Raw genomic sequence first — 144179 nt, 5'->3', positions numbered from 1 at the left:
GTGTAACGATCTGCTAGGGAGTGTGGGGAGCCATAGCCCCGCCCCCAGGGCATGAAGCAGGTATGGAGGAGATCCAGGCCCCAGAGTACGAGGACCTGAGGAGGACCACCAAAGAGGCAACCGTGCCACCCTCCTGGGAAGAGCTGAGGAGAGCCCCAAACGAGAGGTCACCCAGCAGCCACGGAGGGGGTTGCAGTGACGTGCCCGCGGGCCAGCTGTGCCAGAGAGGACCGGGCCTCAGGCCCAGAGGCCACAGGCCCGAGGGCACCCCATCACCCAAAAAGTGATTTGATTTGATTTAATTTGATTTGATTCATCTATTTTAGAAAGTGTTCTGTATATTTTAGACAATAATTTGGGGGGTTTAGATTTAAAAATTGTACCAATTCCAAAAATCTTTTCTTGTTGATCCCATATTGTATAACTAGTCTGTCAAACTAAATAAAGTCTGTTCCTTCCAATATATGTTCCAAGTATTTAATTCCTTTACAACTCCAATCTGGCAAGTTGATCATATTATTGTTGAATTGAATAATCTGAGACTCTTGCAAAAGAGTTTATCAATGCAATCACCCCAGAGAGATTGGTTTGTGAGTTTTGGAGAAAAAGTAACACAGCATCTGCATAAAGGCTGATTTTATGTTCCACGTTCTTGCATTTTATGCCCTTAATTACTTAATTCTGTCTAATTGCTGCTGCTAGTGGCTCAATAAAACAGTGAAGGGGAGAGTGGGCATCCCTGCCTGGTGCCCCTCACGAGACAGAAGCTGGAGGATGTCTGGTCATTTGTTTTGACACAAGCTGTTGGGGAGTTATATAATATTTTTAACCAGTTAATGAAAGAGGTTCAAAACCAAATTTGCAAAGTTGCAAATACAAATTTCCAGTTAACTCTGTCAAATGATTTTTCAGCATCAACAGACAATATTATGGTTTCAATATTTTTACTGTATGAGTAATCTATCAAATTAAGTAATCTGCGTGTGTTTGTTGATGAGTGCCTACCTTTTATGAAACCAGTTTGGTCAGGATGAATTAAAAGGGGGGTTATTTTCTCTAATCTCTTTGAGAGAGCTTTGCAGATTATTTTAAGGTTTACATTTATGAGGGATATTGGACGATAGCTTGAGGGATATGCAGGGTCTTTGCCTGGTTTTAGCAGGAGACTAATATTTGTAGCGTTCATATTTGGTGGTAGTCTGCCATTTTCTTTGATTTCCAACAACGTTCTGTAAAAAACTGGTGCCAGAATCGTCCAGAAGTCTTTGTAAAATTCTGCAGGAAAGCCGTCTGGACCTGGAGCCTTATTATTGGGCGTACTTATCAGGGCTTCCTGGAGTTCACCTGGTGTCAGTGATGAATCCAGTGACATTGCTTGAGTGTCTAATAATTTTGGAAGAGTTACATTGTCAAAAAATTGATCAATTTCGTTTTTAGACGGGTTTATTTATGGTCAATACAAAGTTTTATAGAAATCCCTGAAAATTTTGTTTATTTTTTTAAGGTCATATATTGTATTCCCAGATAAATCTTTAACAGTACATATGGTTGGTTTTTTTTTTTTTAATTGACTGGTTAGCTAGAAATTGTCTGGATTTGTTACCGTGTTCAAAGTTTTGTAGGCAAAGTCTTTGTACTAAGAATTGAGTCTTGTTGTTAATAATTTCATTTAATTCTAGTTTTGTTTTGTGTATTTTGTTCAATATTTCTTGATCTTGGTGGGACAACAAGTTCCTGATCAGTCTTAATGTAGAAAGACACTTACAGGAATTTATGTTACACATTAATTGATCAGAATCTATAAGATTGAACTTTAGTCAAGTGAGTTATGATTTTGGAAAAAATGTTAGCAAACTGAATTGTTGATAAAATGACATAAACATAAAGCTAGCATCAGAAAAGACCTGTACCCTACCACACATACTGTTCAATAGTAGCATATTCTACCAGAAAAGTAGGTTAACTATGTGTGCGCTCCCCGTCTGTTTTTCAGAAACTTGCTGGTCTGGCTCTATTTTATCGGCCGGCGTCCATCTGTCTGCTTTCTGATGCTGTTTGAAAAAGAAGCAGACTCACATGAAGCGCTTCCAGGTTGGAATTGTTGTAAATCATCGGTACGCCATGAGGAGAACTAAATCTGCAAAATGATTCATCTCTGTACTCGTTACAGTAAAATGTAACAATGTTTTTCAATGAAATATGTAAAAAGATTCATTAAGAATGAAGAAAACGGCTACATGCTGAATCTCTAACAGCAAATGACTCCATTGTTCCATTAATTACTCACAGCTTGTGTTAATTTCATTGTGTAATTTCATGCTGATTTGTGGTAGCTTGAGTCAAAACAGCCTTTAACACAGTGAAGCAGAAGCTTGCTATGGCTGGGTATGAGGCATAAAGACTTTTAAACAAGCTGTAGAATGAGCTACACCATGCTGACACGTATTGAACCAGTGAACTAAATAATAAACCGACCACCATTGGTCTCGTGTTAACCAAGTGACGACCTCCACGGCTCAAAAGTTAAGCCGACCTGGACGGGCCACACGCTGCAGTTCCTCGAGTGCAGAGGTCTCCAACTCCAATGAGCTGTGGGCCACTGTCGTCTCATGTGAGTGGTGCAAAAACAAAGAAAGAAGAAAACACCCACAAATGTTCCTGAAAATGTTGTGTTTTGGTTGTTTTTTAAAGTTAAAATATGTCCAACTTTACAATGTTAAAAAACATGTTTAAAAAGGTTTTGGCCTCTGTGTAAAGTTTTTCTTTTTTCTACCTGATATTGGTGTTGGGGGTGTGGCCACTTTGACTGACAGGCGTCCAAACAGAGGACTCCAGAAAGGTTTGTCTGTTAGGCTTCATCCACTACTTTGAGTTAGATTGCAGCTCTTCAGTGTGTGTGTGCTTTAGGAGGCTTTGTGGAATATTTTTAATGGATTATCTGATTAATAGGCTTGCTGTGGGTTTCAGATCATCACAGAGGTTTTTGTGTTTTGATGAATGACTTTTTCAGTATTTTCTTTGTCTGTTACATAACAACAATTAGCCAATATCTCTGTCTTTGTGTTTTACCCATGATGTTTATGAATGCAGCTTGCTAACCAAGTAAGCTAGCATTAACTGAGTACCTATCATTCATTTTCCAAAAGTCCATCATCTCTTGGCAAAGGTGGTCACACTTTCTCCTCTCCCCTTCCCTTATCTTCCCCAGTGTTGGGGACTAACAGAGTACATGTACCGCTGTTACGTATTTAAAATACAAAATATGAGTAACTGTATTCTGTTACAGTTACCGTTTAAAAAGGTGGTATTTAGAATACAGTTACTTTGTTGAAATAAATGGATTACACGGCGGTCTTTTCCTGTTTCATATGTTAGGCTACGCCCTCTCTATTTTTGGTAATTCCACTCCGGTGGAAACCCAAAGAAAACATGCATTAAGAGGCTCAAATGCCCGTGTCTCAATCTCGCATCTCATAATGACGTGAAGAAATATTTTTTAAAATGATTTAATATGAAGGCAACAGGCAGAGTGTTGCAGGCTACATGCTTTAGGCATCGCCCTAAAGCATGTAGCATCATAGGCAGTGTAGTCCGTGCTGCAGTGTGGCAACAATTTTTCACACCAGTCTATTAATTAATAAAAGACCAAGACAGACTTTTAATTCATTTGAAAGCCTGATGCTTAGCATTGTCCACCCCAGCTGTGAAACTCAGAAACCAGTCTTACTTGTTATCATCTATCGTCCACCTGGGCCTTACACAGAGTTTCTGTCTGATTTCTCAGACTTTATATCTGATTTAGTTCTGAGCTCAGATAAAATAATTATTGTGGGTGATTTTAACATCCATGTTGATGCTAAAAATGACAGCCTCAACATGGCATTTAATCTGTTGTTAGACTCAATTGGTTTCTCTCAAAATGTAAAAGAACCCACCCACCACTTTAATCACACTCTAGATCTTGTTTTAACATATGGCATAGAAACTGAACATTTAACAGTGTTTCCTGAAAACCCTCTCCTGTCTGATCATTTCTTGATAACATTTACATTTACAATAATTGATTACGCAGCAGTGGAGAGTGGACTTTATCAAAGTAGGTGTCTTTCTGAAAGCGCTGTAACTAAGTTTAAGAATATAATCCAGCCACTGTTATCATCGTCAATGCCCTGTACCAACACAGAGCAGAGCAGCTATCTGAACGCTACCCCAACAGAGGTCGATTATCTTGTTAATAATTTCACCTCCTCACTACGTACGACTCTGGATACTGTAGCTCCAGTGAAAACTAAGGTCTCTAATCAGAAGTACCTGACCCCGTGGTATAATTCTCAAACACGTACCCTAAAGCAGATGACTCGTAATCTGGAGAGGAAATGGCGTGTCACAAATTTAGAGGATCATCATTTAGCCTGGAGAAATAGTTTGTTGCTTTATAAGAAAGCCCTCCGCAAAGCCAGAACAGCTTACTACTCATCACTGATTGAAGAAAATAAGAACAACCCCAGGTTTCTCTTCAGCACTGTAGCCAGGCTGACAAAAAGTCAGAGCTCTTTTGAGCCAACCATCCCTTTAACGTTAACTAGTGATGACTTCATGAACTTCTTCACAAATAAAATTTTTATCATTAGAGAAAAAATTACCAATAATCATCCCACAGATGTAATATTATCTACAGCTACTCTTAGTTCCATTGATGTTAAGTTAGACTCTTTTTCTCCAATCGATCTTTCTGAGTTAACTTCAATAATTACTTCCTCCAAACCATCAACGTGTCTTTTAGACCCCATTCCTACAAAACTGCTCAAAGAAGTCCTGCCATTGATTAATTCTTCGATCTTATATATGATCAACCTATCTCTAATAATCGGCTATGTACCACAGGCCTTCAAGGTGGCTGCAGTTAAACCTTTACTCAAAAAGCCATCTCTAGACCCAGCAGTCTTAGCTAATTATAGGCCAATCTCCAACCTTCCTTTCATATCAAAAATCCTTGAAAGAGTAGTTGTCAAACAGCTAACAGATCATCTGCAGAGGAATGGTTTATTTGAAGAGTTTCAGTCAGGTTTCAGAGCTCATCACAGCACAGAAACAGCTTTAGTGAAGGTTACAAATGATCTTCTTATGGCCTCTGACAGTGGACTCATCTCTGTGCTTGTCCTTCTTGACCTTAGTGCAGCATTCGATACTGTCGACCATAATATCCTATTAGAGCGATTAGAACATGCTGTAGGTATTACAGGTATTGCACTGCAGTGGTTTGTATCATATCTATCTAATAGACTCCAATTTGTGCATGTAAATGGAGAGTCCTCTTCACACACTGAGGTTAATTATGGAGTTCCACAGGGTTCAGTGCTAGGACCAATTCTGTTTACATTATACATGTTTCCCTTAGGCAGCATCATTAGAAGACATAGCATACATTTTCACTGCTATGCAGATGACACCCAGCTCTATCTGTCCATAAAGCCAGATAACACACACCAATTAGTTAAACTGCAGGAATGTCTTAAAGACATAAAGACTTGGATGGCCACCAACTTTCTGCTTCTTAACTCAGATAAAACTGAGGTCATTGTACTCGGCGCTGAAAAGCTTAGAAATATGGTATCTAACCAGATTCTTACTCTGGATGGCATTACCTTGGCCTCCAGTAACACTGTGAGGAACCTTGGAGTCATTTTTGACCAGGATATGTCCTTCAACGCACATATTAAACAAATATGTAAGACTGCGTTCTTCCATTTGCGCAACATTTCTAAAATTAGAAATATCCTGTCTCAGAGTGACGCTGAAAAACTAGTTCATGCATTTATTACTTCCAGGCTGGACTACTGCAATTCATTATTATCAGGATGTCCAAAAAACTCACTGAAAAGCCTTCAGTTAATCCAAAATGCTGCAGCAAGAGTACTGACAGGGACTAGAAAGAGAGAGCATATTTCTCCTGTTTTGGCTTCCCTTCATTGGCTTCCTGTTAAATCCAGAATTGAATTCAAAATCCTGCTCCTCACATACAAGGTCTTAAATAATCAGGCCCCATCTTATCTTAATGACCTTGTAGTACCATATCACCCTATTAGAGCACTTCGCTCCCACTCTGCAGGCCTACTTGTTGTTCCTAGAGTATTTAAAAGTAGAATGGGAGGGAGAGCCTTCAGTTTTCAGGCCCCTCTTCTGTGGAACCAGCTTCCAGTTTGGATTCAGGAGACAGACACTATCTCTACTTTTAAGATTAGGCTTAAAACTTTCCTTTTTGCTAAAGCATATAGTTAGGGCTGGACCAGGTGACCCTGAATCCTCCCTTAGTTATGCTGCAATAGATGTAGGCTGCCGGGGGATTCCCATGATGCATTGAGTTTTTCCTTTCCAGTCACCTTTCTCACTCACTATGTGTTAATAGACCTCTCTGTATTGAATCATATCTGTTATTAATCTCTGTCTCTCTTCCACAGCATGTCTTTTATCCTGTCTTCCTTCTCTCACCCCAACCGGTCGCAGCAGATGGCCGCCCCTCCCTGAGCCTGGTTCTGCCGGAGGTTTCTTCCTGTTAAAAGGGAGTTTTTCCTTCCCACTGTCGCCAAAGTGCTTGCTCATAGGGGGTCATATGATTGTTGGGCTTTTCTCTGTATCTATGAAGCGCCTTGAGGCGACATTTGTTGTGATTTGGCGCTATATAAATAAAATTGAATTGAATTGAATTGAATTGAATTGCAGGGAGAATGGACTGCCATACTCGTTATGTGTCTGTGAGCGAGGGAGGGAGAAAAAGGAAAAGTACGAGCTGTCATCGAGCAGAAACGGGAGCTGGAAGCATGTAAATATAATAATAACCACTGCAGCCAAGAAGAGAGCCTGACGAGCCCAGCTGTAAGTAAGCTATTAAGACTCGACTGTACACCGTGTTCGTGTTTTCCTCTGAAACAATAAGTCCCGTTGGAGCAGCCTTTCAACGCAAAATACATTTTGGGGCATGTAATCTGTAATCTGTAGTGGAATACATTTTAAAAGTAACCTTCCCAACACTGATCTTCCCTGCTTAGCTTCCTGTGTCCTTATTCTTTACTCTTGCCCTGGAGTCTCTCACAGTCTGTTCTCTAAAACCTAAACAAGGAATTATGGATTTGATCAACTGGTCCCTGATTACAATTGACACCCTCTTCTCAACGAGAAGTCTGGGCTCGGGTGAGCCAGAGTGTCCTGGAGGGACGTTCCCTGCCGGATACACGATGGACGGGTGGCATAACTGGAGGGTCGTGTGCCTGGCGGGACTGTCGATCGAGGACATTGAAGACATCTACCTTTTCGGAACCATGATAACAGGGTTCTTGCTGATCGGAGCTGGCATGGCCCTGGCTTATCGAAGATTAAAGAAAGCTGCCGCTGTGATTGAAACGATGGGACGAGTTGTGACTTCTCAAAATGGGCTCATTGAACGCAGCACGGATAAGATCTCAGAGAAGCTCACGGCTCTCCAATGCAATTGAGAGACCAGTGTCGGACTGCTAGAACGGCTTTAAAATTCACATAAGCTGTTCACACTAAAGAATAAACCACCATCATTTCATGCAGCTACCATTTCGGGGCCAGCTGAGGTCTCAAGGCTGGAGCTGAACAAAACAAATTCTCCCTGATAACAGACGGTGTTTAGACTGTTCCTTCCTATCCTACAAGGTCACCTCGGTTGGCTGGAAGACTGTTTACTTAGCCTGGCAGGGCAAAGGACACTCTCTCAGCTGAACTCTGGACACAAACACATATACACATGCAGATATACACTCATCCCCCCTCCCCTTCCAAATGCTTTCGATGCTTATTTCCTCCCGATGCAGACGATGGATCAAAGGGCACCAGCGCATAGGCTGCGGGCCCAGATGTGCTGTCTACACTGGCTGTCTCTCACCTTTGACCCATCCCTGTTGTCATGTGTTTCTATGGTGAAGAGTTTTTCATGTGCTATGCGCTGAGGTGTTTTTTTCTGTTCTCAAGCTGATCTCCCTGTTTGAGCTCAGTTTGGGGGGAGTTGTTTTTTCTCCTTGTCCTTCCTGATGTTGTGCATTTTTCCATTGTTCGGTTTCGAGTCGCTGCTCGTGTGGCTGACCACCTAGCCTGTCTCCCCAATGTGATGTTTGTGTATTGTATGTTTGTCTCTTAATTGCCCCTTGGGGATAAATAAAGTCTTCTGAATCTGAACCCTCAGAGTCTTGCATTATTACTGTGACTGTATACTAAATGTATACTAAACTGCAAACTAAGTAAAAAGCTAATTAAACTACTCTATTGCTAATGTATTTCACTTCAGTACTACTACAAAGAGTAATACTGAATTATTGTCATCAGTGATGAATTGTTTACGCCAAACTTTCACATCATTGAAACAAATTGAAATATAATTTCATCCTTTGAGCTTAACAAGTGTGTAAAGCACAGAAATACTGAATGCTTTGAACAAAGCCTGTGAAACCCTGCCTGACACAAAAACATGACGTGACATATGACCGCCTACAGAGCGGCTTCACCTAAACAAACAATAATCTAATCCAATACAAGGTGAGGTGTGTTTCCTGCCTATTCAACATGACTTCCTTTGATAGCTGATGCCAACATCCTTCCCCTTTGCTATATGTCTCGCTCTGTTGCTACAGCATATGACACAGCTCAGCAGACACAGAGAGGATGAGATTAGTGTCCACGAGAGAGAGGAAGCAGAATTTTCCCTTAAAGGAAGGGTGGTGGCATTAATGAACAGAGGGCCTACAGCAGATTTTAATTAGGATGTTAAAACCTCTTTAACCAATAAAGCTCTCCAAACATTGTTGTATCCATTACCGACTTGTTTCTCTCCTCTGCCTTGCTTCCTGCCAGTCTGCTATGCTAAAGTCCAACATTTAAGTTTATAATTGAATCATTTACCTAATTTTTTGAATACAACACAGCATTGGGTTTGAAACTAGAAAGAAAAGAATTAGAACGTGGCTGGATGCTTTCTCTTTCTGGAGTTGCCCCTGAAGAGAACGCTGAACAGCTACAAGGATACTGGATGAATGGATGGATGGATGGATGGATGGATGGATTGACGATGGATGGATGGATAATGGATGGATGATGGATGGATGGATGAATGGATTGACGGATGGATGGATGGATGAGTGGATGGACGGATGAATGGATTGACGGATGGATGGATGGATGAGTGGATGAATGGATGGATGATGGATGGACGGATGAATGGATTGACGGATGGATGGATGGATGAGTGGATGAATGGATGGATGATGGATGGACGGATGAATGGATGGATGATGGATGGATGGATAATGGATGAATGGATGGATGATGGATGGATGGATGGATGAATGGATTGACGGATGAATGGATGGATGGCTGGCTGATGGATGGCTGCACGATGGATGGATGGATGGCTGATGGATGGATGGACGGATGGATGGATGGATGGATGGATGGATGGCTGCACGATGGATGGATGGATGGCTGATGGATGGATGGACGGATGGATGGATGGATGACTGGCTGATGGATGGCTGCACAATGGATGGATGGCTGATGGATGGATGGACGGATGGATGGATGGATGGCTGGCTGATGGATGGCTGATGGATGGATGGATCGACGGATGGATGTATGTATGGATGGAAGGATGATGGATGGATGGATGGATGGCATGATGGATGGACGGATGGACGGATGAATGGAAAATGGATGGATGGATGATGGATGGATGGATTGACAGATGGACGGATGAATGGATGGACGATGGATGGATGGATGGATGGATGGATGGATGGACGATGGATGGATGGATGATGGATGGATGGATGGATTGACAGATGGATGGATGGATTGACAGATGGATGGATGGATGGATGGCTGCACGATGGATGGATGGATGGCTGATGGATGGATGGACGGATGGATGGATGGATGACTGGCTGATGGATGGCTGCACAATGGATGGATGGCTGATGGATGGATGGACGGATGGATGGATGGATGGCTGGCTGATGGATGGCTGATGGATGGATGGATCGACGGATGGATGTATGTATGGATGGAAGGATGATGGATGGATGGATGGATGGAAAATGGATGGATGGATTGACAGATGGACGGATGAATGGATGGACGATGGATGGATGGATGGATGGATGGATGGATGGACGATGGATGGATGGATGATGGATGGATGGATGGATTGACAGATGGATGGATGGATTGACAGATGAATGGATGGATGGATTGACAGATGGATGGACGATGGATAGATGGATGGATGGATTGACAGATGGACGATGGATGGATGGATGGATGGACGATGGATGGATGGATGGATGATGGATGGATGGATGGATGGATGATGGATGGATGGATGGATGGATTGACAGATGGATGGATGGATGGATTGACAGATGGATGTTGGATGGATGGATGGATGGATTGACAGATGGATGGATGGATGGATTGACAGATGGATGATGGATGATGGATGATGGATGGATGGATGGATGATGGATGGATGGATGGATGGACGATGGATGGATGTATTTCTCAGCTCACTTCTCAGATTTGCCCGATGATGTGATGCATGAGGCAGGAAGGAAACCATTTCCAGTAGGCAGGTCGGTCACCCTCTGCTGATTCAGAGGGTAATTTCTTCAGTTTACCAATCAGTCTACATTTCAGCTGTTATATTCAATCGTTAATTGTGGGAAGTGATGAGAAGAATGACACATAAGTGGTACAGCCTCATCTGTACAGTGTCGGTAATTAATTTTGGCATCTAGTAGGAGAAATACTTTGAAATATATTGGTGCTCCTTTATGTTGGAAGAAGCCAAGTTAGGAGGTTAAAGTATATGACCAGGCCCAACTAATGGAAGACCCCAAACCCTTCACACTCTGAACACTTTAGTGAGATAACATATCTCCCCTGGATTGGGAAGGACTTGGGATCTCCCTTGATCGGCTACCCACGATTAGACCTGAGAAAAGCAGCAGAAAATGACTTGACAGATGGATGCAGGAGATAACAGGATCAAATATGGTGATGCAGGACGAGGCAGGAATAAGCTACACACTCACATGCACTAATGCTGTCATTTCGTTCTAAAGTGTCCAGGAGTCCATTAAAACATTAGCCAGGATTAAGTTCCTAGTTTTATTTGCAACTGCAGATACCAACACTGTCATAGCACTCCACTCTGAGGTAGATTAAATGAAAAACGTGTGGGCAGCACCAACATTCTTCAATCTCAAAACCAGAGTATTTGTCTGTGATTTTAAATTACAGTGCAGAGTAACTGAAAGAGTTGAAAGATTTTACAGAAAAAGTGAAAATGAGAACCTGACAAATGTTGTGATCTAATATTTTATCTGTTCAGTTAATATTTCTCCACTTAAGTTCATTAAATATTTGATCACTGAAGAAGGATCTCATGCTGCTAACTCTTCATGAACTGTGTACTTCTGTTTTTCCTCTCACCAGCAGCAGCGTTTGTCATTGGTGGACTCCACCGTATGAGACCCCAGTCATCCTGTAATGATAGGATGACTGGACTAAACATCAGCCAATCCAACCAGACACTACAATAATAAATGCGTTGAAAGTAAACTTAAATACATGGACCGAGTGACTGTTAAAAACCTTTATGGAGATTTTGTGAAATAAATACACCAAACAGGCTGCCAAAGCACCACTGACGCATGGGCTTCACTACACCTCTGAAGCTGTGCTGTGGTGCCCACCATCAAGATATTAGCAACAGGTCCTGTAAGTCCTGTAATCTGTGAGGCCTCCATGAATTGGGCTTGTTTGTCCAGCACATCCCAGACACTGGGATTAAGATCTGAGGAAACTGGAGGCCAAGTTAACACCCAAAGTCATTGTTGTTCTCCTCAAACCATTCCTGAACCTGTTTATGGCAGAGAGCATTATCCTGCTCAAAGAGGCCACGCCCAACGGGAAAAATGTTTTCCGTAAAAGTAAGTAAAGTGGTAGCAATCGCCCTTAAGGGAACGGTTGTAAATGGTCTGCAGCAATGATTAAGTGGGTGGCATGTGTGAAAGTAGCATCCACATGGATGAACATTGCCCAAAGCATCACACTGCCTCTGCTGGCTTGCCTTCCTCTTATAGTGTATCTGGGCGTTAGATGTTTCCCAGGTAAGCGACTGGGCTTCCACATGATACAGAAGAAAATGTGTTTCATCAGATCAGGTCATACCAGAACCAGCATTAGCTTCTTCAGCAGTTTGAGCTACAGTAGCTTGTCTGTTGGATTGGTTTACACGGGCCAGCCTTCACTCCCCGTGTGCATCAGTGAGCCTTGGCTGCCCGTGAACATGTAACTGGATCATCACTGTCACTTCTTGGGATCACTTTATATAGACGCTGACCACTGCAGACTGAGAACAGCACAAAACAGCTGTGATTTTGGAGATGCTCTGACCCAGTGGTACCCAATCTGGCTCCTTGTTAAACTTGCTCAAATCCTTACGCTTGCACATTTTCCAGCTTCTAACACCTCGACTTTGAGGACATAATGCTCCCTAATATTTCCCACATATTAATAGGTGTCATGATGAAGAGATCATCAGTGTTAGGCACCTCCCCTGTCAGCGGTCAGAATGTTATATCTGATTGGTGTACATGCTTCACTACACGAATAATGTACAAGAATGAGGCTCACACAGGGAGCTGTTACAGCACCATCTGTTTCATCATGTACATGTAAAGAACCTAAGATCTACACATGCTTAAATTAAGTATGTGTAGTTTCTAAACATCTTGCACTCCACTCACCACCCCCAGTGACAATGAAGCACTTATTCCAGATTTACAACAGATCCCTACAGCTCCAGGACACATGCAGGCTGTAAAGTTGTAAGTTGCATCATGGAGCACACCGAGCAAAACCAAAAGAAGAGAAAACACTGATCCAATTAAAATGCGAGAAAGCATGATATTGGTTCTGAATCCATTTATGACGCTGTGCATATTAAATAATTTCACTGTGTAACCACTATCCTGAAAAACTCAGTGTGGTGACTTGTCATCTTAACACAGCTTAACTAGTGCCCGGGTAAGGCCACTTAAAGCTTGTGAGCAGAGGGTGACTCGTTGCACCAAAATAAAAGAGCCAATTAAGGTGCATACTCTATTTGAGAGTTATGAGACTGGAAGCAACAGGATGCAGGGTCAGAATGTTTGGCTCAGTGCTCTGTCGAGGGAAACAGTGACTGAGAAGGGACTGAATGGGAAGAAGTGGGTGAAATGAATGGTACCTACAGTGTTGGGAAGGTTACTTTAAAAATGTATTCCACTACAGATTACAGATTACATGCCCCAAAATGTATTTTGTAACGTATTCCGTTACGTTACTCAATGAGAGTAACGTATTCTGAACACTTAATATATTATTAAGCTTTTTAGAGCTACATGAATGAACTATTGCTGTGTGATTTATTACTGTTACTGAAGGTTACTCTCCACACCAACACCAACTAGATGTTTAAATCTGAATATAAATGAGTAACAGTAGGTGGACATTAGGTAAGGCTGCACTTTTTGCAGCGATCTCGTATAGAAAACTATTCCGCGCGTATATAAAACAGCTCTGAACCGTAGTAAAGGGACCTCTGACTAATATGTCGGGTTCTGTGTCGGGCTCGTAGCTGAAAACTAGCTTTACTTTGTTGTCTGGGTCAACTTTGCTAGCAGAGACAGAGAGAGGCGTTGAAAGGCTGCTCCAACAGAACTTATTGTTTCAGAGGAAAACACGAACACGGTGTACAGTCGAGTCTTAATAGCTTACTTACAGCTGGGCTCGTCAGGCTCTCTTCTTGGCTGCAGTGGTTATTATTATATTTACATGCTTCCAGCTCCCGTTTCTGCTCGATGACAGCTCGTACTTTTCCTTTTTCTCCCTCCCTCGCTCACAGACACATAACGGGTATGGCAGTCCATTCTCCCTGCAGCACGGACTACACTGCCCATGATGCTACATGCTTTAGGGCGATGCCTGTAACACTCTGCCTGTTGCCTTCATATTAAATCATTTTTTGAATAATTTTTAAAAATATTTTGTCACGTCATTATGTAGTGTAGGTGTAGCAGAGGTGACATGGGCCACGAGACTGAGACACGGGCATTGGAGCCTCTTAATGCGTGTTTTGTTTGGGTTTCCACCGACGTGGAATTACCAAAAATAGAGAGGGCGTAGCCTAACACAGTGGTTCCCAAACTTTTTTTGCTAGGCCCCCCTTTGTTTTACAAGACAAATATGAACTCTGTATTCCTCGTCCACACGTAAACGGCGTTTCGAATAACCGAACACGGAGATTTTTTAAAACTCCTTTTTTGCATTTACGTGTGGACGAGGAATACAGAGTTCATCACGCAACGTCAAAGGTATGTGCCTTTTTTCACGTCACGCTGTGCGCCACGTTATTGTTTACATGACATGACATGTTTGCGCCCCCCTGCAATGGCCCCACACTTTGGGAAGGTCTGGCCTAACATATGAAACAGGAAAAGACCGCCGTGTAATTTATTTCAACAATGTAACTGTATTCTAAATACCACCTTTTTAAACTGTAACTGTAACAGAATACAGTTACTCATATTTTGTATTTTAAATACGTAACATCGGTACATGAACTCTGTTACTCCCCAACACTGGGTACCTAGACCCTGGTGAAACCCAGTGGACATCACCCTTTGGTCTCCCTGCAACTAAGTGTTGTAGGCTTGCACAACTCCAGGCCTCGAGGGCCTGCAGGTTTTAGACGTGTCCTTGATCCAACACAGCTGATTTAAATGGCTAAACGACCTCCTCAACATGTCCTGAAGTTCTCTAGAAGACTGGTAATGAACTAATCAGTCGATTCAGGTGTGTTGACCCAGGGTGAGATCTAAAACCTGCAGGACACCGGCCCTGGAAGCCTTGAGTTGGACACCAACACCGAACCACTTAATGAGAGAGCAGAGGCTCAGCCCCACAATAACGTGCCATACACTGAATTGCACCTTTCAGAAAATGTGTTTAACAATTTGAAATGTCACAGAAATGCCACGAAAGGAACGTCCAGCATAAAAACACCCACTTGTCTAAACCTTATTAACCGAGTAGCCCTGAGACAAAAGAGATGGTGTTTTAAGGCTGCTGGTGGCAAACAATGCAGACTGTATAGCGCAGCAGGAATGCCTGTCAAGCTTGAAAACACCTACATAAAATGATTGCTACAGCCGAGCGTGCATTGATCCGGTGTAATTGCAGGATTATTTAAAGTCAAACATCCCCACCCTGTGGCCAAGGACAGATTCCACTCAGTGAAAGGCAGAAAAGTGTCCTGGAAAAACTGACTCCTCTGCAGTATAACGTGCCCCCTGTGAGTTACAGTCATAAGACTTTCCGTCAGTGTGCGCACTTCTGATGTATTCTCGTCTGAAGTCAGTGGTCAGCACAACTTTAAATCGATGACATGCTTTTGGTGCTCTCCTATCAGCTGTGACACCAGCGTTTGACGAGAAACGAGACAGAGCTTAATGACGGTCTGGCAGCATTTAATAGCTGGTGGAGACACACCACTAAAACACCGTTTAAACGATGACTCATTTTATGAGTCTGAAAAGCTCTCATCTGCTGCCTTAAGTGGGATGTGTTTAACAACGCTAACACATTCCTGTGATCTGGGATATCGATTCCCCCCCTCTCTTTAATCACAGGCTGAGCGTCCTGACTGCGTGAGCGGCAGTTCTCATTCATCCAGACACCGGTTTATATATCGATCTGCTGCGTGCTTCAGATTAGCCAACTCATTAGTCAACATTTTAGAGACTTTCAGCCATTTTTAATATTACATGGATGAGTGGGGACCTAATGGAGAGCCCACAGTCTCCCCACAACCACAGTGAAAGACTGAGTCAGTCTGATCGATCATTAGATTACTTTCTGTTTCGAACATCGGTAAAGCAATCTCTCACACAATTGTGCGTCTGACCTTGAGTTTTTATATGATGCTTGTTACTTTAGACGCAAACACCTTTCTCAAAGACAATTTAGAGCTTTTAAAGAATCGTTCACAATCGCTCCTGAAATTACCGCCATAAATGGCGAAAGCTATCTTGGGATTAGTTTAATTATATCTCATTCTCTTTGTGAACCATCGGGGGGGTGAACTAAATCTCTCTCATCTCATTATAACTCCATCTGAAGCTTTCGGATACACCAAAAGTAAAACACACTGATCTGTTGCAAGGATGCCTGTAGGAGAACTCGAGATTTGAAAAAAATAAATAAAATTAAAGCAAATTTCCGTGAATAGACGACAGACTGTAAACGTTCTCGTGTCATCATTAAATAATTCTTTAAACACGTGAAGCACATATTCGTATGTGAAGCCCAGTTCTGTCCACTTGTCCTGGACGCTCCTCCACCGCCACATTCATCAAAAGGACAAAGTGATGTTTGATTAAAACGGCTGAGAGTGACGAGACGCCGCTGACAAATGGCCTCTCACTTACCCCTCAGCACAAGCGCCATCATAACACCTCACACGATGTCTAAAATCAGCTAATGTCACCTTACGGTTGTGTAAATTGAAAGATGACGGCTTTGAATCCGACAGAGTGATCTGTGTCTATTCAATTCAATTTCAATTCAATTTTATTTATAAAGCGCCAAATCACAACAAAAGTCGCCTCAAGGCGCTTCATAGATACAGAGAAAAGCCCAACAATCATATGACCCCCTATGAGCAGCACTTTGGCGACAGTGGGAAGGAAAAACTCCCTTTTAACAGGAAGAAACCTCCAGCAGAACCAGGCTCAGGGAGGGGCGGGGCCATCTGCTGTGATTGGTTGGGGTGAGAGAAGGAAGACAGGATAAAGACATGCTGTGGAAGAGAGACAGAGGTTAATAACAGATATGATTCAGTGCAGAGAGGTCTGTTAACACATAGTGAGTGAGAAAAGTCTGTTTGATTGTGGACAAACTGCACGTCGGCACAGATGAGGATCCCTGTTATTGTTTTTGTACACTCTCTCTGCTGACTGACCCTCTCAGCATTTGCAGCGTTGCACAAGTGGAAGAAGCTGACAGCTGGAGGCTGATTGTTGACGAGTGCTTGATTGCTCCACTTCTCCATCGCCACGAGTTTGAGATGTTTAGACACATACACCTCTGTGCAGCCACAGGACTCGTCGCTCTGTCGCAGCTCTGCATGAAGTGCTCTTAGACACTCGCTGGTTCATTACCAATCAAATCCTCTAAACGCAACAAAGTCTCTGCTCTCATTTGAAGCACCATCACACACAGCAGGAACTACAAACAACATGCTGGTTCAGAACCTTTTTGTATTCGAAATGCACAAACCGGTGAAAAGCAGTTCACCTTTGGCTCCACATAAGAGCAAGTCAACTGCTACTCTGGGACCAATGCGCTTCAAACCTTGACCTGACTTTAGTTGATCTAATTCTGTGAGGCACTGAGGAGGTGACTGTAAATTAGACTGAAGCACTTTTGCTGCTTCTGGGGGACGGACAGGTTTAAAAAGAAAGCAAATCAATGAAGCGTAAGAACCATTGTGAGAAACTGAAAAGTGGACCGAGCCGGTGGACGGTACTGGACCACCTACACGTCACACCTGCAGCAGCTGCTCAGCCGTCACGTGAAGCTGACAGTGCACAGCTTTCTGCTGTTATCGAGTCACGTGCTCCTCTCTCTGCGTCTTCTTAATGTGTAACTTTGTATCCAAGCACAGTTACAATCAACGTTATTCAACCACGCTACATATGCAGAGGCCTGCTCACTGACTGCTTTCTGTTACACTGTGACGTAATCAACATTATCCTGCTTAACAAGGTAGTTGTACAGTTAGACCCTGACCCCATTTTCATTCTTATTGGACTATCGGGACAATCTAAAAAACTTAAGAGCACACAGATTCCCCTCCTGTCCTATGGCCTGATGTGTGCAAAGAGACTGATTCTCCTCCTATGGAAGGGAAAAGAAGTAAAAGCCTGGATTTCAGTATTGACAGATACTCTTCATCTGGAAAGGATCCGCTACATTATAAATGACAAACTGGACTTCGATCAGATTTGGAGGCCGCTCACTGAGCACCTGGAAATTATGAACAAATGAGAGTTATTATGTGGACTTCACCATTGCTTAAAATAAGTTGATAGCGCTCTGGGATAAGGGAAGGGTGAAGGGAGGGTTTTTGTTTTTTTGTTTTGTTTTTTTTACTGCCCTTTTTGTTACGTTTTGTTTTTTCCTGTTGTTGTTGTTCGCTTTGTTTTTCCATTTTTTTGATGCCAAAACTGTAAAAAGGAAGCAATGTCAGTCTATTTGTGATTGTTATTTGTGCTTCACAATAAAAATATTTAAAGAGAGAACAAGGTGTTTGTAAGACAGCTCATTAAGCTGTTCCTGTGTTTATTTATTTAACCTGATGCATAAACGCAGTGGAGCTTTCAGGGACTCTCAAGACACTGAATTTACTGTGATCATATCATCATCATAAATATCATCTACATCAGCGGTCCCCAACCCCCGGGCCTCGGACTGGTACCGGTCCGTGAGTCGTTTGGTACCGGGCCGCGAGAGTTGAGGCGCAGGTGTGAAATGTATAGTTTTCAGGGTTTTTATCGGTTTTCAGCGTTATTTTGTTATCGTTTTTATCGTTTACTCAGTTTTCCTGGGTCTTTTCACGTCTGTTATGAATAAATCTTATTTTTTTCGGTACTGGTACTAGTTTGATTTTGTTGTATTTATCCGCAACACCTTAAAGGCCGGTCTTTGAAAATATTGTCGGGCATAATTGTCGGCCCGTGGCGCAAAAACGGTTAGAGACCGCTGATCTACAAAGTGTTTGACCCGAGTAGTAAGTCTTTCAAAGATAAAGGATTCATGGTTTCATTTCCACACCACAGGAGCCAGGCTCACAAATCAGGACTTTCACTGAAACCCTGTGTGTTTGTGAGGCTTTTCAAGCATTTTAATGAGATTATCTGACTAAATAATACGTGTGCATAAAATCGACTGTTTTATTTGCCTGCTAATTAGATACTTAGCCCTAATTAGCAAACATGTCTGACTGTTAACCAGCTTCAGTAGCATCAGCTGATGCAACAAAACAGCATCAAACCCCCGAAACTACAGAACGATTCTGAACACCCACTTTGTAACATCTTTGTAACAAAACAAACATCAGTAGTAAGACTCCTCTCTCTTCATCGTAAATCAGAGACATGCAGAAAATCATCCCTCATACAAACAGTACATTAGCGATGTCAGACATGTTTCCCCCTGGGATGTGTAAAGTTATTATTATTCTTATTAAAAACCAATGGGTCATAGCTACAATTATCTTTTGTAGATAGTGTGACCTTAGGTGCTATTACTGAATCACTTATCTGTGGCATTATTAAACTATGAAACTGAATAATCGTGATTATGTGAACAGATAATACAGAAAATGATAATGATCTTTAAAAAAAAAAGTATTGCATTTGGATTTGATGATTTTATGACCCAAAAAAAACTCTTTTCTCTGGAATCAAGTGTGTGAAATATTCCCAGATCCACGCTGGACCATGTTTCCCACAGTGTGGTCTGGGAGTGTTTATCCCATCAGTAGACCTTTTTTTCCAGTAAGCTTTTTAAATAAATACAGACACTGTTAGACATGATATACATACCAAGTAAATATATACACCAACAAGATTTGTGCCAAAAGCACATTTAAAAAACAGATACAATGGACATTTACAGAATGGAGAAAATGACAGCAGATGTGAACTACAAGAGGGACCGATGGAAGAAATGGATGGACTACATTAAAAAACGCAGGCCAGTTTTTGCTTTAGCTTTAGATATGGACTTTGTTAACTACTAGAAGACTAGAGAAAATATTAGTTACATTAATGGAAACAAGAACACACTCCCTACATTTATTTATTTATTTTTCTTTCCTTTTTCTTTTTCCTTATGTATTTTTTATTTATTTTGTTTGTTGTTTCCTGTTTTGCTTCTTTTTCTTTCATTCTTATTGTATGGATATTAAAATAATTAAATATAGAAAAATATAGAAAAAAAAAGAAAAAATGTATGTACTGACAGATAGCTAAAGTTGATGGTATTGTATAGTGATTATAAAATGTCAATTAAAAAAAAAGACTGGCAAAGGGTTGCAAGTAATTGCCATGTTGCAACACGTTTGAGTCATTCTCCAACAATGAACACAACTCCTTTGTTACGTGTCTGTGTGCAGGAGGGGACTCAAGTCAACTGGTTGGCAACTGGTTATATTCCTTTATAAATTGACTGCTGAGCAAAGAAAACAAAAAACAGATCATATAAATACTGCAGCAAAATGCAGCGCTGTGTATTAGGCGAGTAAATGCTATAAAGCCTCGTACAATCGCAAAAGCACATTTGTTTCAGTTCATGAGAAAAAAAGTGCAAATCCTGGACTCTACAGGAAATCGCCAGCGTAATAGAGGCGCCATCAACGGAACGACTGAGAGTCAATCTCTCTCTCTGTGATCTCAGTGAACGGGGCCTCAGGTGAAGACAGCTGTCACCCTGATCTACAGCCGCTGGCAGCCTCAGTAATGTAGGCCAAATTGCCTGAGTCACTGGAAATGATGCAGTCATTGTGGAGGAAATTGGAAATCAATTCTTGTCATCACTGAACATAACTCCTTTTTTTAGCAGAGCCAGGGCTCAAATATAGTTGTGTAGGCTTTGGCAGCTCTTACAAAGATACCGCTGCGTAGGCAAATGGAAGCGGACAGGAGCAAGATAAAGGGATGAGGAGAGGATACAGCTGATGGGAAAAGCCCCTGTAACACTTTAATCCTGATTCTGGTGTCAGGTTTCACCATGGATCCTGAGCGAGTGTAGATAGCATCTTAAAGAAACAATAAAAAGGTACATTAAAGATATATTTTAGTATCTGCGAGCCTATACATCCCGAATACCCCCAGGCAGCATGTGACCCCCCCTCCCCCGAATATTAATTGATAAATATAGAAGCACTAAATAAAGATTCCCTCGTCGTCCTGCCGTTCTGTCCTCGGGGTAACGAGTGCTCATTAAAGAGGTTTCTCACCAGTAATTCTCAGTAGTTCTCGGTAATGAGGTTTCCGAACGCTCTCGGCGAGAAAGGTTTGGTTTCCTGGAGCTCATCTCGACATTGTTTACAACTTGGTTTACTTCTTCAAGGAGACTTTCGGCGTCCTACAGCGTGTGAACGTGAAGACAATAACGGTGCATTAATGAGTTATAAACCAGCTTTCTTGCAGACTCAACGGCTGCTCGTGTACTCTGTGTAACTCGTGTAGGTCATAGCGCGAGGCATGACACAGTACAGTGCTCCTGCATGCCGAGTACCTCATAACGACGCTCCCAAGGGCGCTCGGGCTCAATAAGAAGCAATCAGCAATGGCGGCGTACCCTCTCTGGCTCAACTCCATCTTCCCACAAGGCACTGCTCTGAGTCAGACCCCATCCATTATGCATCAAAACCTGCACTACAAATCTCCTCAAATAGAACAGAGTGACAGGCTTGATAAAGAACAATCGACCGAGGGGAGGGAATCAAAGCGCAGAAATTCCCAGGATGAAAAATATCCTGTTTTTCTCTCTGATGGCGCTCTTTGTTTTTCTCTGTTTGTCTTGTTATTTGAGCTGTATGTTCATGTCTCTCGTGGGACGTTCGCCAAGGCGCAAGTCATTCGTCATCCTAATTGGTTGTGTTTAGAGAGCAACTGTTGTTGTTTGATAGAGAAGCTTTTCCACTCCTTCTGGTCAAAACAAAGCCGTAGTTCTGCTATCAAAGGCGGATAGCTATGGAAACAGGAGTAGCCACAGATGTGATTATTGTCTGTTCATCTCAAAGTTGTTGCCTTTTTTGCCTCAGTGTGTTCAGCTGTTGCAGTCTAGCATCCAATATCTTTACACGCCGGGAGCACGCTCAGACTTTGCTGCGTGGAAGCTAACAGTGTACTCTGAAGAAGTTGCTGTGTAAAGAAAACTCGCCAGGAAAAAATGTTCCAGACCACTTTTTAAAATCAAGATAAGTTGAAATTAATAACGACCTTATTTAAGGACAAAAAACCCCGTAAAGAAACAAAACCACTTATCTGAGAAAACTAAATCTCAACAGAGGAAATTACATTTCAAGTGAATACAGAGAAACCGAGAAAGCCAACGGATCGGTAATAAACAGATTAAAAGCACACAGTTTATCCAGCATTTATTTGTGCCTGTGAGCCACTTAAATGTTTTGTTCACAGAAAAATTGCTTTTCCTGGAAACGATCTGTCTAAATATGAGGTTTGGAAAGTAAATGTCAAACAGACTTTCCATGATTCAGCTGGAATTGTGGGAATCAAACACAACATTTTGGTTGTTGTTTTTAAATTCAAACCAGAATTGGCCCAACAATAAATCGAGGCGAGCGTTTCCACTTTAAGCTAACTTTGTGAGCACATTTTTAACTTGTTTTCTAGCAGCTCACCTGCACTTGCCAGGGTTAGCAGCGAAGGACAAAGTCGGCCCCCGGGTGATATATTGGACAGGAGGGAACTGTGGGAAATCCATCTATGTCAATCTGCTGCTTTACATGGTAACAGTATTTCTCATAACGGCCCATTTTTCACTCCATCTAATCTCCTCGCATCTTTCATTTCCTCCCACCCTCTCCTGTCAGATGGACATCTAATGGCGCTGACCAACCATCATTCATATTAATGCGTATTATCTGTGAAATCACATCAGGTCATAAAGATTTTTAATTCACGCAGGTTTTGTAAAAGTTTCACAAGAACTCTTTGCAAGGACAAGGGGGGCATGTTCAGTTGTTACGGCCCTAGCAGGGCCTCCTCCTGAAGGTGTGGGAGTGTCCTTCAATTGCTTCTGCCTGAGGTGCCACCTTTCCCTGACCTCTCGTCAGTAATTAAAAGTATTTAATCCCAGGGAAAGGTGAGCTCTGGGCCAGAGTGCCATTAGTGTGGTTTCTGCTCTCTTTTTGACTTACTTTTTATTTTTTTTATTTTATTGACCAACGCTTGAGTTTTGTTTGTTTTCCTTAAATGGTGATAGCGGCTTGTCCGTCTCTTTTAGTTGAGTTACTTTAATAAAAGTATTTAATTTAACCCTTTTTCTGACTTGGACACTTTTTGTTACTTCCCCCTCACCGCCTAGACCCCTCAGGGGAACGTAACAATTGGGGGCTCGTCCGGGATTTGAACCCAGGACCTCTCGCACCCCAAGCAAGAATTATATGCCTAGACCATCCTCACAATGTAAAGTGTCCTCCATCATGTTTGGGACAAAGACACCACTCTTTACACCACCACAGTAGATGGGACATCAAACCATCAATATGTGCTTTAAATTACCGTTTTAATTCAAGGCGTTTTGCAAAAAAAGTGTTTGCAGCCATTTTTTTTTACACCAACCCATTTTCAAATGTTTAGAAATAATGGGACACAAACAGATTTTAATATAAAATGTTTAATACTTGGATGAAAAATGTCTGCAGTCTGTGCAGCCTGAAATGTAGAAATCATGTTCGTCACAAATGTTCAGTTTTGTATTTATTGGATTTAATGCAAACGCTCTTTTGGTGTGAGGTCAGCTAACTGACTTGGCCATTTAGGAACATCCTGTTTCTTTTACATTGAAAAACTTTTGCCTTTTCAGTAATGCTTTGGTCATTGTCCAGTTTGTACTGTGAAGTGCACCAATTACATCAGCAGTAAACACTACTGACCTGGTTCCACTGGCAGCCGTACACGACAGTGTTAAACAGATGGTGTGTTTTGAATCATCTTGGTTTCATCTGTGCAAAGATTTTACAGACTCTAATCTCACCAGACTTGAGTGAAATCAGAGGTTTGCAGCCTGCTGTAAACTTTTCATTTCCATTCATGAATCCATATCCTGATTGTAGACTTTGACAGTCTACAATCAGGGTTGACAGACTGGTTGAAATGCCTACAACATGTTTATGTAGATGTTACTCATGGCTCGTGACTCATGCTCATTTGTAATGACGTTGAAAGGCACAGAAATGAATCCACACAGTGAACCAGAAGCTGACGTAAAATCAGATGGTTGCATAACACTACCCCAAGAAACACTGCAACCAAAGGTGCCAGAGGCAGAGAGACAGAGGACATGTTGGAGTGAGGTCCCAGTGCCCCACCACTTCCCAAGTCTTACACGGCTTCTTCCTACACAAACAGGGTTTCTTTTCCCTGCTGGTCAGACAAGAAGCCAAAGTCAATGCGGGCTGTTGTGTGCTATACTATACTGCTAACTCAACAGCTTGAATACTGCTGCTTGTTTCCACATGCTCGTGTGCACGCTGTGAAACCACAGCATGCACATAGGTGGTGTTTTTCTAGGCTGAAAACACTATGCTTTGCAACTTTAAAGTAAGCAGTTCAACTCCCAGCTTAGTCCTCTCAAACTGCCATGTTTTTCTCTCATTTTAACATGAATCCACTCTAAAGCAAACTATACTGACCCCTTAATCAAACAGTTTTATTTATGTAATCACAACAAAAGTTGCCTTGAGGCGCTTTAAGGGTAAAGAACCTATATTAATAGAGAGGAAACCCAACAATCAGTCAAACCCCTGTGAGTTATGACACCCAACACTAGCCAGGGTCAGACAGATGATGAATACAAGTGTATATGTTGACTTTGTCAGAGCATACTGATGTACAACCACTCATCTGAAGTAATGCACCAGTGTGGGGAAAATAAGTCTGCGGATGCTCGTGCAGCCGACGTAAACTACAACCAGAGAAAACCTCAACAATCAGATGAGCTTCTAAGGCTACGTTCACACTGCAGGCGAAAGCGCATCAAATCTGATTTTTTTGACCCTATGCGACCCATCTATCCGATCATGGTGTGACAGTGTGAACGACACAAATCCGATATTTTCAAATCCGATCTGGGTCACTTTCGTATGTGGTCCTGAATCCGATACATATCCGATGTTTCAGAAAGCTGCTGTTTGATGGTCACGTCGCATTAAATCTGTCTTTTACGTCACCGACACAAGACAGACGGCAATTATCAGCGCTGGAGAAGACATCACGAATGCTTCCTGACCATCCAGTGAAACTGTTGGGAAGACAACGTTGGAGAAACGTGAACATTTTATTTGTTCTGTATAATCTGCAGATTCTGACAGAAATCTGCAACTATCCTTTGAAGCAGCGCTCCTCTAAAACAACAATAAGGATCATTATTAGGTTATTTACATTATTATGTAAATAACAAAATAACTTAAAGCAAAAATTGGGAAACGTAAAGTCCGAAGTCTTTATATTAAGATCATCAGTCAAACATACTGTTGCTCTGGGTCTAAACAGAGCGCGTTGTGTGTGACGTCTTCTTTTGTGCATGCGGCCGCTTTGAGCGTTCACACTAGAGCGCGTTTGCTGTCACATTTTATTTGTAGTGTGAACGAGCAGACAAAAAAATCGGATTTGATCAAAAAATCAGAATTGAGCATTAAGACCTGCACTGTGAACGTAGCCTAAGAGCAAGTATTTGGCATCAGTGGGAAGGAAAAACTCCCTTTTAACAGGAAGAAACCTCCAGCAGAACCAGGCTCAGGGAGGGGCGGGGCCATCTGCTGTGATTGGTGGGGAGTGAGGGGACAGAGAGAGGCAAAAACACACACTGTGGACAGCGATAATAAATATTTATAAGAACAATGCTGGTTCTTTCACTAGTAAAGTGTAAAAATACCACATTTCTGGTGCTTTTTCTTCCTATGCATTTCATTTGTTGCTTACTTACAGTCACATTTTTCATTCATATATGAATGCAGAGGTAAGAAACAGGCCACTGTTGGAGATGTAGACTTACAGAAGAAACTGTAACAACTCATTACAATGTTGCACACTGAGAGCAGAACATCTGGAAAGCTACAGTGTGGCAGATGTGCATGAAAATGCACATATAAAACAGGAGCGAGGTGTGAGCCACACACTCGTGGCTGTTGATCCGATCTTTCCAGGTCATCCTCCATCTGCTCAGCCTTCAGCAGAGCTTCAAGCAGAACACGCAGCAGCATATGTCTGTGTTTGGACTGGAGAGCTGAGCTGAGATCATTAGGTCCACCTTTCATCTGGTCCTTTGATGAGCCTTGCTATCTTTGCAGCTGTGGCTTAAAAGGTGGATAGCACACAAACTTTCTATGCAAAGACATTCATTAGGATACACCAACAAGTACCCTCCATAAGGTGAGTTATACTCTTCATCACACCAACAAAACCAGTTCACCAACAAGCTGAATTTGGCAAGTTCTTGCCATGGTGTGCAGTGAAACTTGACAAGTGGAGCAGATGAAGAGTATCTGAACGTCGCTTCCTTAGGAAACAAATCCAACAAAGACCCGAGTCTATACCTCCACTGTTTGCCTAGTTTAATAAACTGCTGCATGCATTTCCGATTCTCCTGCCAAAATATAAAGGAAGGGGGTGGCTCAAAACTTTTGCACAGTACTGTACATTAGGGAAATAAACAACAAGTACGAACACAAAAGTAGCACAGAGCTTTTCACTATACTGAAAGCATAATCGATGCTTACGGTATGAGAGCAGTGTGGACATGCTACTACATGGTGTGTATGTGGATCTTGTTCTTTTATTCTTTCCCCATTTTTGAAATAATAAAAACATTACTGCTTAGTTCAATTCAATTCAATTCAGTTTTATTTATATAGCACCAAATCACAACAAAAGTCGCCTCAAGGCGCTTCATGATACAGAGAAAAACCCAACAATCATATGACCCCCTATGAGCAGCACTTTGGCGACAGTGGGAAGGAAAAACTCCCTTTTAACAGGAAGAAACCTCCAGCAGAACCAGGCTCAGGGAGACTGTACATCATCTACTGTAGAGTGTAAATGTTTAATTATCCAGGATGAGTACCAGCACATCCAACTATGAGCCGATATTACTGTGTAACGTCTGCTCATACTGTGAAAACGTGCACGTTTATTTTGTTTTGGAAAATAATAATAAGCTTAGATTTTATTCTGACGCCGTCAGACGACGCAGCAGCAACAGGGCTGTGCTGTTTCTTCATATTGACCATCGACCATCAGATTAGAGAATATACAGTTTGTAATATGGGCTGATCTGCAGGTCACCCAGATATAGAAGTGGCTTGAAGTGCTAAAGTCTGCTTATAATCTCTGTATAATCCCCCACTCAAGGCTGACTGCGGTGCAGCCTTCCCTGGGGGAGGCATGAAGACGATCCTACAGGGCCTATCAGCTCGACGCTCTGATGAAAAGCACCATCTGATTTACAACTGCAGCTAATTGGAGCTCCACTGTGCTAATTAAATCAAGGAGCCACCTGGCATGTGAAGAGCAGTGTGCATGTGTGTGTGTTTGTGTAGACATTCCAGATGATACTCGAGTAGATTTTCTACTCTCTCAGCAGCAGCATCAGCCTGGCTCTTTTCCTCATTTGCAAGCAGCCACATAAGAGCCTGAACCGCTTGGCTGTCCGACGGTTTCCACAGTTTGAACCGTAAAAAATGTCGAAATTTCTTGTTAGCACTTCAAACGAGCAAAGAGGCAATTACGGCGTTTTGTTGTTTCACCAATGCCCCTGTGACACAATTCTGACACGGAGCCCTGCGTTAATACCGCTGACAGAAACATTACATTCCTCAGCCTCTATGAAAAACTAACCGAGCCATATTCATGCCTCCGTTCCCACCACCTCAATCTCCTATCTCTCTCAATCACCCTTATCTTTCTCTCCCCAGCCCTCACCTCCTCTTTCATTTCCGAGACAGTCTATCATTTGGCCAACACGGCGGCATGATTGTGGCTTCCGCTGGAGGGGGAGAGCCGAATGCTATCATCACTCCCAGGGCCATAATCAATAGTGTCAGTGATGGCGACGGCAGAAGGCGAGCGGTGGATTGCTACGGGGTCCTTGGAGATCATATTGGAGGGCTTTGTCTTTTCTCTGGCTCTCCCCACAGTCCTGTTAAATTATTCTGCAGGCGTTCCCACTGTCAGCCTCACTCCGCTGAGGACTGCAGGCAGGGAAACACGATTCTGTTAGAGAGGATATGGAGCTCATGTTGCCTGTTGAAAGGCTTCCAAATGTGTAGCTGCCAGATTGTGCTGGTGTATTGGAAAGGAGAATTCACACAGTGCTTATTTTGAGCCGTGCTATGGGCTCAGTGAGAGGCTGCTGACATTTTATCTTTCTGTGGTCATTTCCACTCACTGATGTAATACTGTTTTTGTCATTGTGGTTACTGCAGTGTTGATGGAGGCTGTAATAGCCTTTTTAAAAGCCATAATATTTTTTATGCTTCCAGCGCAGAGCCTAAAAATGTTTTCAGCAAAAAAGGATTTATTTCAGACGATATGCTTTACAACGTTTTGCGGTGCAGCAGGAGGAAATCACAGGAGGTCGACACGCCAGTGGGACAAGCTCAGAGTTTGGAAATCACTCCCAGGTCGTTCATCACACGAGCGATAGCAGCAGTAATGACGACCCGTATTAATTCACAATTCACTTTATTGAATTCAGCGTCAAATACAGAGGACAGTTTCCACCTTTGTCGAATGTGTCAGAACAAGCAGTACCACTTTTAGTTTAGCGCTGTGTGCCTTCACTGCTCTGTGTAGCGTTAAGCTAACCTCATGAACACAGTGCTCAAAATACTTAAAGGAACACTTTGAACATACATCAGAGCTCAGTGTCTGTCTGTACTGACACTGCCACATCATTGGATGGAGGTGAAACTCATCGACCTGCAGGGGGCTGAATTCAAAGACGCCCTCTGTAGGTCGATTTCATTAAACGAGCTCCTAACACAGTCGTGTGTTTTCCCCCCACGTGCTTCTCTGCATGTCTGACAACATTGGTCCTAAAGACACAACCAGTGTTGGTCAAGTTACTTGAAAAAAGTAATCAGTAACTAATTACTGATTATTTCCCCCAAAAAGTAATCCCGTTACTTTACTGATTATTTATTTTCAAAAGTAATTAATTACTTAGTTACTTAGTTACTTTTTAAAAACACGATTTACAACCTGAATAGGTGATAAAGTGATAGATCTTTCAGCCCAATTCTACTTTTTCTGCATAATCATCATACAAAATGTAATCAAATGGAAAAGTCTCTTTTTAAAACTTGTTTTATTAGTTTTAATCTTTTAACTTTATGCATCAATCAAAAATAAAATTATCTGCAACATTCTCTGACTGGAAGAAATTAGTTTAACATTTAAACCTATTTTCTGCACATTCCAGCACATAAAATAAAATATTTTGTGTGTTTACACTCAGTCTTTCAAATAGATGCAAGTAAAACACAGCAGAAAATAAATAAAGTCAAAGACTAGCGGTCCTGTTGCTCTATTTTCACCTGTAAAGCAGGAGTGGGGTAGGCGGAGGGTTACCCTGGTGCAGGTGTGCCGCGGTCAGTGGAAGAATCCGCGAGTTTCTCTGTGAGTTTCCCATTACGTCGTAGCTACTCGGTGCTTGTTTGGAAGTTTAGGGGTTTTTTCGCTGTAAAAAGAAGTTTTCTTCCCACGCACAACGGACACTAATGTTTTTGTCACTTTTTATGGAATCAAACTCAAAGTAAGGTCAGTACTTCCACGCTTTAAACGCTGCACGCTCATACTCTCTCTGCACTCGATATATGATCCATTGTTGATCTGCACACAGCTGTTGTCACGAACGTCGCACTCGCTTACGTCACTGTCATGAGACGTTCTCGCAAAAAAATCACGGTTTTAGTAACGCAGTAACGCAGCGTTCCTACGGGAAAGTAACGGTAATCTAATTACCGTTTTTGCAATAGTAATCCCTTACTTTACTCGTTACTTGAAAAAAGTAATCGGATTACAGTAACGCATTACAAATAACGCGTTACTGCCCATCTCTGGACACCACAGACAGTCCTGCATGATGTTCTCCACGGCTTCTCCAGACCGTGAGTAACACAGGTCGGGTGGTGGACCTGCCATTGGGCTCCATGGTGCCAGGCAGTGAGCAGCGGGCCCACTAGAGGACGTTACATCAGTGGGCTGCTGATCTTCCTTCTTGCACAAAGGAGCAGATACTGGTCCTCCTGGTGGGTTAAGGACCTTCTACAGCCCTGTCCATCTCTGCTGCCTCATCTGTTGTTAATTTCATTAACACCAAAGCAGCTGAATCCCATTAACGACCCCCTCTCCTACTTAACTGACCAGATCAATATCCCGAAAGTCGAACTCACCTGATGCTATATTCTGATTAAAGAGTTTGTCATTTTTTGGAGTATGTATACTGGGAATTGCACACTTAAAGTGTAGATATGCAAATTATTTCACGGTGCCATGCGATCCTGATTTCACGGGGTGTCACTACAGCTTTCAGACGGACTGTAGTGTTACAGACTCAGTTCTTTATTAGCATGAGTGTGTTTGTGTGTACTTTATACAGATACAAAAGACTCTTAGAGATGCTGTAACCTAGCATTGAGACAGATTCTGTGATTCCAGATGACATCACCTCAAATGTAAACACCGTACTCCGAATGACTAAAAGCAATTGAAGCCTGTGCGTGACGAGGATCCCTCTGAGTTACACTTTCCAGTTCTTTGACACTATAAGCTTCAGGTCAATCCTATGAGCCATAAAGCTCCAGGCGCACTGCTGCTCTCATTTCTCCATTAAAAGGCTTCAGAGGAATCTGTCCTCACGGGGGAATGCATACAGAAAATAGGCCATTGCTGGAAAGACGTGGAAAGCAAGCTGCATAGGCTGCACTGGGCCTACTAAGCTGCCTGGCAGCAACAGCTCACTATTACAGGATGCTTTTACAGATATGCTCAAACTAACCTGTTATTTTAACAGTTGGGACCTTTTGTCAAGGTTTCATTACATTTCAATAAAATGTCCCCAGCTTTTCAGCTCTGCAGGAAACAAGCAGACAGCAGCCTGGTGTCAGACAGCGCAGGACTGTGTCGAGGTGTTTCTGGGGTTTCTCAGTCACTCGTTATTAAAAGGCATGCAGAGGGAGGCGCCTGATTACTCAGCTGAGGTGCAGGACGGCTTCACCTTACAAAACGCAGCACATATTTTGAAGGTAAGGAAAAGGCTTTTTTTTGAAGGACGGGGGAAGGAGCTACAGCGAGGGCAGAGAAAGCAGAAAAGATACAATTTCACAGCTGAGCACGCCCGCTTGGTTTTCCGGCGTGAGCGGGAAAGGATTTCACACCTGAGGTAATAACAGAGCGGAGGCAGAAGATAGGATCACATTTTTACACTGCTACCCATCTTTTTCTCTTCATCAGGGAAGCTGGTGTTACCCTTTACAAGGTCTTAAACTCTCACATGCTTTAAAAGAGCAGCACAGTGTCTCACATTCACTTAAGTTCACTTGTGCTCATTTTTCCAACTTATGCCTCCTCTCCTAATCTTCAAGCCTAATCTTGAAAGTAGAGATAGTGGATTCAGGATTCACCACGACTGAAGGGCCAGTGTTTTGGACACAACGAGCTTTATTGTTCGTGACATAATTTAATAAAGTACTGCAGAAAGCACTATCAGCACAAACATGATGGCGTGGACATTGATGATGTAGGAGTCTCCAAAGCTCGATGAACTAGAAGACTTTAGTGTAACGCGCTTTCTTTGATGTGATGAACTGTGGCTGTGTGGTTAAAGGAGCAGCACTTTATTTCAGTGTGAATTAGTGCTGTCAATAGATTTAAAAAACGAACTAATTAATTGCACACGTTTCTATAATTAATTGCCATTAATTGCATTACTTGATCAATAGCCTGGCTGCAATTACACTTTATCAACTTTATATTTGAGCTTGTAACAGACATTTATGCAATATAATGAAATAAATGTAGAGCAAACATAAAGAATGTTAAATGCTTAAATTCAAAGAGAATTTGAATAGTTCGGTATTTTATAGACCTCTGTGCATCGAATCATATCTGTTATTAATCTCTGTCTCTCTTCCACAGCATGTCTTTATCCTGTCTTCCTTCTCTCACCCCAACCAATCACAGCAGATGGCCCCGCCCCTCCCTGAGCCTGGTTCTGCCGGAGGTTTCTTCCTGTTAAAAGGGAGTTTTTCCTTCCCACTGTCGCCAAAGTGCTGCTCATAGGGGGTCATATGATTGTTGGGTTTTTCTCTGTTTCTATGAAGCGCCTTGAGGCGACTTTTGTTGTGATTTGGCGCTATATAAATAAAATTGAATTGAATTGAATTGAATTGAATCCTGCAGCATCCTTGATGCGGTGAATCGAGCTTGCCAACCTTCGTTCACTTTTCTGGTTCCAGTGAAATAATTTGGTGGTAGCCGAATCGTTCACACACGAAGGCTTTCTCCATCTTTAGTATACAGTCTATATCTGGATAAATAAAAACTTCATATGACGACAAAGAGAATCAGAAACGTTAACTCATCAGGAGACATGAACCCTGTATCCAACATTTCCAACAGCTCTACAGACGAAGCGGCCGATGCTACAGTCTGTGGGGACGCTCACAAACACAGAGGACCTCTTCTGACACGATGACGCCCATCTTCATATTTTCCATTCCCTCCTTTCAGCCCTGCTGCATTCCATCATTATGCAGAAGCCATTGCACTCATTAGCTGTCAGTCAGGGTGAAGCTGAGGAATCAATCTGCTGTTTTATTAAGGGCCCACTGGCAAAGGAAGACATGCACACCTCATATCTGCAGCAGAGGATAATCAAACCCCATAATTGCTTTTTAAATCGCAAAGTTAATGACAAGATCTCTTGATTGTAATGCATTGTAATCATGTCATTAATATGGATATGACTGCAGCACTGGGAGCCATCTGTTTGGCTGAAGGAGCGCTGGACGCTTTCCAAGAGACATACTCATTTCAAGGACTGTATTTTGGCCAACGACCACAGGCAACATAATCAATGTGAATGCCGCCACCAGCGCTGGGAAACGAGGGACCCAAATTGATCCATCAATCACCTATTCAGACAATGTTTATTCAGCTTTGGCTCACTTCGCAGTTATTCACACTCGCAGATGAAAGCTCCAATAAAAAAGATGGCAGGGAATAGAGAGGGGGGGGGGGAACAGGCAGTCTTTACACAGACCTGCAGTGTTCGCTTTTGGTGAGGTAGGTGATTGCCTTGGGTTACCTCTGGGTGGAATCCATTATAAAAGCTTTTTAAAAGGCCCTCTTTGGTCTTCACTGAAAAGCGCGAGGCAAGCAAGCTCCCGAGGTATCTCGCATTACTCCTTTTTATGTGCTAACATCAAACTGTCTCTTTCTTTTAAAACTTTTCCGTACTCACTGCCAGAGTGGAAATGTGGGACATTTGAGATGTTATTGCCAAACTTCAATTGCCTCGCCCGCTCCTTCTTCCTGTTATGTCGAATGTATTTCCAGTAGAAAAAGCATATGTTGCTTTTAAAGAAGCGTTCAGCAGCAACTGTTTGTGAGGTGGGACAAATCCAATCTTCCTTTTTTCTGTTAGCTTCACTTTGTGTTTCAGCTTTGAAAGAATGAAAAGGCCGAACCCTCCATTTGTCCTGACAGGGGTCAGACAGTTTAGCCTCCGTGTTGAGAGTCTGTAAAGGCCAGAAACTGCACGGCTGAGTGTAAGAAAGGAAGAAGGTTTAAGGGACGCAATAGTAAAAAATGAACTGGATTCATAAAAAAGAGCATACGGCAATGTTACTAATGTCTGCTGAGTTTTGTTAGATAAACACAGTCGAGACAGGAAAATCTGGGAAATGTTGGAGTAACTGTTCCCTTGATGATGATCTTCTTCTTGTCCTTAGCGGGCGACCAGCGGCGGTGGTACGCTGCTGTAGGTGCCGCAGGTTCTCTTGCTTGACCAACGATTATCTTCCACGCTTTTCGATCTATTCAATTCAATTCAATTCAATTCAATTCAATTCAATTTTATTTATATAGCGCCAAATCACAACAAAAGTCGCCTCAAGGCGCTTCATAGATACAGAGAAAAACCCAACAATCATATGACCCCCTATGAGCAGCACTTTGGCGACAGTGGGAAGGAAAAACTCCCTTTTAACAGGAAGAAACCTCCGGCAGAACCAGGCTCAGGGAGGGGCGGGGCCATCTGCTGTGATTGGTTGGGGTGAGAGAAGGAAGACAGGATAAAGACATGCTGTGGAAGAGAGACAGAGGTTAATAACAGATATGATTCAATGCAGAGAGGTCTGTTAACACATAGTGAGTGAGAAAGGTGACTGGAAAGGAAAAACTCAATGCATCATGGGAATCCCCCGGCAGCCTACATCTATTGCAGCATAACTAAGGGAGGATTCAGGGTCACCTGGTCCAGCCCTAACTATATGCTTTAGCAAAAAGGAAAGTTTGAAGCCTAATCTTGAAAGTAGAGATAGTGTCTGTCTCCTGAATCCAAACTGGAAGCTGGTTCCACAGAAGAGGGGCCTGAAAACTGAAGGCTCTGCCTCCCATTCTACTTTTAAATACTCTAGGAACAACAAGTAGGCCTGCAGAGTGGGAGCGAAGTGCTCTAATAGGGTGATATGGTACTACAAGGTCATTAAGATAAGATGGGGCCTGATTATTTAAGACCTTGTATGTGAGGAGCAGGATTTGAATTCTGGATTTAACAGGAAGCCAAAACAGGAGAAATCTGCTCTCTCTTTCTAGTCCCTGTCAGTAAAGGCGATGGTTCTTCCTGCTCGAGGTCAAGTCGAAGGGCCTTCAAATCATCCGGGATTTGTTTCATCCATGTCTTCTTTGGTGCATTTCGATGCACCCTCCAATCGGTGGGGCGGGTCAACCAGAGTAGGCCATGGGGCTAGCGGCTCGGGTCCATTCGACAAATGTGGCCAAACCAACGGAGTCGGCGGCGCTGGATTAGGTCGCCGATCGTCGGTTGGCTGCCGCAGCTGGTGAGGATGGTGTCATTCTAATGACGGTCGTGAAGGGAAACGCCGAGAACGCATCTAAGGCAGCGCATTTGGAAAACTTCGAGCTTCCTCAGGTCGTGTTTGAGCATTGTCCACGTCTCTGCGCCGTAAAGTAGAATGGGCAGGATCAGGGTTCGGTAAAGGCGGATCTTTGTCGCCAATGAGATGTTGCTTCTTCTTCTGATGATGATGATGAATGTCAGACTGACTGGATGTAAAGGTGACTACAGACACATTTACATGTTCGTTCTGCACTGAAGTTCGCCTCATTTGGCGAACAAAAAAAGGAGAAGAAATAAGAAAGCTTAACTCGCTGCACAACACTTGCCGTGCAGCCCTGCACCTAATTTGCAGCAGTTTCCAGGAGTTCGGAAACTCTTGAAAGAGAACATTCTTCTTACATCTTCCTCGTATAGCTCGAAGCATCAGAAGGTGAAAACTACACGCTACCGTCTGTCTATTACATTGATTTTCCAGGCAATTTAAATTTAAACTTTCTCTTTTTTCACCTGCTGAAACATTGGAGTGTTGGGTTTTTTAGTCTGTGTCTAATTGGCAAGCCTGCCTACACTCCCTCAGAGCAGAGACAGTCTGCAGGGAGGAGAGCAACCAACGCTACGCATCTCATCTCTCTGCAGATTTCTTCATCTCGTGTAATTAATTGCATCTTTAAAAGAACAAAATGTAAATACACCACTGACACGCTGCCAATTAATTTTCAATCGCGGTCTTTCTGACGCTTTCTGCTCAACCGAGAGGGAAATCAAAAGTTTTTAGAGGGTTTTACGAAAGCTTTAATAGTGTCCCTTTGTTCCCGGCAACACGTTGTGAAAAACGCATTCAGGCCTGACAAAGTGTTCCTGCTCCGTGTAATCAATTCCCTCAGCATCCACCAGCAGAAGACGACAGGGTGGGGGGGCGTGGGTGGGGGGGCATCGTCGCTGCGTGTTCTTTGATCGTGCAAAACAAACTTCTTTTCATATGGAAGAAATGTGGATAAAGAGAAAATCACCTAATCTACAAATCTTCTTTCATTTGGTGCTGTAGTTGGTGATTAAAAAGGTCGGTAATCATCGAGGTCGATCGCTCCTCCGACCAGATCAACAGTCGTGTGAATGCTTTCAGTGCTCCAAAGCTCTCCTGCAAGAACATTACGCTGCTTTTAATTTGGATGGACTTCAGTCTCCAGTACGGCTCAGCAAAGGCATCTGTACTCATGACTGATAGTTTGTCCATCAACAGGATTTTTTATCCTATTTATTTATAATATCAGTGGTTTAATTATCGTTGTATTCATATTTGATTTATTCTGCGTCATTATGGTGTCAGCAGCTCCCACACACTGTCAGCGCACATGGGGAGGGAGGCTATTTCTGTCTGCTGGTTTTAATGGTATAGTGCAGCTTAATGTGCATTTGCAGAGTAGTTTTCCTCTTCTCGCCGTTACCTTTTCCTGTCATCGTGATGATGAGTCTTTTTCCACACTAATAAAAAACTTGGGAACTCTTTCATGGCATTTTTATTTTCTCTTTGCTATTCGGGCTGATTGGGACCTGATGAATGTAAAAACACAGGATTATCTTTTTACCTGATGTCGTTTCTGAGACGTGGATATGAGGCCTTGTAGAGCCAAATTTAGGATTGTAATCTAGACAAGTCAAAATGTGATGTGCACATATGTGGACGCCAGGTCCAAGAGGTTAACACAGTTTTAACTGTCCAGCTGATATGTATCCACTTGTGCTCAGTAAAGCACACATATTGTCTTCACACTGGAAGTGGAAAATGCATTTCTGTGTCTCTTTTCTCTCAGTCACCAGCAGCACTGAGGCACTCGAGTCTGTGCCACGCACAACCAACCCAGGCAAAACCTTCACTACTTATCTCCTTCTACATTCACACTGCATATTCTATTCAAAAACAGTCAAAACAACAAATAAAGCAATAATAAAGGTATGATACGCAGTGTTGGGGAGTAACGGAACACATTACGTATTTAAAATACAAAATATGAGTAACTGTATTCCGTTACAGTTACCGTTTAAAAAGGTGGTATTTAGAATACAGTTACTTTGTTGAAATAAATGGATTACACGGCGGTACTTCCCTGTTTCATATTGTGGCGGGTCAGGACTGTTTGGGTTTTGTTTGTTCTGTCCTTCTGTTGTTCCAGGCGGCAGCGTTACGGTTGCCATGGTTACAGGGCTCTCTCTGAGACTGTTTTAGTGATGGGATTTACGGCTCTTTTTAGAGAACCGGCTCTTCAGGTTGTTTTGTTGCTTTAATTAATTTATTATTAACAACAATATAAAATTAAGCACAAAAGGAATTACTAATGTAAAAAAAGTGGTTTTATTTATATATGTTTATATAAATAAACTGTATATATAAATATATGCGGTGGCTCCCAGAGACAAAGCACGTACAAACTCCAAAAACAAACATTTCTAGTGTTAACTTCCAAAGCAGAGCTACTAGATCACTTAAATTACACAATTGAAAGCATGTGTCTATTGTTTGTGTATTTATACACAGGCACTCATATATATTCAAATAATTTAAAAAAAGTTCATTTACCTGTTACTACCACACACCAAATTGATACTTCCTGGCTTGTGTAGCCACGAGGTAACAAAAGCTCAACACTGCCCCCTAGCATCCTGGAGCACTTCTGTCGTCTTTTGTACGTGTTTTGTCTGTAGGGGCCACCGTAATTATACTTTTATTTATTCACTCCACATAAAATGTAATAAATAAATCATATAATACAAAAACCAACTATTCACATTTCAACTTTTAACTATTTAAATTTTCAGCTTTTTCCTTTTAAACAAATTTAAAGTGAAACAACACAAAACACTGCAAATCACAACACAATTAAATATAAACTAAAATATGAAAACAAAAAGAAGATGCACATTCTCTGTCATATGGACCTGCATGAATAAACTTTCTGAATCCTTTATCATCTGCAACTGAAACTAGTTGTGGATGATTACTATACCTTTCTAATGTGACCTTGTTGTCCCTGGCTCTCGCGATAAGGAGTCAGCTGGCGTCGTTCACGTCAAAGACCCGGACAGCGCAGCGAGCACTCTCTGCTTATGAGTAAAAAACAAACAAACAAAAAACAGCCCGTTGGTGTTGGTGGAAAAATGCACCATGTCGACCAATCAAAAAATGATATGGCAACATGACATTTGGTTGTTTAGGAAGAGGCGGAAGATTTAGGAGAGAAAGAGTTTTGAGATGTGAGAGATTTGTGACGTTTAGTGTGTTTGCAGTGTGTAGTTGATGTGTTGTCTTGTGTAGTTAGTGTGTAGTTAGTGTGTAGTTAGTGTGTAGTGTAGTCAATAGTGTTGTGTGTGTCAGAACAATGAGGCGACTGCTGAATGTTACAGGTGTTACAGCAGTGACACATCTGCTGCTGTCAGGCCTGCAGGTATCAGGCTGTTGTTCTCCTTCATCTCATAGTGGACAGAAATTATTTTTGGAGTGGCACAAATAATTTGTGTGGCATCAGATTTGATGCAGAACAGCTGATTGTTCTGTAAATAGTTTGAAATGTTTGTTTAAAAAACACCTTGGCTGCATTTTTAGGTAAACAGCTGCAAAAAACTTTGTTGTTTGCAAAACTCAGTTACTTTTTTGAAGAAGTAACTATATAATTAATTACCCAACATTGGTCATTATTTACTGTATTTTGCAGACAGAGTTACAGATTTTCTCCCAGACCACAGACTCATAATACAGTCAGAGCTTTATAAAAAATAAAAGTTGTGTTTTTAAAATTGGAGTTGAAGTTATTTTTCCTTCCAATAGTGTTAACATGCTACACATGAACAAGATTTATTTTTAATTTTCATTGTAAGTGGGTTAAAGCAGTTAATTAAAAGTAGTCTAACATAAATGTAAATGCTGTAATTTGATTACTTTAATAAACATGTAACTTGGATGATTCGATGCTGGCGTGACCACAGTGCACACGTCTGCTGTTGCTCACAGTGGTCCAAGGGACGCTCAGGGAGTTTGTGTGTTCGCTCAGACACGTGAAACATTAGAGGGAACATTGAACTGGACCCCAGAGGGTTAAACTTTTTTTTTTTAAAGTAACGCAGTAGTTAATTACTTTTAGAATCTTGTAACTCAGTTACTAACTCAGTAACTAGTAACTATAATTAATTACTTTTTCAAAGTAACTTGCCCAACATGCTGGAGAAACGGTGCAATATCCAAAAGATCAACATCTCTGTGAGCAGCTGCAGAGTTCAGTAATTCCACCAACACCAGCGTCTCCCAGTGTTAGAAACTCACACCAAAATAAAACAGCACCAGGTGCTTTAGTGCTTCCACTAAATATTACAGCTACTGTAAGACAAAATGTTTCTGAATAATTGGATATTGCAGAGGGATGTGTTCAGTTTCGCTGTATATGATTTGAAACAATGTAAGATGCTGGAGTGCTAAAGAGTTGTTTGGAAACGTCACTGCAGACTGATTTGATTTCACCAGCGTAAAAAATGCTGTTTCTGTATGAGAGAAAAGTCAAATACCTGAAGAGCAACAGAGAGCCAAGCAGTGTCCTTCACATGGACGTCTCAGGCATAGTTACAGCAGCACGTGGGCGTTTTACTGCATTTTACCTGAAGTGCCTTTCTGTCTAAGAGCCACTGAGACAAACAAGGAGAGAATGCTCTGCTCTCAGCGACTCGACGAGCTGGAGTGGGAGATGTGCTGCCTCTTAAGGGCCTGCCTTTTATTACGACCAAGTAAACAAAAGCAAATGGGAAACAAACGTGAACAAAAGCGACCTGAAGTGAAAATGTGGACGAGTACATTAAGAAAGCCACTTTGCCTTCAGTGATCTCAGAGAGATTTCTAAAGACATAAAAGCCTTGTTGTGAAACTACAGTTAGTCTTCATGTGTTTCCTGTTTGCTGTCGAATGCTGATGTACTGAATGTAAAACTGATTATTTAAAAATGACCATTTGATCTCTGAAGATTTGGTTGTGTCTCATGAATGAGAGACAGCAGATAATCAGCAGCCGCTGCATCGTTACTGTAAATGTTAACTCTGTGAGGGACGCAGCGTGAACTCTGCGGCTCTTATACGAGCGATTTAAACACGTGTGACTGAATTTGTGCTGTTTGAAAGATGCCGTGACAAATTACTTGTGATTATTGTAAACGTATCAGCACTAAAGTGTAGTTTTGGTACGTCCCTCATTAAATAACATTCTTTAAAAGACGTGAAGGTCTGATTATGTCGACGGCATCTACATCCCTGCAGAACACAACGTCCTCGTGTCTGAACTGCAGCAGTTTTGTTCTGGGTCGTTTGGTATTTCCAAATCAGCATGAAACATAATAATTGTTACCTGAAGACTCTTTTTATTTTCTTCAGCTTCTGTCAAACTGAGCAACTACATCTCTCTTACTGCTCCCCTCGCCGCACCCTTCTCCTTGCAGTTTGCAAGATGTTGTATTTTTGGGCGCTCGATGTTACAAGCACAGCAGTGAAAACAAAACTGCTCTGTGATTTCACCCTCACTTGCTTCAGGCGTCTCTCACAGCACCAGGAAACTGCAGCGGCGCAACAAACTGCTGCAGAGCACAAACAGAGAAACTGTGGCTGCAACTCACATCTCGCCCTTAAAAGGCTACAAAACATAATGCATATCATTGTTTTCATATATTACATTTACACGTGACTGTTGGTGCAATTATGTCTAAAATTCCTTGGTATATATTTTATGTGCAGTAATTCTGCAATGACGCCATTATGTACTGGCACTAATATGTAAAATCCTCCAGCAGCGTTTTGCTGTAAATCACAGGGCGGCTACATTCTTACCTTCTGACAGTAACGGTTTTATATTTGTGTATCAACTTTGAAAACTACTCTCTGACTCTTTACCACTAAATCCACAAGGTTGTGTAATTAATGGCTGTTGATGGAGTGGACGTGTTGTTTTAGTGTGGCAAGAGTGCCCTCTGGTGAATTATCAGGATACACCTGTCAGGACAGCACAGCAGCAACAACATGCACGAAATGTGAAGTAACTAATAGTAAGTAAGTAGAATAGAATTCACTCGCTGGGCCCACGTCCTCATTTTAGGTTTGACAGCGTTTTAGTAGGTAAAGGTGATGCTTGGACATCAAGTGAGCTGCGGTTTGGGGAAGGCCTCGAAGGGGACTGGCGACGGCTCCCAGGCCTGGCAGATCCCCGTGTTTAAATAGAAGTGAGGAAGTTAAAGAAATGAGAACAAGGAGGGAGGGAGGGGCACGTAAACGAGAACGACAGCTTGCAGAACCGGGGGAACCTCTGTAGAGGCGTGGTCCTGCTCCTGAAATTCTGATACATAATCTCCAATAGAATATGATCAGTTCAAATCAACACCTTTGTGCCAGGAAAATAAAATAATTCCACATTTAAAAATAGTTTGAAAGCCTCCCAGCTCTTTATCTCGACATCTTTGGACAAGAGGTGGGAATCACCATACATCCCACGATACGATATTATCACAATACTTAATGTCAGGATTCTTGCTCAGAAAAAGGATCAACATGCTCTGAAGTCAGAGCACAAAAACCTTTTTGTAACAAAGTATCGATTTCTGCTGTTCCTGTATCCATACATTATTAGCAAACAAAATATCACCATGCTACACAGTATCCATTTTTCCCCACCCCTACTTTGGACATTTACCTACTGCAGCAGCGGCGTGACACGACAGATACAGATCAGCCATCATCGCTGAATGCCACCTTATATCCTGATAGGCTGATATCAGCCCACGAGGCCTACAGATGATGATGATGCATCCCCGGGTACATGTGAGATAGCAGCTACAGATTAGAGTGCACACAACAGCATTTTAAGAAATAGGCGTGGGCTGGTTGGGGGGGGCTGGTTTGGGGGGGTCGAGCCCAGCCTGAATTCAAGATTTAGAAAAAAACACTGCTGTTTTTGCTTAAGCCTGAACAAGTTTTTATTTTTAAAGTTGGACAGTATATTTATACACGTGCACCAGCAGCAGGTCATCTAATAATCATAACCCAAAGTTATTATCTGAAGCTGTGAATGTTTGAATATGCTTAAGTGCTGTTTATCTTTGAAATCAGCTGCTTGTTTCATAAGGAACCAACCGTGTTTGTGCTCAAAGGTACAAAGATTTCATTATAAACCATTTTAATGACTTTAGTTACTGGAAACATTGTAACTGACAAGAATCGGTTCTTCTGTATATTTCAGGTATTTATCAAGATTATTGAACTTAAACAAAATGTTAAAAGGTCAAAAAGTTAAATAACTCCTAAGACTTAACTGTAACTGGATTTAAAGGTCTTTTTTTGATTGCATAAAAAAACTATTTCCAGTAAAAACAAGAAATAAAATCTTAATTATATGCCAGGGGCAGAAAACCAGGAGTCCAGATTTATGCTGAGAAGCCACATCTATGCAAACTTCCCACTGCAGAATAAACCTCAGACGGATATTTCCTTTGTTTTATTACAAACAAATACATTACAAAACTCTCACATCTGAAGGCAACATTTTTTCAGTGCCTGAGAAAAAAAGGTCGTAGCACTTAAAGTTAAAAAAATATGCTTACAGAGGTCGAAGAAAACCCCCAAAAACATTTTCATTTTTGTACTTTCTACAAATGATCACAGAGCACATGAACACAGAGGCAGTGTTTGCAGTTGTTGGTTTAATCCAGTCCCTTTGAACCATCCAGAGTCTGTGTGTTTGCTCTATAGTCCGTGAAGGGTGCAGCTGATAATGTCCATGAAGGTGGCCTCTATGCAGTAACAGAGCTGCACATCAGGGTCAGCCCCACCCAGCTCCTCTGCTGTCTTCTGGGGCAGCGTCAGCTTGCAGGGGTGTCCTCCTGAGACCTCAGCCTCCAGTGGTTTCTCCTTAAGATACTGCAAGCCTGAGTGAAAAAACAAGTGGTTTTCTTTAGCACTGGTAGATCTAAACTCAGCTACACAAATTATTCTATGTCCAATAATTTGTCTCTCTTCCACAGCATGTCTTTATCCTGTCTTCCTTCTCTCACCCCAACCAATCACAGCAGATGGCCCCGCCCCTCCCTGAGCCTGGTTCTGCTGGAGGTTTCTTCCTGTTAAAAGGGAGTTTTTCCTTCCCACTGTCGCCAAAGTGCTGCTCATAGGGGGGTCATATGATTGTTGGGTTTTTCTCTGTATCTATGAAGCGCCTTGAGGCGACTTTTGTTGTGATTTGGCGCTATATAAATAAAACTGAATTGAATCGAAGCGTCCAGAAATGCTGAATAAACAAAGTAGATTAAGCCTCTCTGCAGTAGCATACATGGACAACACCTTTAAATGTCTATGGCAGGTATACTCCTACTACACATTCACTAGATCCAGTGAAATGCATGAGCTGTACATCCACAGTGAGTACAGATCCAACAGCAGTGACACCAAGAAGCTCGGCCGAGCTTCACACCCTCAGTCTGAGGAGCAGACACTTGGTCATGTGTAAGGCAACATCAGACTTCAAACACATCAAAGCTAATAAATGATGAAGGGTCTTTCTCATAATTCTTAGACATTTAGGACAGAAATGATCAGATGGCTTTAATTACAACATCTGGATTGTGGATTTTTAAAAAGATGAACAAAAACGATTTGGGTCAAAGTATTTTTGTGTCAACGGTTACATTATTCTGCAGAGAAAAAGAGTAATCATGCTTACGCGCGATAAAAGGATCGATGTCCCTGGCTTTGGTGGCCACGTCCGAAGAACAAACCTGGCCCACTTGTACTAAGAGAGCTGCCACGTCATCGTAAAGCGGAGGGAACGCCTGGCAGAAAGCCACCAGGCATGGCAGGGTGGGCATGAAGAAGAGGAAACGCTTGGCACGAGTCAGCACTGGGAGGCAAAACACGAATACACAATTAACACGATACACAAGGCTGATAAACAGTTAATACAGTGTAGAGAAATAATGTTGCACTAACAGCTAAACACCAGAGGATGGCAGCTAAACACAGGGATGAAAACATCTGTGTGCCAACAGCTGATTATTGTACAGTGTGCAGGCAGCAGATGATGAACAGATGCTAAAAGAGGAAGTATATCACCACATGCATAAGCCTGAGTGTTTACTGACCTGTAAGAAGTGTGCCCATGACACTGATGGCCAACCTGGCCACACTCAGGGACTTGGGTAGGGCGTACTGGGTGCACAGATATGACAGCAACTGGATTGCAAAGATCTGCAGGGACACACGATAACAACAGCGAGACATTTAATACATTTATTTATGTAGCAAATATGCAAACAGTCAGCAGAGCAGCGAGCAGAGCTGGTTGGAGAAAATAAATAAATAAATAAAAGCACAACAGTGTAAGAGAGGCTGTGGCACAAACCCAGGGCGAGTCCAGGAGTGAACGCCAGAAAAGAGAGGGGAGGGAGGTTGGGAGGCCTCACCTGCTTTTCCAGCTGGGGCTGGGCCAGCAGCTCCGGGATGAAGTCCAGACAGATATGGATGGAGGGAATGCCTGCCACAGTTAGAGGCAGCAGAGCTTGAGGGTAACCCTGGCAGACGAGAGGAAACAGGAAACTTGGAATTAATCTAGCAGCATAAGCAAGAAATCGCAAATAAGCAGCTCATTTATTCAAATAGTCGTCTGTGTAAACGAGTGCTAGCTAAACATGCGTGTGCGCCGATGCACACTGCAGCAGCTCGGCAGCTCCTGCTCGGCAGCTCCTGCTCGGCAGCTCCTGCTCGGCAGCTCCTGCTCGGCAGCTCCTGCTCGGCAGCTCCTGCTCGGCAGCTCCTGCTCGGCAGCTCCTGCTCGGCAGCTCCTGCTCGGCAGCTCCTGCTCGGCAGCTCCTGCTCGGCAGCTCCTGCTCGGCAGCTCCTGCTCGGCAGCGTGGATGGATTACTGTGACAGGAAGCGGTTTGATGAAGTCCACCATATGGCAGTCTGCTGCTTCTGGGAGCGCTGCACTCACTTATTACTTACGCCGCGGCACAATCTGATGACTAATGCGGTCAATATGATTCGGATCTTCTTGAAAATCGCATTGAAGGTATTTCTGCTCTACGGTGTAATCAATTATCAATGACTGTGATGCTTTCAATAGGAAAATGTGGAGGGATGCTACAAGGATGCCTAATGGCACCATAAACCTGCCAGCTTTTTCACAATATATTACCTGAAAGTGGACCAACTTGGCAATGTTGGGGTCGGCGATGAACATTTGATGCAGCAGACAACAGATGAGACACTGCACCTCCCTCAAATCGCTGAGTAAACCTCCCTCTGGCTCCGCAGCCTCCACGCCCCCCTTGGCTGTGGGCCCCAGGCTTCCCTGTTTCGGTTTCCCTGGCACGGGGCCCCGAATGCTCCTCAACAGGCTGTCTGTGGTGGCCCCCAGCTGCTGCTCTTCAGAGGTTGGCAGGCACACCTCCAGAAGAATCTGCACTGCTGCGCTGTCCTGCAGTTGGACAAAAACAAGGATTTATAATGACTTTGCGCCGTCACACTTTAGTGGCTTTTTGCATTTTTTGTTTTACTGAAACACCAGTAAGAGAGAAATTTCACAGAAAAATAAGATTTGCAAATTTTGCAGTGTGATATTTTGGGGGGGATGAAGAAACAACGTGATGCAGGAAACAGGGTTAAATGACCTGCGCAGATAAAAGAGCGTTCTTTAGCTCCTCCCTGGTGACCTCCGGCGTATCCGGTTGTCCCGGCACACAGAGGCTCGACACGGTCTGGCTCTGTCGATCAAAGTCGGCCGTCTCCTTCAGGTGACATTGGAGGTAGGCTTTCGAGGCCAGCAGGTAGCCGTTCAGCATGTGGAGGACAATGTCCATCAAAGGAGGACACCTGGCCAAAAACAAATAGTGTTACCTGACAATTAATCATAGAACCGAGTCTACCAGAGCTTATCTTTATATTCTTACATGCTGTAGTTTCTATACATCAATACAACCATTATAGCCTAAATTTTAATAACATGTCTGCATTAAGTCCTTAGTAACTACATTTCAGAGGCTTATCCCTCAAAACTGTAAATAACAAAAATTTGCACAAAATAGTTTCCAACCACAGGAAAATTATTTTGAGTGTCTTCATAGTTTTATTTTTGAAATACACCAATTTTTATATACTGCAGGAAAAATGAAAATAAATATTATGATGCAAATTTGCACAAAAACAGCATCAAAACATTATTTCCAGCAGTTTGAGTTTGAGCCTCCCAGACACGATACAGAACGGCATAAACTCAAAATTTATTTTAAAAATACCCGCATATCTTTGTGAATGCTCTACAGGACAAAAAATACATTGTCTGTGAAAATGATGTCACTTCCAGTTCTGGGCAGGTCATGGCGGACATGCGACAGTTCATGCTGACGTCTATTCCAACGTAGGAAGTGTTATGAACAGCTGATCGATTTTTGTTGCTGCAAGTGCTTTTTATGCAGGTTTTGCAAAGCTGTGACTGAGGACGAGCTGATGGCAGAAGATGTTAGTACAACTCCTCCGGTTTCATATGCAAAAAAAATTATTGCGCTAGCTCACGTGGTTGCAGAGCTACCGGGCTGCCCGCGCTGCTCATCTTTTGTATCAGAAGAAATCTTTAGTTGCGTTCAGTGAAAACGTGGACCACATGAAAGCTCACCTACTGCAACACGTCTGAGACTGTATGTTTGAGTCCACACGTGGCATTTTGTAGTCACCTGTATACTCTCTGATCACAGCGCAGCACGATGAGAGGATCGACCATCAGGTCATTCTGGGTGTACCTCTGCTGCCTGAGCAGCTTCGCTGAAGGTTGGAGGGCGTTTACCGTCATCACCCACAGCCTGTGACACAGACACACAATTTCATTCCCACCACACAAAGTTTTGTTAACTGAAGCACCGGCTGTACCGGCTTTCAAAGAACTCTGACGTAACTAAGACTAAGAAACGCTGCCTTGTTAAGGGACAACATTAAAACTGCTCAAAGTAAAACTCAAGATTAATATTCAGATTAGAGCAGGGCGATATGACCAAAAATATTTATTACGATATACATTTGAAAATTTCGATAATAATGATGATGATATAACTGACGATATAATTGACACTATAATAATGTATTTTCATTTAAACAAGCAGCTGTTTTTTATGTGCATTAAAGTTATATAAAAATGTAACAGTGCAAATGCAAATTCCTCGCTGACAGTTTAACCAAAAGGCATTTCCAGTGGAAACTGGCCGACATATCCTCAGCATAATCATGTATAATATCCACAAAACTTACAAAGAGGTTATACACACACAATACGGTAATATTATGTTGAAGCACAGTACATATCCCTCCGCGAGGCTCCGCCTACGATAGCCGTAATGCTCCGACAATCCATCGAGCGGTGCGGCTTCGTAGCTTAGCAAAGTCGCACTGAAACATCTGACAGATTTTCGAGCGCCGTGGACATAAAATCGTTTCAAGGTCAGTAAACACAACCAGAGTTCATACATAAGGCACACGGGATTATAAGGGGCTCTGTCGACTTTCAGAAAATCAAAGGATTGATTTTAAGTGCGCCGTATTTTCAAAACAACACGGTAATAACGACGGCCCGCTAGCATGCTCCCCCGACAACCCCTTACATCTCCCCCTCAGTCTTCCTGCCTGAGCTCGTCTTGTAACAGGCTCCTTTTAGTAGCTGTGCTCCTTTGAGCCCTGCAGCAGCGTGAGGTTAACCTCATCTGTCCAGAAGTGTCTTTGATCTATTTATACAATAATCACTGAGCAGACAGCTGAAAGTTAAGAGCAACATCTGCTGCTCTACAGGTTTCTACAGCCCTGTAAGCCTTTTACTGGAAACATGTATAATTATTATTTAACCAGCAGCAGCAGCAGCAGCAGCAGCAGGGGGGTTCATTCACTTCAGTGATGTCAAATTCTAATTAGTGAGACAAGAAAATTCTTTAGACCAATTTTAGTTACTCAAGCGATTCCATTAATGCTTTAAGGCACAAATTCCTGACTGCATGTCCGGAGCACGTACCTGCGGGGCATCACGGTGTTCAGACCCATCCAGAGCTTGTTGACGGTCTGTAGTATACGACGAGGCACAGCAGGCTCCAGCAGCAGAGCCGTGCTGGCTGTGAGGGCCTCCGCGTAAGGGATCAGGTCTCCGGGTGAAAGCAGCGTTAAATGTTCCAGGATACGCATCAGCCTGGGACTACCTGACGGCAACTTCTGGAAGGCTGGGAGGAAAACATAAGCTTTAATCTCTGAGGTACGAAGCTTTGGCTGCATCTCCGTCAGTGTACAACAAGTGCACAGCACAATATCATAAATACACTTGAGAATTATTGTGCGATTGTCCGTTGAGGTTAATCAACAGATTCCTTTAGCAGCATGGAAGCATTTCAAGAGTCAGAGAGGAAAAATGGAAATCACAGATTAAATCCTACAAATGTATGGCGATATTTTTGTGCCACTATTCTGAGCGCACGTAAAAAAAGTTTGCAGGTGCAAGTGTTTGAAATTTATTTTGAGCGAAGAAAAGCTGAATCTGAGTGAACAAAATTCATTCCTGTGTGCAAAAACTGTATTTCAGTGTGCTCGCGCTCTCAACATTTCCGCCTGTGCACGCTCAACTCTTTCTCTACACCGTTATATTTGTGCCACAAAACCAACCAATCGCAGACTTGGATGCAAAGAAATCTGATTGGCTGTTCTGGTCTCCAATCAGCTCGAAATGACGAAATGCAATATCCCAGAATGCATTTGTCCAAAACTCAAACGAGGCAGGGGCGGAGTTTGAAATATTACTCTTTCTGGGTCACAAAATAAACTTTTAAGATATTTTCATGCGAGAATGTTTCTGTGTAAACTTCTAATATCTGCTTGATTCATCAAGACATCACATATTTGCATAAGTGCTCTAACGTTTTCGGAGATGCCTGTTACCCACCAGCTGACCGCATAGCTGGACTGGCCATTGGACATTTGCCTGGTGGGCCGATGGTGATTTTTCATTTTTATGTTTGTTTGTTTTTGGGCTGGACCAATTACAACACATCCGTATTGAAGGGAAAAGGAACGCGATTAGTCCCGGACTTCAGCTAGAATCAAAAAGATTCAAAATAAATTTCTCCTCAAAATACGACACTTGCACCTGCAAATTTTTTTTACGTGCGCTCAGAATAGCGGCACAAAAATAACGCCATACAAATGGAGTAAGCTGTTCAGGTTAAGAGACAGGCTCCGCAACAAGTATGTAACCATCACTCAGTTCAAACAACTTTCTTTTAAACTACAATGAAGATCAGAGAAACACAAATAAACGAGACGCCAGCTCTCTGCGGTTTGTCGTGCAGCGCCACCTACATCTATTGAAACTGTTGATCCTTCAGCAGTTGTGGGATCAACACAGCATAAAAGATTAACCTCAAAGATTACAGATTGATAAATGATTTTATTCCAACCTAAGACAGATAATCTGGCATTTCACTCGTGACGTCTAGATTAGCGTCAGTGGTGCTAGTAAAGCCATCAATTATCTGTCTGAGTTTTTATTACTTTAAAATGTTTCTCTCTCAATATTTTAACTTACATTCAGCAGCTACATCTTAAATCTCCTGTGCTCACCCTGGTGAAGCTGTCTCTGGGTGTATCTACAGGTGTTGCTGGGAAGCATCATCTTCCTCAACAGGGGCAGGGTACCGGTCACCTCCTCCGCACACACCCAGTCCTCCACAAGGCATAAATGTGGGTAGTTGGTAGCAAGCAGTCTCAGTAGGGCCGAATGCAGACCTGGGATCAGTGAAGAAGCTGTGTTCAGTCTACAATAATCAAATATTTTTTACCTTTTGGGGGTTTTTCTCCATGTGTTTAGTAAGAAAAAGCCAAACGTGACTCTCACCTCCGAGTTCCTGCTGCAGCCCCTGGGCCTGGGTAACTAAGTACTTAATGGGGATCTGGTCCATCAGGGCTGCAGAGTAGGATTTTGGCTTCTTCTGCATCAGGGCTAAAAAAAAAAACAGAAAAAGAGGAAAACAGGACGAGTGAGTGGATCACAGCAACGACACTAAATTAAATACTAAACAGAGTGAAAATGTGAAGCAAAATAAGGACGCGATGGAGGATAAATGTTTTATTTGATTGTGTGAGGACACCAGAGCCGCTGTGCCGATGCGTGCGGGAAGCTGAGGTGATTTTTCATTGACGTGGGTTCATTACCACTGCTGATGGGCTTCATTACTCCTTCCTTGAAGGCTGAGAGAGCACTTGGGTAAACACAGCAATTAAAGAGATGGGCATAAACTCTCACATAAATCTGGCCTAATGAAGGGCAAGAGGAGAGCTCGTCACGGGAGAGAATAAACACTGACTAGGCTAACTGCTAATGCTCAATCTAACCTACAGCTGTCCTAGTTAGCTTTGCTCCCGCAGCCATTGTACTTGGCTCTTTGTCAGCCAACCATTTATTCTCTATGAAGCAGCCAACATTCAGTGCCAAGAGAGAAAAGGATGAATGACTGCACATCCAGAGCATCTCCTACAACTTAACAGAGGACAAAAGGTTCCTTTTTCTTCTCACTTGCTGACAAATTCCCTTCATCATCCACACAATGCATTCTTCAGTGAGGAAAATGACAAAGGATGCAATTCAGACAGGCACAGAAAGAAAATGAGAAGCAGGAGGGAGGTGAGCCAAGAGCACAAAGGGAAGCCAAACACATCGCGGTGTTTTTGTTGGGAAACAGCCTCATACATACCCAGCTGTTTGGTGCTAGCCAGCAGGTTCTCCTCATATGACAGGATGTAGTACAGGATAAGCAGTTGGGTGGTGATAGAGTAGCGCTGCCGTCCTGCTCGACTACCATCCGCTTGCTAAAGAGATCACCAGTAAACGTGGATATAACGGTTACAAACCTATTTCCAAACTACGAAGATCAAAGTGAGCAAAATTATGGATTATGTGTAATTATGTTTCAAACAAAACTAACAATAACCCATCAAATGCACTGCACTGGTTGGAAGCGACTTACTCCTGCAGAGCTCTGGAAGACATTGAGGATTTCCTGCTCTGTGATTGGCTGGTTGGTGGCCTCTGGGTTTGCCTTGGAAGCTGGAGTAAGGATGGAGTTGATATAAGCATCAATTAGGGGAATAAGTTGGGTGTGGATGGGTGTCGTCGTCTCACAGAGTTGGCGATAGATCCAGTCCTAGAAGGTGCACACAAGGGCAACAACACAGTTTCAAACAGCTGTGCAGTAGCACAAAGTTACGCAATAGTCACAATCAGCCATAACGTTGTGTGCTTTACCTTAATAGACACTTTGTGCTTGGTGAAGGCTCGGCTCCGAAGCAGCTGGTAGATGCAGTGAATGGGAAGAAATCCTGTGATGTTGGCACTTAGGTTGTTGGTCACTGCAACCCTGACTGCATGAGCTGTAACCACCTGCACAGCCAAAGTTAACTGTTGTTAACAGTTCAGAAATGTAAAGACTATAAACATTTGTGCCACATTTCTTTTGTACCGCTCCTTGACTGGAACATTTACATGGGCCCAACCATTATCTGTGGCCAAGTTTCTACGTTTTGAATCATTATCGAAATAATATAGTTGCTCGGTGGTGCAGTGGTTCAGTAACACTGTGAGGAACCTTGGAGTCATTTTTGACCAGGATATGTCCTTCAACGCACATATTAAACAAATATGTAAGACTGCGTTCTTCCATTTGCGCAACATCTCTAAAGTTAGAAATATCCTGTCTCAGAGTGACGCTGAAAAACTAGTTCATGCATTTATTACTTCCAGGCTGGACTACTGTAATTCATTATTATCAGGAAGTCCTAAAAACTCCCTGAAAAGCCTTCAGTTAATCCAAAATGCTGCAGCAAGAGTACTGACAGGGACTAGAAAGAGAGAGCAGATTTCTCCTGTTTTGGCTTCCTGTTAAATCCAGAGTTCAAAATCCTGCTCCTCACATACAAGGTCTTAAATAATCAGGCCCCATCTTATCTTAATGACCTTGTAGTACCATATCACCCTATTAGAGCACTTCGCTCTCGCTCTGCAGGCCTACTTGTTGTTCCTAGAGTATTTAAAAGTAGAATGGGAGGCAGAGCCTTCAGTTTTCAGGCCCCTCTTCTGTGGAACCAGCTTCCAGTTTGGATTCGGGAGACAGACACTATCTCTACTTTTAAGATTAGGCTTCAAACTTTCCTTTTTGCTAAAGCATATAGTTAGGGCTGGACCAGGTGACCCTGAATCCTCCCTTAGTTATGCTGCAATAGATGTAGGCTGCCGGGGAATTCCCATGATGCATTGAGTTTTTCCTTTCCAGTCACCTTTCTCACTCACTATGTATTAATAGACCTCTCTGCATTGACTCATATCTGTTATTAATCTCTGTCTCTCTTCCACAGCATGTCTTTATCCTGTCTTCCTTCTCTCACCCCAACCAATCACAGCAGATGGCTCCGCCCCTCCCTGAGCCTGGTTCTGCTGGAGGTTTCTTCCTGTTAAAAGGGAGTTTTTCCTTCCCACTGTCACCAAAGTGCTTGCTCATAGGGGGTCATATGATTGTTGGGTTTTTCTCTGTATCTATGAAGCACCTTGAGGCGACTTTTGTTGTGATTTGGCGCTATATAAATAAAATTGAATTGAATTGAATTGGTTAACACATTCACCATATATGTGAATGATGGTTAATTTAATTCTGTTAGGAGATGAACCCCAGCCAAGTGCACTCCTAGTCCCAATGCCAGATAAATGGGAGGGCAGCATCATTAAGAGCAAAGGGCATCAAATGTGTGCCAAATCAAATATGCCGATCCTTGGGAAATAAGGGAGCAGCCAAAGGTAGCTCCTAACTTTAATATCAAATTGAATCTGAAAAAACAGTTTAAAAGGTTTTGCTACAAAATAGGGTTAAAACTGTCCAACCATCGTTGCCATTATGGGATTTACTGGTTCAAGACTCACGAGGTGTCCGATCTCTCTAATAACACTGTTTAAGAAGCTGACCCCATGACACAGACAGATGTGTGTGATGCTAACAGTCTATACTGGTGTGAAAACTCTGTTTGCCAACGTCAAGCAGTGATAACCTAAAGATATCAAAGTCAAAACTTTCTGTGCTTCCTATGAAAAAGGTTTCAGCAGCCCCGCCCCCCATTGGTCTGATAGTAAACAGTGAAACCTGAAAGGATGGAGGTGTTGATCTAAATCAAATCACTGACAAAAACGGTGGTTGCCCAGTAACAATACACAATGATGGACTTGTAATATACATACACACCTGTTCAGTGAAGATCTCCTGTGTGAAGATGGTCTTCATCTTGCTCAGTGAGCTGGGCTTGATGGCAATCTGCAGGAATTACACAAAAACTATGACAAACATCCAGAGTGGCAGGCTCGCTGTGAGTGAAAACAGCCTGTAGGCAGCAGCGCTGTTATTTTGTAATTCCCTCTTTTCATATTTCATAAGAAAAATTCTACATGGCAAGCACAACACTGAACTGAGAGGATTGCCCTGGGGGTGGAAACAAACAGGCTCTAAATCCAATTACATTACACATCTTAGTGGGAAATACAGTGAGACAGGGAAACTACTTAGCACACAGACAAGAAACAATAGTGCACTTAATAAGTAATAACACTGAAAACTGGCTGCAGGGTATAGAGCAGCTAGCTGGATACGTGTATGCTGCAAAGGTTTCATTAGTGATACAGTCTTTATATGCACCACTGCTGCAGCAGAAGAAGGGGCCAGTGGCTGGTCAGCCAGACTGATGTATTGATCACTGCCTCCCTCCCACCTTACCTTCATCCCCAAAGTAGAGCACACCAACTCAATAATGGAGCTGAGCTGGTTGCTATGGAAATACATGGCAACCAGTAATAGCATCTCTCCAAAAGAAGCAGATACGCCTGCGGCGCTGTAAGGAGGAAGACAAACACATGCAGGAGAGAGAAGACATTTAGGTTTGTCGCTAAGCCTTCATGTTGCAGGACAGAATTTAAATAAAAGTGATTATGACCGTTACATCAGCCCACACACACCCGAACCTTCCTCTCACAGCCTTCAGGTTAGTCAGACAAACCTGTCAGATTTATGCTTTATGGAGTCACAAAAACACGGATTCATATTCAAAGCTGAAGGAGCTGAAACAGGTCAGACTTCACACAGGAAAAACAAATCTCCGAGGAACGAGTTCAATACATAAAGATGATTTAATACTTTCAACTTCTTCTGGGAACGTTTTTTGTTTCCTCGGTCACTTGGTCAAGGGGCAAGGAAACAGCGTGTGTATAGGCATCCTTAGATTATCTGCCCTTCCTTATTCATCCCTCTTCATCTGGCACTGAAATCTATCAGAGCTGAATTAAAGAAATGTTCAAATCCGGCGTGAATCCACTGATGCTTGTCACTTGCATCATCAGCACTGGAGCAACAACAACAGGCCAAACTTGGAGATGCACATAACTAATGTAACTGACTAATAATGTCCAATTTTCAAAATGAGGTTCTTGACTTTAAAGTCCCCTCGGATGTCCATGTCTGCGATCCTGGATCTCATTAAAAAGACACTGAACGGGCCCAAACAGAATCTGTGATAAGCCTACAGGCAGCTTTGGTTTTAGCCGTAGCTGGTTAGCAATTCATATTTCTAGGACAAGTATGCTGTGGTTGTTTAAAAATAATACCTGAGATGGCAGGAGTAGAAAAGACACCACACAGCTATCTATGCATGTCAGATATATACCAGTCGATGTCAGCACCAGTTACAACCAATCAAAACTGGCGAGGAAGCTGACAGGTAAAGAGCTCAGCACCTTTTTCTTATACCGACACCAAAACTGAAATTAATTTTAAAAAATTAAATTACATTTTTTTAAAAACAAATCTGCTGATTCTTCATATGAAAGGAGGTCACCACCACCAGCAGCTGTGTATATGTTTCACAGCATAGAACACTAATACTGGATCTAACATATGGGTTTATGTTGCATTATAGACTAATTCTGTAAAGACATCATCCTATTACAGCTGATGTGATGAACATTTAAAGCTTACGACATATAAAATCAGTACAATAACGCGTGTGTCACAATAAACAGTGACATGTGACAGCTTCCTGTGATGAACTTTACTCTCTAATCTTTTGCGTCGTGTCTTTTTATCGTTACCTTTCAAAGTATTCCTCCTCTTTGATCATCCAGCTGAGCCACATCACCATCAGTTGTTCTTGCTCTGGAGTGCTGCACAGGCACACAGAGGATAATGCTCAGTCAACATATAAAGAGAATACTATTAATGCCAAAAAACACCGACGGGGCTTTTTGGTAAGCAGCGGGCAAATCAAAATTCAAGACCACTGGCAGCTAAAAAGAGCTTGTGATCCCTGGCCTGTTTGTGTTGGCTGACATCTAAAAGTAAGAGTCAATAAACTTTATGTACCTGACTAGAGTAGGAAAGGCCAGCAGTTTGCAGAAGGACAAGGAGACAAAGCGAACGCCAGCAGGAGTGGCAGGAGGCCGGCTGGTCATCAGCTGCAGTAGTTGCTCTGCTTCCTCATCTGTAGGTCTGGAAGGAAACACAGCGATTAAAATACATTGTTACATTTAGTGCATTAAATATTGATAATAAAATCAAATGTAACAAAAGCTATCATGACCTTTGACTGACCTGAGACCTGCAATACCCATGAGGGCGCAGTACAGTCGGAGCAGGGCGCTGGCCTTCACCACGTGCTCCTCTCTGAGGCCAGAGTACCCCGAGCCTCCTTCCTCCTCCATGTCGCCATTATTGGGCACATGGGTGCTGCGCGAACGCGGCAGGATGGCGACGAGCTCGAGCAGCAGCTGCCTGCGCATTTGCCACAGCACTGAGCTGCTTTCCCTCTTACGCTGGCAGGATCAAGTGAGGAGAGGACACCGTTTAACTTTCATGCTTCCACCGCTGGGCCTTGGTAAAAGTTTGCCCAAGTTCATTTACAAATCTGATAATTATGATCATTAACTGACTCGTTGCATGAGCAGCAACTTGCCAGGAAATACTTATGAAAAAATTACAAATGAAATAAACGCAGAGGAACATTTTAGGACATTTCTCCAATGCCGAGCGGAAGCTCCGTTCCTCCTCAGAGGGAGCTTTATCGCCTAAAACCCAACATTTTATGAAAGGGAAATTTAAACAAATGATGACATTTACAGTGAAAAGCTGACTAAAGCGTGTCTGCGCTCCATAAACTGCAAGAAATGCCAGCAGATAGACAGACTCGTGATCTCCTTTATATCTGCTGTGATATTTTGAATGTTAGCTTAAATTTGGGGCAATCCAACTCGAGCGCTGAACACCGAGTAATACAAGAGAGATGCTCCCACCAGGATCTCATTTTGAATGTCAGCGAGTGTTTGTATTCCTGTCTGTTCTTTAAGAACATCACAGGAACAATCCAACATGTCGAGGACATTTTGGGTGGTCCACCTCTTGCACCTGAAGGAGAGACTGTTTATGTGTTGTCAGGAAATACGAGAGTAAACCTGTTACCTGTTGTCCATTGCGAATGAACATACTGAACCACGTACGGACTTTGCTATTGGTGCCGAGCAGCAGTCCGCTGACGTAAGACACAAGAGGACTGACTGCCTCATCTGCTGCATCTGGTTTATAATCCAGAGTGAGAGCCACACCCAAACCAGGCAGGTGACACTCCTCCACCTGGAACACACAGAGCCCACAGCCAATTACAGAGCGTCACCTGTGCTATCAAATATTAATCATGTTCTTTCATAATGACTTAGTCTATGTTTGTTTGATTATCACTATGGGCTGATGTGTTCCCGGTCTTTGCAAAGACGCGTCTCCAAGGTATAGCTCAGGGTTCTCCAGTCCTCGAGGGCTGCTGTCCTGCAACTTTTCCATGTGTCTCTGCTGCAGCTGGATACAATTAGTAGGTCATTAGCAAGACTCAGCAAGACTCATGCTGAGGTGGCAATTCAGCCATTTGATTCATGTTACAGCAGCTCATGACTGAATGAACACGGTGCAATAAAAGCATTGTTAGAATTACATTACTTGAGCAGGGTCAGGGGTCGCCACCTCAGCATGCAGTCAAGGTCTATAGAGTCTTGCTAATGACCTACTAGTTGTATTCAGATGTGTTGCAGCAGGGACACTGGCCCTTGAGGACTGGAGTTCGAGACCCCTGTATAGCTCCTTTTCTTACTGAGGGGAAACATGAGCAAAGCTGTCTTGCAAAGTGAGTGATTACGAGCCAAAACAAGGTTTGAAAATAAAGGAAATTTAAAAAAAAGGGGAACTAGCAATATGGGTGTTGTTCTAATACAAGCATTGCTGTATTAGTGTCGTCTTCTTTTTCTGTGCAAACGAAATATCATTGTTGTTTAACCCTTTAAGACCTACCATAGAACCAAGTCCGCCAGAGCTTATATTATATTTTTACATGTTGTGGAGCCATTTTTGGGAGCATTTCAAGTTGCTATACATCAATACAACCATTACAGCCCAGATTTTAATAATATGTCTGCATTAAGTGCATAGTAATTACATACATTGGAAAAAAGTGCAATGAACTACAAAATAATAGAAAATCGTTTTTGTTTTTTAACATATATTTCTAGTTAGAGAAATTTAGGAGGCTTATCCCTCAAAACTGTAAATACAAAAAAGTTGCACAAAATAGTTTCCCACCACAGGAAATTTATTTTGAGTGTCTTCATAGTTTTATTTTTGAAATACACCAATTTTTATATACTGCAGGAAAAACGAAAATAAATATTATAATGCAAATTTGCAAAAAAGCAGCATATGCATCAAAATAAACTATTTCCAGCAGTGCAATATGAGTCCTAAGCATCCCAGAAACCACACAGAAAGTCATAAAGTCAAAGATAACTTTTAAAAACACCAGTATAGGCTCATGAGGCCCTGATGGTAAAAAAATACATTTCCGTGAAAATGACGTCACTTCCGGTTTCGGGCAGGTCATGGCGGACATGCGATAGTTCATGCTGATGGACGTAGGAAGTGTTATGAACAGCTGATCGGATCGGCAAAGCGTGTTTCTGGAATATTATGTTTTTGTTGCTGCAAGTGCTTTTTATGCAGTTTTTGCAGCTATATGTGGAAGGAAACTGTGACCGAGGACAAGCTGATGGCAGAAGATGTAAGTACAACTCCTCCGGTTTCATATGCAAAAAAAATTATTGTGCTAGCTCACGTGGTTGCAGAGCTACCGGGATTTAAAAATAGTTACGCAAAACGGAGCGTGCTGCTCCGACCGGTTTTAAAGGGTTAAATTCACTATTCCTCGTCATCCTACTATTAATGTTTATTTTCTAACATCAGGCGTTACTTGACCTTGCTGGTTGCGAGCTCTACTGCCCTTCTCCAGACATTGTTTTCAGCACTGGATCCCATCAATTCCCAAACCTTGTTGTCTGAGACCACAAAGTCCAGCCAAGTACGAGTTCTGCTAATGAATCATTCAGCAAGGCAACGAATTTCTTCTGCCTCGTTCAATAGCCGACCTTGTAACCTCTATGAGCGATAGAAAAAAGACTCACTTCTCCCCCTCGGGGACAGCGTCACTAAGAGTACCACAACATAAATGACTAAACAGCAAAATCCTCTCACTTTTACTGCCCTCTATCAGTGAGTTGATTTAAGCAGAGAAAAATAGTTCCCTGCACAGCAGAGCCGGTCGTTAGTCAAGTCTATAATAACTAAAGAGTGATGTTTAAGAGCTAAAAGCAACTCTTACATCACCAGCTACGTTTAGCGAGGCAGAGAAACAGATGAGCTTTGCTGGGGTGCCGCGTTAAATTTGTTACTAAGAGAAACTGCAAAATTATGGAAGATATGTTTTAACGGCAAATAATTATATTGAGATCACAATCAATATTTAATGCGGCTATGTTTCTGCAAACACAACCGTCGTGCTATCCAAACATTTAATCAGGAGAGCGCTTCATAAAAAAGGAGCAGATGCTCCAAATGTGCTGCTGCGAGTATTAATTTTATTTTATACATGCATAATTAATGGGATGAAACAGGGCAGCAGAATGAATGTTGCAGAAAACGTGCATCCAGAGTAGAAAAAGAGCAGCTAGTAGATGAGAGAACTCATCTCTCATCTGAAATAAATGACTTTTGGGATGCTGTAAATAAAGTGTGAGTTCAGTCCCGCCATTATACTAACAGTATACCTACCACCATAGCCCGGATATTGAGAGCCTGCGAGGGATTCATCTGACATAGCTGCCGGAGCGCTTCAGTCCTGCGCCGCCCACCTACGCTCTCCTCATCCTGACGCTCTCCGTTCTTAATCAGACCTCTGCACACTGCAACACAGAGAGGCACGCTGAAACACTGGACTTTCTGCTCACTATATCCTTACAGCAAATGAGGAGAAACGTATGCAGACTGTATAATCTGAATACTCCCAGATCCCAGTTATGTCCTTCAATACACAACAGCCATGATTACATCAATTCTCTGGCATATTTGTCCTTCACTTCCCCACTGTATGTTGTTTAAAAGTAAACTTAGTAGCTGGCATTACAGCAACGCTTTGAAATTGAATTAGTTTCCATCTGTGCTGCTCTTGGATCATTCATACACCATTGATGAGGCGGCGGGGTGAAGTCTGGCTGCCAGCTGGTGTTTAACATGGCAAACCTTACAAACGCTTCATCCAAGGATGAATGCACTGCACTTTCATGTCAATGAAAGAGTAACTGCAGCAGCAAAGCCAAAAGGAATCTGATGATCACCGCTACGCAGCACAAATCTGCGCCTGACATGGCTCTGACGCTCTGTGATAAGGAGACAGTGAGTGTTTTATTCCAGAGAGCCTCTCAAAGGGCTCTCGTGAGTCAGGGTGACATAATAATAATGTTCATCATCAGTCAAAGACAAATGCCTGCACTCTTGGGCCGCTGCCATGAACAGAATTAAGAACAACACATATAGTTGTAGATATCAGTGTGTAATTCTAATACAGCGAGAAACCTTTGAGGTAATCTCAGGTCCTGTTTCCTCCACACTGACTGACTATATCCAACTATTCCTGTCAATTAATCAGCCACTCTATTTTCCATTATCTGTTGACAGAATGTGCAGCGTTGTGCAACAGATGAATTACCTTCATTGAAGCTGTCAGGAACATTGGCAACCAGCAGACACAGAAACCAGTCACCATTGCGGACGTGAAGCAAAGCCTCGGCCACATCCACGATCGGCAGGAGCGACGGCAGCTCTACGACGGAGAAAATCCAAACACACGTCAGACGGCAAAGTCAAAGAGGCGGATTCTTTTCAGACTAGATTTACAGAAATATTTGTTATTTTAAATATGCTGCATTATTTCTGAACTCTTGGGAGCAGTGGATTATTTATTATTTGGATTATTTCGATTTTTCAGTTATTTATACTGTTTTGTTTGTTTGTTTGCTTGTTTTAATCAATTTTAAATCATGCTTTTTATTTGTTTTTGTTTCTAATGTCTCTGTAAAGCACTTTGAATCACCTTGTTGTTGAATTGTGCTGTACAAATAAACTTGCCTTGCCTATTTTTATTTATCAAAAAGCAAGTCACTGCCTTTTACAAGAAAAAGGCTGTGAGGAGCTGGGAGTGGCTGGCTGCAGACTGCTCTGCAAGCAGAAATCAGCTACATGACAAAGTGCTGTAAACAGTGTTTGAGCTTCAGCATGTTTTTAACACTTTGCCAACACAGCAGCAAGAGATGTTTTTCTTTATTTTGATTTGCCGCTAATGACAATTTTTTCATTTGTAGATTTTGTAGAGCTCCCTACAACGTGAACCTCTCACCTGAATGTTTAAAATGTTGTTCAATCCAATTCAATTAAATTCAAGCTCAACAATCAAATGATCCGCTATGAGAGCAAGCATTGGCAACGGTGGAAAGGAAAAACTTCCTTTAAACAGGAAGAGACCTCTGACAGAACCAGGCTCAGGGAGGGGCAGCCATCGGTCATGACTGGTTGGGGGGTGAGAGGCAAAAGAAAAGGAAAATGAGAGCACAATTTAGCTCTGTGTTGCTCACATTGCCTAAAGTAAACAACATGTGGTTTTCTGGACTGTGAAGGAAAGTTTTCTGTGAGGTGACTGAAGACGCTGAGCGGATGCTTTTCAGTGCATTTCTGGTTTAAATGAACTCTGTCGGGTAAAAAAATGGAGAATGAAAAACCTCAAGCATGGATGCTCAATAATCACTCCAGCAAAGTGGTCAGCAGCCTTTCTAATGCTGGCGTTCATGATCTTCCTGTCTTTATTGATTTTGCCTGGATTTCCATATCTCCACACTTGACGCTCGTTGATGGATGAATATACAATTGTCATTGAGGGCAACTCTGTGTGCAGTTGCATCAATTCCTTCTCAATGACACAAGAAAGTTGATAAGCAGACGTGAGTCCCAAATCATTGCCCCAAGCATGGATTACCAATATGTCAGGTGGTCTCTGTGTGGGCATCGCTCCTCATAAAAACGAGGAAGGACTCCGCTCCAGCGCATCCCTCCTTTGCCAAACCATTGGACTTTGGCATCAAGTCTGAAATTTTCTCCTCTCTTTTGCGTCACTCTCGCCTCGTCTGATGTAGCCTGACCCAATGATCCACACTTTTGTTTCTCTCTTCTGGAGATTCTCTCAATGTCAATACATGGGAACCTGTTAGAGAGGCCAGGGTTGAAAAAGGGATGCCGGAGAACCTCCAAGGGTGTTATGCGCTGGTGTGCATCCAAGGCCAACATCTCTTTAATTAAGCTGACAAATAAGCTTTGGCCATCTTCTGGTCCTCGTCTAACCTTTATTATTTGTTCGAGGTCGTTTAAGTTTAAGTTTAAGTTTTATGTATCGAGTCTCCAGGGATGGATATCCTGTCTCGTACTGAAATTGTTGGTCAGTCTTATCTGTCCAGCGCTGTTGCTTGTAGTCGTCTTCAATGAGATAGTCATCAGTGTAAATGAGTCTAGAACATGATCTGGTGGCTGACCCTGAGTCTCTATGATGAATTTCAGATAATCATATTCATTCTCCGCAGGGTAGAGTGGCACCCCTGTAGCAAGCTGACACCCTTTACTTGTCTGTAGTTGAATTTCCCACATTTCAGTCATTCAGTGATTAAAAGAATATGAACCTTCAATATTTATTCAGATGTTTTGTTTTTCTAAAAAAATTTTAGTCAGCTTTTTCTAATGTACATTTTAACATCATCTACTTTCAAACTTTGAAACTTCTTCTGTGTGAACTTCGGCTTTCAACAGTTCTCCACTTTATCTTTCAGGTGAATTATTCAGTATATTTCAGCTGTAGGGATGGGTACCGGTATCCGGTGCCATGACATAAACGGTAGTAACCAGACCGAAAAGCAGCGCACATTTCTGTGCTTTTTTTTCCTGAGCTGTGATACACTTTAGATTCTAGCCAATCATTTTACGTTTCTGAGGATAGTAGGCGGGTCCAGGTACGTACGTTCTTTTAGAGCAGAGCTACAGATTAAAAATGCCCAAGGTGAAGCGGTCAAAGTCTGGCTGTACTTCACAGCAAAAGATGCAAACTCAGCAGCTGCAACAAGTGCTTTAAGCTGATACTGTGATACTGTCAAAGGAGGTAACACCTCAAATCTGATGAAACACCTGGCGACGCATAGCGTTTTTTTAAAAGCCGAGAAATGCGCCGTATTTGATAGCTTGCTGCGAGACCTCACACCGAGCACATCTACTGCGGGTGTGGTGCCTGTTATCGACCCGGAGTTAGCAACATCCCCCAAAAACCCGAAGAGGAGAGTCCTGGCCCCTAGCCCTGCCAGTGTAGCAGAAATGATGAGGATGATGATGCAGCAGCAGCCGTTCTTCTCTGCGTGAGTAGCTTAATGTTGTTCGTGTGTAATTTACGTTGAGTAGGCTAACCACGTTATTACATTAATGCATGTAAGGTGAACTAGCAAACATCATCATAGCTACATGAGGCTGTCTTCTTGTTTGATGGCAGATACTCCCTTCACCCTGGCCAAAAAGGCTAAAATGACCAAAGAAAAAGTGGAAAACAGTTAAACATGAGAGGTTTTTGGACAAAGTTTGTGTTTTTTCCATTGTTTAAGCTGCTTCCAGCCAAGAGTGATACCATATATGCCCCATAGCTGCAGAAAAGGCTAACATTGTTACCTTTTTACAAAAAAACAGCTGAACATGAGAGGTTTTTGGACAAGGTTTGTGTTCTCCATTCTTTAAGCACCGTTTAAGCACTGGCACCGTTTCAAAAGTACCGGTTTGGCACTGGTATCGGATAAAACCTAAACGATACCCATCCCTAATCAGCTCATTCAACATTTTTAACTTAACATTCAGCAATTGTTTAATTTCAGCTCAAAACATTCAACTATCAGTATTCTTGCTGCAGTTTCTTCAGAAAATGCATTTTCTAGTTTTTGAATGTTGCTGCATTAAATGCAATGCTATTATAATGTACCTGCAAACAAAATGACATTTTTTCTTTTTTACCTGCTTGTAAAATGCAGAGGACATCCGCAACCTCTTCCAAGTACACAGGACTTTCAAAGAGTTCAGAAGACTTTAAGAAAAACTCTCCATTGGAGTCTGCCACCTGAGAAACAACACGGGAATGTGAAACAGGCCACAGGGACGCATCACCCAACTCCCCCTATTAGATGAAGATGGATCTACTAAAGGACAACAGCAGCACTGAGATGCAGTTAATTTCATTCCAAGCGAGAGCAGCTGGCAGAGATTTAGTCGTAATTCCGATAAAAACTTCAAAGTTAATGAAAAGTTAAAGAAAGCAGCACCATCTTGTTTCTGTAGTCCACAGGTGACACAATATGATTCATACTTCCATTTCTTTACATATACACAGCTGTCCCAGGTATACGTGACATGTTTGTTCCACATTTCTACAACGCGGATGCTCAGTTATCATCATCATCATCAGTGTCCAGAGATTATAATGGGAGCTTTGACTGTACCTTGTTCATGATAGCCAGGAGCTCACTGAGGGTCAGACGGAGCCTCCTGAGGGGATCACTGTGTTCAAACTCCAGAGTTAGGCCGTGCTGCAGCTGTGACACCAGGATGCTTTCTGCATTAGAGCCACCTGCCTTGTGCCTAGCAGAGGAGACGGTACATTATTAGGGGTGCAACGATACTTGTATCGATATTGAACCGTTCGATACAGTGCTTTCGGTTCGGTACGCATATGTATCGAACAATACAACATTTTTAATTTATTTTATCAACTTTCCTTCTGACGATGCTGTCTGTGTTGAGCGCTCAGTGGATCTGCGTTGGACTACTCCGCCTAGGCTATACTGTCCAGCGCAGATCCACTGAGCGCAGCGCAAGCTAGCAAGACAGAAGCTAAGCTCGTTGCAACATGGCAAATTGAACCTCCCGCACCCTCATTCAGATCTGGCCTTTGGAACTATTTTGGTCTTCATGTGACATATGACCCTGAAGGTAAGCGCGTCATGGACTAAAGTAAAACAGTATGTCGGATGTGCCACGCAATGCTCAATTACATGGGTGGGAACTAGTGCGTTAGCGCAATTAGCTCGTTAGCGCAGTTAGCTCGTTAGCGCAGTTAGCTCGTCCGCGGTAGCTCGTTAACGGAGATTTGCAGTGTTGTGGCGTTAACGTCATTTCAGATTAACGCTGACAGCACTAGTGGGAACACAACGAATATGACTGCACATTTACTCTGACATCATCCTCGTGCAAAGACAAGTGGAAGCAGACAAAAACAACAAGCACGCATGCTACAAACTTTACCCGAGTCATTTAGACAGCCGTTAGCACATGATTCTCCTTATGGGGACCTGATATGTTTAATATGCTGCTGAGAATATAGCCCAGAAGAAGCGTATAGTATAGCTTTTATTTTGGAAAGAGACATTTCTCTGTAATAAACTCTCTTTTCCAAAGATGAGGGATTTCTCCATCAGATAGATTTATTTTTTATTACTTTGTTGTTTCAGCAACATTAAATTTAAAAACTGTATGTTTGAGTTAAAATATATATTTATAATTTTAATAAATGATAAATTAAAAAAGCATGAACATTTTTTTGTATCGAAAAAAATATCAACCGTGACACCAAAGTATCAAACCGAACCATGAATTTTGTGTATCGTTGCACCCCTATACATTATGTATACTGCTAAAATTAACTCCAAGTAGGCTTTTTTTTTTCTTTTTTTTTTTTAAACAGTAACAAATATAGCTGTATATGTCTGACCCGATAAGCAGCTTTTCCCACCCTGTAACCCACTACTGTACCAGTATATAGTGTTACCATGTGAAAATAAGTCATACCTAAGCTGCTGCTCCTTCCGTGCATCCTGCTCCAAGGCATGAAAGTCAACAGACAAAAGTGCTACAATGGAGTTGACGGCTTCAACCCCAGAGAGCAGGCGGAGGATAAGCTTCTTGTCCTGTGCCCAGGACTGGCTCTGATCAGCGGGGGCACATAACGCCATCCTCACCAAGCAGGGCAGCAGCAGCCTCAGCTCCGGATCACTTAACGCAGCCAGGCGCACTACATCCACCTTCTGCATGGCTTCAAAAGCATAGGAGCTGACAAACTGCAGCCCTGCACTGTCTCCCATCGCTCCGTGCATACACCTTGGGGGAAACAGACAAAACTGACAGTTTAAAGAGGAAAACTGGATGCATTTTTTTCTACAGTCTACTAGTCTGTTTTCAACAGTACAAACACTTTAAGTTGCAGAGCTAACGGTTGTCATAATGTGACCATTCATTCCTCGATATACATTTTTAACGCGAGAGTAACTTGTACGCTGATGGTAATGATTTTGTTTGATAACTTGTTCATAGGTTTAGTCACTACAAACAGAAAAGCTGTTACACGCCACTAAAGAAACAAGATAACAGCCGTCTATAACCACTAACTAAAGCAAATGCTAACAACTGCTGGGAGTAATACATGAACTAGTGTTTTCTGGGTTCTTGTGAAAATATCATTTGGACTCACCTTCAGAAATCTTGAATATATGCTTTTTAAAGCACCAGCAATTCGGCTAAAATCGCTCGAACTCTTAGCTGGGGTTTTACAGGCTACATATGAGCTAGCAGTAGCTAACACTCATTCAGTTCGCTTCTGGGAAGACTTTTAGCATGCTACTAGCAAGCTAAGAGCTAAAAGCTAGGCTAGTTTGTCACAAGACAACCTTGAGTTGACGGGTCCGTCTAAGCTATAAAGTAAGTGTAACATAAATACACGAATTCACAAGAACGCCCTTACCTGGCTCATTAAGATGACACGTACTGTTTTAAACAGTTATCACTGCGGAGGCCTTCAGACGTCAGACTGTACCGTCAGCCCCCGCGGTCGCACGATCTGGGAGAGCTCCAAGTCAATAACAGAGGAACTTGTCCTGGATTGTGCCGGCACGTTTGTGGAAACGTCTTTGCTGTTGTTTGGTACTTTCACTCCACTATAGATACCCTAAATCTCATCGTTACCCACAGGGAACACTGTGGATATTGTGAAAGCAAAAGCACTAATGTCGCCGGTGCCGTGAAGCAGCGATGACTGAACAAAGACTACTCCAGCCTGCGCGTGCCGCGAGCACTCTGATCATAGGCGCGTGCTATTCTTTCATAGTTACAGCTAATTACAAACGCTTTAATTTTCTATAGTTTGACTATGTTATAACGGACAGACAACAATGGAAACGGTTTATTCTAGCTTATGCCAGACTGGTGGAAATATTAAAAAAATAATATGTAGTATTTTGATTACACTAATGTTTTGCAAATACCGCTTATGATGAGATATTAGGGCTTTTAGATTCCTGCCCATTTCTAACTCCATTTAATCTTGATTTGTACTTACCCAAACAGTTTCTGGTGTCAGAATAAATTCCACATTTTGAAGAATATACAGATTTTTGCAGTTGGTGAGAAGTGAAGGAAAACGGAGAGCAGGACCCGTTTATCCCTCTGTTGCTGAGAGCGAGAAGAAATGCAGAAAATTATCAAAAGAATGAGCTGCCAGCTGCTACTACATGCCACCCAGGGGCAACTCAGCAATTTACAAGTAAGATGCCCCACTCAAATGGCTCTGCGTGGTTATTCCAATGCCTTTTCCCACATGTGAATAGTGTGGTAACAAGCTTGCAGAGATATTGATGGTTACTGCAAACAACCATGATTTTCCAAAAAGAAAACATGGCAAAATAAACTTTCATAGGTTTATTAAATATTGAATGTATTTATCTACACTCAAAATAAGACCAAATACATTTTAATGGTCAAATTTTCCAAGCCAGACGCTGGCTAATATGAAAGATAAAGAGCAACATCAGTAGATGGAGGAAACATCCGGACAGAACATGTTTCTCTTTGCACAAACGCTGCATGTCCAACGGGCAGCCATCCATAACAGGGTCATTTACACCACACATTTACTTTCACACTGAAATGGGAGTGGTCTAAATGTGTCCCTGACCAATCAGAAGTGGTGGCAGGAGGCAGACCTCAGCCAATGGGAGTACGGAGAGGTGCGCTACAATAAAGGGATGTGCTCACAGTCTTGCTTTCATTTTCTTCTCGAAGAAAAATAAACTGATTAAAAAAGGAATCAGATTAAACCTGAGCTCAGCTACTTCCAAGAGATGCCAATAGTTGTCACTCCGCTCCGCTATTGGTGTCCTTGTCCAACTGCACATCACAGCCCCCCTCCCCCAGGCAATAAACACAAGCACAGGGAAATAAGTTGACGCACTTTATTCCTAAAACAGAAGCCACACCACCAACTGCTGGCATGGCATTCATATAGAATTATTTTATATATATTGCCGTTTGGTTTTTGTGTCTAAATGTGTGGTATAAAATACTATATACAACAATGTACCTCTTTATTTGAACACAGTGAAGTTCATTGCTGTACAAGTCCTCTGTAGCTACAGCTTTGCTGTAAGGTCTTCACGCTCAAAGGCATGAAACATAATTCTCCACTCTAATTCTTCTGTACATTGTGACAATACAAATATTCTGTCTCCATTACAAAAAATAATACTCTAAAAGCAACCTACTGGGACTTTCATTTTTATGGGATTTTTTCCTCTGGTGTTTTTATTAAGACGATTACATATATCTTAGACCAATTGCTTTAAAGCAGGAAGGTGATATAAACCTTCTCCATTTTTTATATATAAAAGAGGTTAAGAAATAAGACAAATTATACATTTAAAAACTTACAATAAATAAGATAAATGCAGGCATTTTGTTTGGATACAATTACATCCAAAGGAATAAAAAGGAATTTCATGTCTTAAAACCAAAGATCCATTCTTGGGTTTTTTCCTTGATCAAATACGTCCCTTTTCTTCCAATAATTTTACAGATAAACTTGTCTCATCGATACAGACTGGCCAGTGACTGTGCTGCCATGCTACATATCATGACAACCAATCTGTCATTCTTTCACGTTCATTGAATTCAGCTTCTAGTTTCCCCTCTTTTTTATTCCCTTGTCTCTACGTGCATGTCTTTAAATCACAGGGACAGAATATCCAGTCTCATGGGGGAGGGGGGGCGTGGTGGAGAAGGACTGGCAAGGCTTGGAAAACCATCTAATCCCATCTTGGTGCAGGATCCAGCTCCGTACACTGGTTTTCACTCATGACCCCCCGCCGCCTTCTTCCTGTAACAGCCCGATGTCTACAACATGTTCATGATGAAGTTGTACATCTGGTTGAGCACCACAAAGTGAATCGGTAGACACGATCGTCGGTCTTGCGTAGCCGGGTCACATGTCAGCCAGGAGAGGGCGTTGTACTGCTCCAGCACAAATCTGTCGAGGAACACAGGCATACAAAACGGTTACGCTTCAGTTTTCACCGCTTCAACGTCCAATCGATGAACATTAAAACATGCGGCAACTTTTACCAGCATTGTGCACAAAGCAGCGTCGGTCTGAAATCGGCTACAAATAGAAAACTCACCCTGGAAACACAGTCAGCAGGGTGGTAATAGTAATCTGTGCACTCGACCTGATGCAGAGTGTGTGCTGGTGTTGTTTACCTGAGTACATCTGAGGTCTGATTGGAGTCGAGGGGGTGGGAGTGTTTGCTGTGCAGCAGTTCATCTGATTGCACTGAAGACACATGGAGGTGCAAAGAGGCCTGAGAGGAAGCACGGGGGGAAGAGGGGGTGTCAGAGGCATTATAATGAAGTTATCAACCCTTCATTACATGTCATTTAAATAATGACAGCTCTTTTCACAGCAGAAGGGCAGCAGCAGTGAGTCTGCAGCCAAATCCAGAAGCAAATCAAAACGACCTTATTATAAGTACAACACACTTTGATTGTGTGCAATTACGCACAAGGCTTCAATCACACTCGCTCAAGCAGCAACATTCTTCACCAGTCTTACAAATTTACTGCATTTCCAACATAGTTGTGGTTTATTGGGGTGGTGAACCAAGTCTATGCCACAGCGGTCAGAGCTATGAGCTGAGAGCGGGATTAACAACCAGCGCTGTTTGTAATGGCCACGCAGAGCTCTGTCGTAAACAAGCGTCAGTGCATTTTAGTAGAACAGCCGACAGGTAATAAAGAAGGTCAGGGCTGCAGCCCACACAGGACACTGGTGTTGGGAGTGATAATGTTCAGGACGGCTACTTAAGTTCACTAGTAGGGCCGTGCGATATGACCAACATCTCATATCCGGATATAAGACATCTATCGTCCCGACAACGATATAAATCACAAAAATGTTACACTTTCTGAAAATTCTGTGAATCTCGGGCAGCTCGACTTGCGTGAAGAGTTTCCAGCTGGGCGTCATGTAGCTGGAGTCGAGTGTTTTGACAGATGCGTGAAACGATATATTTCAGTAAGGTCGCTGTATTCTTTGTATTTATTAGGTGGCGTGCTGCAGGGAAAAGCTCTAACGTTTGAGTCTGAGGTTATTTGGAGCACCTGACGGCTCTTTTTGCTTCTCGTCCGTAAACTCTCTCCACACTTTTTCACGTGATTGTTGCGTAGGTGGTAGAAGACGTTTGTCGTGTGGAGTCTGAGGTGGGGGCCGGCTTCCTGCATAATTACAGGTTTCTGGTTTGTGTCAGACTTTTCATAACCAACCCATGTCCGTGCTGCAGAGGCAGCCCCTCGTTTAGGAATAAGGTCCTGGTTTGTTTTGACTGGTCCTTCTGTTTGTCATCATTTTAGTTTATTTTGAAAAATCTCAACAGGATCTTGAGCTTTATTGTGAAAGGTTTATGTGGAAAATAAACAAGCAGACGCTGGGTTTACCGTCGTTGTTGCTAATGACAACACGTAGTGTGGTTATTTTAAATATGAGAGACAGAGAGAACTTTAAGAAATTAATATGGCTGCTTCAAAATAAAATAAATAAAAATAAAATTTTGCCATAAATAGTTTATTTTGCAACACCACGAAACAAACGATAGCGTGATATGAAACAATGTTTTCATATCGTCATCAGATATATATCATCACATTGAACAGCACCAGTAAAGATGCGAGAGTATCCTTAACTAGTACCTTGAGAAAGAGTGGGCACTGGTTCTGAGCCTGCGGACAGGCTGACCAGAACCAGTCGGGTAGTGGGCCGGCTTTGGCCGTGGAGACGAAGTAGCCGAGTGCCAGAGGCTGCTGCAGGAGGTTAGGAACTTCTTCGTGGGACTCCATACGATCGGTACTCTGACCCTGCAGCGAGGTGGAAACTCGAGATGAACTTTTTGCTTTCTAAGCGTCATGTTGCACAGCGTGTGTGTTGTGTACATGTCGTACCTTGCTGCCATCACCTCCGTGGTGGTAATGAGAGCCGGGGGAGTGCACCGGGGAGGTGGTAGGCGAGATGTTGATGATGTCTGGATCCACTAAATCGTTCTCCTGGTCGAGCAGGGCCAAGATCTCGATAGCATCAGAGCCATCTGTGGAGAAGAGAGCAGCTCAATAGGATCTGCGATTGGAGGGCGAGTGTGCCATTTACTGTGATGCACATTGTGACTGTAAATATTCCTTCTTGTTCTGCCAACAATTTGTCACAAAAGAAATAAGCTGAAGACCTTTGAGGGTGCCATAGATGCAGAAAGCATGTATGCAACCAAACTTAACAGAGTAGAGAAGTAAACGGGGAGGATTTGGAAACAAACTGCACTGACGGGGGGATTGCTGCGAGACAAACAAGAAACAGCTGCTGAGTGAAAGACAGATAAAGGACAACAACTGACCAGTGGTGGGATTGAGAATGTCGATGTTGGTGTCGATGTTGGAGCTGGCGACCTGGACGATGGCAGAGGTGGGGAAGACCAGGATGTGGGTGCAGGAAGTGTCCTGCGGCGTGCTAAGCTGCGATGTCTGCATGTTTAAGGTGGTGCTGCGGCCAAACACCGAGCCCGTCGACACCGAGTCTGAGAGGACGCACAGAGAGAAAGGGTCAGCGAAGAGACAATATGAACAAGAATCCATTCACAATCCTTTTGTCTGGTACGAGTGATTAAACTGGTGCTCGCTGAGCAAATTCATCCCAATCGTTAAAAGTGATTTAATTTCACCGCACCGTCGTGACGATGTTAACAGAAAAACGTTAGAGCGAAAGCCGAGTTAGAGCTTTAACTGATTAACACAGCTGTGGCATCAAAATGGAAAGAATTACCTGATTAAATATTCATACGTGTTAATTTTTGCAGCTAAAAATCACAGCGTTCGGTTTTCAAAAGCGTATTTTAAAGCGTCCTCACATATACACACCACGGAGGAAAGTAGATTGTGAATGTCAGAACAGCTGTTACATTTAGTGCCAACCCCCTTAGTCATAGTCATCTGAGGCTAACACAGCCTCGCTAATCTCTTTCAGCTTGAAGGGGTTTTTAGAAAGGAGATGTCCTCAGCTTGGCATAGCTCAACAGAATCCCGGCATGATGCACTGACAATCCCCCCCTACTCGTTTCCCAAAATAAACCCATTGATCTGGCTCTCCATCACACTGCATTGAGATCAATGAGTATCTGAGAGGTAGTGCTTTATGAGCGAAAGGTACACGATCTTCCCTGCCATCAATCTGCCCTGGATGGGGAAGGGAAGAGGGGGGCATTGTGATACGCTCCTACCATCCATCATGCCACACACACACACACACACACACACACCAGCGTCGCCTCTCTGGGTGAAGTACTGTCACTCAGATACGACGTGTACATTAAATCGTTTATTTAGAGTCGTTGTCGAGCGCACACATTGTACCTGGCATGATGATAAAGGATCCCTGTGGCTCCATGGCAACCAAGCACACGCTGAGGATGCTGGGGGTGTCTGAGGCGGAGATGCCACACATTCGGCACATGTCCTTCAGACGTCGACTCAGCGACTGCAGGTTTCTCCTGTTCAACAGAATGCTCCAGTCTGGGACACGGAGGCGAGACAAAGCGAAGACTGAGTGAATCGCACACTGGTACGAAAACAGAGCTCGACAATCTGGTTTTTGGCCTCGGTAAACTTTAAAAATAAATAAATAAATGAATCAGCACGACTGTCCTCCTTACCTTTCAACTCTCCGTGCCCGATCCTGCCTAGTCGGCCAATCACCACCCTCCAGGGAAGGGACGTCATCTGCACGAGTCCCAAACACCAATCCCACAGTTTCTGTAAGCCGAGACGCCGAACTGAGCCCTTTTTCCTCCGTGCCCTGCAGAACACACAGCACAAACACAAAACCTCGCGTTAGCCACTCAGCAGGGCTTTAATGCAGGACAAGCTGAACCTCTTGCCTGTTGTCTAAACTTGAGTGCTAAGCGTCGTGCAGATTAGATATGAAGCAGACACTGAGTGACATCAAGGTTAACCCTTTAAAACCGGTCAGAGCAGCACGCTCTGTTTTGCGTAACTATTTTTAAATCCCGGTAGCTCTGCAACCACGTGAGCTAGCGCAATAATTTTTTTTGCATATGAAACCGGAGGAGTTGTACTTACATCTTCTGCCATCAGCTTGTCCTCGGTCACAGTTTCCTTCCACATATAGCTTTGCAAAAACTGCATAAAAAGCACTTGCAGCAACAAAAACATAATATTCCAGAAACACGCTTTGCCGATCCGATCAGCTGTTTGTAACACTTCCTACGTTGGATTAGACGTCAGCGTGAACTATCGCATGTCCGCCATGACCTGCCCAAAACCGGAAGTGACGTCATTTTCGCAGAAATGTAGTTTTTTTACCATCAGGGCCTCATGAGCCTATACTGGTGTTTTTAAAAGTTGTCTTTGACTTTATGACTTTCTGTGTGGTTTCTGGGATGCTTAGGACTCATATTGCACTGCTGGAAATAGTTTATTTTGATGCATATGCTGCTTTTTTGCAAATTTGCATTATAATATTTATTTTTGTTTTTCCTGCAGTATATAAAAATTGGTGTATTTCAAAAATAAAACTATGAAGACACTCAAAATAAATTTCCTGTGGTGGGAAACTATTTTGTGCAACTTTTTTGTATTTACAGTTTTGAGGGATAAGCCTCTTAAATTTCTCTAACTAGAAATATATGTTAAAAAAACAAAAACGATTTTCAATTTTTTTGTAGTTTATTGCACTTTTTTGCAATTTATGTAATTACTATGCACTTAATGCAGACATATTATTAAAATTTAGGCTGTAATGGTTGTATTGATGTATAGCAACTTGAAATGCTCCCAAAAATGGCTCCACAGCATGTAAACATATAATATAAGCTCTGGCGGACTTGGTTCTATGGTAGGTCTTAAAGGGTTAAACACTTGTTTTGTAGAGTAATATTAAACAGCCAGGTTTCGTTTCATAAAAACAGTCCAAACTGTGAAGCTGGCAGGTGTGTAACGCTGATGCAGTCCTACCTGTGGGGCACGTCTATGTTGATGATGCAGGTCTCCAGCAGTTCCCCGTACAGGTCAGTGCAGGTAGCCAGAAGCCACCGTTGGTCGTGGGACAAACAGTAACCTACAAATAGCACGTTGTACTTCTGAGACGCCTCTCCAAACGTCTCCCCCAGCTCTGTCTGCTTGTCCTTCACAGGTGCGAGGATGAACGGCGGCGTGTACAGACGCAGACACTCTGGCCTCTGCAGATGGAAAAAAAGAAAACGATTCAGGATTTATTTTTCACCTCTTCTGCACCAAAGGATAAATACTACATCTCTTAACTTGGCTGACTTCCCTTATTATTTATGGACAAATATGCTAATGTGTCTGCGCCGTTGTCCCACCCATATCCCAGTTGTTTCTCTGAGGTACTTCAAGGCTTCCCAGTGTATAAAAGGAAAAGGTAGCATTGCTGTGAGGAAGGAAGTCAGCTGAATTAGGTCCTGATCTAAAGCACCCCTTTGTCTAAACTGGGAGTCAAGATCCCATTATGAAGGTCTCAGGGAGCTAGCCAAGCACATAATGGAAAGAAAACTGTGGAGGAGCAGAGGGTTACACGTTCCTTTGGTCCGGTTCCAGTTTCAAAAAAAAAAAAAAAAACCCCTATGGGGATGGTTAACTCTGAAAACTATTTCTTTCTGGTTGCACACTCAACAGCTGCGGCTCGAGGCTGCAACACATCAGGTCAGGTTCATGTTTGGTCTGAAACTGCTGCTGGGTCAGAGTGCCGCCCTCTCTTTGCTCTCGATCGATCAGAGAATGGAGGCTACCAGGACAACGACGCTAACTCACAGGGCCAAAAGAGAGCGCCGCGAGTTTGACGACGCAATTAGAAGGCAACCAGTGTTGCCAACTCCTCAGTAAGGAAAATCGCTATTGGTTGTCCTAAAAGTCGCTAAATGACGTCATCACCTAATTTGCATAATTGGTCATGCTAATGTAATTGTAACCTATGTTGTTGGAGAGAGAAATAACATCGTGGACGAGACATAAAGTGAGTAAAAAACATCCTAAATGCATTTAGAGTTTATTTAGAACTACAAATTAAATTTCTTTTAGCAATTATTGTTTTTTTAATGTCACAATTCCAACCCTGCTCCTTTATCCGGGCTTGGACCGGCAAAAGTGACCCGAAATAGGCACTCTGGTGGAGTTACTTTGTGTGTGTGTGTTTATAAGTAGTTTTAAACCTGATCCACAAAACAGCATAAGAGTAAAAGAAGAACTGACTGCGTTACAGCACCCGCTGCTTGTTGAGAGTAAAAGCGATATGCGCTTTCACGTCTTTTTTAGCGACTTTTTCTAGAAAAAAAGTCGCTAGGGGGTCTGAAAACTCGCTAAATATAGCGACAAAGTCGCTAAGTTGGCAACACTGAAGGCAACGCCTACAACCTGGCGTTTGCTGCATTTACCTCTGGGCTCTTCAGTGCGGTGTCTATGGCCAAGCCCGGGCCGAAGCCAGTCAGTGATTTGACGTTGGTGGAGGCGGGCAGCGGCCGTCTGCACTGAGTGAACACGGAGAATGCGAGCGATTTGAGGTGCTGGGCATAGATATGGCGGTCTTCACCTCGCACTGGCTGAAGCAGGTACTGGCATGGAATAATCTGGGTTTAACAGACGAGAAGGAAAGTTTTTAAAACGACAGGTAACCAAACTCTGAACTCTTTACCAACGCTTCTTTAAATGCAACATGAAAAGTAGCACACGTTTATGGTTGTGTAACAGCACTGCAGTTCCCACGATGAGATGAAATCAAAACAATTTAAAGGAGCTCTCCTTTGACATCTACTCACTTGTACAGAAACAGAATTGCGGATGTGTGGAGGCAGCGACTGAAGCATCTCAAGGTAGCAGCGTAGCAGACCCAGCGTCCACACGCTGGACTGTGCGGGCCCCGCCCCCCTGTCGGCCTCCTCGTAGCTAAAGGGGTCCACAATGTAAACAACGATGGCAGGTGGATACGTGACGGCGTGGGACTCCCCATCTGTGGGCACTCCCACCTTCTCTCGCTCCAAAGTGCTGCAGGAAACACAAGGACTCATTTTACGCTCAGCCAACTTAAATACTAAACTTTTTATTTTTTTGTTTAGTATTAATACTTTTCTGTTGGATGTATGAGGGCTTTTGTGTTCTGACAATACCTCTCGGGGGGCTCTGTGGGCCCCTGGGCTTGGCTGTTGGAGTTGTCCCCCGAGGCACCGGTATTCTGGGTACCAGCCTGCTGTCCCAGCTGTCCGCTCTGGGGGCCGCCTCCCTGGCCCTGGCCGCCCATGCTCCCAAAGGGGGGGAAGGAGCCGGGCTTGGCAGGTATCGTGCTGCCAGTCTGGCCTGACGATGTCACGAGGTTGTTGGAGGGCGCGGCGCTGTTTGCGGGCGCGCTGTTGCTGGGAACAGTGGAGCCAGCGGCGTTCGCTGAACCCTGCTGGCTGGCTGTGCTGGAGGCGGAGTTAGATAGTTGTGTGGATGATGACTGGTTGGATGGGGGCGTGGGGCTGGGCTGCGTGAGGAGGGAGCTGTCTAATGCCTGTGATGCGAGGTACGGAGCTGTATCGAGAAACAACACAGGAAAGAAAAGCGCACATCGTTGGACTTTTATCAATAAGACTGAAAATAAAGATACTCCATTTACTACTTTCAACATCCTCCTACTCTGATCACGCTTCTCTGGAAGCTCTGCTCGCTTTCAAGCAGTCAAGGTTCTCCTTTTTATAACAGCAATATATTAATAACTACACCAAGAGGTGTTAAAAGGTGGGAATTCAGCACCAAAGAGCTGAATGAACCACATTATCCACCAGAACGACCAGCGTAGGAAACGTCAGCGTAACGTACCGAGGTTGTGGCGGCACACTTGTGCATAGAGTTTGAGCTTAGCGAAGGTGTCACTGTTGCTGCTGGCAGCCTTGAGGAACCAATCACTGACTGGCTGATCCACGGGGGTCTTGGCTCCGTTGCCACCAACAAGGACGATGCCATCAGCGTAGCCTTTGGAAATGGGCCGGTGCTGTCCCAGACGACATGACTGGAGGGAAATGGATAATGGCGCCGTGTGAAAAACAGTATGACACATAAATTTAATTTGATTAGTTTGATTTAGCTAAATGTGCTGAGAGGAGTTGTTGTGTGGTGAAAAAGCTAAAGGGGCATCGTAGGCGGACGTTTAATCCTCACCTCATAAACAGCGGTGAGGTCTCTGAAGAAGGTCTTGGCGCCACTGAGCAGAGCCTCGTTGTCAGGACAAACAACCAGATAGCCGATGTCCCGCTGGGAGCCGAAGGGATCCAGCAACAGCTTCTCCCAGTAGGGCAGACCAAATGGAGACAGCACCACAAAGTCGTACTCATAACCCACTAAGAAGGTGGGGATGGGCAGAGGCTCTGGGGACTCGTCTGTGCCTGTGGAAGTGATGGAAACAGGAGCGTGGGTGGAAAGAAGCCGAAAGCAACAAGAAATAAACCAAAGAGTAGAAATAGTTAACTGGTAAGACGTCACATTCAAACTTTCACTGTGAGGTCACCCAACAATGTGACAGCTCCTCCCAGCAGAACCACAGCAGAGGTTCACCCACTACTGATGTGACTTCAGAGCCTCGAGATTCAAACGTCATCCACAACGTTTCTTAACCCTTTAAAGCCGGTCAGAGCAGCACGCTCTGTTTTGCGTAACTACTTTTAAACCCCTGTAGCTCTGCAACCACGTGAGCTAGCGCAATAATGTTTTTTGCATATGAAACCGGAGGAGTTGTACTTACATCTTCTGCCATCAGCTTGTCCTCGGTCACAGTTTCCTTCCACATATAGTTTTGCAAAAACTGCATAAAAAGCACTTGCAGCAACAAAAACATAATATTCCAGAAACACGCTTTGCTGATCCGATCAGCTGTTCATAACACTTCTTACGTTGGAATAGACATCAGAGCGAACTATCGCATGTCCACCATGACCTGCCCGAAACCGGAAGTGACGTCATTTTCGCAGAAATGTAGTTTTTTACCATCAGGGCCTCATGAGCCTATACTGGTGTTTTTAAAAGTTATGTTTGACTTTATGACTTTCTGTGTGGTTTCTGGGATGCTTAGGACTCATATTGCACTGCTGGAAATAGTTTATTTTGATGCATATGCTGCTTTTTTGCAAATTTGCATTATAATATTTATTTTTGTTTTTCCTGCAGTGTATAAAAATTGGTGTATTTCAAAAATAAAACTATGAAGACACTCAAAATAAATTTCCTGTGGTGGGAAACTATTTTGTGCAACTTTTTTGTATTTACAGTTTTGAGGGATAAGCCTCTTAAATTTCTCTAACTAGAAATATATGTTAAAAAAACAAAAACGATTTTCAATTTTTTTGTAGTTTATTGCACTTTTTTGCAATTTATGTAATTACTATGCACTTAATGCAGACATATTATTAAAATCTGGGCTATAATGGTTGTATTGATGTATAGCAACTTGAAATTTTCCCAAAAATGGCTCCACAGCATGTAAACATATAATATAAGCTCTGGCAGACTTGGTTCTATGGTCGGTCTTAAAGGGTTAATCATCCTTATACTACAAATGAATTCTTTTCAGTCAGCACTTTTGCACTCAGACAAGCAAGATTCAGGGATTCCCCTCAGTCTGACAACTCTTCATGTTCTGTATCAGGAAACAGTCGATCGCTAATATCCGTCGAGCGAATAGCAGCAAGGTGTCAGAGTTTAACACGGGATTTACCATAAGAGCCCCGTCCAGCCATCTTGTGGAACTGCTGCCAGGTGAGGGGACCCTGAACGCCCCATGACCGCACCGTCCTTTTCTTCTGGATTGCATCCTGGAGTACGGGCTGCAGGGACATCAGCACCCGCAGCACATCCTGAGAGCACAGCGCACTCACGTCCACCGCTGCAGGACAGAGATTAATCACAACACCAACATTATGGGGGGAACAAACAAACACACAAAACATGTCCATGTCCTTCCAAAGTCAGACTTTTAGTACGTTTAATTAGATATTTTTCGTCACAGATTAGACGTCCTGGACTTTAAAGATGGTGTTTAAAGCAGATTCTTGCGTCCTCACCGTTTTGTTTGGCCCAGTTGTGCAGACAGGTGCTCTTGACCAGCGCCTCGTCCACCTTGCCTCCTGACATGTTGTCCATGAACTGCCTGCCGTGCTCCATGGCCATGTAGCAGTCGCTGCGGTAGTCCCTCTCCTCTACCCGTAAACACGGGGGTATAGGAGCCCCGCCCGGCCCCCGAGTCACTGCGTCATGCTCCAGAACTGAGATGGGTGAAAAGGGGTTTGTGCACTGATCCTGCAGGAGCAGAATCAGCTCGTCCGAGATCTGCTCGCTCCTCCCGGCTCCATTTCTCTCCAGCGAGGAAAGCCGCAGCTCCTCGAAGCGCTTTTCCGCCTCTCTGCTGACGTCCGTGCCGCGGCCGATGATGTCCAGCTCGTCCTCCAGGAAGAGGCCCGAGCCGTTCCCGTAGCGCCTGTTGACCACGGCGCTGAAGCCGCAGCTGCAGTGTTTCTGGGCCTCACTGACCGGGTCGCTCAGGTACACGCCCGCGTCCGCTCCTTTGATGTTCATGTTGCACTCGCAGATGCAGCAGCTGTCGAAGTTGCAGTCCTTGAAGAGGTTCATGACCGTCTCGGAGAGGATGAGGGTGACGTAGAGGCTGTGGGCCTCGGGGATGGAGGGGACCGTGGCCGGCTCCACCGAATTCAGCGGTCGGCAGGTGGAGGGGGTCGACGCCGCCGGGGAGCAGAGGTCAGAATTCTCGTACTTGATTGAACCCTGGACGCTGGAGGGACCGCGTGGCGTGCGGGGGGTGCGAGGCGTACGTGGGGTAGGGGCGGAGAAGCGGGGGGTGGCGGGTGAGGGCAGGATGCCGGTGCCACCGCTGTTACTCGGTGGAGCGCTGTTGATCATGAAAGGCGTCTGGGTTTGAGGGGTGTACTCTTGGTCCATGGTGCTGCCCACACTGGGGATGTTACTGAGAAACGAAAGAACAAATTAGACACGTCTCACGTGTACGACAGAGGGTGTAACTGCGGTGTAAAGATACGGGAGACACCACACAGTTGTATGCAAAACATGGTTCTTCTTGGGTGCAGTAACATTCAGTACACCGCTTGAGATAACAGCAGACTGCATCCACCCGTCTCGCTGAATTTACAAAGACAATTTGAGTAATAAGGCAGAGTGGGGTCAGACTGCACACATGTTTACACACGAGGGGACGAGAATGCAGCAGTGAGAGAATGAGAAACGGGTATAAAAGGGAAGACATTCAATAAACATTTCAACAAGCATCCCTCTGAGGTGAGGGACATTTCTGGGTTTGCAAGCAACTGTGAGGAAGCAGAGAGAGAGTGTGGGGGTGGGTGAGCACATCATGTCCCTAGCTGCATGTCGGGGGAGCAGCTCCTGGCGCAGACCCATTCGAAGGAAGTCCCAGCACAACACTCTCCAGCCAGGACACAGTCGCCATGGGATGCAGATGGCAAGGCAGCGCCATAGCAACAATATACAAAGTGCTTATAGACACCTGTCTGCCCACTCAGGCTCAACTTAGCATGCCAATAACTTAAACCAGAACCTTACTAATGTTACAGTTATTCAAATATACACTGACCACCTCCTTTGCTTGTTATGCTCTACATCTGCAGTCACGCTCCAGTGTCCTCAAGAGAGAAATGTTCTGAAATGATCTGCATCATCAGGCAAAAGTATAATCCCGCAGATGCAATTAGTTTCTGCTTTAAAAAATGACTTCTTGTGAAAAAAAGCAATTAAAAGCTGAGAAAGAGCACTTCCTGTAAGTAAAAAGCAGCGTGTCTCGTATTTTTAACAACTAGCGTTTGGTCCAGTCCGGTCATTTGCTTTAAAGGGTTTTTATTATTTATAGGAAATGACACGGTTTGTTATGCAGTTTATCAATATGCATGTAAAGTAACACTGGTTAATACTGAAATAAGAAGTGCATCATTGTAAAAGAACTGAAGAACTGAAGAAGCTTCTCGGATGAGAGGTGAAACGTCTTCAAGTAACTTAAAGAAGTTAAAGAAGTCCAGACGCTTTTCTTTGCCAGCTCCTTTGACTACGATGACCTGGATGACGGAGAACCTTCACAGACATACTGTAAAAGAGGAGCAACAGAGCCTAGACAGCAATCAGCAAACACAAAGCTGATGTGAGGGTCGACTGAAGAAAGGCAGAAAAACCAAACGGTCAGAAATAAGTTCCCATGTTTGTGTGGAAAACAGCAGCACTGACAGGTCTACTATAGCCGGCACGCTGCTATGAGCAGCTAGGTGGCATGGAGCCGCTGTGGGGGCCCATCTCACCACTCCGGTTATAATCCTCGCCTTCAACCAAGAAGGCATTTTACACTCGTATCCCTGCTCCGCCTGAGGCAGCCGTGCATGGCAAATTGAGCTGACTGCTAAGGTGGTGTCCAGGGATAGAGCAGGGGCTGTGTGGACAGACAGAGCAGGGTACACACTTCCTCGCACACCACACTCAACTACACCCTGAATCAGAACAATTCTTTCAAACAGGCTGACACATCTGAATTAGTTCACCTGACTGTCAAAAGACAGAGAAAACAGACCTACAGAGTCACACCTGAAGGTAAACATCCAAATAATATCACAGAAACAGAGCAGCGTACCTGTCCTTGTTAAGGTAGGTCATCACAGGCACGGGGTTGAGCATGTCCCTGCCCATGGTCCAGCTGGGTCGGTAGATGCAGTCCTCTGGTACTTTGATAGGTGGGAGACACTGACTGGGCAGAGTCTTCAGCGGGGCAAACATGGAGCACCCTACAAATAGCTGACACAGCTCTGGCTTGTACACAAAAGAATAGTCCTGCAAAATGGACAGAAAATAAGGCATCACTGTGTCTGCTCCTTTGGGGGCGGGAGCCACAAACACAAGGATGAATCACAAGCATCCCAAACAAATCCTGCAGCAGCTTCTTCTCACATCCAGATATTACCTGATGCACAGTTATTGTATCGACAGTTTGCATGTTCTGTGATGTGCTGCAGAAAATGAAATCAGATGCATGCACAGGCAGGACACACGGGTGCTGCCAGATCCTGTTTGCAATATTTGCATCAAAGTACAAACAAATATCACCAGATTACTTTGATACTGGGACAAACAAAACATTTTTTGTTAAAAAAGATCATTTTTCATTATTTTCCAGTAGATGTTTTTGCACGTTTAGACATAAATCACCCTACAGGAAGAGCCCTCTGAAGCACGACAGACAAGAAATTCTAAATTCTGTGCATCACAACAAAAGACTGCTGCTCTTGCTCTTGGTATCCAGCCGATTACATCGCGGTATTGGCCCTTGATTCTGAATCTGTTTTAAAAACCAAATCCACCAATAATCACCAGCTTTGACACCTACAGTTTCTGGCAGTAAATCCTCCCGACAGAGTCGCACACAGTGACACACCAACCGCTCACACCCACCTTGATCTCAGATGGCTTAGGGCTACAGAAGCTCTCCTCCACCTCAATCTTGAAGTGCCCTCCTAGAGTTGAAGGGCCTTCCACTGTCGTCATGCCCGTGCTGGGCTCCATGGTGCAGTACTCCTTGCTGCACATGTTCATAGGCGAGTATCCCATGATGTGCTGCTCCAGGGAGGGAGGCGTGGGAAACATCTGGATTAGATGATCTGAACCTAGAAGAGAAGAAGAGGGTAACGATGAAGGTCAGACTGAGGCTATAACGTGTCTGAAGAGGAACAAATGCAGGAGGTTTATTGCAAGACTGCTGCTGTTATCACACAGCTTACACTGGGGATAAAAGTAATTATAGTTCTGTATCCTATGTTTAAACTGCACTTCACAAACCATTTAGTAAGACAGTAACTATGGAAATAGCTTCACAAAAATGTTTCAATTTTAGCTGTAAGTGTTACTAAGCGTTCTGCCAATGTGCCTGCTGATGCATGTTTTATGCTTCTGTAATCAAATATAACAGCGATGGTGGTGTTACAGGCAGCTATGTGCCTATCAGACCAATGAATGTCTGATTCCTTTAATTCCTCTAACAGGACTATCACCCTCATGTGAGGAAAAGTTTGCATTTGCATAGATATTCAATGCAGAATTCAGCTGGGCTGTTGAAAGTCAGCTGTTGCAAAGGTAGATGACAGTGAAACCAGCAGCTCCTTTTTATATTTCTTGCATTTACATAAAGATAAGTCTGCAGCAGAATCCTGGTGAAGAGGTTAAATAAATAGATGGCCACAGTATGCTGAGGGAATATCCAACAACTACTTTTGCTATTGCGAGATGCATCTGGGAGACCGCACACAATTTAAAGTAAAGGCCGCGGCCCTGGACTGTACATAAAACTAAAGACAACGGTTGATCTGAGACCAATTTTCCTCACAGTGAAATATATACAGCATCTTTAAAAAGCTCTAGTGTCCCAGTGCTCCAACCAACACTAAGCAACACAAACATATTTTGTTTTTGTTGCTTAGAAAATCTCGGCTAACCTCAAACTAACAACCAATAACTTCCAGCAGCAGCTTTCTAAGCAGTCACACTTTTCACCACTAGGTGGCCAAACCCAGTCTGAGCAACAACTGTGTTTGAGCTGTAAAACATGAACTTCATTTAGTGGATTAAAGGATATGAAACCTTTTACCTCAGCTGAATACTAAGCATGGGGGATACTGTGTCTATGTCTCAGGTGGCTTCTGGCAAAACCTCAGTGTATAATTCTTAATTTTCAGGGGCCTCACAGGTGCGACCAATCTGACTCTACATCTGTGTTTGGAGCCTAGGGAGGCATGGCACATTAAGGAGGGGGGCAAGAGAGACATCGGTGGTGGGAGACTGAGCGATACATACAGGGTACAGGATCCAAGATGGATGATTTGGGTTCCTTGTTGCCAAATATCCCATCCGTTCCATTCACCGGTCGCCTGGAACCCGGCTGTAGGAGGGAGAGGGGCGAAAAGAATAAAACACCTGATTAAGTCGGTATTTTTGAGTCAGTAAATATAGCTATTAATTCATTCCTGTATTAGTCACACACAAATGGCTTGTAAATATCAGAGGTACCACTGCTCTGGCACAAAAGACACACAACACCACACTCGAGATCTCTACTGACCGCCAGCTCATCCTCATCGGAGTTGAAGAGGTTGTCCAGGTCGTTGATGGACACCACCAGGTCCGTCTCGTGGATCAGGCTGGTGGAAGTCACGCGGTTGTGAGGCGCTGCCCGCTGAGGATCTGAGCACACAAACACTGCTGTAACGGCGGCTGTTTGAGGATCCACTGAAGGAGCAACGTTGCTCTGAGCTGCGACTGTTTCGTTCCCTGAATGGACTCAATCCACGAACAAGATTTTCTTCTTCAAAAATTCAATTAGTGAAATGCTTTCAGCGTGACAAATCTGTTATATGAGATTTAAATTAGAAGTAATTGAGAATGAATGTTACTTATTTGGTAAATTAATTTCTATTGACATATTGGAAACGTAGCTAACAGGTTTCAGTCACTGCGGTGGCTCGCCAAAATCCATCTGAACACTAAAATGAAAAACGCTGGAGTTACTATGTTGGTCTTCTGAGAGCAACAGTACAACTGGGTGTGTTGGGACGATGCTGGGAAATGGAACAGGCTGCTTACCATCTGATGGGCCGGTCCCTCCATCCTCACCCTGTGAGAGAGAAGAGATTGGCTGCTTAGACCAACAAACACTGAACTGTTACTGACACGCTGTTTCAGAGCTTCATTGAACAATATTCTCAAATTAAACTGCACCGATATCAATGAAATTCTCACACTGCTGCACGGGTACAGTCGTGTCAAATCTGTTAAGCCCAAAGCAGAAAATGTACAAATAATTTGATGAACTACAAAAACTCAAAGAAGCCACATGCTACCTCATCCAATCAATGTGCAAAATAATTCAGCCTATCAATAACAAAAGTACAGTGGGAGAGAAAACTGGAGAGAGGCAGACAAACAGGGAGCGTCTGCTGAGGCAAATAAGATTTCCAGAGCAGCCCAGAGTGAAATCACGATCCAAGGAATGGCCTGTTAGGCTCCTACACAGACATCAATATCTGGGAGGCCTGGCCTTCTGTGCCAGCGTGCTCTTGTGGCGTGTTGTGTGTACACTGTGTGCTGAGCAGTTTGAGAGGGGAACAGCAATGTTATGTCCCGGCCATTGATTTCATTACGCTCCAGGGTTTTCTCTGAGTAACGCAGGCTTTAATCTGTCTCCCTAAGAGGCCCGATCCAGGGCAGCGCGCAACATCCCCACCAAGGCTGCGATCTATAGGCGGCAAAGACACCTTAACCCCTTATCAATAGCACAGCCGTGGGTGGGAAGGCGTGTTAGCATCTGGCAAAAGACTCGAAAGCAGCCCGGCTTTCTTCTCCGTCTCACAACACGAGCCGCCAGTAAGTGATGAGCAGTAAATATGTCTGACTCCACAAATAAGCGTTATTAAAAATAATGACTTAATCTCACACAAGATTTAATTTGACACAGTGAAGTTAACCTTCACAGGCAGATTCTGAAGGTTTAGATTAAATATGTGGCAGGTAGGAGGTGAAATTCATCGCAGCTACAACGATGAATGACTCAAGGGGAAAAAACAACAACAACAACAACAAACTGAAACAAACAAAATTATTAGTTTAAGAAATAACCAGTGCACGCTCAGAGCAGAGCCTGTGCACACACAGAGTGAAGCAGACAGACGGAGGAAGAGCTCCACTGCACACAGTGCTCTTAAGAGACTTCACTCCACCGAGAGCTGCCTTCACCCTCACATTTCTGCACACATCGGGGGCGTGCAGCGGGGTCGCAACCACACAGAAGAGAAGGAAAATAGTTGAGGGCGCTTTTTAAGGCTCAACGCTTCACTGAGTCAGGTTTGTGGCACTGTGACGTCCCGCTGGGGACGGGGACACACAAACATCAAAATCGCACCAGCCAACAGGTGGCCCTTCTCTGGAACCGACGCTAAAAGCCACAGAGGCGGAAGCAGAGCAGAAGAATACGGCGAGGAGGGGAAGGAGGAAGAGGGCAGATCAAATAGGAAAAACACAACAACTCAAAGGAAATCGGAGAGGCTAACTGTTTGGTGTTTGGGCGCAAACAACAATAGTGATTCAGGAATGGTTTCCTGCTCATTTAGACTTTGGCAGTGAAAGCGGATGCATGCAGAAAGTGGTTGCCCTGTTATTTTTAGTGCAGTGTTGCCGAGGATGCGGATGGCCTATTTTCTAACTCGCCTGCTCCCGGATCTTAAAATCAGCCCTCTTGTCCCTTTTTCACCCCAGGCAACGAAGTGAAGGGCGACTTGGAATAAAGTGGTGACGCTCAAAAAGGCTTCGCACCAACACGCCTTCTTCAAACTGTTACTGCAGCTTTCTGTAAGATATCCGATGGACTGCGGCTGCAAGAGCAATTAAAAGCAGCCAAAGAGCCTCGCACAGCTGTTTACTAAGCAGGTAAACCAGCATTAAAACTAACTGGGCTTCAAGGTGACAAATCCACAGATAAACCACGATAAAAGTCTCACGTGATAATCTGCCTTTGATAGGAATATCTGCTGACTCGGGTTTATAATCATTACGACGATCAGAGGAAAGCAGCAAAGCACATTTAATCCTCGAACATGCCTCGACTATTTATATTTAATGTCACTTCATGCAGTTTTTACTCCTCATTTATGTAAAAGCTGCAGTTACAAGTTGTTTAGTATAAAAACCAACAAGTCCTTTTTACATGGGATCAGTGCGACTGGGAGACTTCATGGGATTTAGAAACTACCAGCAACATTTGTGTGTTTTGCGACACTTTCATGGAGATAAGCAAAGTCTGAAATTTGGCGCTAAACAACTACAAGCTGCAGACATAATATTGTGCTAAATAAGCTGGGCCTGCACAGCACAGCGGCCATAAATCTCAAAGGAAAAGAGACTGATGGGAAATGTAGTGAAGACAACAACGACAAAAAAAAGAAAAACACCAAAATCATAACGATGTTCAGGACATGATCGTTCCTCTCTGCATTTTTACCTTACAAACTATTAGTACAACGTGCTGTCAGTGTCCCTGTCCTGTGCAAACAGAGCTAAAGACTAGAGGTGGGAATCACCACACATCCCACGATACGATATTATTGCAATTTTTTAAAATATTTTGCGATATTCAGATTCTGTACATAAAGGTAAACTTTATCAATATTCATTTTCTCTAATATCAAAGTCTCACACTCAGTCTTTCTCTCATTTCAGTTTGATTGTTGACAAACTGAACGGTTTGTATTACAGTCTAGTCCAACTTAACTGAATCAACCATCTGGTACAATTATAGCTATTCTGAACTATGCAGTTTATGAAAACTATGCAGCCCCTTCAGCAACTGAAGAATTTGAAAGTAAATTAAAACAAAATATAATTTTACATTAAATAAAAAAGTTTTAAACTTAATTAAAATAAAACATGTCTTAAATTAAAATAAGTAAACTGTCATGTTTATTGCTGCCAAAAACAAGTGAAACACATTTGGACAGTGAAGGAATGTCAGGATTCTTGCTCAGAAAAAGGATCAACATGCTCTGAAGTCAGAGCACAAAAACCTTTTTGTAACAAAATATCGATTTCTGCTGTCCCTGTATCCATACATTATTAGCAAACAAAATATCACCATGCTACACAGTATCCATTTTTCCCCCCACCCCTACTAAAGACACAAATATGGAGACAAGAAAGTGAGTAAATGATAATAACAGGATGTTGTGGATACCGTGCTGGTCACAGTTAGAAGTTCTATCTTAGATCTAGATTGCAACAGTTACAATTATAACTGTAAAGATTACTGTTACACAAATATACAAATAAGCAATTATGATCTAAATCAGAGAATGAAGAACATCCAATAAATGGCAGAGCTGGGAGCTGGTTTGCACCTTGTGGGTGACTTGTGCAAAAGGTCGTTTTGCATTCACAGAAAGTGAAACTTTTTCAGTTCTGAAAATGTTGCAAAATCTATTCTGAATGCATCTAAATACAGTAATGGACATATAGGAGAAAATGTAATAGAGAGCAGGCAGCGCTTACAGCTCACTGTCTGATGTTCATGTCAGAAGAACAATAAGCGAGGTTGGCATAATGCATCCATTACAGCGCAGTAAAGCCGTGTGAAAGGTATCCTGCTAACAGCTGAGGACCATTCCTCGCTCCTTGGCTCGCCTTACCTTGTGTTTCTTTCCTGGCTCCCGCTCCCCGCCTGACTTATCCTTCTTGTTGGAGAACGTGAACTTGACATCTCCTTCTTCAAAGGCGTAGGGGTCGACCTCAGGCTCGTGATCTCCATCTGTTACAGCAGCAGCGAGATGCTGGTTCCTCCTGGCTCGATACATCTGCACGCGTTCTTCGGAAACCTTGAGTGGCCATTTAGACGTAGACATCACCCTGGATAGGGGATAAAAACGCAGTGACTCCTGGTGTTTAATGTAAAGATCTTCATAAAGTAGCAGTCTAACTGATGATTGGGGTTGTGTGTGAACAGGGTGCTGCCCCAACTGCTCTGTTTTGGTGTGACATCATGTACCAGTGTTTTTACTCGAGTTACAGAAACGGCAGTGACTGCACCTGACAGCCGTCATGCAGAAGAAGCCTCCTGTTTGCTGTCAGACAATCACATTTCTGCTGGATTTATGAAACGCTCACACTCTTCACTCTTTCTGACACACAGAATTATCACCTGTTGCATCAGCACCACTCATCAAAAACTCTCCTGTAGCTCGGACTCTGGCCTACGCGTTCATCATATGTAACAGCCGGGACGACACGGAGAAGAAGGAAACCACTGGCGGAGGGGCTCGTTCTGTTTAGGCGTTATCCTCGGCCTTCCCTGCCAGCAACAACTGTGTTTCTCTGTCCTCCTATCACGCCTGTCTGGCTTTGATGCAAGGTGATGGTGTGCAGTGACCTGGGTCAGAGCTTAGCCAATATTCAGAGCTGTAGCTGGGGGGGATTACAAGTGGCTGGCCCCACTCAGGACTGCATAACTTCCCTGATAATTCCCTCTCTGGCCACCCTGGTCTTCCTGCATCTTCACCCTGGACCCTTCATGCTGCCACTATCTGTGATTCCTCACTAGCAGCTGTAGCTCAGTCAAATGCTCTCTACAACCTGCCAAACTGATAACCAGCAGATACTTTTATCAGCTCCACCTCTATTACAATAGCAGTGTTTTATCTTTATCCAACTCCCTCATTGCTCTCTTGTGCTTGTGTGTAGGAATCACTGAGTAGTGCTCGCCCTGCATATTGGTGGTGTATGAAGTCAAAAGGTCACAAAGCTGTGTGTAGTTACACTGAACAGGAGGAATAGGAGGGGCAGCAATCTGAGGCAGATGTGTTATTATTTTAACTATTTTTTCTGGGCTGTTCAAAGTGCTTCAGAGCGGCTCACTGGCACCGTATACAAAGTAGGAAAGCTGGGATAGCTGGCTTTCCCAAACAGAGGCCACTGAACGGTGACTGAAATGTAATTGCCACTCACTCTGTGACCGACACCAGGTTGTCTTGTGATGCGGCCGCCTCCTCTCTCAGCTTGTCTCCAGGCAGCAGCGGCGTGGGCAGCTCGGCTTCTTTCCTTCGGGGTAAGTTGAATAACCTCCACGGTGCGTGGGAGCTGTCGTCCTCCAGGTTGATCGCTGCACCCACATACACGGTCGGCTCAGGAGGCTCGGAGTAGGCTGAGGTCCCGGGGTGGGGGTTGGGTTGATGGGATTGGAAGTGCTGATTCAGAGCCTCTGGCCCTCCTTGCTCCTCGCTGCTGCCCTTCACCCCGACCAGGCAAGCGTCTGGCTGCGGCTGGTAGAAGTGTTGGCTATTGGGTGTCGAAGGGTTCTTCATGCCCTCCCCTGACTCCTCACTGCGTTCACAGGGGTGGGGACTAAGTGGTGGGGGTTGAGGGGAGTTGGCCTGTTCTGATGGCCCAGTGCTAACGCCCCCACTGTGGAGCTGGGGGGCTTTTTGGATGGCGGATACGTCTGCAGAGCGAATACTAGGAAATCTTGCTCCATCCTGACTCCTCAGGGCCAACCTCTGTCCAGCTGTTGCCTCTGTGTCTATGGAGGCTTCGTCGCTGGCCAGGCTGCGATGATGGAAGGGTGTCTGGGGTCTTTTCTGCTGCTTGTCACCCTTCTCTGGCTTCTCTCCTCCAGTTTTGTGCTTGGTCGGAGGTTGGGATGGCTGGCCAGCTGACTGAGGCTGGCCCGTGTTGTTGGCTGTTCGCTGCTTAACTAATTTGTATCTGCAGGAGAGCAAAAACAGGGAAATGCAGTGAGACGGTGACAAGGAGCAAAACACTCGCACATACAGAGAGTCTTTTACGAGAAGTTGTGCAGCTCGTGTGAAACTTCCTTCAATCGCATCTGTTGCTCTTATAAAACATCAATTAGCCCAATTATGCTCACGAGCAACAAGGCAGCACCGCCACCCAAATTGATCCCAACACACTTCACGGATCAGCTCCAGAGTAAAGCTGTAACAGCTAAACCACAAAGGCTGATGCAGTCATACATTTAATTATTCACAGTCAAACTGATGACATGAAAAAAAATCATCTTCTAAAACATCAATATTGTATTTTCTTCACACAGCCAAACAGAAATGAATGAAGCAGATTCACAGAGTGCTGTCAGAAGAAAAGAAACAACATATGAAGGATTCACCATGACCTGCTAGACCACCCACCTCACAAAAGCCACTCTCCTCACCTTGGGATCACCTGGCTCCTACATCCCATCAGACACGTTTCAAAGAAAAATAGTCTGAGGTCATCTTTTACCCTGTTTTGATGGCTCAGCACTCGCGCTGCGAGCAGCACTTACACATCAGTGTCCCTCTTTAATAAGCAGGCTTTGTGCATGACCTCACATTCAGCTGTCAACATAAACACACACGTATGGCTTCCATCTACAAAACAAAGCTAATGGACAGTAAAACTGGCAACGCACAGCTTCCCATTTATGTGCTGCCAAAGAGTTGGGTGCTTTCCAGCAAATTAACATGCTCCAGCTGACTGGCCCAATTCACTCTGCTCATCTGCAGTCCGAGGTGCACGAGCCCGGTGCAGAGGATTCCCCAAACACGCACACAGATCCACTTTAGATAGCGCTTTATTATCAACCACAAAGCAGAACTTTCTTTCAGTTGGTTTTGGACAAAACCAGTCAAGCATCCAGGCATAGAGTATACTGGTTAGATGTGCAGACTGGAGTGGTCGGGCTGGTGTTTCAGCGGATTAACCCTTTAAGACCTACCATAGAACCAAGTCCGCCAGAGCTTATATTATATGTTTACATGCTGTGGAGCCATTTTTGGGAGCATTTCAAGTTGCTATACATCAATACAACCATTATAGCCCAGATTTTAATAATATGTCTGCATTAAGTGCATAGTAATTACATAAATTGCAAAAAAGTGCAATAAGCTACAAAAAATGTAAAATCGTTTTTGTTTTTTTAACATATATTTCTAGTTAGAGAAATTTAAGAGGCTTATCCCTCAAAACTGTAAATACAAAAAAGTTGCACAAAATAGTTTCCCACCACAGGAAATTTATTTTGAGTGTCTTCATAGTTTTATTTTTGAAATACACCAATTTTTATACACTGCAGGAAAAACGAAAATAAATATTATGATGCAAATTTGCAAAAAAGCAGCATATGCATCAAAATAAACTATTTCCAGCAGTGCAATATGAGTCCTAAGCATCCCAGAAACCACACAGAAAGTCATAAAGTCAAAGATAACTTTTAAAAACACCAGTATAGGCTCATGAGGCCCTGATGGTAAAAAACTACATTTCCGTGAAAATGACGTCACTTCCGGTTTCGGGCAGGTCATGGCGGACATGCAAAAGTTCGCGCTGACGTCTAATCCAACGTAGGAAGTGTTACAAACAGCTGATCGGATCAGCAAAGCGTGTTTCTGGAATATTATGTTTTTGTTGCTGCAAGTGCTTTTTATGCAGTTTTTGCAAAACTATATGTGGAAGGAAACTGTGACCGAGGACAAGCTGATGGCAGAAGATGTAAGTACAACTCCTCCGGTTTCATATGCAAAAAAATGATTGCGCTAGCTCACGTGGTTGCAGAGCTACCGGGATTTAAAAATAGTTAGCAAAACAGAGCGTGCTGCTCTGACCGGCTTTAAAGGGTTAAACAGCTGCCTGTATCTGCAGTTTGCAGATGATGACCGCGGGACGCAGACATAGCAGCATGCTGTTTATGAGGATCTAAAAACTGTCATTAAATAAAATGTGATAGACAAGAATGTCTATATATTAACCAGAGAGGACAAATATTAACCGTCTGCAGGCAAAAGCAAACAAAGAAAAGCATTTACAAGGTGTTAGATTACTGCATGCAAAATGATATTAATGCATATGATGGGTGTGTTAGTTTATCCTAAATAAATACAGAGGAGGTTGTTCAGTGAGGACTTTATAAGGACAGCTGGGCTGATTCAGGGCAAACACATGATCTGAGCTTATTTGTTCACATTAACAACATGCATTCCTTTTACCGCCCTCAACAGCTACATCAGAGGTCAAACTACTCTTTCCGCCTGAAATCCCTCCAGTCAGTGCGGGAATAAAAACGTCCGACTTACAGAAACACACAAGCCAGCAGAGGTTTCAGCCCCGCCACGGCTGTCGCTTACACAAAATAGTGATAAATTGAAAAATGTGAAGAATAATATGCTTGTCAAAGTCTAGACGCAGATGTAACTTGCAGATATTTTGCTGACTCTGCGCCGGTGTTCAAAGCCCTGTGGACTCCACGTAACCTCTTTGAAATGTCTTTGAGCGCGCACGTATGAGCAACACCTGTGTGTGCTGCACATCGACTGACCTTGAACAGCTGCAGTACGACCTCTGTGAAGACTCCACAAAATCCCAGGTTCCCACTTTCTCGCTCGGCTCCTCCTCGCAGGTACCGTTGGTTGCAGCTGGAAACTTTCGCCTGGGGAGTTCAAATAAATAAATAAAAAGTCGGAACGAAATTCTATTGAGACTTTTCAATTTCCCCAATTCTTTCAAGCAGCATTTATGTGAACGGCCCCATCCACTTTTGATGACATTTTTCTTTCACATACAGCAGCGATTGGTAAAAGCTTTGAGCCGAGGCTGGTTTTATCACCCTCCTTGGAGCGGTAATGGTTTGGCTGACAAGCTGACAGCTAACTATAGCCAACGTTTTGTGCTTGGTCAAGAGGCAACAGATCCCACGGTGCACCCAACGTGTCAGAGTCACTGCTGTAGAATAATAAAAACAACACAAAGTCTAAAACTTTAAGCTATTAATTGACTACTGACAATCATATCTGTGCAGTTTTCTTCAGAACTCAGAGTTTATATCAATAATAAAAAGCAGACAAATGTAGAAGAATAATACATCTATCTGTCTGTGTGGTTATTTATGATATTTCTAATTAATATCAAATAAGCAATAATCAGTTTTATCTACATTATATACGTATATAAACACAACTCGCAGTAACACACACTCAGTATTTCTGTACAGAGGTAACTGCTCCTCTTCTCCTGCCAGACGTTTCTTCCTGTTCATTACATATATTGAAATAATAAATGTTTTTAACCAGGAATAATCAGTGACCATGTTTGTACCAGTTAATGCACTGGTCTAGATTGATCTTGCTAAAGCATATAGTTGGATCAGGTGACCCTGAATCCTTAGTTATGCTGCAATAGGTGTAGGCTGCTGGGGGATTCCCATGATGCACTGGGTGTTTCTTCTTCACTCACTATGTGTTAACAGACCTCTCTGCATTGAATCATATCTGTTATTAACCTCTGTCTCTCTTCCACAGCATGTCTTTATCCTGTCTTCCTTCTCTCACCCCAACCAATCACAGCAGATGGCCCCGCCCCTCCCTGAGCCTGGTTCTGCCAGAGGTTTCTTCCTGTTAAAAGGGAGTTTTTCCTTCCCACTGTCGCCAAAGTGCTGCTCATAGGGGGTCATATGACTGTTGGGTTTTTCTCTTTATGTGCTATAATAGGGTTGACCTTACAATATAAAGCCCCTTGAGGTGACTGTTGTGATTTTGAGCTGTATAAATAAACTGAATTGAATGTTTTGCTGTGTCGTGTTTGACTTCTAGTTTTCCAGAAAACGGTTCGCTGGAGTCCCAAAGCTTTAGAAACGACTGTGTAACCAGACTGATGGATGTTGATGCTGCTTCACTTTGTCAGACAGATTCTATTAAAGTGAACAATCCAGGGTGTGGCCAGTGAGATTACATCTTTCCCACATAGTTTCGGAAAAGTTGATCTTTTTTCCCGTCATAGCTTTGTCTAATATTAAAGTTAGTTTGATCTGAAACCAATCACAGCAGATGGCCCCGCCCCTCCCTGAGGCTGGTTCTGCCGGAGGTTTCTTCCTGTTAAAAGGGAGTTTTTCCTTCCCACTGTCACCAAAGTGCTGCTCATAGGGGGTCATATGATGGTTGGGTTTTCTCTGTGTGTCTTATTGTAGGGTCTACCTTACAATATAAAGTGTCTTTGGTGCTGTGTAAATAAAATTAAATTGAATTTACGGTCAAATATTTTCCCATAATCATACGGTGAAGACAATCCAGTCTGACTGAGAGCAAACCAAATGTAACCGATAGGTGATGCATCCATCACGCATACCTTCTGGCAGTTTGTATGTTTAAGCACTCTGCACGATGTCACACGTACTTGTTCTGGGCTCGGTTGATATTGCACTCTTGCCAGACACGCTCCACCATCTGACTGGCTAGCCGGCGTGGAATCTTTCCTCCGTGGTGACTTGTTCTGTCCACGCTAAACGCATCAGATGATGAAGGCATCTTAACCCACTTCTGAGCCGAGTGAGAGTCCACTGGGGAAGGAAAGAGGAAGGTTAACAGACCATTTGACAGAAGATGACAAATCCTCAACTCAGGACTCAGCAGGAGTCTTATGTCTTTACCTGTCTGCGCCTCTTCGGGTGATGTGGGAGGGGTGAGTGTCACCAAAGACATGGCGGGCTCTCGCTGGGAAGCAGGCACTTGGTGGCCACCAGAGTAGACGGCAGTGCAGTGGGAGGACCCCACAGGGGTCACAACAGGGATGTCTGACTGGGGTACCAGCACCAGGCAGGCTGGGTACACCATACGCACACCACCTGAACCAAAACAGGCAAAAAGTTCAAGAAACTCTACACGTAGAGAGGGTATTCTTAAGATTGTGGACTCAAATAAAATAAATACTGACCAACGAGGACCTCAACAGAGGCCAGAGATTCATCCTCCCAGTCCATGTCCTCTACTTTGTCCTCTGACACGTTCTCCTTGGCACTGGGACTGATGGGATAGAACTGGTTCCACTCCTCAATCAGCTTCTGGGTAGGTGGGTCTGACATCTTAAAGGACTGGCCAGTCAGTGTCCCATTTAGACCAAATGGACTCAGGATCACTAAAAAGGGGGGAGGAAGCAAAAGCAGCGAGAAGGAAAGAGTCAGCATAACTTTGGGAATCTTCCAATCTGCATCACATCTTCCACAACTACATTTAAAAACTAGTTCCTGTTTTCCCCTTACATCCTGGTCCTTAATCCTCGTCCCGTTTTTCTCTAAATCCATACCACTTGCGATTCCTTTCTTGTCCGTTCTTATTGTCGCTAAATTCTTCACATCATTCATCTCGTCTTTCTTTCTACATGTGTTTTCCCTTCATTGTCATTCTGCCATCTCTGGACGAATCAGGAGCGCTCTGACCTTTCCAGACGCCAATTATTGAGAAGCAGCAGCCTCTCAGAGCCCATAAACAGAGGCTTATAAAAGGGGCCGGTCCTCGGCAAACACACTTGACCTCACAGACATATGAGAGTGGCAGAGAGAGCCCATCAGTCAGCTTACAGAACAGACCAACATCCATCAGCCAAATGCAGATAGCACCATAAACTAACATGCATAATGCATACGTATGAGCACAGAAACCAACTGGAAACATGCACACACACACACACACACACACACACACACACACCATCTTGCTATGCATCCATTCTCCTTTCTCTTTGTCTATTATGCATTGAAATGTGGAAAGGGGGGTATAATGGTTCTACGAACAGACTGGCTTGGTGGGTGTGTGAGTGAGCATTTGTTAATGTCCCTCTCTGCTCTGCCTCCCTAGTATGTCATTACTAGACTCGATGGCCTCTGTCCCCAGGTATTGATTGAGCGGCTGGACCGCAGAACAGCTTTCATGATAGGAAAATGGCAGGAGACAATGGAAAAAAAGGAGAGGGTAGAAAAAGAAAGCCTGTGTGCACAAATAGTCTTTCCAGGAAAGAGCCTGGAGCTTTGAGCATGTGCCGATAAAATCCCGTTTATGTTCAGTAGGTTATTGGAAGCAGCCGTTTAACACATTTCTATTAAGCAACTTTTAAAAACCTATATGTTCGCTTTTAATAGCAGGATCGAACCCACCTGAGTAAACGCACGAGGGGCAAAAAATGATGATAAAAAGTAGTTACAATGAATCATTAACTTCAGCTCTTTGCATCAAAAGCTTTCAACTGTGGCGTTATCATGAAGGAGCAACAGGAAACAATCACATTCTGTGTAGAGGTGGGAATCACCACACATCCCACGATACGATATTATTGCAATTTTTAAAATATTTTGCGATATTCAGATTCTGTACATAAAGGTAAACTTTATCAATATTCATTTTCTCTAATATCAAAGTCTCACACTCAGTCTTTCTCTCATTTCAGTTTGATTGTTGACAAACTGAACGGTTTGTATTACAGTCTAGTCCAACTTAACTGAATCAACCATCTGGTACAATTATAGCTATTCTGAACTATGCAGTTTATGAAAACTATGCAGCCCCTTCAGCAACTGAAGAATTTGAAAGTAAATTAAAACTAAATATAATTTTACATTAAATAAAAAAGTTTTAAACTTAATTAAAATAAAACATGTCTTAAATTAAAATAAGTAAACTGTCATGTTTATTGCTGCCAAAAACAAGTTAAACACATTTGGACAGTGAAGGAATGTCAGGATTCTTGCTCAGAAAAAGGATCAACATGCTCTGAAGTCAGAGCACAAAAACCTTTTTGTAACAAAGTATCGATTTCTGCTGTCCCTGTATCCATACATTATTAGCAAACAAAATATCACCATGCTACACAGTATCCATTTTTTCCCCCACCACTAATTCTGTGGCAGGTTTGGTTGCAAGTGGATCCTTTTAAATACGGCGTGGAGAAAGGGAAAAGGCTGAGGAGCAACCACGGAGGGCAGCAGGCTGTACACCTAACTTCTGGACAAGATAAACAGCTGCTTCCTGTTTCAGTGAAACTTGAAGTCACGCCCTGATTATCCTCACTTTTGACTGGCAATCCAAGTTTGTTTTTGGTACAACTTTAAACAGATTCACTTGCTGCGCTTCTGTTGTGCTTCTGACAAAGTCGGGGCTCCAGGAATTCTGCAGCATTTAAGCGCACTTGCTTTTACAAGCCAACCATGCCCGTTATCAAACTGACCAGGGCTGAAATCTTAAGGATTACAACTTTAAACGACACTGTTTGGACACAAAGGGGGGAAAAAGTGACAAACAGATCCGACACTTCGGGATATTTCAAGGACGCCGCTGGCAGGTGGCAGTGGGAGATAAGTAGCGCTGCAGCAGATTGGAAGCAATGTTGAGCTTCGCCAGACAAAGTCAGGTGACTTGGAGGAATAATGTTATTTTGGTTTTTTACTGTCAAATGAACCTCGGAGCATTTAAAAAAAGAAAGAAGTTATATAAACATGTCATCTAGACGCGAGCCTGAACGCCCCTCGGCGTGCTGCTTCGCTTCAGCCTACAGATGCACTACCTCAGCGAAAACAGCCCAGCAGAGAGAAGAACAAAAGGTTATTTACGTTGAGATGCACGACAACATCCAGCTATGGACGACCACATTAACCTTGATTAAATTCAGCTCTGCTCCTTTTCTGCACTTCTTGCTGTGCACACACGCGCTCGTGAGACCTCGGGCCAATTGTGGAGGAGAGATCAAATTCAGCACAATTATGGAAATGGTTTACCCCCCTCCCCCGATCGCCACCGCACCTCGTCCCCCCCTCTCGAGCTACCCCTCCTGCCCCTCTCTCCGGCTGTGAGTCCATCTCTGGTTCCCTGAAGACATGTCAAATGTGCTCAGATCAGTGTAATGGGCTGAGAGTTCATTACATCCACTCTGCGCCCTTTTATGAGGTCACATCCTGGAGAGGTCTGCCCGCCAGAGCGCTCTGCCGCGCAGTAAACCAAGGTGGCAGAGGTGAGTGGGGGGGGCGGGGGGGTGGATAGATGGATAAAGGGGGATGGAAGTCAGGCCTTTCTCAGTGCTATGCTTGGTTAGCCAGGAGGATGCACGCTGCGGCGGTGAAAACGCACACCTGCACACAGACGCACACGCTCTCACAGTGGAGACAGGTGCACGCATCAGTTTCACATAGCTGTGCACGAGGGTGTTTCCAACGCTACAAAAACAAATGCATCATTCTAATAAACTGCTCCTGTGGATCACTTGTATGAGCGTATCAGCAGCTTTATCACTCGGTGAGAAGAGAAGAGGTGTCAGTGTGCATCTCTGAAATCCTGAGCCCTCAATTACCTGACCAGGATGGAAAATATCTCACCGATTTAAGTATTTAAAGACAAACAAAACAGTCGTAAGTTACTCTGAGCTGGTGAGCAATATAATCCTTCTAAATAACTGGGAAACCCCATAAACATCAGCGTACGTATCTGCATGCTAAATTCTGATAGTCTTTTTATTTTTATCTAAAGTACTCGTCTTTAACTGAGAGGTATTATCGCCTCCCTTCATGAGGTCTCTAGAGACAGTAAAGGGGCCGTCTGTACAGGAATTACTGTGGTGAATGGAGGAAGTGATCACTATTATTACTCTGGAGGGGGCGTACAGAGAAAAAGAGGACAGCTGCATCACATCTATCCAGCCATAAATGAGAAAGGTAAAGGCGGCAAACCTTTCCTCTGGGAAAACGTCTCATCCAACTGGGGTTTTTTTTATTGGTGCACAAAGATTAAATAAAAATAAGCCTCGTGACGGCTCGTTTGTCAAATTTCCACAAAACATTCATTTTAGCTTTGCATGGTTTTAATTTCTGCATCGTCTCTGTGCAGGGGGACACGTTACATCACAGCCGAGCGCATTCGTGCGGTCCAACGCTGCCGAGGGAACTCGAGGCGAGTCAGCAAAGTATGCAAATGAAAGAGCCGAGTGCAGCTAGATAATGACGACACTCATACCTCTCTGCTAATAGAAGAATCAACAGGATGAGTGTGATAACAGTTTTACATCTAATGACTGTATTCATAAAGCAATCCGTTTTCCTCCTACACGAGTATGAAACTGTGCGTATTAAAGTCGTTACACGAACATTTGGATGGGGCGTGATTTTTCATTAAGCTGTCAGCGAGCCAAAGAGTGAAACACAGAAGATTACCGAACACACAGACTGCTGATCCATTTCATTCAGAAAAATATATATGTCTACACTTTTGTTGACCATATAACCTTTAGTATTTGTATTAAAATCCATTTCTGCATGTTAACCTTTTATATAACCACCAACCACGGGCGATCGTGGCTCAAGAGTTGGGAGTTCGCCTTGTAATCGGAAGGTTGCTGGTTCGAGTCCCGGCTTGAACAGTCTCGGTCGTTGTGTCCTTGGGCAAGACACTTCACCCGTTGCCTACTGGTGGTGATCAGAGGGTCCGGTGGCGCCAGTGTCCGGCAGCCTCGCCTCTGTCAGTGCGCCCCAGGGTGGCTGTGGCTACAATGTAGCTGCCATCACCAGTGTGTGAATGTGTGGATGACTGGTTGTGTAAAGCGCTTTGGGGTCCTTAGGGACTAGTAAAGCACTAAATAAATACAGGCCATTTATTTTTAGTATTTGTATTAAAATCCATGTCTGCGTGTTCAACAGTCTAAAGTAACTGTGAGATAAAAGTTGCGCCTCTGCATGAGTGACCTGTTACTTTGAATCCAGAGAAGAAAATAAATTTGACCGTAACGACGGTTAAAGAGGCTGTGGGGTTGAACAGCTTTGGGCTTTTAAACAGGCAGAAACTTTAAATGTGATTTTATTTACAGCTCTGACATTTTTCTCACACTGAATAAATCTGAATAAAAAAGGCAGCTTAATTCTAAACTTTGTGTCCTGAGCAGCAGACACGTTGTTGTAATGATTGGTATAATCTATTTCAGAGAAACTTACAATGACAAGCAGCAGAAAATTTGCAATAATGTGTTGATTCAGTGTAAAAATAAGGCTTTTGTTTTAAGAGCAAAACCCAGAGAATCCACAGTTTTGTTTTTTAAGTCCTGCAGCCGATACAGAGCAACCACCACATTTATTGTCCTTCATTTGTTTGGGATCATTCTGTACTATTTGGTATATTTTTATTGGATTACAGCGTCGTTTTATGCACAAAATTAAAGATAAAAAAACCATATCTGTGCAAACAACAAGCAACAACCCTCATAAAAATCATTTTACTGCCATTTGAAAAATTACAGATATGTGAGGGAGAGGTCTGGCAGATCAAATCAACCTGACACATTATTAGGGACACCCCCCCCCCCTCCCTCCCCCCCTTCTTGTTTGTGTTTATTTTTTGCCAGTCACCAGACTTTGGGGAAACTTTGTGTGCAGCAGATTATGAGGAGACACGAAAGTCTTTCTAGAATGAAGTCTTGCTACTCTACAGACACTTTAGTAACACCTCTGCTTGGACAGTTTACTAAGTCTTTATCTAATTTAATGAGAAGACAGTTTAAATATTCATTTCAAAAGTTGTGAAGATATAAATTGTTTATATTGCACTCGTTTAATCTGCTCAAGAAAAATGTAAAAAGAGAGCTGAACTAATTCACATATCTATGGCTGCACTGTCACCACGCAGCTGAAACCATTAAACCAAATTCAACAACATGACGACGTGACTTGATGTTATGTCACATGTTTGCCTTTGAGCACGTCACTGAAGGCTGGCTAACACACAGCAGCTACCTCCAAAAGTTTCTCCCAGAAAACGCTACGTCCAGATGAACAGAATCAACTTTTGGAGATTTATTTTCCTGGATGATTGAGAATGCATCAAGACACAGCAGTTACCCACCTTGGAAGGGACTGGACGCCTGCTGAGCCAGAGTAAGGTGCTCCTCTGTGAGATGGTAGACAGGCTGGTGCTGGTTGATCTCCACGCTGGTGCACACGTTGCTCTCGCCATGTAAGAAGAAGGTGAAGGCGCAGGACAAGTGCTCGCTGTGAGAAAGAGAGTGAGATGAGTCATTTGGGATTACGCTACTTTCAAACGCACCTTTGAAAAGACTTCCAGTGAATAACTCCAGCAGACTTTGGAGTAGAATAAAGAAAAGAAAAAAGGATGAGCAGATCACATAGTCTAGTTCAAGTCGTATTCACAAAGACGGAAACAGAGGAGATGGCAGGGAGAGGAAAGGTAGAGAGAGAAAGAATGATTATAGAAACCTGTGTGGTTTTCCCTTTCGTGTGCGTCAGATATAATGGAGTCTCACGCCTCACCTGTATCCTGCTTCAACATGACAGAGAAAAAACGATTCCAGAGAGACACGAGGGAGTAAAGGAGGAGAAGCTACTTATCTGATTCAAACATGCCTCCTATGCCTCTATTAAATCGCTCCGATAGCCTGCGCGACTTTTTTTTATTCTGATAACAGAGTGGATGATAAAGAAAGGTTTCCAGAGTTCAATCCTAATCCTTTCAATCGATGACACACGAGTGGGTATTTAAAGACTTCAATAGCATGTGCAGAGACCGGGATGCAAGTCTGCACAGCAATGCTTACAGGTGGAGTTCAAGTGTGCTTCTGTACATGTCATCCAGAGCAGCGGTCTCCAACCTTTTTTGCGCCACGGACCGGCCTTCAAGGTGTTGTTGTGGCCATTTTTGTTGAATGTTTATAAAACGCAATTTGTATTAATTTTTGTTTTTTCTTTAAAGTTGTAAGAATATGCTGACCTAGTTTTGTTATGTAAATTTGTAATTCATTTTATTGGAAAAGGTTTTGGAAAGTGATTGGTTTATTGGCTTATGGACCCTCCCATTAATCACGGGAGTAAGAGCACCCTGGAGGGGTGTGGTCAGGATATTTTTTGTTTGCCAAATGTCTGATGGGGAGACGGGAGGGTTAGAAAATGATTTTTTGACCACTTTTGAAGTTGTTAAAGCAAATTAAGTTAACTTTCGTTTAATTTTAAGTTTTAAGAAGTTATTTGGTTGATTTTTGTTTATAATTTTGCACGAAATAAACGCCATATGATTTTAAAACAATGAAGTCAGAAGTGCGTGCTAAATCATACCTCCCGTTGCCACCCACGGCCTTTTCTTGGACTTTTTTGGTGTTTGGAACATAAAAGGACGTGACAGGTGTCGCGGATAAATACAACAAAATAAAACTAGTACTGGTACCGAAAAAAAGAAAATTTATTCATAACACACGTGAAAAGACCCAGGAAAACCGAGTTAACGATAAAAACGATAACAAAATAACGCTGAAAACCGATAAAAACCCTGAAAACTATACATTTCACACCTGAGCCTCAACTCTCGCGGCCCGGTACCAAACGACTCACAGACCGGTACCGGTCCGAGGCCCGGGGGTTGGGGACCGCTGATCTAGAGTAAAACAAAAAGGCGAGCCACGACTACTTCTGGCATTGTGGCCAAAATGCTTAACTGCAAAACAGTACCTTTACTCTTCCTCTCACACACACACACACGCACACGCACGCACGCACGCACGCACGCACGCACGCACGCACGCACGCACGCGCACACACACACACACAACAAAGCCTGCCTGTGCCAGTCTGACCTCAGCAGCAACAACTTAAAGAAGTAAAGCGAGGACGGGGCAGACTGAGGGAGAAGGGACCGGGGGGGAAATGCACAGCATTGTCGGCAGGCTTTCCTCTCTCTGACGTGTACACGTGCACATGCACGCACACACGCAGTTAGCGCAAAAGGCAGCGTGTGTGGCAAATGACCAAATGGGTAAGGACGAAGTGAATTTGGAAGTGGATCAGAGAGGGCTGCCTCCTCTGAGGATTTGGTTAAGCAAATATCTTCTCTACCCGTCTCACTCTGACATACCTCCTGTGCAGAGGATTAAAGGAAAGGAGCCGAGCGAGGCAGATCGACATGGAGAGAAAAGACCTTCCACAGTCTCGTGAAAGAAAAACAAATTTCCTTGATAAAGTTCTCCTAAGGTCTGAGCAGCCTGAGCAAGTGAGCGTCATTGCAGATGGCGATCAAATTCCACACATCAAGTGGGCATTCTCCATTGTTATGAGGTTTTAGAGCACGATTGCTTCTTTGTCTTTAATGAGCCACACATAATTGTTTGTGCTAAGAGATGTCGTAATCGCAAAGGTCAGTGCCTGGGCCCAACTTGGCACGTCTGATGGATCAGGTTTAGCTACAATCAAGTTAATCAAAGTCCAATTTCTTTCTTGTCACTAATGCAATCTGTAACCTCAGCCTCTCTTTTCAGCCACTACACTGCAGATCTGCCCTCATAGGCAACTCAATTAAGCTGTGCGATTCTTTCAGTTGTGTTATTCAGCTCCTGCTCAAACTGCACGATTGACTCGCAGAGGTTAGAAGTTCGTAGGTCACGATGCAGAGTCTCACACTATACGGCCCGATGCTCTGATGCGACCCGAGTGCTCACACTGTGCGTCCATAAAAATGGATATATAAGGTTATAACAGAAAATCTGTCGCTCGCTCTCCCTCTCTGTCTTTCACAGACACACCACCACCATCAACTTTGCTAAATTGCTAATGAAAAACATGACCATGCAGCTGTGATTGAGCAGCAACGTCCATCCAACTATTTTCACGGTTGTTGTGGTCGTGATGATTTTGTGAGGCCACATCGAAAAGGCTCGGATGAGCCAAAGTTCTACAAGTGCCTCCATCGCTTGTGTCCAGATCACACGCTGCACTGCTGTGCTACTCCGTCTTTTTCACCGACGTTTATGTCTTTGCACGTGCGCAGTGTGAGCAGCTGCGGTGACACCCTCACGACCAAGCGATTGATGATCGGGAGCTGGTCGTGAGGTGTTAATCGCTTCTCATTACCCCACGTATACTACACGATGCACGACGCACGATGAAGGCCAGAATCGGGCCGATCACCAAAACGGTCGCAAAAATGGGACAAAAATGGCACAGTGTGAGCCCGGCTTTACTGAGTGATTTTAAAAAAAGCAAGAAGACAAATTGTTTCAAGTCAACTGCAAGTGATCGCTCCTGTGGTTACAACGACAGACATGAGATCATATCAGTCGTTATTATCATTAAATCAATAAGCAACTGTAATCCAGGAAATATGACTTTTGACACTTCCTCTCAGTGTCGATTTTGGGTACCCCCCCCCCTTTATTTTAACCCCCAAACACTTTAAAAAAAGAAACAACAAAGTCACATGTGCAACAGTCACACATCATAGTGCAGCTGTCCTGTACCTGTGGCATTCATTTGCAATGGAGCAGCCTGAACAGCCTCTGTGCAATCACAGCATGACTCCACATGTTTCTAATCGTGTCTAAATGTGGTTCTCGTGTGTTTTACAATTATCTTACAGTAAAAATCTGAATCTAAAGCTAAAGAACCACCACAGATCGTGTCTGTACCTACATGTAAATAACAACAAATCACATTTATTGCCATTAAGTTGGCAAGGAGACATTTCTTAACTAACTGATGCAAGGAGACATCTGGGCGATTAGGGCACATGCTAGGAGAGAGCAAAGACACCTTTGTCTGGGAGGTGTGTCGCAGCAGCTCAGGTAACCAGGCAGCCGTGTACAACAGGCTTCTTTGACTGCAGTGCGTATCTCACGGGTGTGTGCGCTGTGAAAAACACCCTCCAGTTATGGAGCCAAGACGCGTCGCCAAACCACCAGCACCCCTCCCGCTTTCATGGCGTGGAGCCAAATTGTTAAGGTGGCGGCAAAATTTGACTAGTACAGGCTTGCAGGGGTAGTGGAGTCCCTGCCCCCCCCCCTCAGGATCTATTCTTGGCTTTCTAAGAATTGGATAGACTGCTCTTGTCGCTCTGAATGCAGTGTCTTTGTTGCTGGCCAACAAGGCCAACTTACTAATACAGTAGTGTGTTTATGTGCATGGAAGGAAAGAGGTGAAGTGACAAGGAGAGAGGAAAAAAGAGGAAGGGAGGGAGTGAGGTAAAATGTGCCGGCGCATTCTGCAGACATCGACAGAAATACAGCACGCCATTCTCTCCTCACATGCAAAGAAAACCTGACACCACACATTCACACACATCTGTGTTTGTGGGGCACTTGTAAGCTTGAGGTAAAGGGCTGCCATCTGTGGCTCAGCAGGCAGAAGTACAAGCAAATACACACACACACACACACACACACACACACACACACACACACACACACACACACACACACACACACACACACACACACACACACACACACACACACACACACACACACACACACACACACACACACACACACACACACAGAGAAATCAATTTCTTTACAAATGTGATTGTACAGATTGGTGTGTCAGTGTCAGCTGACAGGTTAAAAGGATTACTAGACACACCAGCTGCTGACATTTAAACAGTCGTACTAAATTATCATATTACTTCCCAGTGTGAGAATCGCACTTTAAACACCCAAATGTCACGTTATCCTTCTGTCGTCTTGTTTTAAACTGTTTAAATATGTAATTGCAGCTTAAAATAGTTTTTTTGTTGCCTTCTGTAACTTCAGTGTTTCATGTGAACACATAATTCTGTAGGCCGGCAAATTAAATGTGATTTTTAGAAGTTGCACAGAGATGCTTTTAAATGTCAACAGGTGCTTGATCAGCACTTGGCCTAAAAAGCACCGCAACATCAACAGCATGAGATACATTTCCTCACTGCTGCCTCTCACACACTCTCACACACACACACACAGACACACACACACACACACACACAGCAGGATTTGGTAAAACTTGCACTGTGACTAAATGTAGCACAAACTGTCAAGTCTCTCTGCTAGTGTTCACCATCCTGTCCCCACGTGTGACATTCGCAAACACACGGCATTGATCCAACTTTAATCCTTCTCCAAACACCCACAGCGAGCTGGTGGATGTTAAACCATGTGCGCACACAGCAAGACACACACGTACAGCGGCCAACAGCTGCTGGGAAGAGTGGTGGGTTGTTCTGCTAGCTAAGAGGAGTCGAGCAGTACTGGGACTTCTGAGTAAATGAGTTGGTACGTGGATACTATAGGTAGGAATCACCAGAGCAGACACCCCATGGTATGACATCATCACAATAAGATATATGATATTATGGCATTTTGCATTGCTATTTAACACCTTTTTTAAAAACAGGAAATTATGTTGTTTGGATGCAAAATGACAGCGTCCCTAAAACCTGCCATAAACGCTGCTATAAGACGTCAGTCTGAATTAAATGTGGTCAAGTTTGCAATTACATGCTATCTGTTTCTGATAAGACAGCAATAAACTGGGATAAATCACTGAAAGTCTCATCTGTTGTGTTTAATTATTACGTTTGGGGCAGCAACCCTCCTGTTCAGTAGGAATCCAACCAAGTGTCAGCAAGTTGGTGTTGGACCTAGGGCTGCTCGATATAACCATATATATATGACGATATAAAAACGTCTGTCGTTTCATTTTACACTATCGTTTGTTTCGTGGTGTCGCAAAATAAACTGTTTACAGCAATATTTTTTTCATGGTTTTGATGTCACTGTAGTTATTATTAATTTCTTAAAGTTCTCTCTTTCTCTTATATTTAATATAACCACACTATGAACGGACAAGAGCCTGTTTTTATGCGTTGTCGTTAGCAACAGCGACGGTAACAGCATCGCGTGTCCGCTTGTTTATGTTCCACATAAACCTTTCACAATAAAGCTCAAGATCCTGTTGAGACTTTTCAAAATAAACTGAATCATGTGAAAGAGCAGATTATTTACGGATGAGAAGTAAAAAAGAGCTAAAAAATAAACCTTAGACTCAAACGTTAGAACAGGCTTTTCCCCGCAGCACGCCGTGTAATAAATACAAAGAAAACGGCGTCCGTTACAACTTATGTCTAAAAATGTATCGTTTCATGCATCAGTTAAAACACTCGACTCCAGCTACATGACGCGCAGCTGGAAACACTTCACGCAAGTCGAGCTGCCCGAGATTCACAGAATTTACAGAAAATGTTACATTGTTGTGATCTATATCGTTATCGGACGATAGATGTTTTATATCGGGACATGAGGTTTTGGTCATATTGCACAGTCCTCGTGTACACACACACAACATGTGACAAAGATGAATTCAGACTGATGGCAACATGTTGGCGTTCTGTCTGCATTTATATATCAGGCAGCAATTATTTACACAACTTTGACAAACTCTCAGAGTGATTGCACTCGGTCCAAGTCAGACTGCAACTGTTTGCACAAAGGTTGCTTCCTATTGCCTTTCGATCAGAAATTGCTGTCAATGCGCAACAAACTCTGGGCAACCAACCTGCCAGACATGGCAGGAGGTTGCTGTGCCATTAGCTTGCTTTGAATTAGGAGACAACTTTGTTAACCTAAGTGTGTCCAGGGTTGGACGATTTCTCAGTTGAACCAATGTGATGCAAGTTTGCTCAGCTGACCTTATCCCAGGATGGTCGTGCGTGAGATGAACCCTCTTGTTTTTGCATTGATAGAAGGCTCTATCAAGTCACCCCCATCTCTAATCATTACTGACCTTCATGCTGAAACTTGATGCTCTCAAGTCTGTACGTTATACACACAAAAATAAATCACAAAAATGTAAAAATCATGTGCAAACGACGCTCCTTTAAAAGCAACACTGCCTACATCCCTGTAGGAGTCCCACCTCGATTCCAAATGAAATTATGACCTCATTTAGAAGCTTTATACTTTGCCTAAGGATCACCAGGAATTCCCAGAGGGATCCCTTGGGGCACGCATTGTGTCTGTTACTTTGTGCTGAACCTGCCTCGAGACTCAGCTTCTCTGGGATTTCAGAATGTCACCGCAGCGACACACTGCTTGCACTTGGAGAGGAAAAAGAGGCCAAAAGTCAAGGCCAGCGTTGAGTCCCACAAAAGACTGCATGCCTGCATTAAAGCTTAAACCAGCTGTCAACAGCAGACAAAGCTCGAGCTAATGGACACAGAAAGAACTAAGTGTCTCCTCTGGTCTGTCAAATTATTAAAGGAATTCAAGCATCATTTCAAGAATGATGTGATGAAACAGGTTGCAGTGCATCTAAAGTGCTGAGTTAAACAGCCTTTAAAACAGCGTGATGCTTGTCACAGTATTATGTTCATTAACTAGATTTGTGGGATCTCGCTTCACATTTTTATGCCTCTCTCCGTGTCTGTCATGTTTAGAACGACTATAAAAGAAAACAGGCTGACGTAGCCTGAAAAAGCAACCTCGAGATCTTTTAATCATCTTTTCTACCCGTCTCCACCTTTCCTCCCACTTCCCTCTCTTCATGTATTAACTGGCAAATGGTTTAGGCTGCTCTCTGATCTGCTCTCTTCCTTTTACTCTCTTCACTGTCACACACAGCAGACGCTTGCTCACATGTTGTTCTGATTGTCCACAGAGGCGAGGCCTGCTTCACCTCTCAAATGCAAATATCCCTCAGCTTGGTAAGAAAACAATGAGACAACCCGGTGAGGGTTTGAAGCGTGGCCGCATACAAAAGGCGGCAGGTGGGCACACTTGCCTTCAGCTGGCCTGGCATGAAAATGAGGTGCTGAAGACCAGCGAGCTGTGCGGCGGCACAGGTGGACCGGAGCACAGAGAGCCCCTTCAGCGGGGATAGTTTGATAAGTAGCACAAACAGATGATGTGATAATGACGTCTCACTAACAAACAAGTCATCTTGTATTCCTCTGTCGCCTTTTTCACTTCGCATGCATCGACACACAGGCAGAAAGCATTTTCAATCCCGCCACCTCAAGTCCAGCCTCTGGTTTTCTTGTTAGTCTCTAAAGCAGGTCTCACTACCGTCTTGTTGTCGCCCCCGACTCCACCCGGCCTCCACACTCTTCTTCCCCTCTCGTGTCTACTGCCTGTTGCTTTGGATGGTTGACCCCAGGTAATTAAACCTATCAACCTTCACTACCTCGACTCCATGTTACTTTGTCTTGCTCCTTCTCTGGAGAGCATACCTCCGCCTCTCCGGTAGCGAGTGCTCCCCACGCTCACTGCAGATCACAGTGTCGTCTACAGACTCTGCCTGACCTCATCTGTCAGCCTGTCCATCACTACAAGTGCAAACAAGAAGGGGCTCAGAGTTGATCCCTGGTGGAGTCCCACCCCCACCTCGAACCCATCTGTCACTCCTACCACACACCTCACCACTGTCCTGTGGATACGTCTCTACCGCGTCTCACTTCCTCAGGCAGTCCCACGGTTGCTCTCTCGGCACTGCACATCCACAAAAACAGAGCGAAGCTCGTTCTGACCTCTCAGAGCAAACATCACATCTGTAGTGCTCTCTCAGCATGAAGCTGCTCAATCATCATCACCTCTCGTCTCAGCATCATTTCCTGGTGTGGATCAACAGCTTAATCCTCTGTTTTTACTACAGCTCTGCACAGAAACCTTGCTACTTTCATCTGGGTCAGCTACCTTTCTCCTCTTCCCAGCTACCCTCTCTTCTCCTTACCAATTATCTGCACTTCCTGATTCACTGTCCTTTCACTTTCTACATTCATCAACTCTTCAAAAAGCTCCTTCCACCATCTGAGCACATTCCCTTCCCTCGTTAGTACATCCTTAATCACCCCAGCCTGCTGCACATCCTTTCCAGCTCGATCTCTCTGCCTGGGTAATTGATACAAGTCCTTTGTTCCTTCCTTAGTGTCTCACATACAACACAATTAGCCTTGCCTTTTGCCACTTTTCTATTTGCTCAACACCCAGAGTCCTAGTACACCTGTTTACCTTTGTCATTGCCATCATCTTTATCCAAGGTTCCCAGAAATCAATGAAACCAGTCACTGCCTGAGCTACATTAAGTTCATGTGAACTGCACTTTTTGTGGTATCACTAACTTTCTTTCTTGCTTTTCACATTTGTTTCTGTTTATAAGTAGGGCTGTCACAATTACGTCGACTATCAAAACCGTCGACGACTGATTTAATAGTCGACGCGTCGTTTGAAGCTTTGTAAGATCACAAAAGACGCAGGAATAAGTAGTAGGATTTAAGAGTGTAATAACGGACTGAAACAGAAGATGGCAGCACTGCATGTACAAGGATGCCAGCTGCCGTTAAACCCCGAAGAAGAAGAAGCTGTGTCCCAGTGTTGCCAACTTAGCGACTTTGTCGCTATATTTAGCGAGTTTTCAGAAAAAGACGTGAAAGTGCATATTGCTTTTACTCTCAACAAGCAGCGGGTGCTGTAACGCAGTCAGTTCTTCTTTTACTCTTATGCTGTTTTGTGGATCAGGTTTAAAACTACTTATAAACACACATACACAAAGTAACTCCACCAGAGTGCCTATTTCGGGTCACTTTTGCCGGTCCAAGCCACGATAAAGGAGCAGGGTTGGAATTGTGACATTACAAAAAACAATAATTGCTAAAAGAAATTAAATTTGTAGTTCTAAATAAATTCTAAATGCATTTAGGACGTTTTCTGCTCACTTTATGTCTCGTCCACGATGTTATTTCTCTCTCCAGCAGCGTAGGTTACAATGACATTAGCATGACCAATTATGCAAATTAGGTGATGACGTCATTTAGCGACTTCTAGCGACTTTTAGGACAACCAATAGCGATTTTCCTTACTGAGGAGTTGGCAACACTGCTGTGTCCCAGAATTCATAGCGCAGCCCAGCTCAGTTTCCAACAATGGCGGCAGCTAGTTAGTTTTAATATTACTCTTATTATTCTTTCTGGGTCACAAAATAAACGTTTAGCATATTTTCAGGCGAGAATGTAGCTGTGTAAACCTCAAATATCTGCTCAGTTTATCAAGACACCACATATTTTCAAAAGCGCGCCGACGTTTTCGGAGACGTCTGTTACCCACTAGCTCGATAGCTAGCCGGGGGCTAGGCTAACTAGAGCCGTGAGAACACCGGACTCCCGGCAAACCGTTTTCAAACCCACCGCCGTCTTTCGCTACTCAGGTTAAACATGATATATAAGTCACTTAGATAACTTAGAAATGTTATTGTTTGGCTTTTTTTCAGTATTTTATTTGTTCCTGAGTAAATCGGTTTGGCTGAGATTAAAGTTATAGTTTTTACACAGCTGAATAAACGTCAAGCAGACAGCTGATTATCAGAAGTGTGAGATGCTGGAGAACTTACTCCGGTGTCCTGTTATATTTTAGATAGCAAGGAGTTTATTAAACTTCACCGAAACAATCTGCAGATTTCATTAAAATTTAATAAACTATCATCTTGTCTTTATTTTTAGTTAGCACAGACCTGAAACACTTAAAGCTGTAAGCTAATGATAGTTATATAAGAGCAGATGCTGCTGGTGCAATAAGCTGTACGTTTTACGTCCAATGGATGATGATCTGATTAGTCGACTATCAAAATAATCATTTGTGGCAGCCCTATTTATAAGACATCCTTTTGTTGGATAAAACCATATAATAAAGCATTTTATTATTGTTATTAATCCAGTTTTAATTGGGAAAGTGTAAAACAAAGTTTAGAGAATCCCAAAAAGTCTTCTGGGAACTGTTGTATTGTTTGAGCATAGGAATGACACACCGACGCACAGAGTTAGAAAGGTCATATGAAACTTGACCTGTGCAGAATCAGAAGCCGATTGTAAGCCACGGAGCATGACGTGACAAGAAGAGTTTGGGGGGAGGAAGTTGTGAAAAGACAGAAGAGAGAAAAAGGAAGGTTACAGTAGAGCTGTGATGTCCCACAGATGTTTGTCGAGCTCGTCCGGCTGCTCCGCTCTAAGACGCCGGCTTCCGTTTAGCTGCCGTGCACTTCCTCAGCACAACAACCAGTGCGCCTTCCTCAGGGGAAACAAAGGCCCTTTCACTTCTGGTCATTTTGCTTTACTGTAAACATCAGTCACCTCTGGGCTGTCCAATACATGGTTATCTGCCATTGTAGCAGCTTGTTATTACAATCTAGGGCATGTAAACATGTTTTGACTGGTCATGTGCTGCTGCAGTGACGAGACATGCTGGCATAGGCACAGATTCTGGCACAACATTAATAAACAATGATTGTGGAGCTGGCAGCAATCACACATGGAGCGTCTTTTACCGCTCAGTCACAACTGTTTACCCATGTTCCTGCGAGGAGAGTGTGGTTAGTTGTGAAAGGCGTTTCTCTTACAAAGAACAAAACAGTCTGTTTTCCTTAACAGTGTTACTGTTTCATTTGCATGCCTGTTACTAGGACATGCACAGAAAGGCGGTGCAAATCTGACTTTAATGTAAAATGCCACGGTTGCCTTTGGCTTGAGAAATGAAACAGAAGATTTTCATTTGTGTCATTTTGCTCAGCAGGGCAAGGCCAAGAAGAATGAAAGCGGTAAACAGCAGTGAATTTGAGGACATTTCCAGGGTGATATAATCTTCCCTACTGTCTAGCCACCTGACCACTGGGAAAAACAACACTGCTGTCTACTGCCAAGTAACATAAACACAAAAACACACAAGGCCCAGAGACACACACCAGCTCTAGCTGGTGTACACAGGAGGCTCAGCGCTGAGGAAAACACCACACTAAAAATCTTAAGGCCAGCACTTTCGCACATGCAGAGCTCTATTACGCTGAATTGATTTCCCTCTGCCACGAATGGAGACGGGGGCTGAGTCTCTTTATACGTGTCAGATTAAACTTGGAAGGGAAGGAAAAATGGACGGAGATAGAACGACAAGTCCATGAAAAGAGGAGAAATCCGATCCTCTGCAAGTGTATCACAACCGCACACGGATACTGCCGCAGCTGACTAAAGATAACACTGACATAACCCTGACAGCAAGTCTGGTTCTAGCTGCCACACACACACACACACACACACACACACACACACACACACACACACCTACCATCAGCTAAAAGCCATTTTCTCAATGTGAGCCAGACATTACGCACATTACCACATTTACATCATCCCTTTGCAACTGTGACGCTGCACATGTTCATGTCAAAGAGGCGCTCGTGTCACTGCTGTGTGATACGAATCTGTTAAAATATTCAGTCTCTTCAAAGCATGCTACACTCATAAACTAAAGGATGAGACAAAAGGATAAAACAGTGTATACCTGTCGGGGGGGGGCGACATTTACTATGCTAGTATGTAATGACAAAATCATTTTAAGCCTGTTTAAAAGTGTGCTGGGTCATTAGATCATTATGACATAAGTAAGCGAGTTGTGCAGTTGTAATAATAAAGATTCATTACTCGGAGCTAAGGGCAATTAGTCAGCATTATCCCGGATTAAAGCGGGGCTTCTGCAGTGAACCCACAATGACAAGCTTTGTCCCTTTTCTTTCTAATAAGCTGATGTGCTTTTTGAAAAGCATGTAACACTTTTACCATCTATAATATATGCAAATGTAAATGAATGCATGACCAAATTTACAGGTTTTATGAAACAAAGAAAGGCAGAATCTCTTTCATTAACAGAACAATTTAATTAGCGTGTATCAGAATAAATATCAGAAGCCTGCAAGTTTGAGGCCTAAGACTTTACTGGCAGGTTGAAAGCTCAAGCTGCACATGTGGTGAAAAGGTTTTAGCCATTAATTAAAACCTTCAAGCAAAAGGAAGAACAAGGACTCTTGCAACAGACGCTATGGCCCCAGTTTCAAAATCATGGAGTCAGCTCGGGATTACATAAAGAAATAAAAAGATACTGGGGGTAAAATAAACCCACACAAGAGCTGTGGCAACTCCGTGATGCTTGGAGCAGCGTGCTTGGCGAGTACTGCTGCAGATTACTTTTTTTTAAATCATAATAGCCCAGATAAGATGGCATTTACCTAAAACCAAACATCTGGTTTGTCATTATTTTGACAACATGTGTGTGTAATTGGCAATGTAATCTATGGAAGGGATTACACATCTGGCAATCCATGAATCTGCCTCCATCTTTTCTGGACATTTTAGGGTTGGCTCAGCACAGGAGTCTGCAGTGATGAGGTGAAATGCCAACCATAAGATATTATCTTTAAATGTGAGCATCTGCCAGAACGTTGGGATTAAAGCACACGAATCACAGAAAAGAGCAGAGCAGATGAGGGGACGTGACGCCTGACGGATTAACTATGACGACTTCTTTGAGACCTTTGCTTGGCCCTGTGCTGCACCATAGCTCCTGGTCACATGATGAGAGGAATGGAAGGAATGCGGGTCACCGGCTGCTGAGGAAATGAGAGGGTGACTTAGAGGTAGTGGGGGGGGAAACCTAAGAACGCATCGTTCACTATGACCGAGGAACTCTGGTCATGCTGCTGCACTTCTAAAATGTGTTTTCTCAGTGGTACAGTACAAACGAGACAGATTACTGCAAACTTCAGAAATGAGATCAGTTCTGGTTGGCACTAAACAGTGGAAACTGCTCCGATATTCAAAATTTTAACCAATTTCCCGTAACGAGGTAACGAGTTCTGCAACACAGCTGACAGGTTTGATGTTGGTATGTTGTTAAGCTTAGGTGACAGCTACAGATTATAGAGTCTTACTAAGATGAGGGTGCAAGGACTTTAAAAATGTAACACTAATGTAACGCCAAGGGAAGTGAATCATTGATATTGTATCACTGGGCAGCAATTAAGCAAACAAACCATACCAATGAAAGCTATCGGTATTTTCCTTTAAGAGCCATATTTATCTTCTGGACAGGATCTCTCCAGCAACATGATATATCCAGAGCACCGGGTCACATGGTCCCTCAGCCCAGTCTCCCTGGAGTTCCTGTTGCTGCAGAAAGAGACTGATGAAGTGTGGGCAAGATCGGGGGGTAGGCAGTCGAGTGCTGGGGGCAGGGTACCGAGCAGAGGTGCTGAATTCTCCTGCATGTCTATATCTGTGCGACTGCACTACATGCGACTGTCCAGTCCCTTCAATGAAAACACCGTGTGCCAACACCGAGACCGCCCTCGATGTGGACTGGCTCGCACACTGATTGTTGACGAACATGTTTGCGTCTCCCTGTGTGTTTGTGTTTGTGTTGTGCTGGGAGCAGGGAGGGGATAAATTTAGCACTTTAGCCCCAGACTGGAGGCAGTGGCCCTTTATCCTGCACTGTCCTACTTAACAGAGTGCTGCTCTCTGCTTCCGCCTGCCACAGCGAACCAGGACTCGCGCGTTCACCTCCCAACGTCGGGCCAAAACAATAGCGGAAGAATGTGCTCATCCACATAAGCCACAGTCATGCAGAAAAGTGCAGACAGTTGCATGTGTGGGAGACATGTTTGTTAGTGTGTGTCTCTTGTAATGCGAGCTGCTGCAGACTGGCCTCGTTTCATAACGGCTTGACTTGTTAACGATGCTTTCAACAATAACAACAACTGCACGCACAACAAAAACACACACATATTTAAATACAGTGGAGTGGCAATCTAACACTCTGATTGCAGCGCAGCTGGAGTACACTGTCGATGCTGTAAATGCCGTAAGTACACGGCACATGCCATGCAGATAAAGAAATAATATCCTTTTTGTGCTGATCAAACTGAAACCTCAACGCAGGCTGGATTTAATGTTGCTCTGAATTTCAGTGGCACAGCCAATTAGGAGCAAGTCGCCGAGTTAGTCTGCCTTAAGCTGACCAATGGAGCACGAGCATCCCGCTTCACCTTGGAAACACTCGATCCCAGGGTGCATTTCCCTGCTGCCATGACAACCGAGAGGAGCTCTCCCTTGCTTGTTCCTTCGCTCCCCGCCTCCCTCCCCCCTCTCGCTGTCTTTCTTGGAGCCAGTGTACCTCGCAGTAGAAGGTTCACAGAAGCTACACAACTTGGAGCCGCCTTTTCACCAAACAAAGAGAATTCCTGTCAGCTGGATCGACTCGCACTGCTGCAGTGGCAGCTCACGGTTTAAACAAAAGGGATTTAACTGATCGGCGTGCAGCCATTTATTTATCAAATGGAAACAAGTCTGACACCTAAGAAAAGATAACTAGAGGAGCAACTTTTTGCAGTTTTTTATTTTAATTATTATTATTTTTAGATTGAGATAAACTGTTTGCCACATACATCGTGCTGTAATGAGAAGCGAAGAGGAGGAGGAGGGGCGGGGATGATGTAAGCTTTTCAACACGGGCGTGCTGAGGTCTGGGGTTGAGCTTATGAACAGTGTCAGCTGGCCCCAGCCTCCACAAACTGGAGACTTCGGATGCTGCACAGGAGCCGCCTGCTGATCCGAGGGATGACCGGCGTTTCCCATCTGCAGATCTGATTTTTAGCAACTGCATGCACACCCAGCAAGATGTTTCACTATTTATTAGTTCCAGCTTTTGAACATCTTTTTCCAATGTTGGAAGTTTGGACTGCTGACTAATTCAAAAGTAGCCCCAGCAGTACATTCATGTACACTACACTGTCTATTGCATTAAATATCCACTGTGACTTATACTACAGAAAATAATGTGCCTATCACAATTTCATATTTCCCCAGATGAGAACCACTTCTCAAAGAGCCTACACACAACTGATCCACCAGCCCATCATACAACAGCAATAAACGACCAGTCGGTCTGCATCTTATGGATTTAACGTCAAAGTAAACGACCATTTTCTGCTATAAAGCATTGTTTGAACTACAGGTGCATGAAGCACAGAAACAAAACTAATGATATAAAAGTATAAAAGTGATAAAAGTGATACAAACACACACACACACGTGCATTTCCTCCAAAACTGGGAAAAATACTGAAAAGAGGCAACATGATAACAATTCCATGGAAGTGCTTTGGCCCCGTTGAACACAGATTAATACAGTGTGTAAATACACCGCGGCTCAGTGCCAACCAGGAAACAACAACGCAAACAAAAAGCAGGGAGAAATTAACAAGTGAACATCCAGCAATAGTAGATGTAAACCTCTGCTCTGCGGTCCAGCTATGCAAGACTGGGCTCTCTGTATCCAGAACAACATACTGCTGGAATAACGCATCAGCACTCATGAAGAGGCAAAATCAATCAAGCCTGTTTGGATTTAAGCGAGGATTCAACTGCAGTCACATCACATCTGACAACAGTTACGAGTAAATGTTACAATTCTGAGAAATGCACACAGAGAGAATTTACAATATATTCTCATTGATTTATTTTTAATTCCATGACTGTTTAAGTCAGTTTTTATATTCATTATTCCTGGAATAATGAATATAAAAATGTGCTCTTGCATGCTTCTGCATAGGTGACAGATCAGGAAAGACATAAGCGAGCGAGATGATTATATAACCTCATTGACTGAGGTAATATAATAACGATATATGTAGTAATAGTCTAAACTATGGCTATTCAACTACGACGTTAGTTGGGCCAGATTTTCAAACCGAGGAATTTATCTGGGCCAGATATTTTTTTGCAGCCAGTGAGCAGCAGATCATGATCAATTTCAAACCCACACAACTGTGTTGAAAAACAAGTAATTTTTTTATTCCTTTTCCCCAGTAAATCTGCTGACCTCACAAATGCACACCAAAAGGTCCATTTAAAAAAAAAAAAAAAAAGGAGCTATAACTAAACTATTTTTGCACATTTGAAATAATAATAATAATAATAATAATAACAAAAAAACATTTTGATAAGTCCCTTTCAAATTAAAATAAATATTTCACTGACCACACACTTTTCCTGCCATGGATGGAGCCCCATCCGTCACACGTATACAGACACGCTTCATATCCAGACCATTTTCCTCAAAAAGAGCTGAAATCTTCTCAAACATTATTTCGCCAGCTGTGTGTCCCTCTAACGGTAGCAAGCGAGCAATTTCCCATCCAAAAAAAACGGACATATACGCACAACTGTGCATTATGAGTTCTGTCTGTGATCTCCTGCTATAGACATTACATCAGTTTTCTTCAGGTTATCTAACAGCGTTTCAAACTCGTCTGACGCCAGAACTTCAACTCTACGAATATTTGAACTGTCCTACAGGGGCACGTTTTTAATAGCAGATGTCACACTTACTTAAATTTTTTTGTCACTTTTCACCACATCCACCACGTATGCAGTATTTCACCGTTTCAGAATCTGTGAAAGGCCTTTTCTTCTTCACCAAGAAGCAAACACGGAGGGAAGATGCTGCAGCTCTCTCTTGGGCTGTACAGCTTCGGTTGTAAGATTATTAAACTTGGTAAAATGAATAAGTATTTGTCAGTCCAGGCAGAGTTAAACCGACAGTTTTCATTGTCAATTTTGCGCTTTTGGAGTGAGAAAGACATGCTGTTGTTTAATATGTTTACATCACGGTGCATCGTGGGTTAAATATTGCTAGGCTACTAGGAGTGTTGCATTCACAGTCTACACTACGCTGTAGGAATTTTTAATTTTTTTAAAAATTAATTAATGAATTAATTTTTTGCGTTTTCTGTGTTTCTGCCAGGACCACAGGCAGGACCACAGGCAGGGCCACTCACATGTTGCTTCTGGGCCGCATTTGGCCCGCGGGCCGCCATTTGAATAGGCTTGGTCTAAACACTTTGTTTTGTCATGTTGTGATGGAATTCAAATTCTCACCTTCCAATCTTACTAAAGTCAGTTTGAATTGTGAGGAGGGCGAAACAGGATCGGACAGCCCCCATAATCAACCTGGAGATGATTTTTCTTTTTTAAAAAAGACCAACAGCCATTCAAGAAGAGCTCAGTCTACACGTTGATCACAGAGTCACTCACTAAACTGGGGGTGCCAGCACGACACAAGCAGGCCAGTGTGAAGGTTTTATGACTGATACAGTAAGAACAAACCTGCCACTATAACTGCAGGACACTGATGCTGTGGACTCAGTCTAGAAACTTCAAATCTACTTTTTGACTTTATGTTACACCTCTTTAACCCTTTAAGACCTACCATAGAACCAAGTCCGCCAGAGCTTATATTATATGTTTACATGCTGTGGAGCCATTTTTGGGAGCATTTCAAGTTGCTATACATCAATACAACCATTACAGCCTAGATTTTAATAATATGTCTGCATTAAGTGCATAGTAATTACATAAATTGCAAAAAAGTGCAATAAACTACAAAAAAATTGAAAATCTTTTTTGTTTTTTAACATATTTCTAGTTAGAGAAATTTAAGAGGCTTATCCCTCAAAACTGTAAATACAAAAAAGTTGCACAAAATAGTTTCCCACCACAGGAAATTTATTTTGAGTGTCTTCATAGTTTTATTTTTGAAATACACCAATTTTTATACACTGCAGGAAAAACGAAAATAAATATTATAATGCAAATTTGCAGAAAAACAGCATGTGCATCAAAATAAACTATTTCCAGCAGTGCAATATGAGTCCTAAGCATCCCAGAAACCACACAGAAAGTCATAAAGTCAAAGATAACTTTTAAAAACACCAGTATAGGCTCATGAGGCCCTGATGGTAAAAAAACTACATTTCCGTGAAAATGACATCACTTCCGGTTTCGGGCAGGTCATGGCGGACAGGCGATAGTTCGCGCTGACGTCTATTCCAACGTAGGAAGTGTTACAAACAGCTGATCGGATCAGCAAAGCGTGTTTCTGGAATATTATGTTTTTGTTGCTGCAAGTGCTTTTTATGCAGTTTTTGCAAAGCTATATGTGGAAGGAAACTGTGACCGAGGACAAGCTGATGGCATAAGATGCAAGTACAACTCCTCCGGTTTCATATGCAAAAAAATTTTTTGTGCTAGCTCACGTGGTTGCAGAGCTACCGGGATTTAAAAATAGTTACGCAAAACAGAGCGTGCTGCTCTGACCGGCTTTAAAGGGTTAATGAGGAGATCTCTAAAACTACTGTTCTCCTAATTAATCTCTCCAAATGAAAGATAAGACAATGCATCCAATGAGTATCTCCTGGACACAGCGTCTCTGATTACAGCTACAAAGACCGTGCACACCTGCAGTTTTCTTACCATCTTTCTCATATTTTAGCTTTTGCTTGTCGATTAGTGTTTTAGAAGAAAAAGTCACACTAAATTAAAGGTACCTACTCATCACTGAAAGGAGAGCAAGGTGCGTATGTTGGCAAACATCGACTGTGTCAAGTATTCCAACTACATGGTGTTACAACAGTTGGGGTGGGGGGCATCCGGGAGTTAAACATTGTACAGTTAAGTCGAGTTTTCACAAGACAATGAGAGTGGGAATTCCCTCCGACTCCACTCACTCCCAGTGGAATCAACCAGTCATCAACCAGGATGTTGGATATGCGCACTGACATAAGTCATAACGAGTCGTGCTACACACCACGATCAGGTCTCCCGAGGGGTAAACACTCAGTTCTCTATCACAGTACTGATAGGGCAAGCTTCAATATTGCCATGGAGACAAGAGGCAAAGAAGGATAAGAGTCAGACTCTGCTCTGCATTCAACATTACTAGTGCCATTTATGAATAACTAACAGCACAGCATTACAGACACTAGCCCGGTTACTTCGCTGTCACCCTTTTGTGTTTTTTGAAATCCCAGCGCGGCTGGGGCACTGCACACCAAAGGAGAGGAGGAAAAGAAAATCTTTGACGACAACTGAGATTCAGGGTAGTTGCACCACTATTTATAACCTGCCCAGTCTGCTCCGTGACAGCAGAGGGGGATGGAGGGAAGGGGAGAGAAAGAGAGGGAGGCGAAGCCAGACGCACAGACAGAGGGTGGCCTGTGAATTCCAGAGCAGAGGAAAAGACCATTGTGTTTTTTCCCCTCGACTGGGGCCCTCTGCCATCAGCGCACTGGGTAAAGAGGCGACAGAGCTAAAAACAGGGCATGTGCACAGCTCAAGAGAGGAGCTGCTTGATCTTCAGTACCATCTTGTCTATTATTATAACAGTGTTTAAATGAAGCTACCACACAACAGTAACTGTCTGCAGATGTAGGAGAGTGAAACAGTAGATGCGACAGTGAGGCAGCGATAACGACACGCTGGCAGCAGATACAGTTTACACAATTTCTAACCTGGACGCTGCAAATGTCTCGCAAACACAAACAAACGTGGCTGTGCCTACACAAGATCAAATAGCTGCACTGCCCCGTGATCAGCTGTCTGGAAAATCTGACCAAAAGCACCATACCAACTCCTCTTAGTCAGCAGCTAACATTACGATTGCAGTTTTTAAAAGCATTCTCTACAAAGACCTCCAATGAGGAGGGTAGCTGGTGGGGAAGAACTGCTATGGTCATTTTGTCCTCACTAGCCGTGTCTCTGTCTGTTATCAATGACCTCTGACACAGACGGCAAGAAACCCAGCTCAGCAGATAGCAACGAGGAGGTGGAGGACACCTCAGCTGCACACAACACACACACACACACACACACACACACACACACACACACACACACACACACACACACACACACACACACAGAGTAAGAGGAGAGAAAGGAAACAGACGGTGCTGGCACAAGGGTACCTCCTCCCCTCCCCAGCAAAAATGCACCCATCAGGACTGAGGTCAGTCCAGGCTTCAAAACATCAACAAACACATATGAAGCCAGATCCTTTGTTTGCTCTGGTTCCAGCAAAATGCCAAACATGAAAAACAGCCCAAACACAATGTTTACTGAGAGGATCTGCAGCAAAAACACAACAGGAAATCCCTGGTACGATCCACACTATCCGATACCTGCTCCTCCCCACAGCCAGCGCACGAATGCATGTGTTCGTGCCAAGTGAACAGTGGGAACACAACCACTAACGTGAGGGCTCGTCCCACTCAGCTGCACCCAAACACATCACAGCCTCGCTCAAAACGGCAATGTTATGAAATAAAAAGAGGAGGATAAGGACAACAAGCAGTGCCAGCTTACCTCTTGTTGATGGGCTTCTCATCTTTCTCGTAGGGTTTGACAAACCACTTGCCGATGCGAACAAAGCTGCGATTCATGAGGCAGCGCTCCAACAAGTTGTGGATGGCTTTGAATAGCAGAGTGCGACACTCGTAGGAAGGGCCATTCTCCCAAAGCCCGTCGTCCTCGGCTGGTAAAGAAAACAGAAAAGAGCCATCAGAAAGGTGAAGATTTGAGTGCTCTCGTACCATTTTTATAGAGAAAACAGTAAGAAGTCTGCAGGGCAAACAATCAATCGTGTCAATCAGGAGAGCGCGTCGCTGCTGTGCTGAGGAGAAGCAGCCTTACACTCGATCAGACGGCTCTGTCACTAATAAGGAGATTTATCAGTGTTTACAAAATTACATATGGCAACGCCAACTGTCATAACTACACATATCGTCACATCACACCCGACACGAGTTTACACTAAAAACGTTTCCTCACCCAGAATGACCTGATTCGACTTCAGAGTGGGTGACACATAAATGCTGTGAAAGTGTTTATTTTTTAATAAGGCATCACTGCTGAATGTGTAGAAACTTCTGACAAACAGCACACCGTGTCCACGACTTCACAACAAACCTCACGCTGACTAAATGTCCCTTTCGTTCTATAGATGTCATTATCAAACAGCCTGCAGCATCACAGACTGTCAAATAAACTGACGCGTGGCAACCAATCACACCAGCGGTGTGAATTCATATTTAGCCACTAGAGGAGACCGGGTTAGTCTTGTGACGTGATGTTTGTCACAGTCTGGACGCAGAGACATTTCTGCCACAGAAATTAAACATTTCCTGGAATGCAAAACAGTCAGAAAGATGGCAAACAGGCCGTGTACATGCAAACAAGAGTGCGATCACTGAGAGGGAGAAACCTGCTGCCGCTGCATGCTTTCAGGTGGTGGAGGTTTCAGATGTTCTGTGTTTAGTACCAGGGTTCAGGAGTGGAAGAGCACAATTCACAGTTCAACAGAACTCCAGTTTTGTTTTCAGGTCACTGGGGAAAAACCGAGACTTCACTTCTTCTCGTTTTTAAAAAAAAAAAATTGCAGATGTTTGCTGTATTCACGTTGCTACTCACTGCCTGTGACCATTACGTCCACCAGTTCCCCCTTAACCCTTTAAAGCCGGTCAGAGCAGCACGCTATGTTTTGCGTAACTATTTTTAAATCCCGGTAGCTCTGCAACCACGTGAGCTAGCGCAATAATGTTTTTTGCATATGAAACCGGAGGAGTTGTACTTACATCTTATGCCATCAGCTTGTCCTCGGTCACAGTTTCCTTCCACATATAGTTTTGTAAAAACTGCATAAAAAGCACTTGCAGCAACAAAAACATAATATTCCAGAAACACGCTTTGCCGATCCGATCAGCTGTTCATAACACTTCCTACGTTCATCAGCGTGAACTTTTGCATGTCCGCCATGACCTGCCCGAAACCGGAAGTGACGTCATTTTCGCGGAAATGTAGTTTTTTACCATCAGGGCCTCATGAGCCTATACTGGTGTTTTTAAAAGTTATGTTTGACTTTATGACTTTCTGTGTGGTTTCTGGGATGCTTAGGACTCATATTGCACTGCTGGAAATAGTTTATTTTGATGCATATGCTGCTTTTTTGTAAATTTGCATTATAATATTTATTTTCGTTTTTCCTGCAGTGTATAAAAATTGGTGTATTTCAAAAATAAAACTATGAAGACACTCAAAATAAATTTCCTGTGGTGGGAAACTATTTTGTGCAACTTTTTTGTATTTACAGTTTTGAGGGATAAGCCTCTTAAATTTCTCTAACTAGAAATATATGTTAAAAAACAAAAACGATTTTACATTTTTTTGTAGTTTATTGCACTTTTTTGCAATTTATGTAATTACTATGCACTTAATGCAGACATATTATTAAAATTTAGACTGTAATGGTTGTATTGATGTATAGCAACTTGAAATGCTCCCAAAAATGGCTCCACAGCATGTAAACATATAATATAAATTCTGGCGGACTTGGTTCTATGGTAGGTCTTAAAGGGTTAAATAAAACAGTTTGTGTGTGATGCCGTTTCTTGATGAGCAGGGATCTCCAGACTCCAACAACTCCCTTTTAACTCGCTCAGTGCGCCCACAAACAGCAGCAGGTAGGAACCCAAGTTACTCTCAGGCAAAGAGTAAAAAGCAACTTAAATGTCACACGCATGCTGCAAAGTGACTTTACTAAACATCGTCTTGCTCAGAATGTTGCACACGTGACCACTATCGGTCCAGTATATTTATACACCCATCTACTTTCTTACTGTTATTAAAATTAAAACATTCCTTTGCATGGCAGAAACGCTCCTGCATGCAAACGCTGAATCAGCCTTATGATGATTCGGCACCTGAATCCTCCTCCTCTCGACTCCTCGTCCTTTCATGCACTCTGATTCTTTCCCTTCCACCATTCGCTTTCAAACCTGACAAATTTACTACACGTCTCAGTGACATGAATTATTACTTCAAACCACCTCTAATAATAAGATGATGCCTGCGCTGCTTTCGCCTGCCAATAAGGCTCCTCCTCACAAACTCTTCCTGAAAAGTAATCGCCGACTCCACACGATGCACGTGCGCGGCTGTAAACACTCTGCTGATGGGGTGTAATGTTTATCGCGGAAAGCTTTTTAAGAAAGAGACGTCTCAGGAATGAAAACAGACGAGGGGGGAATTCCTTAAGAGATAATGACATCACCGTTACCCGTGCGCAGGCTGATTACGATGCAACAGCAACGTGTCGGCGTGATGCCGCAGCTTCGGTTACAAAAAGTCAGGTGTGGTTTTTTCACCTATTAGAGCTTTGTGGAGACCTGGAGGCAGCAAAAGAATTTGAAAAGCGCTGCCCTTGTTATTCTTGCACAGCTGCTACAAATGAAATTTGATAACAGAATCAGAGCTTCGTTGCCCAGTGGTGAGAATCACTTTTGCCCACAATGCCCTAAAACAGTCCTAGCTACAGTGTTCACCTGATGCTGTCCTACTCGTAAAAGCACAGGCCTGTATTTAATTGGTCTGCATGTCTAACTGAAATAAAACAAGACACCCATTACACCCCATCCAGCCACGCTGGATGAAGAAATGCACGATCAGGCCCGTATCAGAGCTGCTTTGTGATTCACATTCAGTGTTGGCCTGAATGCCGACCTAATCTCATTAACAGCCACTGCTCACATCTTACAGCACTTAAGCTCCTTTCAGTCAAGTCTGCAGCAAACATCTCCCCGAGTGTGCCGTCTCTGCGTGAGCGCAGTCGAAACAAACACCAAGTGTGACCCACCTTCACATCAGCTCGCCGTGTGCCAGAGCGCTACGAGTCAGCCCAGAAGCAAGTTAATCAAAATTTTATTGAATTATTAAGCCAACTCTTGGCTTGCTGTTCTAATGCGAGTTCAGGTAACGACATTTTAAATTAAAATGATTGCAAGGTGATTCACATGGGAAATTACACTGGCTTCCTTTCTTGAATGAGACAGGCTCTATGCCATCTTGGCAGGTTTAAGATGCTGAGAGCTTGTAGCTTACTGAACTCCAGAAAAGCGAGGATGCAACATCTGCCTGCCATGTAAAAGATGCCCAATTCAGAAGGAAAATATTACCAACACAATCAAATCCAGTCAACTTCAGCTCCGGCTAGCCTTTAAATCATTACAGCCGAGCAAAAGAAAAACACCCTCAGGCTGGCTGCCAAGTAAAGGGGTTATGCTCCCAACGATTTTCAGAGAAACAAACTAATTCATCAGGTGCACACATATCTTCAGGGATAAGATCAGGAACACAGAAAAGTACGGCGAAGGCAGGAAATGGGCAGGAAAACAGCAATTTCCCCATTAAAAATTAACTAACAATGGATTAAAAATATATCAACAACAACATAAAGTCATGAACTTTCTAGAAAATGTGGACATAAACAGACAAAAAGGATCTTTTCTTAACACGAGCCTGCTTTCAGCGATTTAGCATCTGGTCTTTAGGCCATCCTAAAGAGGTATTACAGGCGAGAGGGCAAAGAGTCAGCAACTAAAGAAAGCCGACTAACTGAGGCACTGATGGCAGATTAAAATAAGGACTTGAGGGGGAAAAAACAAAATAGGATTTAGGCCAAAATCAAGGATTCAAGACAGATCATTGAGACTGATAACGTTCAAAAGACGGGAAAATCGTGAAAACATCAAAGTAAGTGCTTAAACCTCCAGTCCCACTTCAGGCCTCCTCTGTAAAGACCGCCATGGTTATCCCATTTGCTTTTCTCTGCCAAGACCCACATTTGCCCCGTACGTCCTCCTCCCCGTCGCCTGTCCCTTCCCTCCAGCGCCAAGTAGCTCTTAAACAGACATCTGGTTTGCTTCAAGTGTTTTTAACGACCTCGTGCTCATCATGCAATGCCCGCTGCAATATACTTCAGACAGACACTAAAACTTTCTGCTCAAAGTCTACCAGTCTGCCTCTCTCAACCAAAAGAGACGATCACGTTTAAAAACAAAAATAAGGAAGGAAGGAAACCAAACTTCCAACCTTGGGCTCTACCAGCATGAAATGCACATCTGCATTGCCACAACCTGTGAGAAGAAAGGGGGAGATTAATACCAAATCATTTCAAAAAGACTTAAACAAATCCCCAAATGTGTTTGCTTTCCTCTCTGTACGTGTCATCCTGGGTCCCTGAGCGACAGCCATTAGCCTTGTTTGGGACAAAAGCAAGAACAGAAGCCTCAGCTCTCATTAACATTAATCCACATCAAGTATCTAAAAAAGAAAAACACAGCGGCTTCAATTCAGTTTTATTTATATAGCGCCAAATCACAACAAAAGTCGCCTCAAGGCGCTTCATAGATACAGAGAAAAACCCAACAATCATATGACCCCCTATGAGCAGCACTTTGGCGACAGTGGGAAGGAAAAACTCCCTTTTAACAGGAAGAAACCTCCAGCAGAACCAGGCTCAGGGAGGGGCGGGGCCATCTGCTGTGATTGGTTGGGGTGAGAGAAGGAAGACAGGATAAAGACATGTTATGAGGTAACCACTTTTACTCCCAATAGATGACAAACTATATGCAAACAGCACAGCTTTAATTTAAAAGAAGTGGTGAGACTATGTAAGAGCGCAAAGTGACACTTGAAGTAACTTAACATCCACTTCACACCGTGCAAAGGTCACAGTCAAGGCGACGAGTTGCAGAACACACTGAACTGTTCCATAAACAAAAACAGCAAACACCAGATGGAACAAGCAACAATATTTTCTCACTTAACTGACAAATCACTATTTATAAAAATATTCGTTACATTTATTTAACCGATTTGCTCGTTTTCACATCAGCTTCACTTTAGAGGACAAAGTATCAAATCCTCCCATCTGAAAAATGTTTGGCATCTTTGACTGGAAATGACTCTGAAAATAAAGAAAAATACTCTAAATATTTCCCAAACCATGATAAATGTGCACTTGTCCAAAATTCCAGCTTTCTGGCAGATCAACGAGCGCACATGTGGCGCATGGTGGGCGGTGGTCAGCACATGGGGGTGAAAGATGAGTGGCCTCGTTTAGACAAAGATTTATGGGCTCAGCTGATGGTTCGGACACTTTCATGTCTCTGCCTCCTGTGCAGCAGACCCAGATGAGTTGACCTTTATAAAAGCTCTCAGGCAGAAGCACAGGAGCTCATCAGTATCAGGCAAACTCACATCTACTTCTATAGAAAAGAAACACAAGCTGGAACACAAGGGCCGAACCGCTCGGTGCAAAGTTTTCTGCCCCACGAGCCAAACTGTCCGAGGCTTCTCCATCGCTCTTATGCTGACGTAGGAGCTTAAAAGTCTGCTTTGTTTTTTTGTCTTAATGTTGCTATGCTAGCAATCCATTTATATCGAGTCTCTCAGATATAAAAAGCACTAAAAATGTTAGTTCAGCTCAGTGTAACCTGCCAGAGACTGTCGAGGCTTTTGGAAAGAGCTTTAACCGTTGCAGAGGAAATACAAACTAATGACAAGCAGAAACTCGGCCATCACAGATGATGAGGCGTGTCCTCTGTGTTTACAAAAACAGAGAAGGGCATTGTGAGTTGAAGCAAACTGAAGGCTGAAACGTTTGGCCAGCTTTAAAGGTTAAATATGAACATTTCACATTCTTTGCTGTTAAACTGCACCTGACATTGACTGAGATCAGTCTCATGTAACTGAGAAAACTTTTCACTATTCGCGCTTCTATTTAACCTACCAATTATAACTGCAGAGTGAAAAAAAAGAGTGAGGCCTGGCCCATTTTTCTCCTTACTATGATGCAGTAACCAGTGAAGTAACAGTAAACCAAAAAGCACCAAAATGTGCAAAAGTATTTATTTATATATTTCACAGGCCCCTCTCCCACCCACACATATGTTCAACTGTGTATATAAGCAATTAGGGCAGCAGTCAGTCATTAAACAGCAAGATTAATGGCTTGTGATCAACTGTGCTCAGGGGTATTCTAACCAAGTCTGGCCAAAAGGTTCTCTCCTCTCTTTCCACTTTCTCCCTCCATTCATCCTTATCTGCAAGGAAAGAGAGAACCAGCAGTGCTCTGTAAAGTCTCCATTACTAATTAATGAATATTTCTTGAACAGAGAGGGAAAAGAGGGATTGAGAGAGAAGAGAGGGAAGAGTGCACCCATGGGCCAGAGCTGCATGCATGGCCGAGTCCCTGTGCCGTGCCAGCCAAAGGAGATCCATCAGAGAGCGCGGCCGAGGGAGATGGAGCAGGAGGAAAAGAGGGAAGCGGAGGGTGGTTCACAGGCAGGAGATTAGCCCTGGAAAATTGATCCCCGAGCACAAAAAGCCGTCGGCCTCTTCCACTTTTTCCTCCATAAGACCTGCTCTGGGTTTATCTATTCATCAATCTCTGCATTACACACTCGAGTGTAGAACCACCTTTAAAGGAAGAGGGGACCAAAAGCCCAAATTAGGGTTAACCAAGTGTAACTAATAATCTCCACTATACATCCCCAGCGTACAGCTCAACAAATCTACCGCATGTGTGGGCAGAAGGATTTGGTAGCGATCAAGAAGTATTTCCATTAAACATCCTTTTATAGCATCATTAGATACAAAATGCAACTTTTATAGTATCTGTAGGACATTAACTTTCAATCACACAGTCCAAAAAAAGAAAAAGAAACAATGTTTCCTTTCTAAATTGTGCGCCAACCACTCTCCACTTCAAAGCTTCTGTGGACTCTTTGTTCATGTTTACAGCTAAAGCGTGGAGATTTCAAAATTCAGTCTGACTTTCACGGGCTGTCCGCCTCAATTTTGGGAAATTCTAAAAGAGTGAGTGGCGTTTCTCCTTTCTGAATCCTTGCCTGGGGCATCCACTGGGCTACAGCATTTACAATTGGCCTTACATCATCGTGGGACTGAATCTGCATCACAAGTCGTGTCATCACCTCTGTCACTATCCAAGTGAGAAAATATGCCGTTACAATCTTAGTCCGCAGAGTCAGACGTTCACATGACGGATGGCTCGTCATGTTTGTGCTAGGACTACGACTGCGACGTATGCATATGATCCTGGACAGACGCAAGTCTCAACCACGTCTTTCAAACCAGGCAACTGCAAGGAAAAAATGACGAGGGACTGAGCTTAATGTAACGGAAATTTACTGAATCTAATAAAAGTGTTGCTTTTATAAACACATCTGTCTAATTCAGATTGCAAAAAGCCACTTATAGGCTACCACATGCAATGCATCAGCACGCTACACAGAATAAATCAGCTCAGAGCAATTTCAAAAGGGTGAGCCCTGCTTTAAACCAATCACACGTCAGTAACCAACAGCATCTGTTTGGACTCATTTGTAATTTAATCTCAAAGAAAATCATTTTACATTACAAAGTCTTCTGGTGATGTCACGTATGAAACATCCCACATTTACCTTGAAAAAATGACCCTAATTAATGCCGTTCGCTACAATGTGGCTTACAGAAAATGAACAGCAGAGGCAACCTTTAAACTCACAATGGGGAGTTTAACGAATCAATGGTACTTAAATAATGAGGGCGTGTAATTCAAACACAAGTCTTAATATTTGAATTTTGTGAATATTGTCAACATGCATCTGTATTCTGCAGGAAGTGCTTCAAACAGAGCACCTGTCACAGATCTGAGGGCAGTTCAATAAATACGCAGTGGAGAGATCTTCACAGAGAGGGGGGGTGGGGGGTTAGGCCGACCTGTAAGAAAGCGAAACTTTCAGCTAACAGACCCTCACCGACTACTGAAATATGCCCTTTGGAACTGGAGATTCTGCCCTGAGGTGCGAAGCAGGCTTGTTTTGATTTCATCCTTGATTCAAACACAGACAAAAGTCATCAGACGACAACAAAAGAAAATCCTCCGAAAGTTTGGCAAAGCTAGAAACACATTACAGCGTAACAGCGAAAAAATCTAAACAACTGTTAGATGATGAGTGCAAAAACAAGCCCACAGAGCGCTGCTAAATTGCACTTTTCTTCCCTCCGTCGCTGAACACGTCTCAGTGTGTTCATCATCAAACCGACGGAGGAGGTGGGCATTGTAAACGCAACCTCCCCGCCTCCCCTCCCCCATCGTCTCTCCTCTCTTCAAGGATCTAACCCAGCACCCAGTAATGAATAGATGTGGGGCCACCGATGACCGAAGCAGAGAGGGGCCGCTGATAATCCGCTCTGGACAGCAGAAACAGATCATTTCGATTTGAAATCTGTCGACTCGGAGGCAGACATCAGCAACACTGAAGTTAAACTTAACTATTCAGTTATTCTTTTTCAGCTTAAACGTAACATGGAAATGTAAAAATGTAAAATCTGATATGTGAGTGCAGCTCCACCGACTCTACGGTCACGTTCAGCTGGGGGAACTGAACTTGGAATCACCCCAGAGAAACGTGGTGTCAGGCTGCTGGCAGCAGAAGCCTCGGTGGGACTTGGTTTGCAGAGAAAGAGGACCTGAGCGAGCTAGTGGAGACTGAGGACAAATGTGCAATGGAGCAATTACCCTCACAGACAGACATCCACTCCCTAATTTCTATGCAAAACAGGAAAAAAAGAAGAAGAAGAAAGATCAGTGGGTCTTTGAGAGGAGGAAAAGGCAGGCATTTATCTTTCGCTCTGGTTGCCCCTGGTCAGGAGACTCCACCAGCTTTTGAGGGGGAGACGACGATGAAGAGAGCACTGCATTTGCATAAGAATACATGCCTATACTAACCCAGTTGGGGCGGGGGAGGGGGGGGGGGGGGGGGTTTAATTCAGCAATGGCATTCACTTGTTGGGAATAATTTCTGTGCGTGGCCAGGGGAAGATTAGAATTAGTTTTCTCGTTGTGTAAGTGCAAGCAACGCGGGTTGTCCAACAGTGTGGAAAAGGGGCTTGGTGGTTTGTTCCCCTTACGTTCCTTCAATGGTGATTAAGAGTCTGACGTTAAAAGATCCCTTAAGTTTTCCGCCCTTCACTACTCCCATCTCTCTGGCTCACTCCTTCTCCCCTCATCTCCCTGGAGAGAAGGGATTACTGGCACACTGGTATACAGAAATGGCACTTGCTCAAAATTAAAAGACTTTCACAGGCTGCTAATCTAATGAGGGTGGAAAGGAGGGTGTGGGGGAATGAGCAAGCGCCATTTCAGCTGCTGAAATGAAAGGACAAGAGCGGATTTTCATGTTTACCGCCAACATTGCACTAAAGACAAAAAAAATAGAGGCTGGGGAAAAAAACAAAAAGAAAATAAAGCTTTTTCAAATTCCCAAGATGCCAAAGCAGGGCTCGCAAAATTTCAAAATCTCTGGTAGCCCTTCGGGCAGGCATTCTTCCATTTTTGGTAGCCCAAAATAAATTTAAGTAGCCCGAATAAAAAAGAAAGCATTTTTTTATGTTTTGTTTCCGTTACAATATTATACTTTAATGTATAATATTGTAACGGAATATTGTTACAGGAGAAACAAAATTAATCTCTCACCTCCAAAATTAATCAAAAAATATTGTTAAAATGCAAATCACAACAACTGTATAAAAATTACAAACATCAACTCAAATACTTGGTTCAAATTGAACAGAAATTTCTATGAATTTGTAAGAACTGTGTAGAACATAAATCAGTCTGTGTCAGATCCTGAATTTGAAATTTCCACTGAAGTCACAAGTAAGAAATAAGTGGAACCAAGATCTAGGACGTTTGCTTTTTGAAGTTTGCAAAGACTGCTAAATTTTGCCAGTGGTAGTTCACTCTTTGCAACATAGTACACTGTTCTAAACAGATTTTTCAGGGTTTTTTTTTAGTATGTTTTTTGCAATTGCTGTTTGTTCTGGGAAAGATATTGCAGACTGAGCAATAATGCATTTCTTGCATTTCTCATGGGTTCTAATGGGGCCTTTCTTAAAATTACTGGTCCCAGTAACAAAGGCGCTTGTCGACTCAGAAATCAAATGAAACTCACAACACACCTGGCAGAACATCATGTTATTTAGCTCGTCATATTCCAGCCACAGAAATTCTTTTGTCCATGAAACCATAAAGCTGCACTTTCTTTTTGCCTCATTGTCTGATTTGTCATAACTTTTCCGTTTTGTGGTAAGCTTTTCTTTGGCTGTCCCTTCTTCACCCTGACCCGTCTTATTTAGCTGAGCAGAACTAAAATACCTGCGTAAATCCTGCTGCTTTTACACACGTACTTACATAACGGTCAGCGATTTTTTTGCGCACTCAACCTCTCACGTGTTTAAGCTTGCTGCCAGAGATTTGACTTGTCGCATTTGAATGGTTAGCTAATGAGTGATTAGACGATGTCAGAGGAATTGGTGCGCAATCAATCTGTCACTCACCAGTCAGTGCTGCTGCTCTCTACACACCGTTCGCGCGATCGCAAAATGAAAGTGAAAGCAAAAAGCAAGCGCAAATTCAAACGCGATTTCAATATGTCACATATTGACAGTGGCTCACCGATGCCAATGACATAATTACTCAGCTACATTGGCGAAAGAATGCAAAAGCATAGACATATATTTTCCTTCCTATGATAGCCCGACGGGCAGGGCTGAGTTAGATTTTGGTAGCCCGACTGGAAAAATCGCTAGCCCCGGGACGTCGGGCTAGCGATTTTGCGAGCCCTGCAAAGAAAAGAGAACAGAGAGAGTGTGGCGCTTAAAAGGCGACAACAGTTGTGACATTCCAGTTGAACGCACAGGTTGGAGTTATCTGTCAATTCGCACCTCAACAGGGAGGGGACCCAGAGGAGTCCATAAACACAAGTGTTCCTTCATCACCCTGCTTGCTCTGGGACACCTGAACAGAGACCCACACTCAGCTCGAGCTGGTGTCCTGGTGTTCAGGATGATCAGTTTCTACTTTATTAACATTCAATTGACTTTCTGTTGCGAGCTGAAATGAATAAAACCTGGAATCTGGGAACTGAGAAGTTTTCCCGCGCAGCAATTTTCAAGCAATTTATGTAACCGTGCGCTGGGCTGAAGACGGGAGCGTACAATCCCGTCGCTTCTTTACGATACGTCAGAACAGGAACGCAGACATGTGCAGGTGGGTTATAAAACGCTGCAACAAGATGCTGCAGCAGTTTGGAAAGATGCAGCTTTAGAAATTTGGGGTTGACTTGTTGAATTTGCAACCCCAAAGAAAACTTCTGACAAAGTTTCATTTGAAGCAACACATTTGCCTCAAAGTGACATCATTCTCAGTTTAAGTGCATTCCCATAGCAAAAAAATGGGAAAGCAAGGAAAACTGATATTGCTCCTCAGAAGGGTGAAGCCATTCATGCTGGCAGTACAACACTCCTGCAGCACGTTGATGGAGAGAGGCTGGTTAGTGCTCTGTGTGTCTTAATTAACCAGTCAGACACAAACAGCAGCATGTTTACATGCACTGCTGCCATCTTGGACTCTTAAGTCAGGGTTCATGCGGCTTCTCTGACTTGATCGGGTGTTCCAGTTGTAAATTCTGACTGAAAACTCGGAGATTCCGATTTCCGACTTCAAACAGAACGCGGCATTTGCCTCTTGTTTCCACTTCTACCAGTGGCAATGAGGCGGTTTTGTCTGAGTGGCAACAGTTGTTGTTCAGGACTGCTGCAAGTGCTCACACGCTCAGCGCTGGCATTAATGGTACAGAGCTGTCACAGGCCCAGCCCCACGAAAAGACCCAAAGACAAGGAAGGGGCAAAAAACCTCTATGACTGTCCGTGTCAAGATTAGTCCCAAGAGGAAAAGGCACAATGGAGGTTAATTAAAAATTCAAATAACACCACAACTAAAAGAAGAGCTGCCGAGAGTCCTGCAAAAACATGATTCATCGTTTTGGTGTTAAAATACCTGGAAGGAAAAATAGCAGTCCAGGTTTTCTAGAAATATCTGATTACCTAACATCATCTCCTGAAACACTAAATATGTTTAATCTGCAGTGACCCCAGCAGCCTACATCAGAGGACCTGAGCCAAACACTTTGGGTTACTACCAGGACCTGTTAAGAGTTAAATGTGCTGCCCGTTGCAGCCTTCAGCTCCCATATTGAGGCTACTTCAGGCACAATGTCCCATAATGGGGGGGGGGGGGGGGGGGGGGGGGGGGGAGTCACAGACAGGCTGTATTTAGCTCAGACTCCAAACTGCAATCTACATGGCAGAGAGCATGCATAAAGATGGCCTTTTCCCATCTTCCACCAGTAATTGCACTATTACTAAAAAAAAGTTAAATAAGAAGCAGAGCAGGGTCAGGGGTGGGGGTGCATGCATGGCTGCCCCTGCTCTGCTTCTTATACCTTCTTCCTTTTTTGTTAACCCTGTGCAAAACGGTGACATGTGACTTCCAACTTCCTTGTTCGCTGCTGATTCCTTAGGACCACTCAGACATGTTAACCCTGTTTTAAACACACAAGTAATAATAACACAGCGTGATGCCCAGTGTCTCCGGGGAGAGGGAGTTAGCCCTGCAGATGTTGGCACTACCAGTCTGGCTGGGTTATCAGTCAGAGAAGGGCAAAGGGTGGGGGCACTACGGAGGTGTAGGATTACAGATAGCGACACTTGCCTGAGACTCGCAATTTCAGCGTACCTCCCGTGTGCCTACCTGACAATCAAGCGGTGACATCTGTATCATTTTTCATTGTACAACCAATAACGTTTCTTGATAGGGGGATGCATGTTCAAGTGCTTCTGTTACACAAGCTGCGAGTCCTCGACACTTTCTGCTATCTTTTACAGCCATTACTCATTTAGCTATGCAACCTTGGCTCAGTCTGACAGAGGCAGCAGAAGTAGAATTTCATATTCCTACAATAGCGTTTTGTCAGAGTCATTTCTCTGACAAAATAAAAGAACATTCCACTTTTACTCAATCATCATCTAAAAGAAAACCAAACAACTTGCCACACTATCTGTTCGTCTTTCTGCAGTAGTGTAAATGAACTGCTCTTAAACTGTAAGGGGCATCTCTTTATCAAACAGCCCTGCTCCTCTGAACTCTGTTACTAATCTGGCTATTATCCTATAACTGACTCCGACCTTCATAGAGAGAGGAAGCTTCAGAAATGCAATGCACCTAAACATTAAATGTAACATGCATTGCTTATTTATTCACATTAATGGCACTTCTGTGTATGCAAAAGAGTTCCCACCTGCAAGCTCGTTGTGGATGAGATCAGCAAAGTTTGGGTCGTCACCCCACCAGAAGAGCCAAAGCTCCCTCCGACCCTGCTGCTGGCATCTCCTCCACACGCTTAGTATATCAGCCTTCAGGCAGCGACTGAAGCTGCACAGGATGGGGTCCTCCTCCGTCACCGGGAAGAGGATTGGTGCAGAGGTGGGACCCTGCCACACAAACCTCTTCCATTTGATCCCTGTCAAGTCAGCCTGCAAGACAGGAGAGAGAGAGAAACTGTTAGTGTGCAGAGTCGCTGCTTTGGGACCCACTCAGCACCTCTGAGGAAACATGTGGTGAGCAGAGTGTTAAGAGTAAGTATTAATCCTCTTTTATGGGGGTTTTCACCCCCTAACTATCCTGACAACACCCCATGCTGTCGAGACCGGAAGGAGAAAACATTTCGCTACAGACGCAAACGAGAAACAGCCGCAAACAAAGTGGGACATTCGACCGTTTCTGTAAAAGATCTTGTACTTAATGTTTCAGCTGCTTTCAAAGTGATCATGAAAGACATGTTGGAAACACTCAGGAGAAAACTAATGCTGGTAAATGTGGTCTCACCAGCTTAATCCTCATTATTGGTGAGTACTGTGTGTGTGTGTGTGTGTGTGTGGGGGGGGGGGGGGGGGGGGGGGGCGCTTTCTATAAACACTGTCTGGCTTTTATAAAGAGAACAAAACACACAGGAAAAAGCCTCATAGGCAGTAAATCACTGGTGGGGTTATTAAGTGTTAAAACAGGAACATTACGCTCTGCTGCTGGCTGCCGCTGCAGCTTATCACCCAAGCGCTGACTGACTACCCATGTCTACCTAAACACATGCACACGTGCTAACTACCATAAAAAAATACACACACAATGCCTTAGGGGCACATCATTTTAAGTAATCTTCGACAACACAGACTGTTCATCTTCCCACCATTTAGTTTCATTTCGTTCTGGCCGAGTTGGCAAGCTGTCTGTCTGTCTGTATATTCAACCAATTAAGCCATTACAGTTCAAGGGACGTCCTAATTCAAGTGCAAAGGCGCTGAGCCAGAGCAAGTGATTACCAGCGGTTGTGGTCAAGCAGTGGCGTTAGCGTTATGGTGTTAGCTGGGACAGGGAGGCATTGTGTTGTGTCAGCTGGGGCCGAGTTGGATCACAACAACAAGTTAGGAGATCAAGACACCATGAATATTTCCACCCACAAGCAGAAAAGAATAAAAAAAAACATCAGTTTAAGTAGGAATCCTGTAAACGCTCGCTATATGATACAGCAAGCAACAAACAGCCTGGCTGCTTGTTCAAATACAGACAAGCTCCACCACTAAACCGAGAGTCAAACACAAAAAAGCCCGAGGTTGCTTTATAGTCATGTATGATCAAAACCCCATGGTCTCTGATGCACAAGCAGACTCCTGGGGAATTCAAAGCAGCTGCACATGCTGAGGACAAACTCCAAGATTTAAACAGCAGAAACGGGTCTGTGTACAACTGTGTGTAACAGAGCTGCAGCAGTTAGGCCGCTCCTTCCTGCTGGAGTGCGAGAAGCGCTTCTTTACACCTGCACCTCGCTCGGAAACATCTGTGCACACAATGCAAAGGGAGGGCGAAGACAACGGTTAACTGTGAAACCAGATCATAGGCAGTACAGATAGGCAATTAGCAAGTGAACAGCCCTCATCAGCTTACTGACCGTGGCCTGTCCCCCATGGCATTGTGCATTTCACCATATAAAAGGTTTTGGTCTTGAGTGCACTACAGATTTTATTACAGGCCTCTCACACTCATCCATATTGGTTTCACACATTTAGAAGTGATTATGTGCTGCACACAGTCTGCAAGTCGGTCGCGGCACATCAGCCGTTACTCAGACAAGTTTCTCGGTATGTTGGCAATAATGAATTAATGCCAATACAGTTTGTATGATTATCTTTTCCAGATACTTGCACCATCTGAAATATTTCCTGTGAGATTTGTTTAGATAACTGTCGAGCCTTCTGTGGAGAAACACTGAAAACACAACTGGAATAAGCATTACCTTGACATTTTGCTATTGCTGAGTTATCTTAAGCAAGCAAGCAATAAAAAGCCTTCCCTGGATTTACATAGTGGCTACAGGGCTCTTCTATCTAATCACTTCCTACTCTGTTCTTTCACATAAGTATTACATTCACAGGCAATTAAGCGGTTGTAATCTATAATAAAACAATAAAGATCATTAATATTTAGTCAATTAAGTGAAAATGTATTTCTGACAATTTCCTTAAAAAAAAAAAAAAAAGAGGCTTAACTATACTGTGTTGCACTTAAATGCATAAAAACTGATCAGCTGAGAAGATTAAACAGTTGGTTAACTCTACCTGCTAATGCCAAAGTCACTGCTAAAACATGAATGAATGAATGAAACAGAACATTTTCATCTTACTCTGCAGCTGCAGCCATCAGCTGTTTGTTACACACTTTCTTGTACTGAGGTTAATGTGCAGTTTGCAATCAAATTACAACTCAGAATAATAAAAGTTAAAAACACCACACACACAAATTGTTTCAGTGAAAAAGTAACTGCCTGCCTTCGTGCATGTTTTTGTTTTTTTAAATCTGACACTTCCAAACCTTGATATGCGACTTTATGATTAACAGAAACTTTATCAAACTGCTGCAGCCTCCTCTATTCTTTTATTTACTTTGCAATAAATGATCCCTGTTACACAATGCAACAACTTAACAGGGCTGTCAATGTTATCACAGCCTCATCCTTATCTAGAAGGTGAAAATATGGTGAATCGGTTCAACAGTGAAATGCTGTTAGTCAAAAACTACGGTGCTGAGTTTGATGAAGCTTGTCCACAGTGTAGGACAACTTATGCAACGCGTTAAGTGAACCCTTAGCAAATGTTTCTGCTATGGCTTCATATCTGTCCGTGGACACATTTTCTTACACAAACGAAATAAACGAAAAATTTTGACTTGAACCCTAACGTAACATGGACCGAGCTACTCAACGTGCAGAGGGGGAGTTCCTCTGGTCTATTCCACTGACAATAGGATTGCCAAGCAAAGACCACAAAAAGCAGCTCTATTTTATCGACACATCTGTACCCACTAAGCTTACTGGGAAGAATCGGATAAGAAGATGTCTCAAGCCACTTAGTAATAAAAACCAGTCTCCTCCTGCAAGATGTCAAGCAGAATCTGCTTTGTTTAGACGGGAAGTAAGCCAAATAGTTCTACTGCTGATTCATAACGGATGGACTCAATGAAGACGAATGTAAATTATAATTCTTCAAACACCACAACATCAAATGCTAAAAGTCCATCTTTGCATTTATAGATGATCAAATCGTCTCTGTGTGCATGTGATAAAGTTCTCGGCAGCACTGCTGGCCAGTGACGTTCTGTCGTTTGAGTTTGAGCGCAACCTTTAAACAACATGTGGAAGGCTTTTATACAACCTGTTTCTTAAACAAGTAATCTCTCAGGGTGCACAGATGCACAGTTGGCTACATCAGTTAGGAATTACACTGGTGTTAAATTACATTTGCAACTCATGTAGTTCAAACCTTCAGTCAGCCTGCTTACAGTTTGTTTCCCTGTTTTGTCTTAGCTGTCATAACAGTCTTTAACCTGACACAAAACACATGTGACAGTGTACTAAATCAAACCACATATTTCCCTTTGTCCTTAGATTCTCCTGAGCTTCAAGAGGCAAGAGACTGAAGGCCGGACACATCAGTACTTTGCCTCCCATCAACAATATCCAACAGGCAGACTGCTCTATCAAGGATAAATGTGCCTTCTGCAATTGTTCTGTCTGTGCTTTCAAAATAAATTAGTTGCAGCTTGTGTGTGTGTGCGCAAGAAAAAAAAAAGAACAGGGGATGCCAAGGATATCTGTATTTCCTTCCAACATTCATGCTGTCCCGGCTGTGTGCACGAGTGTGCCTTGAACATTTCAGGCGCCCATCTGTGTCTTAGTAAATGCTCAGGTATGTGAGCAGCAGCTTATACAGATGTCCCAGCAGCGTAGGCGATGTGGGTCACGAGAAGTTTTGTCTTTCATATGCCAAACCAGAAAAATCACACTGCTGCATTACGAGGGAAGCTAAGGCCAAAAAGCCAGTGGATACAGGCAGGAAGCTTGCCTGAGGTGATGCGTGCTCAGGGGAGGTTATGACCCCTGCTTTTGCCAGCTGCTCACCTTCCCTCCAGCAACTTAAGAGTTCTGGGTCTTGGTATGGGAACACTGTGTTCGAGCAGATGCCTTTCAAGATAAGAGACAAGCAACAGGTGAAGCTTCACTAATCATACCACATATGCTCCTTTCATAGCAAGCCCCTCTCCCACCGTTAACTCTGTCAGGAAACAAACCTGAAACTACCAAGTGTGAGTTTGCATTTCGAGTTCAGGCGAATGCAAAAATTCAATCAGTTTCAACTGATGCACATCGCTGAAAGGAAGATCTCTGCCAAGTGGTTCTTTAGAGTTTACAGCCTTCTCCAGCTCATAAATGTATCGCAGGTCCAACTATAAATTTCACAACAAGGCAGCCGCAATTGTGTTTCATAGTGGAGGAACAGATAAATTTACCTTACACTCTGAGTTATTCCAAGTAAGCCCACTTTAAAAATGCCAAGAAGAAAAAAGAAAAAACAGCATGCAACAAGTAGTATCATACTCCAGAGGAGAGTATCCACGGAAAAATGAACGGGGGGGAGAGACTACCACAAAGTCTTCGCATTCTTTCACCATAAAACCACAAAGTGGAGTCTGTTCAGTAAGTGAGTCATAACAGCAGTGGTGTTATGCTTAGTCTCAGTGTGCAGGAAAATGTCAGCCAGACAGGCACAGCACCACAACTACCAGCCTCTATCTCGCCTGTACACTGTAGCCAACGCTGCCTTCAAGTGCTGTCGTAAACATTGTAATTATGAGTTCAGCACACACAATCGACCCAACAGAGTAGTACTGAGAGAGTGGGGATTTTCTGCAGCGAAACGTTACCTTTAGGGGGTGGACAGCTGTGTCAATTTGTGGTAAGAACAGTGTAATATTTCACTCAACTGTTATTATGCTAGATTCTGTGTCAGAATTACTTGTGATGCACTTGTAGGCTCACTTCTTGTTTGACGTTTTCATGTAATAATAATATAATAACTCTAATAATAACATTAACAAACTGAGTCACAATCTATGCACTTTGCAGCCTTGCCACTGCACCACACAGTGGTTTCTATGCCATTTAATCTATAAGAGAAGTCTCCTTTTTCTAAAGGGTGCATTTCAGCACTTGACAATCACATTAACAATTTCCTGCGGTTGGAGACGAGCACATTGTGCTCCTCGGCTAACCTACAAGTGAAACTGGAGTTAAGCCTGCTGACAAGCCAATTAACTGCAACAACAAACACATTCAGACCGTGTTCCTGATTATCCCAGAGACGCTCTGCTCAAGCAGCACCTTTACATTTGCTGCTGTGGCTAAGACTGTAGACCACACGATTGGCTCTTAGTGCACGGGATTTAAAAGAATACTGGGGAGCTTTGAGCGGCTAGGAGCATAACCACAACTATTTAGGGTGATGCCAACTAGCCACAACTGGCAAGATGCTGATGGTGGTGGTAGGTGTAGAAAGTTAGGTGTAGCTGAGGTGTGTAGCTTCCCCGTGTGATGTAGTGCCCAGGGATGAATGCCACAGATTATATAATCAGCCTGGGGCCTGTGCCCTAGTTGGTGTGAATACTAGAAAATGAGGTCCAAGGAGATTAAATCCACCAATAAACAAGATGATGACATAATACATAAGTGGTTGCAAACAGACAACTGCGGCGGTAATATCAGTAACATGCCTGTTAAAAGGAAAGAGCTTTCGAGACAAGACTTATTAAGGGGCGTGTTTCTATCGACAGGCTCTGGAAGTTGGGCAACGGCATTCTTTCATCCAGGAGTTGTCAGTGCCACACAAACACACACACGGGGAGGAAAATAGTATTCAAAGGCACCACAGCGTCAGACTCTGACTAAACGCCACAAACTGAAGTCCATGAAATGTTTGGTTTACGGGTCAACACTCGATAAAACACAGTGGAAATGCGACGCGAAAGAGGCAGCAAGTTAATAATAAACAAGGTGTTGAGGCGAAAGGAGAGAAAGTGCTACAACTCCACTCTGGGCAGCACGGTCCTGCCTCTGGCAGTAAAATGCACAACATTTATTTCCATGCTAACAAGATTATATGCTGCTCTGTATGTGTGTGTGTGTCTTATGACATAAAGTAAATGAAGCTTTGCAAGCCACTAGCGTTAACCTCAAGTGTGTTGTTTGTGAACTGGGAAACGGAAATGTAATGGAAAGAAGATTATAATAGGCAAGCTGTCACACCTGGGGCCAAACTTACTAAAAAAAACAAGCGTACGCGGTAATATTAGCAAAGTGGGACACCTTGTTGTCCTAAAACGATGCCAGCTTCGACAGGGCCGTAAGCCTAGCTAAGCTGCTATCAACTGATGCCTCTGTGGCTAGCGTTAGCTTAGCCCCCGTTCAGCTAGTTAAAAATGGCTGCTTTCCTTTAGTTTTAAATCTCTTACCAGACAGAATAGATTGGAATGGCAATCCTCCAAGCTGGCCCCGTTTGGTACAAAACAAGAACTCATCCTTCTTCACTGCGAAATCCAACTCTCCATCATTTCACTTCCCGGGAAATTAAAATAAAAACAATTTGCGGATCGGTGTTTTCTAAGATGTACAGGCTTAATCAGCGAGAAATATTTTTTCTAACATTTGGCTGGAGGATAGTTAATTCAACAACCTTCCGATTACAGTTTCCTCCCACCGGAGATAAAAGCGGATAAAAAAGACAGCGTGGTCTTTAAGTCGACATGTCAAAAGCACACAGTAAAACCGCGTTCAAGGAAGCGAAAAATGTTCATAAAACAAAAAGAAAAGGAGAGCAAAGAAGCAACTCTCCCCCTCCCCCTTAGCCCTAAAACGGTCTCCGCTTAAAAAAATAAAAACGTCCTGTCTCACTCCTCCATCGCAAAATTTAGCCTAAAATCGAAACACATCCTGTAGCAACCTCTCGAATTCTGGCACCGGCCTATATTTTAACGATTATTTCGATCATTATTTCAGCCTCGGTTCCTGTTGGTTTCCATTTGAATTCATGGATTCCTTTCTTTAATGGCGGCCACAGGGACAACTCTGCCTTCCACAGCCTATTGGCTCATTCGTGGTCAAATCTTTGGCAAGTTAGCCGTCCACGTGCAGACACGCGTCAGACTGTAAGGTGCACTTCCGGAAAAATAAAAGCATGCAATTATTCCTCTTCACAATTGCAGTAATATCATAAACACGTGGTTATGAAAAAGATATTGAACACTATAATTATTGCATGTGGGATTTCTATTTATTCACCAAAATAATGCATTTGTTTGTTTTTCACATGCAACATGTCAAAAGAGAGCCTGCAAAATTTTTTTTACCGCTCATGGACGTCTTACTTTGAAAGTCACGACAACGACTTTCGCTTTTAGTGCAGTTGCTTTGACACTGTCGTGGTCATGAGGGCTGTAATAACACAAGACTGATAGGTATTGCCGCTGGGCCAGCGCAAGTGGCGCTACTGAGCAACAGATTTTGTTACTAATGATCAAACCCTATAAACTTGCTCACTTACACAGTGCACCACCTAGCGCATGTGATGTTGCACTTGCAATTGAAATGCACGACCAAAAAGAATTGATGCGAATTCTTTTTTTTTTTTTACTTTATTCAAAGCAGTAGTTAAACATTGTGTAGCTCGAGCGACGAAATGAAAGCAGTCAAATCTCATATTTATAAGGCGCTGCACTGCAGGAATGCAACACGTGAAAGAAATGTAAGAAGCAAAAGTTCAATTCATGAATAAATGAAATAAAAATCGTTGTTGATGCCGTTGCAATATAGCAGAGGATGTTCCACACAGTCTTCCTAAAGTGTGTCGTTAAGGATGCTGTTTGTTTATACAAATTCCAAATCAAAGAGAGAGTAAAGTTACACTGTAGGGTGTTTCATTAGGTTTGAAACAAGAGAACCGTAAGATCCAAGCAAATACATCGCTCACTATAAAAAGGCCACATCTCTACTCATCACACCATCTGACAGGGAGCCCTGATAGGGTTCAGGGAGTGTTGCATTTGAGTACCACCAACTACAGCACACAGACCAGGGTAATTACTGTATGTTCTTTTCAAATTCTTCTCTGTAAGAAAAGCTTTAAAGAACTTCCACTTTAAATTGTCTGAAGTACAGAGTAATAGATTGACATCTAGATAGACTTCTAAATCCTGCACCTCTGATCTCATCCAGCCAGGATCCAAGTT

General features: G+C 43.3%; 2 protein-coding genes and 1 pseudogene across 4 annotated transcripts; all 3 read right to left on the bottom strand.

Annotated features, from left to right (window-relative positions):
• Positions 1 to 42511: 42511 nt before the first annotated feature.
• ints2 (integrator complex subunit 2) lies at positions 42512 to 67138 on the bottom strand. Of its 3 annotated transcripts, none has more exons than XM_087847033.1 (25): positions 66944 to 67138; positions 65401 to 65709; positions 64056 to 64194; positions 63574 to 63676; positions 60197 to 60310; positions 59263 to 59393; positions 56578 to 56748; positions 55714 to 55934; positions 55486 to 55611; positions 55215 to 55286; positions 53848 to 53962; positions 53323 to 53391; positions 51342 to 51476; positions 51064 to 51240; positions 50791 to 50905; positions 49935 to 50039; positions 49661 to 49825; positions 48069 to 48270; positions 46750 to 46875; positions 45691 to 45892; positions 45216 to 45497; positions 44484 to 44591; positions 44163 to 44268; positions 43745 to 43921; positions 42512 to 42956 (listed from the first exon to the last, which is right to left on the bottom strand). In XM_087847033.1, the coding sequence occupies exons 2-25, from the start codon at positions 65703 to 65705 to the stop codon at positions 42775 to 42777; spliced, it is 3648 nt and encodes a 1215-aa protein (XP_087703159.1). In that variant the 5' UTR covers positions 65706 to 65709; positions 66944 to 67138; the 3' UTR covers positions 42512 to 42774. The 3 variants fall into 3 exon arrangements, with proteins under 3 accessions (XP_087703159.1, XP_087703157.1, XP_087703158.1); XM_087847031.1 differs by lacking the exon at positions 66944 to 67138 and adding an exon at positions 66350 to 66662 and having other exon boundaries at positions 65401 to 65729; XM_087847032.1 differs by lacking the exon at positions 66944 to 67138 and adding an exon at positions 66350 to 66662.
• On the bottom strand, positions 60656 to 62178 carry LOC148100773 (uncharacterized; annotated as a pseudogene).
• Positions 67139 to 67821: 683 nt separating the features above from the next.
• Positions 67822 to 143038, bottom strand: med13a (mediator complex subunit 13a). Its single transcript, XM_087847030.1, has 30 exons — positions 142407 to 143038; positions 135811 to 136045; positions 122135 to 122303; positions 101214 to 101359; positions 95281 to 95481; positions 94997 to 95191; positions 94744 to 94906; positions 92894 to 93004; positions 89530 to 90285; positions 88218 to 88434; positions 84628 to 84658; positions 84107 to 84228; positions 83842 to 83926; positions 82447 to 82658; positions 81632 to 81828; positions 79035 to 79951; positions 78689 to 78856; positions 77140 to 77363; positions 76801 to 76990; positions 76110 to 76512; positions 75762 to 75987; positions 75381 to 75572; positions 73945 to 74168; positions 72624 to 72766; positions 72325 to 72483; positions 71313 to 71492; positions 70870 to 71012; positions 70621 to 70785; positions 69136 to 69236; positions 67822 to 68905 (listed from the first exon to the last, which is right to left on the bottom strand). Exons 1-30 carry the CDS (start codon positions 142470 to 142472, stop codon positions 68773 to 68775), a joined length of 6474 nt encoding a protein of 2157 aa, XP_087703156.1. The 5' UTR covers positions 142473 to 143038; the 3' UTR covers positions 67822 to 68772.
• Between the last annotated feature and the right edge of the window lie 1141 nt (positions 143039 to 144179).

Source organism: Neolamprologus brichardi, chromosome 10, assembly GCF_056152115.1.
Source record: "Neolamprologus brichardi isolate AB-2024 chromosome 10, ASM5615211v1, whole genome shotgun sequence".
Taxonomy (NCBI): Eukaryota; Metazoa; Chordata; class Actinopteri; order Cichliformes; family Cichlidae; genus Neolamprologus; species Neolamprologus brichardi.
This window is presented reverse-complemented; position numbering and strand designations above follow the sequence as displayed.

Bases quoted from the DNA above. Each gene is read 5' to 3' on its own strand.
- ints2 (XM_087847031.1), bottom strand. The intron at 59,394-60,196 runs GTAATTCATCTG...TCTGTGTTGCAG, and splicing joins TCCTGACAGCTTCAATGAAG to TGTGCAGAGGTCTGATTAAG. The intron at 45,893-46,749 runs GTGACTACAAAA...GTTTTTGGCCAG, and splicing joins TGTGATCAGAGAGTATACAG to GTGTCCTCCTTTGATGGACA.
- med13a (XM_087847030.1), bottom strand. From the start codon at position 142,472: ATGAGTTCTTGTTTTGTACCAAACGGGGCCAGCTTGGAGGATTGCCAT. The intron at 75,988-76,109 runs GTATTGTCAGAA...TGTTTCCTGCAG, and splicing joins CCCACAGAGCCCCCCGAGAG to CACTTTGGAGCGAGAGAAGG. The intron at 72,484-72,623 runs GTAAGGAGGACA...TCCGTGTCCCAG, and splicing joins CGGGCACGGAGAGTTGAAAG to ACTGGAGCATTCTGTTGAAC.